The 144,179-nt window shown below is 47.8% G+C and overlaps 2 protein-coding genes and 1 pseudogene across 4 annotated transcripts; 1 reads left to right on the top strand and 2 right to left on the bottom strand.

The window, feature by feature from the left end:
* Window positions 1–46,176: 46,176 nt before the first annotated feature.
* WNT4 (Wnt family member 4) lies at window positions 46,177–73,678 on the top strand. Of its 2 annotated transcripts, none has more exons than XM_033115802.1 (5): window positions 46,177–46,466; window positions 60,879–61,114; window positions 69,703–69,834; window positions 69,923–70,065; window positions 70,715–71,259. In XM_033115802.1, exons 1-5 carry the CDS (start codon window positions 46,390–46,392, stop codon window positions 71,180–71,182), a joined length of 1,056 nt encoding a protein of 351 aa, XP_032971693.1. In that variant the 5' UTR covers window positions 46,177–46,389; the 3' UTR covers window positions 71,183–71,259. The 2 variants fall into 2 exon arrangements, with proteins under 2 accessions (XP_032971693.1, XP_032971694.1); XM_033115803.1 differs by lacking the exon at window positions 46,177–46,466 and adding an exon at window positions 51,848–51,964 and having other exon boundaries at window positions 70,715–73,678.
* A 19,011-nt stretch (window positions 73,679–92,689) lies between these two features.
* Window positions 92,690–131,484, bottom strand: CDC42 (cell division cycle 42). 2 transcript variants are annotated; one of them, XM_033114341.1, is made up of 6 exons: window positions 131,361–131,483; window positions 107,224–107,378; window positions 104,842–104,914; window positions 99,070–99,179; window positions 98,751–98,948; window positions 92,690–94,169 (listed from the first exon to the last, which is right to left on the bottom strand). In XM_033114341.1, exons 2-6 carry the CDS (start codon window positions 107,326–107,328, stop codon window positions 94,080–94,082), a joined length of 576 nt encoding a protein of 191 aa, XP_032970232.1. In that variant the 5' UTR covers window positions 107,329–107,378; window positions 131,361–131,483; the 3' UTR covers window positions 92,690–94,079. The 2 variants fall into 2 exon arrangements, with proteins under 2 accessions (XP_032970232.1, XP_032970233.1); XM_033114342.1 differs by lacking the exon at window positions 92,690–94,169 and adding an exon at window positions 95,465–95,651 and having other exon boundaries at window positions 131,361–131,484.
* Window positions 131,485–134,398: 2,914 nt separating this feature from the next.
* On the bottom strand, window positions 134,399–143,975 carry LOC117026769 (zinc finger and SCAN domain-containing protein 22-like; annotated as a pseudogene).
* Window positions 143,976–144,179: the final 204 nt, after the last annotated feature.

The following is a 144,179-nucleotide window of genomic DNA, read 5'->3' as shown; positions in this document are numbered from 1 at the left end:
TTGTTAAAGTTGCCTGAAAGAACTAAGACACTATCACATACCACAATTATTGTAAAGGTCTAGCAATTTAGACAGAGTGGTATTGGTGCTGGGATAGACAGACTAATAGACTAGACTAGAGATTCCAGGAACAGACCCACCCATGTGATACTTGATGTAGGACAAATGTGACCCTGCAGTACAGTGGGGAAAAGAAGGTCTTTTCAATAAGTGAATCATCTGCAACTCCATATGAGGAAAAATCTTGACACACCATGCACAAAATTATTCCAAATAAAGTATGGATCTAAACGTGAAAGATAAAATGACAAAACTTTCGAACATAAGAGAATATCTGCATGACCTTCAGGCTGGCAAAAGTTTCTTAAAATAAGACACAGAAAGCATTAACCATAAAGGAAAATAATTGATAAATCTGGATACATTAATATTAAGAACTTCTGTTCATCAAAAGATACCATTAAGAGAATGGAGAGATAAGCTAAAGAGTGGGAAAAAATATTTGCAATACGTGTATCTGACAAAGAACTTATATCCACGGCATATAAATAACCCTACAAATCAAAAAGAAAAGGACAACAACCCAATATAAAAATGGGCAGAAGAAGAGGACAAATCTGTCACCACAAAAGCTATCCAGTGGCCATATTAAAATCCCAATGGGATATTGTTTCAAGTCCATATAAATAGCTAACATGGAAAGACAACAGCATGTTTGTACGGAAGTGGAGCTACTGGAACTCTCGTTCAGGGCTGGTGGAGAGCAAAAGTGTACGACCACTTTGTTAAACTGTTTCACAGTCACGTACACACTCCATGACCCAGTGATCCCATCTGTAGATATAAACCCAACAGAAATGAGTGGCTACGTGCCCCAAAAGCCATAGACAAGAATGTTCTCAGCAGCATTAACAGCCCCAAACTGGAAACAACTCACATGTCAGTCAACAGCAGATGAATAAATAACCTGTGGTACCGTCACTCAATGAGCTCTACTCTCCGTGAGAATGAGCTACAAACGCCTATAGAAATACGGATGGCCCTCCTGGACGTGAAGGTGAGAGAAGGAAGCCAGACACAAAAAGAATGCGTGCTGTGTGGTTGCAGTTAATGAAGTACAAAAGTGGGCAAAACTAATCTATGCTGAGAAAAGTCAGGATAGTAATTTCCTTCGAGCTGTGGCTAAAGAAGAGAAGGGGACACCGGTGGGCTCATGGGGGTGCAAGTGATATCCTTGCCCTGGATGCTTGGTGTTCAGGAGAGAACACTCACTCTCACCTGGTCTTGCTCCATAGACTCCTCCCCACCACTGAGCCATGGCCCTCTCCCTGGGCAGCCTCTCTTTCTGGAAGATTCCAACCCCTGCCTCCAGCTGAAGGCCACCTCCAACACTCCTGTGACCCTCGACACTGCTTTCGCCTTGTTCCACTTCCCCTTGCCCCTCCACTCCTCTCCCTCCTCCCCCTCCCTGCTTCCCGGAATTTCCCAGCCCAGCAAGGATGGCCCCACAGCTCTCCATCTCTGAAGGCATCCTTTTTAAAGATTCCCTCCCATCATCTCCTGGCCCCACTCTGCCGCCCTCCCTCCCTCCCACCCACTGTCCCCACTGCAGATGGAGAGAGGCATTTCCTTTCTTCCAGTCCCTTAAACACCTCAGCCCATCTTCTTGGCACACCCTCTTCCCCCGTCGCCATCAGACAACTCTTCCCCTCCTTCAGACGCAGTGTATATATCGTTTCATCAGAAAAGCTTTCTCGACTGCCATCACACCCACTGCTTCTCCCCCAGTGTTACTCAGGGCCGTGGTCATCGCTTGATGTTCGTGCATCTTCCCACTAAGCTCCATGAGGACAGGGATGATGTCATGCCCACTCTCTGGCACACAGTAGGTACTCAACAAGGCCTTTAGAATGGTCCAATGAATGAATGAATGAATTCCATAGCAATGTCCAGGACTAGCCCTGCCTCCCCTATAATGTAACCCTTGTGAAGCCTTTCCTTTGCCAAACTACATTCTAGGAAGCATCGTATTTTTTGGCTCATCTACTGACAGGTCCATTCCACTCTTCCAAAACCAGGCATTTCAGAACAAAATCTACCAGGCTTGTCGTGGCCTTGAATTGACCTTCATTACTCAGGACCACATTGATTACAAGGGACATAAACAAACGTTAAAAAGGAAAGATTATTGACTCACACACATGTGTCTGCTTTGGCTTCAGGCAAGGCTGGCTGCATTGCATCAAGCCATGACATCAGACTTCAGTCTCCCTCTCACCCCCTCCAGACCAGCCTAATCCTCAGGTGGATAGTCTCTCTCCTCGTGGAGACATGATGGCCACCAGCGGCTCTAGCTGGCCTCCCACCATCTCGTCAATCCCAGCAGAAAGAGGGCTTCTTTTTCCCAGTGGTGCCAACAAGAGTCCCAGAACTTGGTTTCATTGGCCGAGCTTGGGTCTCATGTCTATTCCTGAATCAATCTCTGTAGTCCAAGGATGGAACGCTAGGCCTAGTCACGTGCCCACTTCTCGGGGATGTAGAAACAGCATGTTGACCCAGCTGGTGAGAGCCCTGGTAGGAATGATAACAACAGCAGCCACAGTTTATTCCAGGCTTTGAATGGTCCAGACCTTTCACTCGGTCCTACATCTGTCGTCCCGTTTCATCTTCACAAGAATCCTGCAAAGACAGGATTATAATCTCCATTTTAGAAACAAAGAAACGGAGGTATGGGTGGGGAAGTGACTTTCCCAGGGTCAATGGCAGAAGCAGGATAGGACCCTGACTCTCAAGTCCACAGCTTTGGTCTAGCCAGCCTCCTTCTGCTTCCCTAGTCCCCCTCTCTACCCTCCCAACCCCCACTCCAGCCCACTCGTGGCCCAGGACTCAGCATCTCCCCGATACCAGGAGAACCCCACAGAGGACTCTACCCAGATGTCCATCACGCCTCCATTCAAGTGAGCAGGTGGACACTGCCAGGAACAGAGCCACCATGGGGCCGCCTTGACCCTTCATCATTCTAGTGCTCCTGGCCCAGGGCCAGCAGCCAAGGCTGGGGGAGAGGGGTTCAATGAGCCCTGGCGGGCAGCTCAGGAGCCCCCAGCTCCCCAGTCTGAATGGGCCAGCCTCCTTGGAAGGGCAGTTCCTCAGTGCCCTGGGCGGTGGGCTGTTTGCCAACCTCCCATAGAAAAGTGGAGAAGGGGAGTTGCGCTGAATGTCAATCAAAGGATAAGGCAGGACTACGTACCACATTGGGCTTAGGTTCGTGTCTTAACCGTATTTGCCCTTCACGGATCCTTGGTCAAGCCCCCTACTGACATCCTTCCGTGACTCAAGTCCCAGAAACGAAGTTCCAGCTCCCACTACACGTGTATTCATAGTAATAATGACAGCAGCAGCTTTTTCTTAGACTGCATCGCTTCATGCCAGACACTGTTTTAAGCTCTTAACGTAGGATAATGCAGTTAATCCTCTCGATAAATCTATAAGGTGAACATTATTATATCCCCCTTTTATACGGAAGGAAATTCAGACCTGAGTGAAAACGATGTAGCCCCTCTGACTTCCCCGGTGATCACTGGTGATTCAGCCTCTGACCGCTGAGACTCCTGTATGACACCACCTGACACACGGCACCTTTGCCGACTTCCACGTGTTTTGCTGCATTTTCACCGTTAATTGTCTTCTGCCCTCATGTTCCGTTTTGCGATTAATCCCAAACACTTTTAGAAGTAGGTGTGGTATAAACCCTAAATGATTTCTGAAATTAATTTCCTCAAATCATTTGTACACTGAATTAATTCGTCCAACAAATAACCCCGATAGCAAGGCTTGTAGTGACAGTATAGGTAGCAGACCTGAGAAGCCCAATACATACAGCACCCATGGGCCCATTAAGGAAATTAGATTTTATCCCATGGCAATGGGAAGGCAATGAAAAAGGCCACGAAGGCTAGTGGTTAGTAGGAAGAAGCCAGATAGCCCGGGTTCGAATCCTGGCTCAACCACTCACCAGCTGCAGGAACTTTGGTGAGCTGCTTAACCTCTCTGGTCCTCAATTTCCTCATCTGTAAAATGGGGCTAGAAATAGCACCAACCTCAAAGGGTAGTGGTGAGGACATGTGAAGTGTCAGAGCAGGACCCAACACATAGTATGTGCTCAATAAGGGCTCACCCTAAGGTCTTTAAGCCATATCCCCTGGAAAGAGCAAGGACCCCCATTTTGCCACTAGGAGACTGAGATCCAAGTGACACAGCCACCTCCAAGACCACACACGTTGTAAAAGCCACTTAACATCAATGTACCTCCTGAGTGCCGGGGCGTGTGCTAGGTTCTGGAGCACCTCGCTGCATGAGACTCCTTCCTGGACACGTTCACCCAAGTGGGACTCAGAATGAGAACCCAGGCCCCTGTGCCCTTGGCGTAGCTGGGGCCAACAGTCCAGCTGGGCCCAGCAGTGGAGAAAGCTGTGGTCTGATCTCATGTGCTTTTGGTGTTCCAATTACTCTCTCCAAGTACCCAGCTCTGCACCTTTGTGGGGCTCCAATTACTCTCTAACCAAGCTCAGCACCCTGGGGTCCAACTATCATATCCACCAGACAGCAAACCTCGACAGCATCCACTCTGTGCCAAGCACTCGGGAAAGGCCAAGGTGCCACACACGAGAAAATCCTCTGGCCTCCACATCTCCCCTGGCTTCTTCCCCAAAACAATAGAAGCTAGAAAATATATGAAAGTACCAGGCCCAGCGCTTGGCCCTTTGTGAATACTCGTCTGTTTGTTTTGAGGAATACCTCACTGGACAAGTGCAAAGAATTGACTGCATTGCCCAGAGAAACAGGAGAATTCAGTGTGCCCAAGCACTGTTTTGTCAGTGGCTTCTCACGATCCTGGCCTTGCGCTCTGATGGGACAGACTCTGAAATGGGATCCAGGCATTTGGGGCTAATTCCATGTGAGACTTTGGGCCTCCGTATCCCTGATAGTAGGAAAAGAGGTTTGGACTAGGTGTTTGTGAGCTCTTACAGCCACTCAACCTCTATTCAAGGCACATTCACTGGTGGCTTACTCTGTGCCAGGCTCTGGGCTCAAGGATCCTGTGATGCAGGAAGGAAATCCTCTAGAATTGTGTGCTATGGGGATAAAGAGCAGTCACCTGATCAATCCTGGAGGACTTCCTGGAGGCGGTGATAACTGGGCTGAGTCTCACAGTGTGAGGAGGAGTTAAGCGGGTAAAAGATTAAAGATTCCAACTGAGCAATCATAGTTGGACTAGTGTAATTTAGATAAAGCACCATGGCAACTCCATGGAGGAGGGACTAGAGGGGATACCTGGAATTCAGAGAACAGTTAGGGGCAGGCAGTGGACATCCCGGGTGGATCTCATTACAGAATGCTCTGGACAGGGGGCTGGGGACTCCTCAGGCTGTGGCTGGGGGCTGAGGCCATGGGAGCACACAAGATTGTCAAGAACACATGTGCAGAGAGAAGTAGCCAGCGGAGGAGTGAGGTGGGAGGACATCAGCATCCCCCAGCCAAGAGCAGGAGAGAAGGTGCAGCCAGGCACAGCCCAGGGTGTCCCCTGCTCAGGAGGAGCAGGACCTAGAGGATCTGTTCCCCATGCAGCCCCCCACCCCACTCAGCAGAGCGGACACAAGTCTGAGTTTTAAAAAATCCTTTCAATGAAGAGATTAAGGAACCCAAGAGAGGGGGGGGAAATAAAGCCCAGGAGGAGGGTGCACGGCCAGGAGGAGGGAGCAACCTCCAGCCTCAACACTGCCCAGAGGTCAAGGCCATTAGGTTTTGCCCCAGGAAGGTCTTTGGAAGACCTTTGGGAAGGTCTTTGGTCAGCTTGGTGGGTCTGGAGGATGGGGAAGCAGACAGCAGCGGGTCCAGAGTGCCGACATGGGAACAGCAAGTACAGCAAGTACAGAAAAGTCTCTCTAGACCTTTTGATGGGAAATAGATAAGGAAGAGCGTGAAGGGGGGGGTTTCGGGGGGGGCGAAAAAGGGGGAGGGGAGAAGGAGAACAGTAGCTGGAGGGGGTATGGCGCCAAGGCAGGGTTTAAATTCCACATTGGTTACTTGCTGAGTGACCTCGGATGAGTCAAGTCACCTCTCTGAGCCTCAGTTTCCTCAACTGTCAAATGGGGCGAAGTAGCTCCAGCTTAAAAGTTACTGAGAGCACTGAATGAGTTAACCATGCAACGCATCTAGCACAGCGCCCAGCATTGCCACAGGTCCCCCGAGAACACGTCTTTGTCGTCCTCTCACCTGAGCCCCACACCAGCTCAGGAGCGGCAGGACATTCTCATTATCAAATCATTTTTATACGTGAAGAAACTGAGTCTCAGAGAGACAGTGGCTACTCAGTCTCTGCCTCCTCAGTCCTGCCCCCCTCCCCTGCCCCCAAACACACAGAACACACGCCAGTTCTTCACTGGTGTGGAAAAGTAAATATCTGGCATAGGGTCTGGCACAAGAAACATCTGTTGATTGAATGAATGGGAGTGACTGAGATAGAAACCAGAGGAGGGCTGCCCTGGCCTGGTGGCAACAGTGCTACAGAATAAAAAGAGGGACCCCAGAAGGTAGCCAATCAGAGCCAGGCATTTGGGTCTTGGGGGCCCATCAGAGCTAGGCATAGGAACCATCTAGTCCAAGGATTCTCACTTTGGGGTGTCCCTCAGGCTCACCTGGAGAGCCTGTTAAAACTCAGGTTCCTGGATCCCACCCCAGACCTATCAAATCAAAATATCAGAGGGAAGAGTCCAGGATGTGCACTTTAAATCTGGTGCCCAGGTGCTGCTCGCTGTTGCAGATGGCCTGAGGGCTGCGCTTTGAGACGGGCAGGCCATCCCCTTATTTTATAGCAGAAAGGACCCAGGTCCAAGGAAGGTAAGACCTAAGAATGAGATCACATGGTAAAGCTGTACCGGGGCTAACTGATAACCTGGCTATTTAGGCTCCAGGCCCTGTCACTCCTGGAGCCTGCAGGTACCCTAAGGGTGGAAAGCAGGGTCAAGAACAACAGAGGGGAAGAAAGAAGGTTCAAGGTAACAGGTCCCATCTAAGGCAAGGAAGGTTAGAGAAGTAAAGCCGGTTGCCCGACACCACACAGCTGCTCTGTGTCAGGACACGAACGCAAATCTGTCTGATGCTCGGTCGGTCAACTCCCTAACCAGCTGGGCACACCGCCTCCCAAGGAAGCAGGAAGAGGAAGGAGAGGTGAGAAGCAGGCAGCAGCAGAGGGTCTTGCAGATGCCCCAGGAGAGGGAGCAGTGGCCCTCTGTGCCCGCCCAGGTGGCTAAGCCAGGCTGGCTGCTGTGGGTGGGGAGCGCCTGCCCGTCCTGGTGCCCTGCGGTTGCCATGCCGACCCCCAGGCTGTGTTTGCGGATGTTGTATTTGATTTCACACGTTTGGAACTCCAATTACGTCATTTCGCAACACAGGGTTGCCATGACAGCCGGCCCCATGTTCCCTGGGTGGCTCACACCTTGGGGGCGGGGGAGGGGCCCGCTGGCACCCCCACCGAACCTCAACCCAGAAGCCCCTTGAGTGGGGAGGCCAGAAATGTGGGTTTGGGAAGCCTCTTAGAAATCAGTTAACATCTATATTTCATGATGGGGAAACCGAGGTCTGGGTGGTCAGCATGTACCTCCTGACCCCCAGCCAGCCAGCATACTCCCCACTCTCCTTTGGATGGAGTCTTTGCACACCTGGCTGCCCAGGGACTGAGGGCCTGACAGCTGGCACCCAGCAACCCGCCTGGCCATCTGCCCTGACCCAGCTCTCTGGGGCTTCAAAGCCCCTGGTCAATATGCTACGTTTACAGACTCACACACACATGGACAAGCGAGGAGGTGGGACACAGTGGCTCAGAACACCAGCTTGGGTGTCAGACCTGCGTTCAAATATTGGCTTCCCACTAACCAAGCATGAGCTCTGGACAAGTGGGACCACCTTGCTGAGCTTCCATTACTACATCTGAAAATGATCTAGAGCTACTTACCCCTTCAGGCTGCAAGGAAGACTAACTACATTAGTACATACAGAGCTCCTATTACGGAGTAGGTGCAATCAATAGTGTTAGTTGGAATTTCTTTTTTTTCTGTTTTTCTCTTGTTGGTCATTGCCCTGTAATTGTAGCTAAGTTCTAGACTCAGTTCTGCCACCAATCTGCTCTGTGATTGTGGGCAACTGACTTTCCCTCTCTGGTCCTCTAAACTAGTAATTCACTGATCTTTCCCCAGTGCCCACTTCCTCACCATTAAACTCCATCCCTTAGCCCGAAATTCCAGTTACTTAGTCTCTTATCTGCTGGCTTCCGTCTATTACCTAAAATCAAATAGAAAGACTGTTGGACTTGCTTTAAAACCTAAGAGGCCCCAGCTCCCTCTCTCACTATGTAGCTAAGAGAAGACAACAAATTCATCCCTGGCCAGAAGCTCCGTCTTTCTTTTCTGTAAACTGGGACTTGTGTTCTTCCCCCACCTCTATGCCACAGCATCCTTGAGAAGATGCAACACCTCTCAAAAGGACACAGGACTTTTTCATCAGCAAGGCACTGTCACAGCCATCCTTGCAAGGATGACCTCAAAAATCTGAGAGAGAGATAACGATATAAATTCCGTTTTTTTGGGGGGGGTGGGAGATGAGGAAAATGAGAGCCAAAAAGGTGACAGGAATTGCCCTAGCTCTTTAAAAACAAAAATCTCAAAATATGTGAGTTGTTACTGCAGAGGAAGGTCATGCCCTTGGGGCAGCTGGCACAGCCCTGGGCTGCCCGGGACGACCAGAGACGTTCGCCCACGGCCCCAGTGCCGCCCAACTCTTCACCCAGCCTCCATAGGCCTGGATGCTTCCCCAGACCCAGAGCCAGGACCAACACGAGCTATTTCCCTTCGTTGCCACCTCCAACTTGCGTGTACTCGAGCTTGCTGGAAAAATCAAAGACTGCCACATGTAAGGGAAACACGCTCTGGGCGTGTGCCCATTCAGCCCAGTCCAACCCACCGAGTCTTTCTGGGGCCCAGCCTTGGGCCAGAAGCAAAGCACAAGCTTGGGTTTGACTGGCCTGGGTTCAAACCCTCACTCCCCCAGTGCTATACTGCATGACCCCCGCCCCTTGACCTCTGCAACCTCATCTAAAGAATTGAAATGATAATGCACATTTCAGAGTTATCAGGAGGATGAAAGGACATGGCAAGTGTGAGGGGGGTGGACACAAAGTCACTCACTAACTGTCCACTCCTGACTTTTTTCCAGGCAGCCAGCCCCATAGTGGAACAGACTGGGGAACAGGAGAACTGAGGCCATGATCTCTGCAACCAAGGAGCTTTTTTACCAGGTCACGGAGGAAGGACTAATCCTCCTGAGCGAACTGAAGATAAGACACGGTCCAATCAAACACTGAAATAGTGCGTCCAAATGAGTTTCAAAAGACTGTGAGCTCAGAGAAGGTAGATGTCACCACGGACTGGAGAAGTCAGGAAGGACTTCCGGGAGGAAGAGGAGGGAAGTTGAAGGATTGCCTGAAGACAGAGATGCAAGCAAATAATCACAGTGCAACATGAAGTGCCTAGTAATAGATGTAAATGGCAAAGGAGTGGTATGGAGGCCAGAAGAGACATGTAGTGTGGGCGTCACAGAGGAAGAGACTCTAGAGCAGCGTTTTGAAGGATGAATGGGCTGTGGGAAGGAGAGAGGACTGAGACGTCATTGTGACGGGGTATGAAACAGCCCAGAGCACTTAAGGAATTACTGAACCAAAAAGAGGGAGGTGTGGGCTGGAAAGATAGATGGGCCAGAGCAGGGAGGGCCTTAAAAGCCAGGCTTAGAACGTCACATAGGCAACTGGGAGCCCCGGTGGGTTCTGTGGGAAGAATTGACATGAACACATTTGAGGTTTATAAAAAAACTCTGATGAAGAGGGGGTTGGATTGTGGGTGCTGAGAGCAAAATTGAAGGCAGAGACATAAGAGAGAAGGTTCTGCCGTGGTCCGACTGAGCATCAAAAGCGGTGAAGAAAACAAGGAATGGATTTGAGATAACGTAGGAAGTAAAATTGTAGATCTTTTTTTAAAATTGTGGTAAAATATATATAACAGAAAATTTACATTTTAACCATTTTAAGTGTACAGTTTTGCGGCATTAAGTACGTTCTTATTGTTTTACAACCATCACCACCATCCATCTCCAGAATTTTTCCATTTCCCACAACTGAAACTCTGTCCCCATGAAAGGCTAACTTCCTGTTCCCCTTCCCCAGCCCCTGGCAACCACCATTCTACTTGCTGTCTCTAGGATTCTGACTACGCCAGCTACAGCAGGTCCTTGAATAACATCCTTTTGTTCTATGTCATTTCATTATATGGTTGATGAAAAAAAAACAAATCGATTCCCAGCCAGGGCCACTGTCTGTGCGGAGTTTGCATGTTCTCCCCCTCTCTGCGTGGGTTTTCTCCGGGGACTCCGGTTTCCTCCCACATCCCAAAGATGTGCACGTGAGGTGAATTGCGTGTCTAAGTTCTCCCAGTCTGAGTGTGCTGTGTGTGAGCAGCCTGGCAATGCCAGGGCGTCCTGTCCAGGGCTGTTCCCACTATGTGCCCTGAGCGGCCAGATAGGCTCTGGCCACCCACAACCCTGACCTGGAATAAGGCAGTTGGCAAAAAACGAACTTATTTGTTTGTATTGATCTTTCTGAAATGTATCTTCACAATTTATTTCAATGTTTAATACTAGAAGTGTTTGGGGTCTTCATTTAGAAGTTGGGTGATGTTTCTGTGACCAGAAATATGCTATCTGCACTCTTGTTTGTCTCCATTAGCCTACGGTTAAGTTGGTTTCGTTATACTCGATTTGCTGCACGTCACAGTTCCTGAGAAACTATCGATGATGTTACGTGAGGACTTCACCCTAACCCTACTTCATTTAAGTGGAATCCTAGAGTTCCACTTGTCTTTTGCGATTGGCTTACTACACTTAGCATAACGGTTTTAAGGCTCATCCACGTTGTAGCAGGTGTCAGAATTTCCTGCCTTCTTGAGGCTGAAGAATATTCCACTGCATGTATGTACCACGTTTTGTTCATCCACTACTCATCTGTCAATGGACATTGGGGTGGCTTTGGCTACTGTGAAGAATGCTGCTGTGGACGTGGCTGTACAAATACCTTTGAGACTCTGCTTTCAATTCTTTGGGGTACATAATTAGAAGTGGAAATTCTGGATCATAGGGTAATTCTGTGCTTAACTTGCTGAGGAATCACCATCCTTTTTTCCACAGTGGCTGCACCATTTCACATTCCCACCAGCAGGGCACGAGGGTCCCAGGCTCTCCACATCCCTGCCCACACTTGTTACTTCTGGGTTTTGATAACCATCATCACCCTACCGAGTGTGAAATGGTAAATTGCTAGATCTTAATGACCGGTTGCATATGAAGAGCTGAGGGGGTCAAGAGGTGAGGAAAAAGAGGAGAATGACCCCTGGGTTTGCAATTTGGCCAACTAAGTGGATGAGGATTCACCGGCTGAGCTGGGAAACCTGGGGGTGGTTTTGCAAGAGGAAAAACTTACCATTGAGCCATGGAGCTTGAGGGTTTTGTGGGACCTCCCGGTTCAATATTAGAGTCTGTGAATCTGGGAGAGTCTCTGCTGCAGATTGGAAGTCACCAGCATATGATATGAAATCACGAGCAAGAACAGAATTTAGGAGGTACGGGGTACAGAAAAAAAGAGGAAGCCCAGAACAGAAGCCTGGGGGTCCCTATATTTTAGGAACATGAAAATGAAGACAAATGGAGACAGAGGAGGAGCAGCCTGAGAGCTAGGAGGAAAGCCAGGAAACCATTCTGAAATGCATAGTCTAGAATTGGGTTCTGCTATAAGCAACAGAAAACCAAAATCAGTGGCTTAACCAAATAGAGTGCCTGTTTTCTCCTATATGAAAGAAGGAGAGAGGGGGGTAGCCCATATCATCAGAGACTTGGGTTTTTCATTCTCTTGCTCTGCTCTTCTTAACCCTGATTTCCACATTGCACTTCATGGTCACAAGATTGCTGCCACAGCTCTAGCCATCACGTGCATGTTCCAACAGCAAGAGGAAAAAAGAAGCAAAAACAGAGTTGCCTCCTAGCTGAGATTCCTTAGACTCTTTTAAAGAGCTTTCCTGGAAGCTCTTTCCTACCCTTCCCCATGGCTTTCACTTACACCTCATTGGCCACCCCCACATGCAAGGAAAATTGGGAAATGTGGCCTTAGCAGGGAACCCTGTTTTCCTGAAGACCTGGGTTTTCTTAATAACAAACCAGGGAGAATGGCTATAGGGGAGGCCACTGGAAAGTTAGAACATGGAAGGTACAATAACTTTCCAGGAGGAAGAAAATTGTAGGAGGCGTTAGCGAAGGCATAAAGGGTTAACCATTAAACTTGACCATCAGGTCATTGGTATCCTTCTTCAGGATTATGGGAAGGGGAGATGGCAGTGAAGTGGGGAAATAAAGGCATGTTAGCTGACCACACCTGGGAGGTCCCTGGCCAAGAAATGAGCTTGGTACCCTGAGAGAAGACATCAGTTCAAGGGAGGTTTGGGATCCTTTACTTGGAGATGTGAAGACAGACACACAGGCTGAGGGCTGAGCCAGAGAAGGGAGGCAAAGGGCTCAGAGGGAACAGGGATTATTGAAGGTGTGAGGCCCCAGGGAAGACGGGAGAGAACAGGATCCAGAAGAGAGCTGAGGGTGCAGCCGTGCACCGGTCAGGAGGCCTCAACCTAGAGACCAGAGGACAGAAGGTGAAGGTGGTGTGGCAAGGGTGGATGGGTGGGGTGGGAACCACGTGTATTCCACCAAGGCCTGGGGATCTTGATGAGGTAACAGGCAAGGTTACCTTGTCTATGTGTGGGGGGGTGGGGGAAGCCACTAGGGGCCCTGAGGAGGGTAGTAAAGGCCAGACCAGGAGATGAGGGCTTGGAGAGGGGACCATCGGCAACAAGAAAAGGATTTAAAGGGACGTGTTGAGAGCCTGGCTGAGACTGGCAACTGTGGGTCTGCGGAGCCATGTCCCACTGAGCAACAATTTTCTTCAGTGATGCTCAAGTGACCAGGCAGCAGAGAGAAGGTGGGGGGATCAGGACTGGGGGCTTTGGGGGCAGACGGAACCCAGGGGGAAAGAAAGGGAATACTCAGGAAAACTACCCGGGGCGGGGGGGTGGTTCTCAGTGCAGATATGGAAGGTCCAGGAGAACACGAGGTAGTCACCACCAGGGAGAACTAGGAGTTAGGATTTCAAAAGGGACCGTCCCGGGGGTGACAAGGCCCAGGGTGGCTATGGTGGTGGGCCGTTGAAGGGAGTGGAGTCACTGGAGATGAGAAGTTCCAGGAACTGAGTGATCAGGATGCTAGACACATTGTCCACAGGTCATAAAAGTCCCCCCGGGTGATGGTGGGAGCAAGTGGAGGCAAGGATGGGAGCCAAGTCTTCAAGGAATGTAGGGAATGGCAGGGAAGTTGGTGGGGGGCCGCAAGGAGGAGGACCCCAGCCTGGTAGAACATGGCAGTGTTAGGAAGGGCTGTTCCCGAGGGAAGCAGTGTCTTAGGAAGGTTGGGGAGTGGGTGTCAGGAAGAGCAGGTGGCAGAGCACCTGCGAGCTGTAAAGACCTCCAATACCCGTACGTGTCACCAACGCCCTGGGCAAGGATGGCATCTACGGTGAGGGGAAGGCAGGCCAGGAAGTGAGAGGATGGGGGAAAAATTAGTTTTTAGTGCAGACTTGGTTATCCCATTTTGCAGATGAGAAAACAGAGGCCCAGAGAGAGGTGACTCACCCAGGGTCACCGAGAGTGACTGAACTTGAACTGAACCCAGGTCTTTGCTCCAGCCATTCAAGCCTGCACCGGTCCCTTCCCCTCTCTAGGCCTAGTTTCAGCTGGGCTGGTGGCTGGACCTTAGCTGTGACCCGTGTAGATTTGGGGAACTACACAAAAGTTCTTGGGGTGAGAGATACCCGCCCCTGGCCCTGCCCTTGTAACTGAGTCACCTCTGAAATGACAGACTTTAAAAATTCCCCAACTCTGTGTGAAGTCCTCAGAGGAACTGAGTCACAGGAAAGGTGGAGACTTGGAGGGAGCTGGTGATTGATGCAGGTGAAATCAGGCTGCCTCCAGGACCATGACACAGGTGTCCTCTTTCACAAGAGGCTGCCTCACAGCCACCCTTGGTAACCTGCCTGTGTTGATCCGACCACAACAAACCCTGGAGAGTGAACTGTCCTCAACACCAAACGCTCCTTCCCACCTCTGTCCTGTCTCCAGCCCGCTCCAGTCCGGTCACTACAAGCCACTGCTCCTTGTCTGCTCGTCCCTGTGCTGCTCTGAAGTCTTCCATGGCTCCCCACTGCTTGTAGACAACGTCAAGTTCTTGCCTAGCATGCCAGGCCCGTTGTGACCTAAATCCATGACGCTCTGCAGCGACACCCTCCACACGTCCCCTGCGCCCATCTCAAGCTTCTCAGCTCCAGGCCTGGGTCATACCATCCCCCCTTTGCACCCCCAGCCGACGGGGAACACCCTTTCCTCAATGCTGATCCACATTGTACATACATAAAATCAGAACCCTAGTGTTTCCATGTCTTCTAGGTTCACTGTGCCCTTCATTTCAAAATAAATCATCATCACCCCACGCCCCGTGCTGCGGGAAGCTCAAGGCCCTTTTTGACATCTCTGAGGCCTCCGACGGAGGCTTCCAGTTCCAAACTCTTTTCACGGCTCGTTCTGCTCTTGGCCTGAGCCAGGTCTCCATTGCATCCTGCTGTCTGCCTGCCCCTCTCTGCTCCTGTGTGAAGCTTCTGCCCTGTCTGCCTCCTCCCCAACGCCCAACAACACAAGGCTGTGTGCGCAATAGACCTTTCTGAAGACTTGGGGAAAGGAGAGAGATTTGGACCTAACCATCAGCAATATCAAAGTGAGCATTTCCTACTGTTCAGAAGGTTCCAGAGGCCTCTCTGCCAGCCTCTCCCTGGCTCGGGCTCTCCCCATGTTTCGATCCCTTCCCTACTGAGGAACCCCCTGCCCGTCTCTATTCTGCTCAAAGTCCTGGGCCTCCCAAAGTCTCTCTTCAGCAGCCAAGAGATGACTCCCACACTGCAGCTCCTCGTTACAGAGTCACGCTGTCACGCAGGGTGTCAGGCGGGGTCTCTGCTCCCGCTACCCGCATAAGGATGCAGGATATGGTGAGGCCAAAAAGGAAGACCCACGGAGCCATAGATAGGGGAGTCATGCCACTATATTCTTGCTGGTGGCTGGGTTGGAGACACAGGAAATAGGATCCACACAATCTGCAACCTGCTGCCCGCTTCTCTGCCAACCAACCAACCCCACTTGCTAACTGCAATCCGCGCTTGCTAGCTCAGCCACCATCCGCTGCTAGCGTAGCCATGGCAGTTATATTAGTGGCCAATGGCTCACTTGTTACAGCTGACGGCCAACTACTACCCGAATGAGCACCTTTCCACGTGAGAGCCTTGAAACTGCAGTCCTGGCTCTGTCCCCACACTCTACTCCTCCAGGGTCTCGCCTCACAATCTACGCGACAAGTGTCTTCTGCAAGGGGCCCTGTGCGAGGAGCCTGGAGGTGAGTGCAATAACCTGGACACAGCCAGTCTCCCCAAGCACAGCCAGGGCCTCTCAGGGCACTGCCACTCTTTCTGGGCACAGTCAGGGTTTCTCAGGGTACTGCCAGTCTTTCTGGGGACAGCAATGGTTCTCAGGGTACCACCAGTCTTTCTGGGCACAGCCAGGGTTCTCAGGGTACTGCCAGTCTTTCTGGGGACAGCAATGGTTCTCAGGGTACCACCAGTCTTTCTGGGCACAGCCAGACCTCCTGGTCACAGCCAGGTTCTCAAGGCACCATGCTGGAATAATAATGGCTCACAGGCAAGGTGCTTACATGTTCTCGATGGCGGCCGGTGGAGACACAGGAAGCAAACATCCCCCAGTTCCATTACATGGTGGTATGTTCCCAAACAGTCAAGCGGTCCATCAAATCAGGGATGGAAGGCAATTCCCCATAGTCCACAGTCATTCGCGAGGGCTGTGCTCTGGCCCCACAACATGTGCCCTCTCCGCAGGGTGAGGGCTCCAAGTCCTCCCCAACCTGGGGGTGAGGGACGATGTTGACCTCACCCTCAGCTCCCACGGAGGAGACTCAGCAAGTGTTTCCTCCTGGGACTACAAATCCCGCATCCGGGCTGCCTCAGCAAGCACCTCCCAGCCCACAAGGCCGCAACGACCTTCGCCTTCTCGGGCTTATGTTGGTTGGAGAACCGTCCACGTCTTCCCACCCCTCCGCGGGGGTCCAGGTCTCCGGCAGCTGCTCCTCCTGGTCTTCCTGAGACTGAGTGTTCAGACGCACAAACTGCTCCACCGCCCTTCGGAGAGCTTTGGCTGGCACCATACCCTGCTCACTACACCATGTGTCATGCAGGGTGTCATGTGGGTTCTCTGCTTCCGCTCCCCACCTAAGGACGCAGGATATGGTGATGCCAAAAAGGAATACCCACGGAGCCATAGATAGGGGAGTCATACCACTATATTCTTGCTAGTGGCTGGGTTGGAGACACAGGAAATAGGATCCACACAATCTGCAACCTGCCGCCTGCTTCTCTGCCAACCAACCCACCCCACTTGCTAGCTGCAATCCATGCTTGCTAGCTCAGCCACCACCTGCTGCTAGCGTAGCCACGGCAGTTATATTAGTGGCCAATAGCTCACTGGTTACAGCTGACGGCCAACTAGCCACAGCTGATGACCATCCGATCACAGTTGATGGCCATTTACTACCCGAGTGAGCAGCTTTCCACGTGAGAGCCTTGAAACTGCACTCCTGGCTCTGTCCCCACACTCTACTCCTCCAGGGTCTCGCCTCACAATCTACGCGACAAGTATCTTCCGCAAGGGGCCCTGTGCGAGGAGCCTGGAGGTGAATGCAATAATGTGGACACAGCCAGTCTCCCTGGGCACAGCCAGGGTTTCTCAGGGCACCACCAGTCCTTCTGGGCACAGCCAGGCTTCCTTGGCTTCTTAGGGTACTACCAGTCTCCCTGGGCACAGCCAGGGCCTTTCAGGGCACTGCCACTCTCTCTAGGCACAGCCCGACTTCCTGGGCACAGCCAGGGTTTCTCAGGGTACCACCAGTCTTTCTGGGCACAGCCAAACTTCCTGGACACAGCCAGGGCCTCTCATATATTCTCGACGGTGGCCGGTCAAGACACAAAAGCAAATATCCGCCAGTTCCTCTACATGGTGGTACGTCCCAAGCAAACAGTCAAGCGGTCCATCAAATCAGGCATGGAGCCCATTCCCCATAGTCCAGTCATTCGCGAGGGCTGTGCTCTGGCCCCACAACGTGTGCCCTCTCCGCAGGCTGAGGGCTCCAAGTCCTCCCCAACCTGGGGGTGAGGGCCTCAGCAAGCATCTCCCAGCCCACAGGGCTGCAATGACCTTTGCTTTCTCTGGCCTATGTTGGTTGGGGAGCCATCCATGTCTTTCCATCCCTCCACGGGGGTCCAGCTCTCCGGCAGCTCCTCCTCCTGGTTTTCCTGAGACTGAGTGTTCATACATACAAACTGCTCCACCACCTTTCGGAGAGCTTTGGCCAGCACCGTACCCAGCTCACTGCGCCATGTGTCATGCAGGGTGTCATGCGGGGTCTCTGGTCCTGCTCCCCGCATAAGAACGCAGGACATGGTGAGGCCAAACAGGAACACCCACGGAGCCATAGATAGGGGAGTCATACCACTCTAGTCTCGCTGGCGGCTGGGTTGGAGACACAGGAAGCAGGAGCCACACGATCTGCAACCCGCCGTCCACTTCTCTGCCAAGCAACCAACCCCACTTGCTAGGTGCAATCCGCCGTGCTAACTGCAATCCGCACTTGCTAGCTCAGCCGCCATCCGCTGCTAGCCTAGCCACGGCAGTTATATTAGTGGCCAATGGCTTACTGGTTACAGCTGACGGCCGACTAGCCACAGCTGATAGCCATCCAATCACAGTTGATGGCCATTTACTACCTGAGCCAGCACCTTTCCACGTGAGGCCAAGAGCCTGGAAACTGCACTCCTGGCTCTGTCCCCACTCATGCCCTTCACTTTGTGATGACCTTCTCCTTCCAACGAGTCCCAGTGGGGATGGGGGAGAACCTGCCCTTTCAAACCGAAAAGGGCCTTGCAAGAGGTTTTCCGAAGCAAAGCTACAGCCTCCTTCATTTACAGTCCCATCCCAAACAAGGAGCAGCTGCCTTCAGTCCTTTATTTAAATAGCCATGTTTTTGTTTTCACAGAATGGAATTTTAGAATCAGAAGTGGCACCCTCAAGTCCAAGGTCATCATTTAACAGATGAGAGGTCGACTGAGACCCAGAGGTCAGGACCCCACCTGTGAAAGCCCAGGAATTCAGTGCCAAGCCTGGGGTAGAACCTAGCTCTCTGACTCCAGGTCTGGGTTTCTCTACTCTCCACACCACCTGCTCTTCCACATCCAGGACATAGATGGGAGGCGTAAGGATGGAACTGACATTAACTGAGCACCTGCTATGTGCCAGACATGGTGTGAAGCACTTTCTGTGAATTATGTCATTGAATCCTCATGTCTGCTCTTGAAATAGGAGTTGCTCTTATCCCCATTTTACAGATGAGCAAACTCATACCCATCGGGGAAGCCCATAGTCAGTTGCCCAAGTTCCATCAGCTCAGAACTAGAATTACAACCTAGGCCAATTCTTTAAGGAATTTACCCAGCTTGGTCTGCAGTGAGGCTCTTATTCTTCATAACAATAAAAGCAAGCATTGACGGACTCTTTGCTTGTGCCAGGCACCAGGATGAGCCTTTTACATGATTCACTCTTGTTTGCTCTTCACAATAATCCAAGGAAGCATGTAGGATTATTCCTATTTTACAGGCAGGGAAACCGAGGCTCAGAGAGGTGAGGTGATCTGCCTAAACTCTCACAGCTGATTCAGGGCAGAAGTAGATTCAAACCTAGATCCATATGGCTCCAAGCCAATGTTCTCTCCACTCCCTTTCCCCCAAGGGCTTCCCTCACCCCTTTCAGCTGCGGAAGGACAGGTATGGGCACCAAGGCCTGTGTCTGTCTGTCTCCTCTACCTCCTGCCACCATTTCCCCCCCCGACTCTTGGATTCACTTCCAAGCACCTGGACTGTGGCTCTGGTAATGGGGTCAGCCCAGAAGGGCCAGTCCCTCCTTCCCTTCCCCTGCGCCCTGCCATCCCCACTCCCAGGTCTCAACAATAAAGGATTAGGTTTGGGGCTTGGAGGCCCCACTGGGCAAAGTTGTGGCTGCCCAGCCCAGGCAGCTCTTCCCTGGCATTCACTCAGGGACTGAACTAGCTGACTCCTGTGGTCCCATCCAGGGCCAAGAGGGGGCATTCCCCTCCTCCGGGCACCTTCACCACAACCCTCCCCTGCCCTCCAGGGCCCTGGCTCTCAGCTCCATCCAGCTGCAGCTGAAGAGACATTGGGCTCCTCCATCCCAGGAGTTAGGGGTGGACATTTGTAGATTTCAGGGATGCCTTCCCTAGAGCTCTCTGATTGCCAGCAACAGAATCCAATTATGCTTGAGGGGCATTTATTGGGAGGCTATGGAGAACTCCCAGAGAGGAGGGCAGGCTGGAGAACCAAGTCCAGGCTCAAGTCCAGGAGAAGGAGGGCTTGGGTCCGTCCAGAGCCCACTGGCTCTGACTGAACCAATCCCTGTGGCTGAAGGAACACAATGACCGCCTGACTTAGGCAGGTCACATGATCCACTTCTAAGAGAGAGGAGCCTCAAGAAAAACAGTGGACTATAAGTGGGCAGAGGAGAATCCCCAGGGGTCCTAGGTGATGGACAGTCAAAACCCAACCAACTGCCTCTACAACAGGCCTCAGACTGTTTCTTCCAGGTGTGCAGACTAGAGTCTTCTCTGGCTTGGTACTGTGCCTCTTCCATCATCTAAGGATTCCCCCAGAGCAGGGAGGGCAAGGCTTCCACATACAGAGAGAGGGAGGGAGCAAGGAAGGAAGAAAGGTGTGCTTTTTAACCCAGCACTGGGCTCTTTCACACAGGTTATCCCTGCAAGTAAGGAAAGGTGATCCTAGGAGAGCAAATGGCCCGTGCAAAGGTATGAATGTGTGACACAGTGAGACTGCTGAGTGGCTCAATTCTGTAAGCAAGGGAAGCAAGGCAGAAGAGGAGGCTGAAGGGGTGGACCAGTCAGGGCCTGACTGAGAAGGGCCTGGAACACCAAGCCAAAAAGCTGACTTCTTGCTAATGACTGGGCAGCCACTTCCTACCTCCCAGCTTCCAGCCACCTACTATCCAGGCCACCCCACAACATGGGACCCTCCTGAGAAGCACTCCTACCTGGGCCCCCAGGGCTCTTGCAGGGGACTCCCCAGCCCCCAAATTCAGCCCCTCCACTTGGTGAGGCCTGGATACAGCCTATGCCCATCCCAGCAGAGCCAAACAGACAAGTAAAGAGAGCCACGCAACAAAAACACAGGCCCATTTATTCTGTTCTTTAGAATAAATGAGCAAACGAATCAGAAACAGTCTCAGAGATATAGAGGAAAAACTGAGGGTTGCTAGGTGGGAGGGGGGTGGAGATGAGGGAGAAGGTGAGGGGGTTAGAAAGCACGATCGGTAACCACAAGACGGCCACGGGGATACGGAAGTCAGCTTGGGGAACATAATCAATAATGTTGTAAAGATTTTGTAGGGTGTCAGATGGACACTTGTCTCATTAGGGAGACCACCTCAGGGATGATGTAGATGCCTGATCACCGAGCTGTACACCTGGAGCTGAAGCTGAGCAATAATGAATGTCAACTACAATTTAGTAGTATATCGTCACAGGATTGGAGTACCGCATAGGGAGTAGGGTCCGTGTAATTGTAACAGCTGTATATGACGTCAGAGGGGTAGTAGATGGGGGGCCGGGGGTTACCACTTTGGGAGGGGTGTAAATGTCTACCTATTACATTGTTTTGTACACCTGAAACTAACATAAACAAACAAACAAACACAGGCTCAGATGTCACCTGGTCAGCCTGTCTGCAGAGGGCAGGAAGGGGAGTTCTCAGCAGATGAAAGACAACAATGTTGATTTTTAGGAAGCTAAAAATAAGCTGGAAAACAAAAATAATCACTGCTTTTGTAGCTATATGAAAAATGCATAACTGTTCTTATTTTTAGTTCAATTAAAATGATTCTTGTCCTAATAGTCACTGATTCATTATATGATTTGATTGATGTGTTAACAACCGCCAGCCCCAAATCTCTCTGTAATTGATCTGCACAAACATCCACCTATCTCTGCAGACTTGTCACCTCTTGGTCGGGTTTGTGAGAAATGCCCGTGACATGTAAAGGTGCTACTGAGCCTGATACAGCCCTCACCTATTAGGGCAAGGCAGTAAGGTCTGGGTGTCCAGAGGGGGTGGGATTTGGGTGGGTTTTAAGGAGGGGCCTTACGACATATCTAGAGAAGATAAACGTCCAGAGAACAACCTGGACTCAAATCACAGTCCCATTTACAAGCCATGAAACCTTGGCTAAGTCACTTCGCTTCTCTAAGCCTCAACTTCCTCATCTGTAGAATGGAGATAAATACTAACTCCTCCAAATTGCGAAAATAAAGAAATTGGATGCAAAGGCACCTAGCACAGAGAAGCATATGTAGTAGGCAGATAAAACAGGACCACTTTCCTCTCCTTCATCAGTCCCACCCATTGATTGAATCTTTTTTTTTTTTTTTTTTTTTTTTTTTTTGCCTTACCCAGAAGGACCCCAGCACCAACCTCAAAGCCTGCAGAAAGCTAACATTGCCTCACAGGTGACTACAGAAGCAGCGCTAACTGGGTGGGTCCCAGCAGCCTCAGACAGAGATGCCTCTCAGGACCCAGCCTGGTGCCCACAGCATACAGTGTGATGGCTGCCACCGGGTGATGACCGGCCCTGAGTCACGGCAACACATAAAGTTTCCAACATTCCCTAGCAACGGCCCTAGCACCAGGTGAGCACATTTATCTGTAGCGTCTTTGCCCAGCCAACGCCGTCTTGATAGAGACCCAAGTCTGAATCTGCTGGGCCTCGTAGGAAGCAGAGCCCCTGGGCTCCACTCCCTGGGCAGGGCCACAGGGGGCTTTAGTGATGCTGGAGGCCACTGCAGATGGCCAAGGGCTCCTTCTTCCATTCATTCAAAGAGTGTGATGGCAGCAGTTGTGTAGCTCACCCATCCTCTGCCTGTTCCTTCCTTCTTTCTCATCAGAGCCAGGACTCTGCCCCAGGCCCTTTTCTGCTGTTACCCACCTGCCATAGGTCACAAACTGCGGGGCCATGGGCCAGATCTAGGCTGCAGATGGGTTCTGTGCAGAAAAGCATGGGCTCCGGAACCAGAATGCCTGGGTATGGATCTTGATCTGACACTTTCTAGATGTGGGTCCTTGGATGAATTAAATAGCCTTTCCGTGCCTTTGTTTCCTCATCTGCAAAATAGGAATAAATTCCTCAGAGTTGTCGTGAGGATAAGAAGCTTAGAACTGCCCATAGTAAGTACTCTACAATTTCGCCTTTTTTTTTTTTAACTGAGCCAACATTTTTAGAAGTTTTCACAGGAAAAAAAAAAAATCCAGATCTCTGGCTTTCCTTGAAAAATTAAGATTTGGGAAGATATATTCCTACAAGGGACCAACCGGCATTCCTTTTGGACCAGTGGTTCTCAGTCTCAGCTGTACCTTAGAATCAAATTAGAATTACCTGGGCAGCTATTAAAATATTTTGCTGCCTGGGCCTCACCCTGGACCAATTAAGTCAGATTCTTCAGGGGTGTGGTCCAAGAATTCTATGTTGTAAAAGTCCCCCTTGGTGATTCTAGTGGGGACCCAGAGTCGAAAGCCTCTGCCTTAGACCGTGAACTTTCCAGCTGGACATGGTGACATTGGCTCCTCATCATGTTATTGTGGTTTATTTTAATTAGAGGACAATTTTTAGATCCCTGCCCTTTCAAAAGTAGGAAATAGAAGCCAGCCCCAGAAGGCCACAGGGTCTGTATAATACCTGACCAACTTAGCTCATTCATGTACCCACCTGGCCCTTCAAAGCAGCAGCGGGTGACCCTGGTCTCTCCCCTCTTCTTGGCCAGTCTCAGCCACATGTCCCCTCAAGACAGTCCCTTTCCACGTCCTCATCTTGAATCAAACTTCCTCTCTTCCTGAATACATCAGGAACTCTTGCTTATCAGTGCCTTCACCTCCAATTTCTTTCCTGCCTTCTTCCCCAGCAAACTTCTCCTCATCCTCCATGGCCCTGCTCAAGGGCAACTTCCTCCAGAAGCCCTCCCTTCTCAACCTACCAGGCAGAGTTGGTATTTTCCTCCTCTGTGACCCGGGAGCATATTGTACATCTCCCTATCCTCACACCAAGACGCACTATTCATTCTTTAGGGGTCTGCTCCCCATGAGACTGAGAGCTTGTCAAGAGTGGGGTCATATCTAGAACCCCAAGACCTAGTTTAGCTTCTCGATCTCACAGCCTCTGCATTGGCACGGCTTCCCTCCCCCTTGCACAGCCTCTCTCCATGCCGTCATCGGGCTTCTGTTCCCACTGCCACCTGCCTTGGCCTCCCTCATCTCTAAGCTCAGGCATGGGATCTGACCAGGCCACTTCAACTCTTTGCGTCACAGTGAAAGTCTGGCGCGGGTTTGGCTGCCCTTGGGTAAGCCCATCCTGGTCCAATACTCTATAGCTGGTGGGTCATTAAGTGCAAACATGGACTCCTTGAGTGGAGGGAAGATGAGAGAGCTTCCTCTTCCAGGGGCTTGTGACCCCTGCAGGCACAGTGATTGCCATGCAGAATATACTTCCCCTGCTTGGCTCAGGGTCCCCATTGGGTGACACCCTCTATGAGCCCACCCCCCTGTGCTCTCTTCCCTCTCCCATTCTTTAGCTCCTCCCCAGTTACCTCTCACACCTCCAGGCTCCCACTCCATCCAGTGGCAGCTCACATGCACCGTTCCCGCCTCCTCCTCCTCATCTGGGAAACAAACCTGTCCAGGGTGACTTCTGAGGAGGTCTGGGGTAGATCTGCCAGATAAAATACAGGATGCTCGATTAAATTTGAAGTTCAGATACACAATGGATAATTACTTAGTATAAGTATATCCCAACTATTGAATGAGCTATACTTATACTCAAACACTATTCATCGTTTATCTAAACTTCAACTTTAACTAGATGTCCTGTATTTTGATTTGCGATCTGGCAACTCTCAAATGAGTGTCCTCAGTGAGGTGGGTCCCAGTGGAATTCACACCCCACCAGGAAAACAGGTCCCTTGATGGGCCTTGGTTGAATGATACTGAATGTGCCTTTCCTGATGCAGGTCTTTCTGGGGGGATGACAACGGGATGGAGTATCCGAATTCCAGCATCACTTCTCCCATGTGTCTATGAGGGCCTGTGAGCGGCTTCAGAAACAGGGGATTCTTTGGCATCTGTCACAGAGGAGTCCAGGGGGGTGGCTCTGTGAGGCCCGAGCAGAGGCCCAAACCCTCCTTGTCAGAACCCATCTCCTCTCTCTCCCACTCCGCTCCCCGTCCTCTGCCCTGGCTCCCATCACAGACAAGTTTTCCCTCAGGGTATGTCACCTTCCGCCACTCCAGACCTTTAGGCCTCTTAAGGTTTCAATCCTCCATGCCTCCGTCGGCGGCTCCTTCCCAGCAAAACTCTCATTGCTTCTCATTGGCTCTGACTGGGTCATTCCCCATCCCTGAACCACTCACTGTGGCCAGGGAAATCCAATGCTCTGATTGGCCACCTCTGGAGCTATGACAAGGGGGGAGAAGGGGCCGTCATTGATTGAGAGCCCGTCAACCACAGGCTGGGTGACTTTCCACTAGGTTCTGTCTATGTACTCAATGGGTCCATTCTTGGGAAGGTAGCCTGGGTAATTGTGAAGGGTCCTCAAAGCGCACTGGGAGGAGCCAGTCCCCAGATCTCTATTAGGATACAGTCCTGGAGGGAAAGTGTGTTCTGCGGGGAAAGAGGACAGATGACCACAATACCCTCTGCTCATCACACCCCCACAGCTGTGATTCTTAACATTTTCAAGAGCAGCAGTCCATGTCCATGGGAACATTTTCCCAGATTTTACATTTAGTGCTGGTTAGATGATAAACTACCTAATGATTTTTTTTAAATATGAAATTGAGAATTCCTTAAAAAGGATTTACAGTCCATGCATCACTTCAGCATCATTATATATGTATGTATGTAGCCTACAAACAATGGTTGGTGCCTGACAATACGCTACGACGTTGAGGACCCTTCACAATTACCCAGGCTACCTTCCCAAGAATGGACCCACTGAGTGCATAGCCAGAACCTAGTGGAAAGTCACCCAGCCTGTGGTTGAGCGGCTCTCAGTCAACGACAGCCCCTTCTCCCACCTTGTCATAGCCTCTTCGGCAAGTTTATCCCTGAGGACTCTTCAGTTGCAAGCCACAGAAATGACCCTTGCTAGCTTCAGCTGCTGGGAACTCACTGGATCCCTAAGGGGCTGGAGCACCAGGCTGGGGAACCAAGAACACTGCAGAGGTTAGATAGCAGAGGGTACAACATTGGGTTCACAACCAGAAAAGGATCGTAAGGATCCCAACTCAGGGATGGATGGATGGATCAGCCTCTTTGGCTCCAGATTCAACTCCAGTAAAGGAGCTTCTGTTTGCCCACCTTTAGCTGAGGAAGGTGGGACCCCTGAGGTAATTCGAGGGAAGGAAATCAGAGTGCTGGCCTGCAGGGGAGCAGATGCCGGCAGCCAGGAACAACGAACATTTCCTGCAGAGATGATACACCCTTCAGGTGGTTTACATCGAGATACACCCTCCTCAATCGGGAGTGTGGTGGTCAGTTATGTAGCTGTTAGAGTCGCCACCACTTTTTTTTCTTTTTGGTTATTCTGGAAGCATTCACTTGGATTTTTCCCTTCTCTGGTTTTCTTTATGTTTCCATAATCTTTCGGCTCCTGGGTGGTCTGGTTTCCGACAGGCAGCAGCGTCAGCTGGTTCTCACAGAGTCCATGCGCTCATGGAGGAAATGTGGCCTGAGCCGATGTCACCCCACCCATGGAAAGGAAGTGACAGCTACACAAGGTGGAGAAATGTATGGGTTGTATCCGTAAGAATGATTTTGGTTACTAGGAACAGAAAACCTAATTCAAACAGCCATAAATAATAAAGTCAATGTATCGGCTCACATTTTTTTAAAAAAAATCCTTCAGGAAAGGCTTGATCCAGCAACTGAACAGTACCCGCAAGGACCCAGTTTCTTTCTCTCGTACAACTGGCCTTTTTCAAGAGTGACCCGCCCTTATAGTCCCAAGACACCTGCCAGCAGTTCCTAAAACAAAGATCACCTCACTCGTGCTCAGTAAGGTATCAGGGAAGCATCTCTGTCCCAGAATTCCCAACGAAAGTCCTGAGGTTCACTCTGCTGTGACAAGTCTGGGTCACATACGCAACTCTAACCAATCACCGAGTCAGGGAGTTGAAATGCATTTACTTAGCCCCGTCCCTGCCTGGCACCAGAAGTAGAGTCAGTCCCTGGAACTACATGGCTTCCCAAACCAAAACCAAGGCTATCTGGGAGGGCAGGGGGATACTGGGAAAGCCACTCACACAGGCCCGCTGCATTAGGCAGTCACATACTTGGGAGTTCGCGGATTAATCATCATAGTCGCAGCTCCCATCACGAACTGCATTAAGCATTTCGCATGCATGCATTAATATGATTTCACAAATCATCACAGAACCCTGGGAGGTGGCCTTCTCATTTTATTTTGCAGAGAAGGACGCAGGTTAAGTGAAACATTCTCCTTACTCACCTCTACCCCATCCTGCCTGTCAGTCACAGGCAAGGCACTGCTGGGGACACCAAGAAATGGGATTGATTCAACAGGCCTTAAATGAGCTCCTACTATGTGTCAGCCTCCTATCGGGCTCTGAGTATTCAGAGGTCACCAAGGTATAATTTCTACCTTCTGTGAGGCTCCTGGCCTAGAAAAAGAGATAGGCACCAACCTATAGTGACAACGCAATGGCAAGTATTGCTGTGTTGGGCACTTCACATACATTATCTCGTTGAATTCTTAAATGCGCTCTGGGGAAAATGGTCTTATCTCTTCGGGATTCCTGAGACAGTGAGTTTAAGTCACTCCAGTTCACTCAGCTCTTTGGGCAACTCTACCTGGTCTCACCTTCTGGGAGCTGAGGGGTCATTCATGAAGGTCAGATCAGCAAGAAGACAGCAATGGAAGGTACAGGTCCACTAAGAATCCAAGGTCTGGAGGACAGGAGGTGCACTGTGGATTGGGGTGGGCTGAGAAGGCTTCCTGAGGAAGAACAAATTTTGCTAAGCCATGGAGAATAAGGGTACAAATTTAAGGTGCCGGGGATCTGTCTTTGCAAGAGTCCCACCTCTGGGAATTCTCATCCCAGAATATCAAACCGGGAAAACTGCTTGACTCTTTCAGTATTACTCAAAACCCCCGGTTGGCATAAGAGGATTTTAATCGCTACAATTTACAGGTCCCTTCTCAGTGTCAAAGCTTCATCTCAGCCTTGCAATCACCCTGCGAGGTAGGAATTGTAGACCTCATTTTACAAGCAATGACACTGAAGTCTGAGGGGCAGAGCTCAGAGGTCACGGCCAGGATTCAGTCTGCAGGCCTGATTCCAGACTCCTAGCCTATTCAGAGACACTGAAATTCCCCAGGCTACACACACCCTTTATTTCTGTGTCACCTTCTTCTAGGTGTCTCTCTAACCAGCCCTCTGACTTGGGCTCCTAGCTATGGACTTTCTAGAACCTTCAGGCAACTCACGGTGGGTGTTCCCTCAGCAGGGATCTGGGTTCCCCGAGCCTCTCTAAACCTGCCACTCATTTCTTAAAGCCTTAATGGAGGAGATAAAGGCAGAGAACCACGGAGAAGAACATAGGTTTTGAAGACAGGCAGGCCTGAGTTTGAATCTGGACTCAGCCATTCACATTCTGTGTGACCTTGGGCAAGTCATCTCCTGTTTCTGAGCCTCAGTTAAACGAGAGACAGTAATTCCTATTCCACAGGTTGCTGTGTAAGCCAGAAACCTACAAGCTGTCCGTCAAGTGTTTCTCTCTTCCCACCCCTCCCCCATCCAGTCAGGTACCAAATTCTATTCATTTTACCTCCAAAATGTATTTCAGATTCATCCATCTCCCTCTGTCCCCTATGTCACTTCCCTCATTCAAACCACCATCATCTCCTGCCTGGACTAATACTGTAGCCAACCAGCTGATCTCTAGGTGCCTCCTGGCCCCTTCAATCCATTTTCTGTAGTGCAGCCAGAAAGATCTGTATGGAACATGTGTGTGAGAGTGCCACACCCCAGTTACAACGCTCCAATGGCGTCCTATTGTTCTCAAGGAAACTCCAAAATTCCTTCTGTCACCTCCACAGAGGCCCATGTGGGCTGCCCCTGCTACCCTACCCCCTCATCTCTTGCCCTCTGCCTAGGGCTCTCTGCACCCCCCCCCATGGCTACTCTGTTCCCTCTGCCAGTAACACTTTTTCCCATCCTAGGCCAGTCAACTCCCGCTTATGCATCAAATCCCTATGCAAAGCCCACTTCTTCAGGGAAGCCTTCCTTGATTTCTCAGGCCAGATCAGATTCCCCCATTTATTGATCTCACCTTGTACTTCTTTGTAGCACCGATCACAATTGCAATTACATAAGTATTGGTTGAATTGATCCTTGGATATGGGTCTTCGTCGTGGACACATGGTTTTTGCCTCTTCCTCAGGAGAAAGATAACACACACACGCACACACACACGCACACACTCACACACCTACTGGTCCCAGAATTGGGTCCAAATGAAGATTGGATATCTGGATCTTGATAGAGGAGGGGGAGCTGTGGGGACATTGGTTGGGGCAGGCATCTTCAGGGCCCCACGGCGAACGCCCAGATGAGAATGGAGCCCCCGGACAGAGAACGTAGAACTAAGAGAGACAGAGAGCAGCTGAGCCTGAAAATGTTCTTTTGTGCTGGCCCCGCTGTGTCTAAAAGTCTTGCCCATTACATGATGCCCTCCACCCCATGTTTTCTTTTGTTTTGCTTTGCTTAAGCTGTTTTCACCTTGCAAACCACAGATAAGAGGAGGCCGATGCCACCTTTCTGGACCAAAGCTCCACAGAGATGACTATGAAGTTGTCCTCTTTGGACATACCCCCAGGCCTAGCCCACAGCCTGCTCCACTACTGCCTGTTGGATGAACAAATGCAATGGAAAGCAGACAGCTCAGTAAGGGATCAGAAAGGAGTCGTGATTATTAAGAAACGTGATGCCCTCTTTCTTTCCCGTCACACTGCCAACTTGACCAGAGCAGAAGCCTCCCTGATGTCCCGTCTCCAGGACCCCCTCCCTAGGGAAGAGACGATCCCAGTTCCCCAGCTGGGGCCAGCTTCTGTGACAGCGGGCTCCTCCTGGGCCCTCCTCCAGCTCGTGCCCTCCACCTCACACTCAGAAACTGAGGCCTCTGGTTCCCCTCCTTCACTTCCCAGAATGTTCCAGAGCTGACCCATCACCCCAGGTGCACACCCAAGTAGCCAAGGCGACTGTTTACCCTCTGCCCTTAGAAACCATCTCTGGTTTGTGGCAATGGGCACCCCACACAGCTGCCCTCTGCCCACAGCCTGGCCAAACAAGCAAAGGTGTTTCCTGCTAGGGGTTGGCAATGCCAGGCTGGGTTTCCTACTCCTCCATGCTACACCCCCCTCCCCCCACTGCTCCCTGTTCAACCCAGCTCCCCACAACCCCAGCATGCCACATACTTACCTTCTGCTCTGTCTCGAGGCCAAGGGCATCAGGAGTCAGAATTCACCTCTTCCTGCTCTTCTGGCCCCACTGCCCAAGTCTTCAGCAAACACCAGGCAGACGGTGGAAGAAGAGCCCTTGGGCTCCGGAGTCAGAGACCTGGGTCCAACTCCCATCTCCACTTGCAGCTCTGTGACCTCAAGCGAGGCACACTTCATCTCTCCGAGTCTCAGTCTCTTCATGTGGAACACGGGATAATAACTCTAACCACCCCAACAGGCTGTTATGACAATGAAATTAGCATGGTGCCTGGCACGTGATTAAATACTGACGGACATGAGGGGCGCTGGCCAGGCGCTCAGCTTTCCTGAGGGGACAATGAAGGCCTCACTCCTTTCCTGAGGGAACACTGGCCTGAGGGAGCTCTGCCTTACCCAGTGGTGACTTGCTCTTAGTCACCTGGATGGAAGGGAGCCAGGGAGGGTTGATGTTGCTTTTGCATAGCCAGTACCCTGTATGAATTTGACTGTTGGTTATTTGGGGGAGGCTGAGATGTCCGACGATGGCTTTGGGGTCTGAAGAGCTCTCACGCTGTAACCTTGACACTGCTGACACTCTGATGGCCCCTGTCCTATGTGACAGGGACCTGTCCTTGACCTCTTCAGGACCCTTTGGAGCTATACCCACCCTTCTCCCCCATCACCCCATCACCACTATCGACAGGCTTCTGTCAGCATGTGCACCCCCCCAATGCCCCAGAGTTCTCCTAAAAACGGGTTCCCCCGGTCTGTGAGCTGTGGCTCTGGAGTCAGCGATCAAGGCTTTTCTCCTGGCTGTGTGACCTTGGATGAGTCGCCTCACCTCTTGGAGCATCAGAGGGCTGGGAAAACATTACCTAACCTCTGGACACCATGAGGATTAAACATGGAAACTTGAGGAAGCTCTGGCCACGCCAGCGGGCCCTAAATAAATGATGACCATACATGGCAAGGAAATGACACATTTACATTCTTCCCACCCCCTCCCTTGCTTGCTTTCTAAGGAGGGTGCAGGCTTAGAGCAGAGAGACTGGGGCAGAAGTGAGGAGAGGGTGAGCCAAGCCCAGACCCCAAGCGGCCCTGGGAATATGACTGGGACCAAGGCTAAGTTTTGCAGCTTCCCAGCAAGAGGGTATATGAAGACCCCAGTCAGGCCCTGGGCTCAGTGTGTGGATATCCCAGCCCACACACACCCAAACTCTCCCCTGCCCCCCAAACATCTGCTCTGTGACCACCTCAGCCTATCAGCTCACACCTACAATGCAGTCCACCCTTGAGAGAATGGGCACAGGGAAGAGGCCCACGCAGACCCTGGAAGTGGGTTCAGGCCTCTGGGGCAGAGCGTCCCTCCGTCTGCAGGGGGGTGGAGGAGGAGGTATGATATGGGCTGTGGGTGGGCACATCCCTTTGGCCCCTCATCCTGTGAGATGGAGTGCGGGCAAACGAGGACCAGGACAGGATCCAGGGTCAAGGTCAGGGCCTCCATTGCCTAGGTCCCAGGGCAGTTTGGAACTGGCTGAATCCTTGCCCTCGGAGCACTTACAGTCAAGCAGAGAGCATAAACATTCAACACAAAATTATGAGACAGTGAAATCCGTGACACAAATACTTGTGTGGGGAGACCCTGGCTCCACCTAGGAAGGGGTGCTCCTTCTGGGCCCCCCAACTGAGGCCCCTCCTACTGCATGGCCCCTTCCCAAGACCTCTAAGGCAGGGTGTTCAGGGAGCCGCACCCACAGCCCAGCAGCTCTTCCATGCTCTGGGCTCCACGGAGGCCCAGGGTCCCTGGGCCAGTGTTTCCCAAGGGGTGGTCCCCAGACCGGCAGCAGACTCCTGCCCACCTCGGACCCACTGAATCAGATCCTCTGGGGGGAAGCCCCAAGTCAGCATAGTTAACAAGCGCCCTGGGACTCTGAGGCACCTTGAACTTTGAACCACTCTTAGAAGGAACACTCCCCATTTAGACTTTTCTTCAACAACCTTTTATTGAGTACCTACTGTGTGCCTGACACTGTCCTAGGCTGTGGATACATCTGTGAACAGACACAGTTCTGACCTCAGAGTTGACATCCTAGTGGGGGAGACAGTAAGACAAGTAAATCCATGATGAGATGATTCAGACAGTGGGAAATACTGAGAGGAGGATAAAACAGGGCAGAGTGGTCAGGGAAGGCCTCTTGGAGGAGGTGACATTGAAGCTGAGACTTAAAGGACTCAAAGCCAGGTCTCTCTGCATCCTCACCCTAACGACTGCAGCAGTGCCTCCCTTAGTCCAGTCAGCCTCCCAGTTTTGAGGGGCCAGGAAAAGCAAAGGTGATGGTGGAAAGAAGGCCATGCTTCCTCCCTCTAGAGAAAAATCTTCACAAACTAAGCATGAAGGGAAGTGGTGATATAATGCCCACCACATATAAATAGGTCCGTCCTCTCCAGAGTCACCCTGGAAACCTGCGGTCAATTTGGACTTTGCTTAAGGCTGAGCTCCCTGCCACCAGGAGCCCAAAACGGCTGAACAAACTTCGAGCTTCACATGGGGCCGGCCCTCGATGAGTTCAAGGCCGGAGCATTTCTCCAAAGTCAAAACCGCAACAGGAAGGCAGAGAAACAGTTCTTCTGAGGAGGCCTGGCCTGGCGCAAGGGCTCTGGTCAGCCTTCCCAAAGACAGTCATGGAGTAGGAAGGAGGGAAGCCAGGAATGTCCCCTCGCTCCAAAATCTCTCCATTGCCTAGGTGCCGCTGCACCTGAAATTTCACCGTGAGAATTGGGGATTTGGATTAAGCATCATCCTGCATCCTCACTCCTGGAAAAAGGAATGCATTTAGTCCCACACACAGGGAGTGAAAGAGGAGGGGCTTTGTGTGGTTTAGTTGTGCTGACTGTGTGTCCCAAATTTTCCTTGACAGTTCTGAATTCAGATCATCTGTTCCCATTTTCCACGGAATCAACTAGGGTCTTATTGGGAAATAGGATCATTCTCGTGGTTGTTCCGAGGAAGTGGCCCTGGGCAGGGAATCTGGAGCCCAGGTTCTTGGTTCTGGCTCTGCCACTTGGCAAGTCTCCCTTTCTGTCCCTGGGCCTTTCTTTACAGGGGGACTGTGGCCTAAATTGAGTGCAGGCTCTGATTCTCTCCCTGACAAGAGGGAGGGAGGTGAGCTCCAGAATGAAGGCGTTGGTGGACCTGGTAAGGAACTGGAAGGGGAGGAAAGGGCCCTGGGAGGGAGGATGAGGTGTCGGTAAGCAACCAGCCGACTCCCCAGTGCCAATGTCACCTGCTGCCTGCCAGCCCACTCCCCGCCTCCTTCCTTGGGTCCCCAGGAAGCCTGACCCGGTCGCCCCAGAGCAGACCTGAGCCTACACTCCAGCAGGATGACTGCCAAAGCCCAGCACCAGGGCAAAGCCAGCCTCCTGTGGGATTGAGAAGAGGCTTTGCCAAAGCTGCTCGGGCCGTCACACGACCTTAGCTGGCAGTGGAGAAAGTGAGCCGCACAGAAGCCTGAGCACTGTTTATGCACGAAAGAGCACAGGAGTTGGGACAGACAGGGACCTGGGCTGGAATCTCCACTCTGTCTTTTATTCACTGTGTGACCTTGACCAGTCCCTTGGCTTCTCTGAGCCTCAGTTGCACCATCTGTAGAATGGGGCTAAGGGTCCCTCTTAGAGCCCATGTGAGGCTCCCAAGAAATCATGGACCTGCTCTGTGCACCTCAGTGACAGCCAGGAGTTTTAGAAAAGAATAATTCCCTTCCCCCAATAAATGTAAATTGAATTGTGCCCTTGATCCTGGTCCCAACATTTAACCCAGGGGCTAAGGCTCCTCGACAAGAGGAACTAGACTTACTCAGTTCAAAAATGCAATCACCACCATCCCCCCACTCCTGCCACCAAATCTCTGCACATTTGTTATTGAATGAGGTCCTATCCAGTGCATGGCGTGACCACCACTAATAGTACCTACAATTTATTGCACACCTACTATGTGCCAGACACGTCACACTTTCACTATCCCATCACATTCTCACAACAACCCTTTAAGTTGAGGAAACCCTCATTTTATAGATGTGAAAACTGAGGTTCATAGATGTGAAGTGCCTGTTCGGGGACTACACAGAGGTGAAAAGAATTCAAGCCCAGGATTCACCACTAGACTACCCTGCCTCCCGAGGCTGAGGGAAGCCTCTGCTCTCTCAGTATTGCAGTGATGGCTTCTGCGGAGACCCCAGAGGAAATAGCAGAGGCCTGAGGGGCTCCCCTAACCAACCAGCATTTGACAATTTCACTAAAACTCAGTTTCCCCTACCTTAAGTCTCCTCCTCCTTTTTTTCAAAATAAGACCTGAGTTTCAAGGTAGGTCCCATGGCTGCTCTGAACTCTGGAGGAGCCAAGAGTGGTGTTGGGATGCTGGGAGCACATTTCTAGGGTGATCACATTTGCCAAGTCCAAAATAGACACTTGGGCCTGCCAAGGACAAGGGTCCCCAGCTATGTGAATTTTGGGCTGTTTGGGGCAACCAGGGTCCTGGCACCACTGCTGGCAAGTTGCCAGGATGTCTCATCTCTCTCTCTCTCTCTCTCTCTGGAAAAATGCAGTTGTGCCACAAGGCTGTGACTTAGTCAACATATTTTTGGGCCAGCCATGGTGATCAGGGCTCTGTGGGCCTCTCTAGCGCTCCCGATACCCTGGCTGGGGCTGGGAGTTGGTCAGGGAAGGCTTCATGAAGGAGGGAATGTTGGGCAGTCCCTATGGACAGAGAGGAGTCAGGCAGGCAGAGAGAAGGGTGTGTCTTCTCAAAGAGGCATCCTGGTACAACAGAAGAGGTTGGTCTACATTGTCAGGCTGACCTGGGTTTGTATCCTTGGATGGACAGATAGATAGATGGATGGATGGATGGATGGATGGATGGATGGATGGATGGATGGATGGATATATGAAAAAATAAAAGGAAGGAAGGAAAAATCAGTCAATCCCACGGCTGCAGTCCCCCTTGCTGTCCCATTGGCCCCGTCCCCAGAACCTATCAGTCACGATACACCCGTCCCCAGAACCTATCAGTCACGATACACTGGGTTACATCACAACAACAAACTACTCCAAAACCTCAATGGCTCTGAAGAGCAAAGGTTTAGTTCCTGTTCACACTACATGCCTGTGGGTTGGCAGGGGGCCTGCTCCATGCTGTCCTCACTCAGGACCCATGCCACCACCACCCTACTAGTTGCTGTTTGCTCTCACACTTTATTGGCCAAAGCCAGTCACATAGACACCCCTAACTTCAAGGGAGCAGGCAGGGCATTCCTACCACAGATCTGGAACAGGGAGAACCTGGATATTCGTAAATAGCCCTAACTCTGCCACACAGGTTGTGCCCACTCCAGCTGCCTGGGGCCTCTGCCCCCAGATGCAGTGGGAGGGGGATTGGGTTGGGAGGGAAACAGAGAATAAAGGCCCTGGCCCCATCTCTTCAATCCAGGGATCCCAGAAGCCAGAGGAGCCATGTTGACTCCTCTGCTGCCTGGCCCCAGGTGCTTGCTGTGGGTGGGGACTTCAGCATGAGCCATGAGCCCAGGTCTCCCTGGGGGCTGGAGCATAAACTTTGTCCCAGTCCTGTCTCAGACAGATCCTGGATCCCAACTAGGCCCTCCTCGGCCCAAGGGCAGGCCACGGGGTACCTTGGAGGAGAAATATGGGACATCCAAGGTGAAATGTTCCTTGGACGTTATCATTTACAAAGAGAAACGGAGGCTCAGAGAGGATGAGCGATTCCCATGGCCCAGCTTGTAAAGGACAGAGCTAAGTCTCCAGAAACTGTCCAGAGCCCCTTCAACCTTCAAATTACAGGCAGGCACCTTCGTCATGGGACACAAGGGGGCAAGAGTACAATGCCTACCTTTCCCCTGGCCAGAGCTTCACTGCTGAGCTTGATTTGCAAGCACAGGCCTCAGAGGGCCCCGGGGGCCCTTACGGCCTCTCCCACTAGCCGGGCGCCCTTCCCATCCACAGGGGAAGCACTGGATTTGAAATCAGGCATGTTCCAGGCCCTGCCCCACCACGGCCCAGCTGAGTGTCCGTGGGCAAATCACGTCACCTCTCTGAACCTGTTTCCTAATCTATAAAATGGGGACCACTACAGCTGCCCTGCCTAATTTGCTGGGCTCTGGAAGGGTACGGGGATGTGTCTTCCATCGCAACATGGACTACACATGTGTACAAAGAGGTGATTTCACCCCCTCCTCCCCCACCAACCCCACCAGCCCTAGATCCCCAGAGGCCAGCACCAGTCCTGCACGGAGTAATGTTTGGGCGATGTTTTGATGAACTGAATGGATTGGGTCTTGATTTATCTCAGCAGGTACCGGCCAACTCCGGGGCCAGCACTGTGGGTGTCTGGATGACAAGATCCCTCAGTCGTAGGAGGAACCCAAACGTACCCAGTAAAAATGCCAGAGAACGGGAGGTCCCAGGCCATGCTAGATGTTAGACGCCTGTCTGTGTCCCTCCTGCACTGATATGCAGCCACTTTCCCGAGCAGAATGTCAGTTCCACGGACACCGGGACCCGCTAAACCCCCAACGACTGGCACATGGCTGACCTTCACTGAATATTTATCGACATGCCTGATTTATCGTCTCATCCCAGGTGCGTTCCATCAGGTAGTTCCTTCTCGCTGAGCCTCGGGTTCTTTATAAGATGGGGAGGTTGAGAAAATAATCTGAAACCACAAGGAATTTAAGTAACTTCATTTGAAAAGTCCTTGGATCGTCACAGGCCAGCAGTGGGCATGGCCGTTATCATCGCCATTATCATTATTACTAAAGCGCGATACTATTATAGAGATGAGGGGGATCCCTCGGGGTTCTAGACGTCTCCCCCGATTTTGCACGAGGAAACTGAGCCTCAGAGAAACGAGAACTCACCCAGCTCACACTGAACCTAAGAAGTCTCACTGTGGGGGACAGCATTTCCAGGGTGTCCGTGGTGTGCTCATTACTGTGCCAGGAGTGACACTTCTCTTGTCTTATTTTTTATCATCCCCACCTTACAGGTGAGGAAACTGAGGCTCCCAGGGGTCATGAAACCTCCCTGAGCTCCACAGGCAGTTAGTAGTAAAAGAGTACCTCCCACCCCTGCCTGGGGCTTCAGCCTCAGACCTCAGGGCCCTCTCCACCCCCGGGGGAGGTCAGGATCTGAGCAGTGCCCTGGTCACCCTGGGCTGCTCCCAGAAGTGCCCTGTGTCTGCACCTTGATCTCCACACCCACGATGCCAGGAAACCCCAGCAGGGCCTGCTGAGCTGCAGGGTATTTATAGCGGACATGCAGAAACGCTGCCACCCCCATCTGTTTACCCAACAACTCTCTCCTAGCTGGACACTTTCAACCCCGCCAGCCACAGACAGACCCTCACCGCCGCCTCATCTATTTTTTCCTCCCCACTTAATTTTGCATCATCCCAGCTTCCAAAATAAACTTCTCCAAACCAGCCAGGCTCATTCTGGCCCAGAATCCCTCACGGGGAGCCCCCTTCAGCCCCAGCCCCCACATCGGCCCGGACGGCAGAGCCACCAAACCCAACCCGGCCCCTCGGCTGCCTTTGGCCTTGATTTAGAAGCAGCTGCTCCTGCCCCCGGCGGGTTGCTGACACTCCAGTGCCGGGGTGTCTGCATCTGTGGGGATGCCACTGCGCATCTGTGTGCATGGTTCCCGGCTGGAGGCTGAGGGTGTTGCCCCCTGCACCCCCCCAACGGCCCCCCCGCACGCACGCACGCATGCAAGCACACACACAGCATCCCACAAACTTCAGTCTCTTCCAGGGCATTCCTCACACATCGGGTGGGCTCCTCCTCTCTTCTTTTGCCCTGGACCCTACTGACCTCTTCCGGCTTCATCAGAGGACCCATCTCTGCCCACCCACCACTCTCAACTTCTTTCCTTCCTCGGACACACCCTGCCTCCAGGCCTTTGCACATGCTGTTCTCTAAGCCTAGAATACTTACTTTTCCTCTCAAACCATTTGCCAAGCTAAGCTTATTAACCCTTCAGGCCTGAACTTAGATGTCACCTCTGCCAGGAAGTCTCCCCTGACTCTCCAGACAGTCTCTCCAACATCTTCCACCCCAAAGGCCAAGGCGAGCCGCTCCCAGGGCAGAATGGAGTCCCCACAATTCTCAGTGGATTCCTCAGCCAAGCCCTGACCCCTGCACACGCAACACACCTGACTCTCCCATACCCGGGAGAGAGTACTCCTTCACCTCAGGATCTGAGAGAATCGTTTAGTCCATCCCCCTGTGGCAGAAACCAGAGACATCTCAATCATTCCAGAATTACAATTCCAACTTTGTGTTTGCTCCCTTGAGTTGTGGGTTTTTCGGGCTAACAATTCAAAAGACCATTTACATCTTTTGAGCTTTTTGGAAAGAGTAAGGCTAGGAAAGAAATGAAGGTTTGTCAGGTATATCTGTTCCCATTTAAAGGAAAGATATTCATAGGCCCACTTTTTTGATAAAGAAACTGAGGCCATTTTAATTAGGTTGGTAGTGCTTCAAAGGAAAAGTCCAGGAGGCTGGGAGGGAATATGTAATCAGGAGCCCAAGGAAGCCTTCTGGGACATGATATGTAGGCTGAGACCTGATGGGAATTATCTCAGTAAAGGGCAGGTTCAGGGGCATTCCAGCATGAAAACAGCAAAGACCTGGAAGGGAGATGAAGAGGAGACGGAGGGGAGGCGGAGGGGAGAAGGAAGAGAGATGGAAGGGAGATGGAGGAAAGAGAAGGGAGATCGAGGGAAGGTGGAGAGGAGTTGGAAGGGAGATGAAGAGACACAATAGATGATTTGCTGAAAGCCACGCAGCCAGTGAGGAACAGGCCTGGACTAGCTCACCCCAAAGCCTTTGCTGTGCCTTTCCAACAGCAGAGCTGGATGTTGCTAATGGAAAACACCCGTGCGAGCTGTTCCTGTCATTGCCTCTTGTCCAGAAAGGTGGATTTCAGATATAAGCATGACAAACAAATTAACACCACTCACTCCATGGGGAATGTTTTAAAAAATTAAGTCCTCTACTAAAACATCTTAGCAATCCATTTGTTTAAAGGTTCGAATAAAAACAAGTCAAGAAAATAAACATTCAAGAGCAAAATGGCGCCTTATGCAGTCATCCTTAGCTTTCGATTAAATTCCCTCTTCCCATGAACTTAGCAGAATGCCTCTTCTAACTTACCTTGAATATTTCTTTACAAGTCAGACCTTTTTTCTGAGACTGCAGCATTACAGGTGTCTGAGGCCTTCTAGGTAATGTGAATTACCTTTGAGAAAAAGTCAAGTTCACCCTGACCACCCTCCAGTTCCCTTCGGGCCAATGAGCTGCTTTAGAGTTCTGCCATGCGCAAGGGATGGGTCTCACAGGGCCTTCAGCACCTGAAGAATTTGTTACCTAGATTGGGACCTCAGAGCAGCTTCAACACAGGCTCAGATTCAAACTTCTGGCTCAAGGCGTAGCATTAACCAAGCTGTCACACTCCCCGAAGGCACCAGCATCACCTCTGGCTCAAGCCATTTGTAAGATTCAAGCACACTGCTCAGCCACAAAAAGTGTTTTCACCACAGCTCCCTGTTCCTGGAAGGAAGAGCAAGCTCCCAGCTGACACAGTGAGGTGGGGTCGGGGCCCAACGCGGCAGACAAGAGGAGGAAGGCGGAGAGGAATCAGTGTGCAGGATTCGATCCAGATGGGAAGAGAGGGCAAAGACAGGAGCCCTGGCAGGGACCAGAACCAAGACATGAGGTTGGGTTGGTGGACAAGACCCTAGACCTGCCAGCAGGGGCACCGGGGGATTCCAGGACAGTCAGCAAAGGTGAATGCCCTCTGCCTGACCTGTGAGGAGCCCCCTTCCTTCAGGCGGGTGGAGAAGGTAAGCACAACTCCTCCTGGGGGCACGATGAGGTTAGAACCACTTCTGGGTGAAATAAATGATTACCATTTCGGTTTCAGGACTTAGAATCCTAGAATCACAGGATGTGTGGGGTTGCTTTCCTCCTCAGCCCTAGAAGAGACTTGAGAGAGGAAAAGTTAGATTCCAGGGTTCCAGGTAGAGAGAATGGACTGCAACTAAAGCAGGAAAGACTACAGCTAGACATAAGGTAGGAATACCTGACTATCCAAGTGACAGCATCCTGGAATGAACTCCCGAAGGCAGTCCTTCATCCCTGAGACCGGAATGTAGAAAGACCTGCCCAGACTGGTGAGGCCCAATCAGAGGGGCCCCGCTTTCCTGAGTCTGATAACCCCTCCTTTACAGCAAAAGATTCAGAGTGGGTGTACTTGTAGTATACATGTTGACGGTAAAATAACAAAACTCACCATAAATTTTAAAATGCTTTTCAATTACTTTGCATTTCATTCATCCCAAATCCTCTACAAGCATTGAAAAATTAACCTAGCACCATCTATGAATTCTTCTGGCCCCCTCCAAAACATACCTAAAAAACTAGAACAAAAAGTTGAGCTGAATCTATTTAGACTTTAAAGACAGGAAATACAGGGACAGAGGAACACATTACCTGACAGCACAAATAGCTGACACACAACGCGAACCCTCTACAGATCAACCGACCTGATGTCTGCCCTGTTATATCAAGGGCATAAAAGAGCCACAGGTGACGGGCGGAGTAGGACATGCCCTCGATTAAGACAAATTAAGAGACACAACCAAATGTCATAGGTGGACCTCATTTCAGTCCTGATTAGACAAACCATCTGGAAACAGACCTTTTTGAAACTACTGGGGACATTTGATTAGAATGTTAGCATTAATTTCATTAGGTGACATAACAGCATGGTGGTTATGTAAAAAACAGTCTGTGTGTTTCAGACAGTGGTGTAAATGTTTAACAACTGGCTCTCTAGGGTGGGGCTTAGACGGGAGCCCTGGTGGGTTGCATTTGCTGAGTTCCGCGGTATAAATACTCCCACCGTGGCTGATTTCAGACTACCAACATGCTATCACTGGCCTCTGAATTAAAAAGAAATGAGCACAGTCAGTTCTTAGCCGTCGTAACCAGCTGATTTGAGAAATCTGCACTGAAGTACGTGTGGAGGACATCATGAGACAGATGGAATGTTTTTCGAAATGATTTAGTAAAGAAAAAGAGAAACAAAGAAGAGTAGCTGAAGCAGATGGGACGAAATATTGATAATTGCTGAATCTAGGTGATGTGCACATGGCGGTTTATTATACTATTACTTTCTTCGCGTGTGTATAGCTGAACATATTCATAATAAAGAAATTTACAACTACAATCATCTTATATGTAGGCAGAGGGTTTTCTTCCAAGAATTTTAGGTGTGCACGTTGATTCCTGGACCCCTTCCCTAACTCGACAGCCTCCTGGGGATCTGAAGTTAAGGATGGGATGCCGGCATTGATATCTCATGCCTAAATCTCGCTATCAACCCATCAATGGGTTGTAACCAGGGTTTCTCCACGGACCCTGCGCTAGGCTGAGGGTGGAAAGAGAGCCCAAAAAGAGAAGAGTGACAGGGGTCCTGATTAGAAGCCCTGGCTGTACCATCTGCTGATACCGTGAGCGTGGGCAGCTTACCACAGATCTCTGAGCTTCTGTGTCCTCACCGGCAAAATAAGGGTATTAACCATTTACGGTGAGGGTTAAATGCAATATGTAGGCACAGCTGCTAATATGGTCTCTGATGCACAGTAAGATGCTCAGGGAATACTTGCTTCCTTCCTTCCCAGAGGGCTTTGTCAGGGTGACAGGACATGAATGAGCTGTTAAAGATGTGTGGAGGTCACTCCTCTTCACCTGAGAAGGTAGGTGCCCTGATGCCAAAACTTTTTCCACTTTTCAAGAGGAACTGGGGATCTAGCTTCTTATGTGAATCTCCTAATCTTGAAATGTTGTCAATAAATTCATATATTTAAAACCACTGGGTGGGCCAAGCAAAACACACCTGCAGACCACCAGAGTGTGACTTCCGGTTTAATCCATAGACCAAGAGGAAGCGCTAACATCCATAGAAGTTGGGGTGGTGCTTGGAAGGCTTTACACACATTATCACATTGATTCCTCACAATATCACTTATCATCCCCATTGCACAGATGAGGAAACTGAGGCTCAGAGAGGCAAAAAGATCTGACAGGGCTGGAAACAAACAGAGGTCTTCCCAAGAACTTGACATTCCACTTTACACCCTCTCTAGATTCCTAGAAGGGCCTTTAGGGAACAAATGCCAGGCCCAGAGAGGGCAGGGAGCTGCCCGGGGCCACACAAACATGCATGGCTGGCTGAGACTTATCAGATTCCTACTCCTTTCTTGGTCAGGGCCCCAAGGTGGACAGCCCTGGAGGAGAGGACTATGCAGATCTGTCCAGACAAGCCTGAGATCTTGGTAGCAGGAGAGGAACCCTCTACATTTCTTTCCTTGAACAATGCATGTATAGGCTTAAAAATGTACTAGACCCCAAGACTGGGCCCTCATTTTCTCCACCTCCAAAATCTGGGATGTTGGACTAGGAATCCCAGTCACCAGCTTCCCAGACACTCCGTTACTGGGTGCTTCTAAGGTTGCCCTGGACCCATTCATAGAGAGCTGGTGGTAATTTAGACCCACTGTATGGGATTCTTTCTGATTGAAAACCTGTCCAGGTTTCCCTTCCTTGGTGAATTTTCAAAGTTTCAAAGTTTCAAAGTTTCAAAGAAAGGAGAACTCACTCCAAAAGTGGGCCACTTAGAAAGTTAAGGAATTGTTTCCTTCAACCAAGGAATAGGAAATAACCAAGATATGTTCAGATCCATTATGTGTGCGGCACTCAGCATTCTGGGCACAGAGAGGGGGTACAGAGAGGAGAGGCCCCACCTCAGGCCTTAAGGATTTCCAGTAACTTCCAGGAGGAGCCTAGAGAAACCCCGTGACCTTCCCCTTGTGGACCCCATTAATCCTTACATGTGGAAAACTCTCTTTGAAGAGTGTAGTGGGTGATTGAGCACCCAGACCTCCTCCGTCCCAACCCTGGCTTTGTGGCTTACTAGCTGTGAGACCGTGGACAATCCCTCTGTGCCTCAGTTTCTGCATATGTAAAATGGAGATCACAATAGTGGTGCCTGTGTCATAGGGTTGTTAATATATCTTAAAACACGTTAGAGCAGCACCTGGGCTTTAGCATCTGTAAACGGGGACTGAAACAGCCTACCTCGTAGGGCTGTGGCCTGGCTTAAATGAGTTAGTATAAGCACAGCATCCGGAACAGTGGCTGGCATATCAGAAGCACTAGATACCTGTTGGCTATTGTGATATATGATTACATATGACAGAGCTATTGACAACTGGACTTTTTAATTCATCTGTGTGTATATCTTCACAATTGCACTGTTCTTGAAAGTTAGAAGAGCATTTCCTCAAAGAGACTTTTACATTAAGACTTTCCACTGACTCAGACCAAAGGGCTCCTCCTCTCCTTATCAAGATCAGGGCGGGTCTTTCTGGCCGTGGGCCTCACTTCCCTCCCTCCTTCCCTCCCTCCCTGGCTCCGCTCCTTCCAGCTCACAGGACTCACACCCACTGCTTCATGTGTTTCTCCCAGCAGCCCATGGAGAAGGTGAGTCAGGTAATGTCCCCACCTGATGGATATGACACTGGAGAGCCAGCAGCTCCCCAAAGGTCAGGGGACATGTGCTGTGGGACAGGGGCTCAAGCCTGGACACCTGAGCCCCATGCACAGGGCAGCAAGGAGGCTGAGGACGTGGCTGTGGGGTGCCGGGTCCACCACTTTCCTTTGGCAAGTCACTCACTTCTCTAACCTTCATCGCCTCATCTTTAAAAGGTGGGAAATAATAGTACCTACTTCCAGGATTTGTTGTGAGGTCTGAATGAGTGACAGCATGTAAAGTGCTTAGAGCACCACCTGGCAGACGAGGGCTCAATATTGTAGCAGAACAAAACATCCTCCTTTGCCTGGCACACTCCGACTTCATGCCTGATAGCCCAGCAAATCCTCCAGTTAGAGTCTCCAATCATTCTCAAAAATGTCCTGCTTTGGAAGAAAATTATATGGCTACCCTAAAATAATCACCTGTTGCTGTTTAAATTATTATTTATTATTATTCTTTTCTACCATACCACCCTGGGATTCCAGGAAGCGAATACATTGGCTCAAAATAGTTCACTAATTCAGTACTACACTTAGGTGAGAGTGGGCCCTGCCCTGGGTCTCTACATTCTGGTCTTCCTCCAGCTCAACTCTCATCACAGCAAGAGGAGACCATGGGGCCAAGGGGACGTGCCCATGGGGCCGGGGGGGGGGCATGGGGGGAGCCTGTGCCCTCTCTTCTACATCACACTCTGGGTACCCAGGATCCGGGGATTCCCTGCCCAGAGGACCCTAAGACCACTTCTGGACTCAAGTTTGTCTCTTCTAAGATCCATCCCCTGAGGACAGACCACACCACTGGGTGCCCAGGCCTGGGCAGCTCTCCAGGGGGAGGAGCGGTGTGGCCCAAGTTTGCGTGTGCAGACTGAGACGTTCACTTGTGTATGCACAAGGCCCCTTGCAGGGCGGGCCAGAGGCAGAGGTGGGGAAGGAGGGGCCTCCTCTCCCTGTGCCACCATGCACCGAGGCAGGGTCCAAGGAGTCTGAGAATTCTACATTCAAAGCTGGCTTTCCAGGTTGTTATGAAAGTGTGCTTGTCAAGGGAGGAGAATAGAACATATTTTATTTCACATTTTGTTAGCTTGATTTATAACTTGCAAATATTTAGACATATGGTATGTGAGCCTCCATCTGTACTCTTGCTGGGCCCCACAAATCCCTGCCACCTTCTGCCCACTCTCAACACCAAATGTTTACTGAGCCCCTCCTCTGTGCTGAGTCCAGGGCACTCCGGGTGTGAGGGCACCATCCCAGCACCCGGACATGACCATTTACATGGGGTCAAACCTCATGCTCCTAGAACAGTGAAGAGCACCGGGTGAGGAGTGAGTGCATAGGGCTTGTCTAAATCTCTGTCCCCAACCCCTTGTGAGGTGGGGCACCTCCCTGACCCTCGCTGGGCCTTAGTTTCTCCATTTAGACAAGAAATCCCTTCAGCTCTGAGTAGGTGTGGGACGCAGGCTGAGGCAGGGTGAGGAGAGACACAGAATCAGATCGGAGACCTGGTGAGGGCGTCACGTGGGGATGGGCAGATAACTTACCAATGACTTCGGTGTGGAATTGAGCTGGCTGCACCAGGGAGGCACAGGCTGCAGCCCATCCCATTTCATTCATTCATTCCACAAACATTGCAGCCACCTGCTCTGTGCCAGGCACTGAGAGATTGGGCCTAAATCTGCCAGATGTAAGAGGGCAAATAAACAAGCACCCCGAAAACCAAACCGCAAAGTAAGCCTTGGTGAGTGTGCTAAAAAGAGTCCTTCCCCTAAGCTCCTTCCATCCTCACAACCCCTGGGGCTTATGTCCATTTTTCGGATGAGAAAACGGAGGCCCAGAGAGGTAAAGGACTTGATCAAGAAAACCCTGCTGTTTAGGACGCGCACAGATCCTGGCTAGCCAGAAGCGAGGTTTCAGATTCCCGCAGTCTCGGGCCACTGTCCCAAGCTACCCGAAGCTGGGGAGGCCCCGTCCAGCTCCCGGAAGGCTGAGGGAGGTGAGCGCCAGGGAGGGGCTGGGCCAGAGGACGCGCTGGCCGGGAGGCAGGGAGGGGCCTGGCGGGGGACAGCCGGGTGGCCCCGAAATCTCGGGTGCGCAGCCCCGAGCGCCTAGAGCGCAAGCGGTTGGGTGCGCGCGAGTGGCAGAGGCGCTCGGGTCGGTCCGCCACGGTCCGGCCCGGGTCGAGCTCCGAGGCGCCGGCGGGGGGCGAGGCGGGGCAGCAAGGGCGGTGGTGCAGTGCCCACAGCGGCGGGCTGGGGGAGCTGTGCCCGCTTGTCCCCAAGGCCCGGGCGGGGACCCGGCAGCTGGGTCGCTGCGCCTCTAGCCCGGCCGGGCTAGGCGGCGCGCAGCCGGGCGTGCGTGGAGCGGGCTCGGGCCCCCAGTCCTCCCGGGCGCCCGGCCGGGGAGGCCCCCGGAGAAGCCCAGTCCCGCGGGCCAGCGCGTCTGCTACCGCCGCCGCTCCGGCCCGCCCCCGGGGGGTGTCCCGGGCCGCTGGGCCCGCCCAGGTAACCCCATCCTCGGCCCGCCCCCGACCCGCCCCCCCGGCCGCCCGCCCGCCTCCGCCGCCGCCGCTGCCGCCGCATCCCGGCTCTGGGGCGGCGCTGACAGTCTGGTCCGCGCCGGGCAGCGGGCGCAGCAGCGGGCAGGGCTGCTGGCAGGCACGGAGGCAGAGCCCCGCCGCGCGCGCCCCGGCCCGCGCCCGGCGCCGCGCCCCAGCCCGCCAGTGGGACGCCCACCTGCCGCCCCGACGGGAGGCCCCTCGCCGCCGCTGCCGCTGCCCGGGGCCGGGCGCCCGCGGCGGCACCATGAGTCCCCGCTCGTGCCTGCGTTCGCTGCGCCTCCTCGTCTTCGCCGTCTTCTCGGCAGCCGCGAGCAACTGGCTGTAAGTCAGGCCGGGACGGAGCTGAGTCGGGCGGGGGCCGAGCGGGGTGGGGCGGGGCAGGCCCCGGGGGCAGCGACCGGTGCCAGGCGGCGCGGGGCAGCGGGCGCGGGGGCGCCCGGCAGGTGTCTCCGCTGCGGGACGCGAGGCTCGCTCGCGCTCTCCGCCGCCTGGGCCTCCCTCTGGACACCCCTCCTGTCCGGGTCCGGTTCCCAGCCCAGAGGCGGCAGGGGTGGCGGCGGCGTCCGCACCCACAGGCGGCCTGGGGCACTCGAGAGCGCAAGGGGTGCGAGCGCGCGGCAGCCGCCAGGGGTGGGGTGCCGGACGCGGGGCGCAGCTCAGGCCGGGCTGACAGGTCACCGAGCAAGCCCGTTACAGGGACTCTGGGTCATAGTAGCAGGTTAATCCCGAGAAGTTCAGGCGTGAGCTCCCCGCGCCGAGGTGTGCGGAGCTGCGCCGCTCTGCGGGCTGGGCTGGAGGCGTGCAGGGACCTGTTTCTGCTGGGGGAGGCGGGAGCCAGGGATGGAAGGAGGGAAGGGACCAGGACGCGCGGGGCCTCCAACAGCCCGCGGCTGGCGTTCGGCCTTGGTTCTCCCTGGGGCAGGAAGAAACTCTGTCTAGCCCTTAAAGAGGACAACAGCACCCCCACCTCTGTGTGTCTCGCCTAAGGAGGGAGGGGTGGTGACCGCTGGTGACCTGTCTGTCTGTTTCTCCTTGAGGAGGGCCCGACTCAAGGTACTCCCCCTGAAGGGACAGAAGGTTCGCTAGGGGGTGTATGGGGGGATTCTAAAAGGATGAGCTTGGCCGAGTGAGTCAACAAGGAAGCAAGAGGACCCTGGACTCCTCCATCCCCCCCCCACCCCACCCAGCGACCACTCTCCAGGCCCCAGGCTTAACCCTGGCCCAGAGAGCTGCCCCCGACCCGCTGTGGGCAGCCAGTGGGGAGCCAAGCTCCAATATTGATCTGAAAAGCATGAGGTGGGAAGGGGGATAGCCAACAGTGTAGCTGGGGTTTCCATGGAGACAGCAGGAGAGGAAAAAATTCTCTCTGCATCAAGACCAAAGAACAAATATCTCCCATGAAATTGCCCCGAGTGTCCAATGGCTGTTGCTATGAGGTCATTGCAGCCAGTCGGGGCCCTGCAAGATTGAAGGAGAGTGTTCTTTGGGGTCCCAGCCACCCAGGGCTTGGGGGACAGAGGTGATGTGGAATTCTCCCAGCTGTTCTGAGCGAGGACTCCCAGGCCTCCCGAAGTGGCTGCAGAGCTTTTGTTTTTCTTGGAGCCTTAATTTGATTAACACTTCAGGGGCAGTGGCACAGTGTACAGAAACCAGGACACCACCACCTCCTCCCACTGCCCCCCTGCAGACCAGCCCCCTGAGTGGGGCGTGGGGTGCAAAGCTGAAGAAGGCCACTGATTTGGACTTGGAGAAGTCAGGTCCCTGAAGCTGACTGTTGAAAGCACTGGTTCAGAGCCAGGGTCTCTGAGCTTGAGCTTCAGGAAGAGCAAGGACTGGGTCTGAACTGCCCAGCACCAAGGGCAAAGAGAGAAGTGGCAATTCAAGGGTCTGACCCAGGCCTTCAGGGAAGAGAACGACATCCGCAGTGGAAAGTCCTTCAAGAGCATCTCGTGTTTTGGATCAGTTTATAGATGAGGAAACTGAGGCCCCAGGAGGGGGGACCTACTTGCCCAAACTCAGAGCTAAGAACTAAACCCAGATACTCTGCCAGGCAGTGACATACCCCTTTCCCTGGAGCCATCCCAAAGTTGAGCCAGTGTGGCCCAGGTGGTGTCACCACCCACCCTCAGCCTCGTCCAAACCCAAAATCCCAGCCAGGGAGGCAGCCCCAGCTTTGGGTCACACAAACCATGGGGAATTCCAACAGCTCAGTTCTCCTGCTGGCGCCGTGGGGAGTGGGGTGAGGAGGGCGGCCTAGAGGGAGAAGCAAGGTTGGCAAACCTGTTCTGTGCAACGGTGATGGTTCAGGTTGCCACGGAGCAATCTCTGGATGACCCCACTCACTCCTGCTCCACCCCGGGCTTTGAGCCAAGGGTCTCTGCGTAGCCCAGGGCCGAAGGCACAGGGTTCACAGGACCCTCCCCATCTAGAGAGGCCGTGATGGAGAAGAGAGCTCTGGGCACATCCAAGACTGCGTCATTTGTCTCATATTTATCACCCTCCATCCCCAGGCTAGGGACTGAGCCAGCTGTGGGGGAAATCAGTGTCACCGCCTGGCCTTCAAGGAGCTTGGGGTCTAGAAAGAAAGACCAGATAAAAGCAAAACCACAAATGGGTGGGGCACTGTACATGCTGTTGCTGTCAGATGAAAGAGTTAAGTGTGAGCTGGAGCAGTCACGGAGCGGGATTTGGCCTGGATGGTATAAAATCATGACAATAAGAATAATGGTGATAATGATCCCACTATGCTCTCTAAACCCTGACAACATCTGAATCCCATTTCACAGATGAGAAGATTGGGGATCACAGAGGCCATTGCCCAAAGTCACCTAGCTAGTAAATGGCAGAAGGATCTGACCCAAAAGCAGCCTGTAGAAGGAAAAGCTTCGGGCAGGCAGGCATGGTGGCCGGCACCGTGTGTTTTCAAGTGTGAGCCATGCTGGAGGGCTGGCCCCACGAGGATGGCTGGCAGCACTCTCAGAGGGTCAAGGCCTGGCTGTCCACTCCCCTTCTAGTACCTGGAGTCAGGCTTCAGTCCAGCGGTGGCTGGCTGGCCTGTTGCAAGAGCTGGTGCTGTCTGTTGTCTCAGAAGGGCGGGTGGCCTGGCAGGCAGGCCAGGTGTCCCGCTGCGTGCAGCTGTTGGACAGGACGGAGCCTGGAGCTGGGAGAGCTCCACAGCCTGAGGCCTGGGCAAGCCCAGAGAAGCTGGAAGCTGTTGATTAGACTTGTGTCTGGCACCCAGAGCGAGTTGACAGCTTGTGGCAGCTCCCACCACTGAGGGAGGGAGGGATGGATGGATGAGAACAGTCCTTCGGTAGACGGCTGGACTCTGCCACAGACTTGGGCTCCGAAATGTCTCTGAATGTCCCCCTACCTCACCCCACCCCCGCACTGGGGCTGTGCTGGGAGTCAGGAGACAGGGTTCCAGTCCTGGCCCTGCCCCACATGTTGGGTGGCCTTGGTTGCACCTGTTCCATCCTCTGGGCCACAGTCCCCAGCAGATTGCTCTGAACCCCAAATGGAAGTCCTGGGAAGAGTTAGGGAACAGATAAGCTAAGGTTTCATGACTGTCGATTTCCTGGAGGAAGGCAGTGGTGCACTGAGCTGGGGACCCAGCAGAGGCCCACGAGGCAAGGGCGGCGAGCCCATGCTCCACGCAAAGGTCGTCCAGAAGAGTGGCTCAGAACGAGATGTCCGGGACGGCAGATAGCCTGCAGTGCCATCCCAGTTCTGCCACTGACCAGACGAGTGATCTTGGACAGGACAGTCAACCTCTCTGAGCCCCATCTGGAAAATGGTCCCCATCCTTGGGAGATTGTGAGGGAAGAGAAAGGCCATGCGTGCAGTGTCTGAGCATAGCGCCAGGCACATGGAAGGAAATGGCAGCCATGGCTGCTGCTGGAAGCTGAGGGCTGCTCTCAGTGAGATGGGGGAATCATATCCCTGTTGATAGGGATGATGGAAAGAACAGGCCTTTGGGTTGCTGCTCTCAAGCCCTATTTACCCCAAACAATTCTGTCTGGATCCTGTGAACTTACATAGGCCGCACAGGTAGGATCCTAGGCTGCCACCTCCCTGTTCTTCAACCAGGGCCCCTCCAAGAGCCTCATAGAGCCAGGGAGGCCCAGCCTGGCTCACAGGCAAATCCTGCTGGCCTGAGGAGCCGGTGCTGGGAGAGCCCTTCCGTGCCACTGGGGAAGGCATCACGTTCCTCACTGGATCTGACTTCCACGGGTGTGCGTCTCCTGGCCAAGCTCCTGCACGCCTGCTCGCCCAGCGGGGCATGTAACTCCCTTGGCAGAGTGAGGCCTGGAAATCTGGGCACAATGTGCTGGGCCAGGAGTACACAGAGCCAGCCCCGATATCAGTGCCGGCTGCACAGGTAAAGGTGTGCCCTGTCTCCCACAGGAAGTGTCCCCCTCGTCCCCAGCTAAAAAGGATCCCTTCTAAATAGTAAAAAGCCACCCCCTTGGAGCTCTTCCCTTGGCTCTGGGCATTGAGTCACACCCCTAACGTAGCCACAGCTCCTTACAGTTTATCCCAGGATTTCTCAAATCACCACATTGAAATTCTGGGCTCGTCCTGGGCATTGTAGGATATTTAGCAGCATCCCTGGCCTCTACTCACTAGATGCCAGGACCCCCCCCCAACTCCCGCTCCAGGTGACAACCAAATATGTCTCTAGATATTGCCCAATGTCCGCAGGGGGCCAAAATCCCCCCTGGTTGAGAATCATTGATTTACAAGCGCTTTCACACCGATTATGCTGTCAAAACCGCACAAGCTCTTCCCCTCCCACGCTCAGAGGAGGGAGCGTATATTCTCTTCAGCCTCACTTCCTAGGCCCAGAGGTGCAGTGACTTTCCCAAGGACATTCTGCAAATCAGAAACAGGACTTGAACTTGACTTGTTCTCAGGTGTCCAGATCTCATGGTTTTCATCCCTGCCTATAGAACTGTTTTGCATTATGTATGTGTAGCTATAGATAACTGGAGTCCAATGGTGTGGCTGCTTCTTCTACAAGATTATAAACACCTGGGGACTGAGGCTGGGGCATAAACACCTCTCAGCATCCTCAGAGTACGTGGCACATGTCTGACATGCAGTAGGTGCTCAGTCAGTATTTGATGGATGACAGAAAGAAGGGCTTATTGACTCCGGAGGGTTTGAAGTTATGGTCAAATGGTGCCCCATCTTCAGAGACCTCAAGTAGGAGGGATGTCTCCCTCCACTGCCGAGTCTCAGATGATGCTAAGATATGCTAACGGGGGTGTCAGGAAGTTTGGCTGTTACCCAGTAGATCTGCTGCTGTGGCCTCAGCTCCCAGGCTAGGGCACACCCCTCAGAGCCAGTCTAAGTGCTTTTTCCCCCCTCACCCTCTATTACAGGGCCCCGGGACCTGGCTCTGCCCGAGGGGTTTGCTCAGTCACGACCCAGCTGTCTGCTATGGCTTGACTTTCTTCCCTCAACCCTGGATTAGCAATTGAGCAACTCAGCAAGCATCTGACAAGACAGTGCTCCCCAAACCTGTTGAAACTCGCCCAACTCGGGCCCTGTGGGTGCATTTGGAAAGCTGAGCATTTGCACCAAGCCTCTCTTCTTGTTCCTCCCTCTGGGAAGAAGGGCTTGGCCTGAGCCAACCAGTCACAGAGTTGGCCAGGGAACCACTGACGGGGGGTACAGCTGCCCACCATTGGCCCCTCCAGTCACCCCAACTCCAAATAAGCCTGTGAGAGCCGATGCTGGTTTGCTCGGCAAACAGCTGGAAGGCCAAGCTGCGACCCCATGGTTGCTGTCCAGACTTCCACAGGAGTTGCCAGGTTTTATCGCTGAGTCCTGAACTGCTTCTTCTGTGATTCAGCCAAACCCAGGAGAAGGATCGGTCCCTGCCATGACCCCACCAGCTCCTCTTCCCCATCCAAACCCCTCTCCACCTCCCCCATCTCCTGGCAAACTTGAAACCAAACTTTGTTTTAAAAGTTCCCTGGCCACGTCAGAACCCCCGCAGTGGAGGGGACCCAGTCTGAGAGAGAGGGGGAGGGAGGCATATGGAAGGAGGGAGGGATGCGTTGGGGAGGGAAGGAACCTCCCCACAGCTCACAGTTCAGGAGGGAACTTTGGAGAGGCCCATGAGAAGCAGCAGGAAATTGCTGATGAGACTAGCGGGGCCTCTTTCCTTGCTGTGACTCTGAAGGGTCCTTTCAGACCCTATTTTTCACTCTGTTCACACGCAAGTCCTATCATGCAGGATTGGGTCCCAGGAACTCTTCCCCAAAGGCTGGAGACAGCGAGATACTCCTCACCAGTCAGTGGAGGATGCCCAGCTGTCCTGGCACCCGAGGCCTAGAGGACTGAATCACAGCCATCAGAGTGAGGGGGCTCTGACATTATCAGCTCAACCCCTCCCGGGACACTGAGCCTCCAAGCAGGGGAAGTGCCTGCTCAGTCAGGTCAAACACCTATCAAGACCTACTCCATCAGGCCCTGTGCTAGGTACCTGGGGTCACACAGCATAGTATGGTACAGCTGGAACTCACTCCCAGGTCTCCTGTCTTCCCAGAACTTCCCCTGCATTGGCTGAAGCCAGTCATTCTCCGCTTGAGGTGATGAGCAACTGGAGCAAGGAAGGAACCAAGGTTTTCCCCTGTGCCCTGTTGGGGTGGGGATATGGAGTGAGCTATAGGTTCTACCAGGATTGGGCCTTTAGAAGGGATCCACCAAGGCCAAGGAACTCACGAGGAACCTAGTGCCACTAGCCTCATCCCAGGAAGCCAGCTCCTGGGCCCGACAGCACAGCCGGGGTTTCACCCATGCCTTTTCGTTCCCCACCTCCAGGGCTGCCTCAGTGGAACTAGGGAGGACAGTTCAATGGTTCGATGGCTATAAAAGCAAGAAAGTCTCTCTGGGGACAAGAGTTGGGTAGGTCTTTTCGAGGGAGAAGCTCTCTGCTGGCAAATTCGAGGACAAGACAAGGTCAGGAGGTGCCCTAAGTTTGACACCCATTCACTCCACAACCACACGTGCCCCAGGAGAGAAGGAAAATTCCTACCTTTTGACACATCTCTGGGGCCATCCAGGCTTAGGTCTGGGCGGTCACTTCCTGCCCCTGAGTCAGCTACCAGCTCCCCCAGGGAACAAATACTACAATATGGGAAATGGGGAGCATCCCAAACAGGAAGTGGGGGGCATGGTGCCCTCCAGAATGAAATGTAGGGAGCTAGGAAACCAGGGTAGTGAAAGTAATGGAAACTGGGAAGCCAAGAAACAGGAAATGGGGGTGCTGAATCTTCTGAGGATGGTGAGTAAAGGGAGCTAGGCGGCATCGCAGGGTACAGGAAGAAGGGGTGCAGGAGTGGGGACTTGGGCTCCGGAGGACGCCATCATTTCCCCCCAACTGAGGAAATGCACTTGGGGCAAAGAGAACTAGACTTGGGCACTGAGAACTCTAGGGTTATGAGAAAATTGGGAAGAAGGTGGGACAAAGTCAGCACCCATACCCCACAACCACTATGAGTGTCTCCAAGCCTGGCCACTCCTCACCGGCCGCCCCCCAGGGGTTTCAGGCCAGTGGCAGCAACTCCTTCCATGGCCCCAGAAGCTGCAGAAACCACAGGCCCAGACACTGTCCAGGCGTCCCTCCCCAGGACGCCTCACTCCTAAAAGCAGCCCAGACCCCTTTGCTGGAGTTCAGAAAAGACACGGGGCTCTGGAAAGTCTCATCAGTGGAAAAATGAAGCCACCTCCCACAGATCATTGTCCACTGGTGCCAAATTATTATGCCCTCAGTACCCTGGGCCCTATTTGAAGCCTGGTCAGCCAGCCCAGGCTTAGGAGCCAGAATGACCTGTTTTCAAATCCTGACCACCCCTGACTGGCTACATGGCCTTGAACGTATGTCTCTGTGCCTCAGTTTCCTCATCTGTAAAATAGAGGGGATGATACCCACCTCCACCTGGCCCACCCTACATGGTTACAATAAGGATAAACGAAAGCAAGTGACTATTGTTTAAAGAGCACAAGTGACAGGGGACCTAAGGTCCCTCTCTTCCAGTCATCTAGGCCCACACATGGTTTCCAAGTCCCCTTGGCACACCTGAGCTGGTCCTGGGTGCCCACTGTCCCTGCTCCCCTCACGCCAGTGTCCCCCGCTCCCCAGCCCCTAACAGTAGTGTCCCCTGAATCCCATCTCTCGTACTGCGGGTCTTTGGAGGGTCCATCTGATGGGCCAGAAGCAGCAGGAAACAAGTTCTCTAACTCTCTGTACTCCGTCTGGAGATTCTGTCAAAAGTCTGCAGTTGGGATCGAGGCTGAAGCAACCCACTGTTCCCTGTGGGAGTGTGTCCTTCCCTAGGTTTGTTCGGATGAAACAAAAGGGCTGGGAACCCAGGTCTAAGAGAGCTGACGGAGCCAAGCAAAGAAGACAAATGAGTAGAACCAGTCGGGTACAGCAGGGGGTCCAGCTCAAAGGGCTATGAAGAGGCTTTGAGATGGCGGTGATGATATTACAATGATGGCAAACAGCTTAGTAATGGTGATAGTATAATAATGTTGGCAACAGGGGAAGCGCGCCTACTATGTGAACCTTTAATTCATTTAAGCCTCCTGAAGCAAGAACTATATTCTACCCATTCTATAGATGAAGACACTGAGGCTCAGTGATGTTGACTAATTTGCCTGCAGTTAACACAGAGATGGGATTCTGACCCAGTCTGTCCATCTCCCTTGCACAGTGTGCCACACTGCCTAGCATGTCTTGGAGACACGGGGGAAGAGCACAGCAGGATACTAAAACCAGGGATACAGAAACGTGCAAAGGTCTGAACACCCGGGGTCTGATCTTGGGGAGCCAGGCACTCCCCACCCCTCATGAGGACATGGTTGTAGGTGGGCTCTGTGTGACGCTTGCGTTCCCCCAGCCCCATGGCTCCCAAGGCGCTCGCTGTTCAGCAGGCACTCCTTCCGGTTCCTCCTTCCTCCCAGCCGCTTGGCCTTCCTCCTCCCTGGTGTCACAGGCAGGACCGCTCCTGAGGAGGCTCTAAATGTGGCCCAAGCAGGCAGGGAGGCCAGAGGGAGGGGGCAGAGAGGACTGGGCCAGCGTCCCAGCCCCCACCTGGACACCCGCGGGGCCAGGACCCATGACACTGATCTGCTTGGCCTCCCAAACGCTCCAGCTATTTCCCGTCCCCTCTTCTCTGGACTCACAGAGGAAGAGCCTGGGAGGAGTCAGAGAGGTGCGGATTTTCCTCTAGGAATTTGTATATTTTTTTTAAAAAGCAAGCAAACCTGGAAAAGCTTGGGACAAGCCCAGCTAATTTTAGTTTCTAATGAAAACAGCAGGTGGCCGAGAGGATCTGATCTCCCGGGCAGGGCCAGGGCCCTCCGGCCTTGCAGGCTGCAGGCATGGGCCGGGCATGGGGAGGGCCTTCTGGGAGGAGCCTAAAGGACCTGCAGCCCCCGTTTGAGAAGATGGGGCACGAGCTGGCTGGCGGCAGCAGCCGGGGTGGCCTGGGCTGGTGGGGGTAACCTGATCGATGGCACGGCTGTGGCTACGGTCCTGGTGGCCGAGGCAGCAGGTGGCAAATTGCTAAGCCTGTACTCAGCAGTGGCAGGAAGAGGGCTAAATTAGGGCAATGCAACCAGAACAGGAGAAGAAGCGGGGATGGTCGAGGCCTTCCAGAGGCCAGCCCAGCCCAGCGGCAGCCAACACTGAACATGCCCAGGCTCTCTGTCTCCCCCAGAAATGGCTTGTGCAGTCGATATTTGAGCCCGGCCCAGCTCCAAGATCAGCAAGTGGCATGCATGTCTCTGGGGGAAAGGTTGAGCCACCCTAGGGTGCTGAGAGGGGCTTCATGAGGTCCCCAGGACCACTTGGACCTAGCCCATAAGGCTCTCCAAGCCCTCGGCAGAATGAAAAGCAAAGGCAGCCCCCATTTCCCTCCCTCACCGCCTCCCACCACCGCTCTTCCTTGCCCTGAGTACTCTGCCAGGAGGTGAGCAGAGGGGGCCTAGTCAGGCCGTAGCCCTCTGTTCACCATGCAAGTTTTTATTAAACGCTTTCTACGTGCCACACCCTGTGCTAGGCACTGAGGAGGCCCCAGGCTGGACGTGACACTGAGGGTGGCATCAGCCCCCTTGCAGCTGTCAAACAGGGCAGATCCACGACCAAGGTACAGGGGAAAGAGAGTTCCTAGTCAGAGCTGAGTTTGCATTCCAGCTTTACCACTCGCTAGCTGTGTGCCTTTGGATGAATCACTCCACCTCTCTAGGACTCAGTTTGTTTATCTGTAAAATGAGACCAGACACCCTAAGGATACCTTAACAACCAAGCAGTGCTGGGGGAACAGCCTGTGATGCCTGGGACCCTAACTCTCTCCACTTCATTTCCAGCTCCGTTTCCAGCTTTGGCACCCAGCCCTTCCCAGGCAAGACCTGGGCTCTGGGAGAACTGGGGTGGGGGTGGGGCTGTGCCTCCTGTGGCATGGAAGGGGACAGCTGCTGGGCCAGATGAAGGCAGGGGTTGGGGGTGGTGGGCATTGGTGCCAGCCGTGGGGGCAGGGCCACTCCTCAGCGGAAGAGGTTTCTCAGCTTCTTCCTGGAAGCTGTCCCAGTGACTCACGGCCATGGCAGCCCATCAGCTCACCCCTAAATCCCTACTACTGTTATTTCAGCTCATCTCCCCTCGTTGAGCTCTGAGCCTAGGGGAGAGGGCTTGGGAGGCCCCTTCAGTCCACCTCATTCCTCGTCCAATGGCAAGAGCTCCACCTATCAGCCTGGCATGGGGTCAGGAGGCCCTCGAGGCTTGGATCCCCACCCCCATCCCACTCAGTAGAAGGAGCACTACCGACTGAGAGTGGGAAAGGCCACAGAGACCCACTGGTTTATTGTACCCATGAGGAGACAGGGGCGGGGACTTGTCCAAGGTCACACAGTGGGTTGGTAGCTCAGCCGGGACTCCCCAGCCTACTTCCCCTCCCCAGGGATCCCCTGCCCTTCAACACCTACCTTCACCAGAAGCCAGGACCTAGCACAGCCCTGTGTGGACACTTGGCTGGACACAGAGGGACCATAGGCTGAGATGGGGACAGGCCAGCTCTGTGCCCCCATGTCACAGAGGACATAGGGGCCCCCACCCTTCTCCAAGAGGCCAACCTTGGGTCTAAGCAGGAAAGGATCCAAGAACTTGAGGCCCAACTTCTTGTCCCCTCACCGGTGGCCTCCCAAACGTGGACCTGGCCCACAGCCAGTAGCTGGGCTCTTGGCGCCCCCTGCAGGCCAAGATCACCAGGTGGCCTAGCTCCACAGGGGACCCTGTCCCTCAGCTGGCAGAGGCAGGGAGCACCCACGTAGGACTGAGGAACCAAGTGGCCCCCTCACGTCCCAGACGCACCCTCCCGTGGCCCCACAACCATCTCATTGCCCTGTCTCCCTCTGAGAGGCACAGGCTTCTGCCTGGACATTACCAGTCTCTGAGCGTCCCCTAGGCAGAACCTGGTAAAGAAGACAGGGAGGCCTCCAGGAGGCAAGGAACGCAGGGAGAGTGAGGGGGCCTGCTTCAGCCCCAGACCACCCACCTCCCACTTGCCGGTGCTGTCAGGGAAGGGAGAGATCCTCACACCTACGGCTCACCCACAATATGCACAGCTCAGAGCCAGATGCACCAGCCACATCAAATCACATTAATTTCTCACGGCAGCCCTGCGGGATAGGAACCATTATCTCCATTTCCAGATAAAGAAAACCAGACTCAAGCCCCACAGCCAGGGGGCTGATGCCACCGTGAGGGAAGTGGGTCCCAGAATCAGATCTCCCTCGGGCTGAGAAGGAAAACACCACCCCTGGTTACCCAAGAGCTTCTGCTAAAGTGCCCTGCAGGCCAATGCCAGCCTGGCTTCACAGCTGCTCCTGGGAACGTGTTAAAAGCCCAGATGCCCACCTGGAGTGGGGCCCAGGCACCTGTGCTTTCAACACACCCACAAATGTCTCGATGCACAGCCAGATTTGAGAACCATCACTCTGGTCCAATCCACATGCCTGACAAATAGAATCCAGCTGCTGCTTGCACACCTCCGGGGATGGAGAGCTCAGCGACCAGCAGGCAGCCACCTAACTGCACCTTGGCTGTCATCCTTAGGTTGAACGAACCCAGCTCTCAGCAGCTTCTACCCAATTCTAGTCCTTGAGCCGCATAGAAGAACATTGTCTCTACCAAAGGCTTTGAAGTCAGGCGAAACTAGTTTCAAGCCCTGGCTCCGCCTCTTTAGCTGTGAGATCTTGCACATAAGGCAGATTAACCTGTCTGTGCCTCGGTTTCCTCCTCTATAAAACGAGGGTTCACTGGCTTGCCGAGAGGATAAATGAATAACGTAAGTAAAGTCCTTAGCCCAGTCCTCCCTAAGTTCTATAAGAGTTCACTATTTTTATTATCATCACCATAAAATTTCCCCATATTTTAATAGGGCTTTCTGTGTACTTTTCTATTTGGTCACCATCCATTTGTTCCCTCCTTCAAACAAACGTTGAGTTCTTGCCCCATTGGCTCAGGCTCGTGTCAGACCATCTTTCACACACAACATCCCTTTTGCCTCTGATAACAGTTCTTGACTTAGCCAGAGCCAGTGGTGTCTTCCCCACATTACAGATGAGAAAACTGAGTCCCAGAGACCGTGACCTTTCCCTGTGATCCTTCTTAGGACAAGAAATCTGTGCGGCTTCCCTTATAGGATGCAACAGTATCTTTGCCTCCACCCCCTCAAAAGCCCCCCGCCCACCAGGTTTGCTGGCGAAGCTCCTTGTTGGGGGCCGGAGGTCGTGGTTCACTGTACAGACGGGGGAAGCAGGACACTGGCTGTCTTGTTCAGAGCCCCTGATCTGAGCAAGATCTGAGGGTGCAGCCAGGGTTTGAGTTTCCTCCTGGGAGAAACTCTCTGTGCTCACCTATAAAATGAGGGGTCTGCACCAGACCCCCTGTCAGGAACATTCCTTCAGTCTGTGGTTCTCTGTGCTCTGCTGGTCCCCCAAGAACCTGGAAGGCAGCCCCGGGCAGCCCTGCTCAGGGAGGTGAGCAGATGCATCTCCTACTGAGCAGGTGGGGAAGGGAGGCAGGGAAAGGAGAAGAGGCTTTCCAGAATCACCATTCAGCTCTCCTCCCACCATTAGGCTGCCACCTGTGCACCTACTATGTGCCAGGGACATGGCAGTGCAGGGGGCTGGGGCGGACAGGCTGAGGCAGTGGTTACCGCGCATGTCATGGGGACATCCAGACCTGGGCTCCAATCCAGGTCCACATTTACAAGCCGGGTAACCTTGAGCCGGTCATTTCACCTCTCTGAAACATACCTGGCACTTAGTAGGTGCTCAGTTAATGCCTGCCTCCTTCCCTTGAGAGAGGGACTTCTTTACAAGATCTCCTTCCCTAGGAATTATTTTGTATGTTGCTCCTGGCCCCCTTGCCTCCTCCCAGGACACAACTGTCTGTTGTTAGATGAAACAGAGCCTTCCTGAGCCCCTCACCCGCTGTGGAGGAGGACAGACAGCAGGAAGGGCCTTGGGTTCAAAGGGGTTTGAGGCTTGGCTCTCGCACTTGCTATCTGTGTCACCTTGGGCATGTCACCCTCTTAGCCTTCACTTTGGAACCCATAAAATGGGCATAATCATCACCTCATAGATTTGGGGTGAGGATGCCCCAGGATGAAGTGTCTACCAGTGTGCATAGCACATACCGTGTTTCCCGAAAATAAGACCGGGTCTTTTATTAATTTTTGCTCCAAAAGATGCATTAGGGCATATTTTCAGGAGATGTCTTATTTTTTCATGTACAGCAATCTACATTTATTCAAATATAGTCATATCATCTTCTTCTGGAACATCGTCATAACGTACGATATGCGTCCGTCTGGCTGACGATCTTAACTGGGGCTTATTTTCAGGGTGGGGCTTATTTTCGGGGTAGGTCTTATTTTGGGGGAAACACAGTAGTACATGTTCGATGAACAGTGGTGCTGTCCCCTGTCCTCCACTGAAATGGACTCATGAAAGCCCCTTCTCCCCACATGTGCCTGGTCCCAGAGCTGCCAAGACCCTCCGAGGTGGAGCCAGCATTATTGGCCCATCTTCGGGCTATAAAAACTCAAGGCTCTGAGGAGAGAGCAGGGCACACATGCCACTGCTCGCGTGCTGACTATGCCCAGTGCCCCCAGCCCCCCAGCCCTCACTGCCCTCATTGCCCAATCCCCACGTACTGCAGCACTCATGCTAGTCTGCATCCGGTGGTGGCCCTGGGACGTGGCTGGCAGTGAGGACCCTGGCTTTGCAGCCAGAAGACAGGCTTAGGTCAATGGGGTCCCTGCCTGGGGTTGGGGAAAGAGAAACACCAGGCACTCCCAGCTAGACGGCATCTCGACATGAAGGGGTCAGAGCCCAGGGGCTGGGGCTGGGGTAAGATCAGGGCACAGACACCGGGACAGGCGTCACCCAGGGCAGAGAGGGACCCCAGGGGGGCTCTGCCTGCTTTGGTTGCTTCGGCAGAAGCCTCCTTGTCTAAGACAGCACGTGTCCCCTCCAGCCCCTAGAGCCGGGCAAGAGGGCCTGTCACCGGATCCAGACAGAAGCTGACAGCCAGGACCCACACTGGGACCAGTCGGTTCCCCGACTTGGCTGGGCATGGCCTCGTCCTGGGACTGCAAAGAGGAGGCAGGGGACTCTGCATCTCATTCCACCCCCACCATCCTCTCCCAGGTACCTGGCCAAGCTGTCCTCGGTGGGAAGCATCTCGGAGGAGGAGACGTGCGAGAAGCTCAAGGGCCTGATCCAGAGGCAGGTGCAGATGTGCAAGCGGAACCTGGAGGTGATGGACTCAGTGCGCCGCGGCGCCCAGCTGGCCATCGAGGAGTGCCAGTACCAGTTCCGGAACCGGCGCTGGAACTGTTCCACACTCGACTCCCTGCCTGTCTTCGGCAAAGTGGTGACGCAAGGTGAGGGAGGGACTCATAGGGGTGCTGGGGGGGCCAGTGGCGCCAGGGTGTGGGCCCTCAGCCTGTGGACCCCAGAAGAGACCACCGTGTCCTTGGGTGGGGAATCCATGCTCGTGAGTGACCGGACTATTTGGTCGTTTATCAAAAACGGCACCCGAATCCAGCGAGGGCCTAAGGCTGCAGGTGGAGATGCTGGGAGAGGGTGGGATCCAGGTGGGCGGGAGTTCGGGGTGGGAGGGCCAGCAGAGGAGGCTGCTGTCCTCTGTGCTGTGCAGCGTCTGCAGTCCTGGAGCTACCAGCCGTGTTAGAGAGGAGGAAAGCGAGGCTCAGACAGGGGAAAGGATGGAGATGCCCAGGCTTCTCAGAGGGTAAACACAGTCCGAATTCAGACCTGGGCACCAGACCCCCGCCCTGTACTGTTTTACCTCAGCACCCAGCCTCGTGCTTGAGCCCATCTCATTAGTGTGTACCTTTGATGAATCAGATGGACAGCTTCACCATGTCCCGTGCTGAGACCCAGGGACAAGCAGCGCTGGCTCCTGTCCTCCTGGGCTCTCCACAACCACAGCTCAGTAGGGCAGTGCTTTGCGCACCAATAGTGCTAAGTAGGGACCAGACACTCTTCAAAGGGTTTTGATTCATCTGGCTCTTTGGGACAGGCTTCCATGTTACAAAAGAAGAAACTGAGGCACACAGAGGTTAGGTCACTGCCCAAAGTCACAGAACTAGAGAGGGGCACGGCCAGGACTCGAACCCAGGCAGTCCAGCTCCAGGGTGTTGCTCTGACCCATGATGAGAAAACACTGCGATGGAGGGGACGGGGAGACTTGGGAGCACAAGGCTGGACCCCTCCCCTGGCCACGGCTGGAGCTCAGAGAAAGCTTTCTCAAGAACGTAAGCCCTCAGCTGAGACCAAAAATATGAGAAGGCATTAAGCCAAAGGAAGGTGGGCCAGGGCATAAAGAATGTTCCATGCAACTCAGAAGATTCCTTGAGGGGTCACCAGGTCAAGCCACTGCCCTCGAGGAAGTGCTCTAAACCAGCTGCCTCTTTTTCTACTTCCTGGGCACGAAACTGACACTCCCAAGCCACCAACAGTCCACGGAGCTCTTTGACTTGCTCGGGCAGCCAGAAGGCATTGCCTGGGCCAACCTTTGTCTTGGCACCTGTGGTCCTGGACCACTGGGGCCGCTGAGCTTGTGGCAAAGCATTTGGATATTGTTGGAAACCAACTGTGATAGAAATTTGGAAGCCATTCTCCTGGGAGCTGGCAGAGGCCAACAAGGCACGATCTTGCTTGGCATTACTGAACGTTGCTGCTCCAGAGAAGAAGCAGAGACCCAGCAAGGGACCTGGTAGTGGATAATGGTGCCACTGCCGGGGGCCAGGCTACCTGTTGGATGCGGCCCAGGGACTAGGCTCAAATAATAGACCCTGAGCACGGGACGCTCCTCACACACAGTAGGTGTTTTAGATGGACGGGTGGGTAGATCAGTAGGTTTCAGGTGCCAGGCCCTCTCACACGCCCCTGCCTTTGCACATGCTGCATCCTCCACCCCAAACACCCAACCATCTTTCTCCACCAACTCAGCAGGTCTTCCCAGCTCCCACAAGAAGGTGGTTTGCTTTTTCCTCTGGGCTCCTAAGCCCTTTGTTCATGTTCATGCTGGGGTTCACACCTCCCATTTTTTTTTTTTTTTTTTTTTGGTAATTTTTTTGTTTTGAAACAATTGCAAACTTACAGAAAAGTTGCAACATAGTACAGAGAATTGCCATATACTCTTTACCTAGATTCACGTTTTAACCCGTTTGCCTTATCAATTTCTCTCTCTCTCAATCCACACATGCACACTTTTATCTAAACGGTTGGTGTGCACGGTTGGCTTTCATTACACCTGTTAGACGGCACTGCGATGCCTGTCTCCCTCACACCCATCCTGCTATCCCTCAACCTTAACCTCTTCCAAGGTAAGGGTCACATCGCATTTACCGGTTCCCCAGCACGGGGTAGAGCCTGGCATGGAGGAGACAGTGCATGGATGTCTTCCAATGACAGAAAGCAAGTCGGGGCAAGGACCGGAAGGGGAAAAGGAAGGCAGGCATGGGTCAGTGCTGGCCTGAAGCCAGTGAGGGACCCCATCGAGAAGGGCCTCCCTTACCTGTGCATGTGGCAGGAAGTAAGGAGGGCCCAGCCTTGGCTCAGGGAGTTTGGGAAGACACTGAGAACCTTACCGGGCTCGGCTGGAAACTACCATTGAAGTGGCTTGGTCAAGTGTCCGGTCCCCTGGGAGCTGAGTCAAGGTCCCCTCCCCCACTGGGCAGGCGTGTTTGGAGGCCTCTGAGCTCTTCCCATCCATTCATCTCTGCACTTCTGGATTTTTCATTTTCTTCCCTAGTAAAACTCCTCTGGGAAAAGTCTTAATTTGTCTCCACTGAACAAGAAGAGAAGGGATTTGTCCATTCCGGGGCCAAAGTACTGCTCTCAGCAGGCGCAGGGGTTCACGAGGCAGCTGTAGGGAGAGCAGGGGCAAGCATGACCTTGACTGAGCGAGTGACGCACTCCTCCAAGCCGCGGTATCCTCACCTGTCAGTGAGACAGGCAGGTGTGCTTTCCTCGTAGGGTTAGCATGAAGATTCAGTGACGTAATTTGTGGCAGCACTCAGTGTAAACCCTGAAGAGCTGTCCGTCATCACCAGCTGCTGTCTCTTGGGGTGGCGGCGGCAGCAGCAGCAGCCAGTCTGGGCAGGCCTCGCTCGCAGCCCCTAGCTTTGGGGCTTGGGGGGGTTGGCCAGTACCCGCATTCATGAGCTGCCTGTCTGGGGTCATGACCTCAGACACAGAAGAAGCCAAAGCTTGGAGATCTGCCCCACAGCGGGGAGCCCTCGTTTATCGAGGGCCTCCTGTGCTCTGTCCCCTCAGATCACCCTGATGACCATTCTGCAAGTGTGTAGTATTGGTCCCATTTCACAGCTGAGAAAGGGGCTCAGCAAACAGAGGGTGGTCACACACACAGCTCTAGGTCCTGCCAACTCTTGGCTGTGAGATCTTGGGCAAGGTTCTTTCCTCTCCTAGCCCCGTGTCCTGCTCCCTTTAAAGTGGGGACAATCCCAGGACCAACCTCCTGGGACCCCCGTCAGGATTCAGAGGCGATGCCTCTGAAGGGCCTGACTGGTGCCCACAGAGACCCCCGACACGAGAAGGGCAGCTCTCTTACTTCCAGCATTGCCCGAGGTCTCCCGGCCTCTAACTCTGTACTCCCACCCCCGCCAAGAAGTGGAGGCCACCTGCTTCTGAGGCATTGAGGCGGGACCCAGAGGACACACGGGGAAAGAATGGTCACCAATGAGGACAATGTGTAAGTTAGGCCAAACTGTGCTCTAGGCTGAAAAATCTACCAGAAATTCAGTAAAATTGGTGTGTGGGGCAGCAAAGAATGGGGCAGGTGGCAGTTCTTGGCTGAGCAAGTATTACGGGCCCGACATGGGATGGCCTCTGCCTTTTAGTCACTGCTTGATCCCAATGCCTAGAGTAGCACCTGCACCCACTAGGTAACTGACAAATATTTGTGGAATGAATGAACAGGATTTGAGGATGGAAGGGAGAGGCCATAGTCTGGCAAAGGTCAAAGGTGGCCATGAGCAGGATGTGCTGGGGCCTGAGAGGGGGCTGGCCTGAGCAGGACCAGAGAGGTGGGCAAGGCAGGCAGACTCTGCTCCGCCCTGTTTCCCTCCATCCATAGACAGCAGCGGGCCTCTCCCTGCCTCTTTGCATCTCACTCTGTGACCTTGATCAAGTTCCTGTCCTGAGAAAGGGACTCCATGAGCCCTGAGGCTCCTTCAGGCTCTGTCTGCCATGGTTGGGAGGGGATGTGGTGCCCTGGCTGCTGTAGCACAGTGAGGCTTCAAAACGGGGCCCATCTCTGCACTCCCTGCGTGTCTCCCGTCATCTAGGACACCTTACGGACTGTACCATCGGGCTGCATTTCCGAAGTAAATGACCCACTAAAACCTGTATTCTCATCTTTGTCCTCAGTATTGGCACCACGTTGGACCCAACGAGGGTGAGAACGTCCCTTCCTTCTGAGGGACCTCTTAGGCCAGCCTTTTGGCGCCATCAGATAATATATGGGGGGCGTTGCCCCAGAGACACTCTGCCACTGGGAGTTCCTCGAGGACCAACTCCCTGGGTAGCCCTAGTGTGTTAGCATAGGGCCTAGCTCACAGCAGGTGATCAATAAATGTTTGGTGAGACAGCAAAAGGGAGAAAGAGTCTCTGCCCAAAGGATGCTTTTAGTCTAAGTGGTAACGACATGGTCAACTGATTGGCCCTCAGAGTGTATAGGCCCGACTGGTTGTTAGCAAATGAATAAAATGGCATTAATCACCCAGCAATAATTCTCACCAGAGCCATATGTTTCGATTGCCTACTGTGTGCCAGGGACTAGACTAAGCACGTTCTATACTTGACCTCGTTAGATTTCCAGAACCACCGAATGGGGACCAGCCCCATTCTACGGACAAGAAAGCTGAAATCACACGTCCAGGAAGTGGCAGATCTCAGGCCTGCCTGGTGAGCGTCTGCGCTCTTTCTCAACACCCACCTGTCTCCAAGTAGCTGCGAGGGGCCCACTCTGTGCCCAGCCCTGTGCTGGGTGCTGGGGGGGCCAGAGGAGAAGTATGAGGGACAGCCTGGCCCCAGGTGCTTCCAGTCTGACGGCAGAGGCCACACACACAAGACACTTAGAAGACAAAACAATCTGCGGCCCGATTTCTGACTGCGAGGGGCAGGCAGGCCAGTGAAAGCAAATCTGTAATGGTGGGGGCGGTGCGGGGGGGTGAGGGGCTGCAGAGCGAATGCGGGAGAAGTGACAGGGTCTGGCCGGCTGGGTAGCTGGATTTCCCCCCATTTTGAGTTGGGAAAATGAGGCTCATAGAGGAAGGTCATGCCACTAGTAAGAGTCTTAACACGGCTTTGTCCAGCTCCGAAGCCTTTTCTCTTCCCCCTGTCCTATCCTACATCATCTCTTAAATCCAAAGAGGCTTCCTGGAGGTGGTTTCAAGAGAAGGTGAGCTTTTGCAAATAAGAGAGCAAAGGAAACTGGAAAGGCAGGCTGGGGGCAGGGAAGGGGAGAGGATGGCGAATAATGTCTTTCTCAGAGAAGACTGCCTGCCCTGCCTCACCTCCCTAGGACTCCCGCTGAGTCTGCTTTGGAAACATGTGAGTTATGCTGGGAATGGCACTTCCACCAGGACACCCGCCTGGTGCCCAGGGGATCACCATGCCCATGGCTTCCTTTCCAGACCAACTCAGCCTCAGCTGGTCCTCCTCCAAACACTCCTTCCTGCTCGAATGTCCTTCCTTTCAACGTCTGGGAGACACTTCGCACGTGATGTGCTCAGAAGAGCATGGGCCTTGAGTCACATAGGCCTTGTTCCAGTTCCCTCGTAGCCACTGACTGGCTGGGGGACCCCAGACAAGCCACCGAGCCTCACTTTTTCCTCCATAGAGCAGAGCCGGTTGCTGAGGTTGCCATGAGCCTCAGGCAGCCTACACATGGGCCCCGGCACTCTCAGAAAGGGAAGCTATTGCTGGATCCATATGACAACGCTGAACTCCCAGCCCCAGGAAGCCTTAGCACCTGGAAAAGATGGCATTGAGGCGGGACCCAGAGGATGCACAGGAGTGAGACCAATGGAGCTGGGGAAGGAGTTGCTCTGGGAAGGAGAAAAAGCAGGAAGAGTAGGGTGTGGGATGGGCAGATGGCTTGATGGCAAAGGCAGAAGGTTGCAGGGCGGCTGCTGGCACCTTAGAGAGAGTCCGTCTTACTCTCGGCTGGCTCTGCTGTCCCAGGAGGACAAAGCCAGGACTGTCTTCCTCCTGCAGCTGGAGCAGGCAAACCCCTGACCAGGGAGCCGTTATCTACCATGTCACTGGGGAACTCTCTTCTGCTACACTCCCAGGCGCACAATCCTTTTTCTGTCTCAGCAGTCTCTGCCAGGTACCCCACTAGTGAGCAAGGCTCCAGCCTGAGCACCCAGGCAGAGGGGAGGAGCCTGGAGGGCCCACAGCACTGGAGTCAAAGGGCTGGGACCCAGGGCCAGTTAGAAAAGGCTGGAGGAGCTGCTGCCATCGGCTTTAGGGGCCTGGTGGCTTGGCCATATTCTCCTGGACTTCTGAGGCCTCCTATACTGAGCACAGAGGCCAACTACTCACCACCCCCAAGTAAAGAACCCACAAAAGGAAATGGGCTTCTCCTACAGCACGTGAGATTTAGGACAGACCTAGGGAAGTCCTTCTTGGCTTCACACACGTGATGGGAAGAGACGGTCTGCATGTATGTTCCTGGGGCTCTGGGCTCCGTGAGGCAGGATAACGTCAAAGATGAAAGCTTCGGAGCCAGCCTACCTGAGTTCAAATTTTGGCTCTCCCACTTCCCGGCTGGGTATTGTTGGACAAGTCGCTTCACCACTCAGTGCCTCGGTTTCCTCATCTGTAAAATGAGGGTTAAAAGTCTCTACTTCACAGGGTTGTTGTGAAGATTATATAAATTATGTAAAGTGCTTAGACAGTGCTCTATACGCTTTAGCTCTTTTTATTATTATATTCCTTCCAGAACCTCTGTCTTCAGGCCCAGTCCCAAGCTGAGAAAACCCAAGCCTCCTTATTCCTGAGGCCAGGGCAAGGGGGACCTGGGGTCTGGCAGATGGATGCTGCTTTGGGGAATGAGGCAGGGGTCTCCCTGAGCAACGTCACTGGACACCCTCCACCCCAGGGCCATGAGCACCCAAGGGCGAGGTGAGGCCAGAGCGTGGGGTGGGCAGGGCTGCCTGAGAGCCTGGAGAAGCAGGGAAGAAAGGCCCAAGCCAGGCCAAGAGCTGGGGCCCGTGGCCCTATCTCCTGCTCTCCCTTCCCCCTTGGTCTTTGGGGCAAAGAATTGTGCTGGTTCAGGCCTGGAAATACCAGAAATACCAGAAACTAAAGTCGTCTCTCTTTGGGCGGCCACAGCGCAAAACCAACCAACATGATCCTGCTATTAACCTCGATTAACTTGGAGAAGATTCCATCTCAGGCTGTCGAGGCCCCCGTGGCCCCAGCCAAGCCCCCTGATGCAGGCCCAAAATGGCCAGGCCAGGGCAGATGGTGGGCAGTGGACGGTGGGCAGTGGGCAGTCTCCCCAGGCTCAGGGGCCGAACCAAGAACAGAGTGTCCTGAGCCATCAGGGGCCTGAGCTGCCCCCACCCCAGAGCTCAGCGTTTTCTGCTGCCCGTCCACAGACACGGGCACAGAGGAGGTGATTGTTTCTGTCTGACCACGGAGACTGCTCCCCAGGGCAGCCGAGAGCACAGGCCTGGGTGTCACAGAGGTAATTGCCAACCACGGGGCCAAAACCTGCCCCCTCCACTCCTGCGGACACCGACACTCCAGCAAGAGACAGAAGGACAGTCACGGGCACACAGAGGCCCTCACAGGGCCCAGGAGAGGAGCAGGGCTTGTCTGGTCACACTCCCAGCCAGCCATGCACACACGCAGCACACACATACACACACACACACACACACACACACACACCTCCCTCCCCCCACCCACACCCCCAGAAAGACGCTCCACAGAAGCTACACCCCCTGAGGCACAGTTCCTAGGAGGATAAAAACACCCATTCAGGAAGGGGACGAGGGCAGGCACCAAAATAGCACCACTGAGCAGTCGTGGAGAAAAGGAAAGAACAGGCAGAGACAGTCCCACAGACCTGTGTTGGAGCCCTGGTTCTAGCACTTCCTCGCTGGCTGACTGGGGCCAAATCACTTCCCCTCCCCAGACCTGCACTGCACCATCTGTGAAATGGGCACAGATAAAGGCTCCCCGTGGCAGAGGGCATGCCCTCATCAGCAGTGGTCGTGGTAAACAGTAGGGGCCATTGTGATTACAATTTACTCTAAAAAGGGATTAGGAAATAAGCTGGTCTCAGAAGTGAGCCCAGCCTCAGCAGGAAGGGCTGGGGCAGGATCCTAAGGTGGGGGGACCCCTCAGAGCCCAGGGGGACTGGCTGGGGAATAAACACACACAAAATACTGGTTTGTAGAGGAAGCCAGACGTGGGCTGGCCGTCCAGCCCTGCTACTTCACAGCTCTGTCGTCTTGGGAAGTCAGTTCACCTCTTTGAGCCTGTCAAGTCTCCCAAAAATGGTGTGACCATCACTAACCCTCCAGAGGGGTGGTGAGAACAGTACCCAACAGTAGCTGAAGCTGGACTGCCTGCCTGCTCAACCACGCACTGTATGACGGCGGACAAGTAGAGAAACCTCTCTGTAAAATGGGATAACAGTCCAGTACAGACCTTACGGGTGCTGTTAGGATGAAATGCCCAACACATGTGCAGACGTAGAGCAGTGGCTGATGTGGAGTGAGTGTATTTAGCACCCGTGCAGTGACAGCACCAGCACGGTGTCATCCCTGGCCCACAGGAGTTAGCTTGCCCTGCTCTCTCCGTGGTCCTCCATCATTCAGGTCCCACACAGCCCACCCCTCTGAAAAGGCGGGTCCGGGGAGGAGCATGGGACCCAGCCCTGCCCTCCCTCTGCCTCCCACAGGGACTCGGGAGGCGGCCTTCGTGTACGCCATCTCTTCAGCAGGTGTGGCCTTTGCGGTGACACGAGCATGCAGCAGTGGGGAGCTAGAAAAGTGTGGCTGTGACCGGACAGTACACGGGGTCAGCCCACAGGGTAAGTGCAGGAGGTGGGGAGGTGTGAGTGGGAGGGCAGGGGCCTGGCCCTCACTCACCCGTGGTTCCCTTTGCTCCCTGCACCCCAGGCTTCCAGTGGTCAGGATGCTCGGACAATATCGCCTACGGAGTGGCCTTCTCACAGTCATTCGTGGACGTGCGGGAGAGAAGCAAGGGGGCCTCGTCCAGCCGGGCTCTCATGAACCTCCACAACAACGAGGCCGGCAGGAAGGTAGTGTGGCACTGCTTCTGCCACCATCACCACCGGGGCAGGGGCGGGCTCGGCAAGGTCCCCAGAACACTCTCTCATCCACATGCTACTCGGAAAACATCGTCCAGGCTCTCACCAGCACCAGACAGACACCTGGCAGCCAGTGGGGTACGGGGCAGCCGGATGGAGAAGCAGACGAGAACGGGTGTCATACAAGTATGAGAGGCCCCTGCTCAGCACACACGACCCCCGACACAACCTCACCCTCATGGATTGATGTACATGTGTCTCCATCCCTCTTTGTCTCACGTACACCCCTTCTCCGTGTCACCACCAAGATCATGTCCGTTATTAGGAAATCACCTGCCTTCTAATACCTACTCTTCAAGGTTCCTGTGCACATTCAATGCAGCCGTGTTCTCTCCCATCCTGTCACGTGTCAGTTTCATATGCCACTTTCCTTTAAAATGTCTCTCCTCCATCAATTGCAAGTTCCCCAACACAGCGCAGCAACCTACCACAATATACAGTAGGTGCTTTATACAGAGGAAGCATGGTGGTACATCTTTCTCCACTTCTGTGGTTCCCCCGCACCCATGCCCTCGCTGCCTCGCCCCCAGCGGCCCCACCCCAACCTCCCCTGACATTTGTTGTTCTCTGTCCTCTGCAGGCCATCCTGACACACATGCGGGTGGAATGCAAGTGCCACGGGGTGTCAGGCTCCTGCGAGGTAAAGACATGCTGGCGAGCGGTGCCACCCTTCCGTCAGGTGGGCCACGCACTGAAGGAGAAGTTTGACGGCGCCACCGAGGTGGAGCCACGCCGTGTGGGCTCCTCCAGGGCGCTGGTGCCACGCAACGCGCAGTTCAAGCCACACACAGACGAGGACCTGGTGTACTTGGAGCCCAGCCCAGACTTCTGCGAGCAGGACATACGCAGCGGCGTGCTGGGCACAAGGGGCCGCACGTGCAACAAGACGTCCAAGGCCATCGACGGCTGCGAGCTGCTGTGCTGTGGCCGTGGCTTCCACACAGCACAGGTGGAGCTGGCTGAGCGCTGCAGCTGCAAATTCCACTGGTGCTGCTTCGTCAAGTGCCGGCAGTGCCAGCGGCTGGTGGAGCTGCACACGTGCCGGTGACTGCCGCCCCGCCTGCGCCCAGCAACCACCCAGTGGCCCGGGGAAGGCCGATAATTTAAACAGTCCCCCACCACCTACCCCAAAAGATACTGGTTATATTTTTTGTTTTGGTTTGGTTTTTGGGTCCTCATGTTATTTATTACTGAAACCAGGCAGGTGACCCCAAGGGCACCAACTAGGGTCTCGCTGACGCCTGGGCCTTCGTGGCTGCCACTGACCAAAGGGACTGTGCTCATGCTTCTGGCTGTCCACATGTGGCTGCTGCTGACCACTCCGTTGTTATCTGTATCCGTTTTTCTACTTGGAGACTTCAAGTGGGTAACAGGAGTGTTACAGCACCCTGCCTACTGACCCTGCCAGCTAGAGAAGGGGGGGACCGCTGCCATTTTGATGGGAGCTGCACCCACACACACACGAACCCCGGCAGCTTCAGCCCGGTAGCCTTGTCTTCTCAAGCCCCCCTGGAAAGGGAACGGGCAGGTGCCAGGTCAAGGGCAAAGGGGGAATTTCAGCCCTCCATGAGCAGCTGGAGGTTCAATTTCTGTGGGACCTTCCGGGCAGGAAGAGCAGGTGAGATGAAGGCAAGAGAAGGCTAGAGTTCCAGCCCAGAGCCCAGCCTGCCCGGCCGCCCCCTCATAGAGGGAAAGCCCCCGCTCCCTGGTCCCTCCCGGCCAGGACTACAGGCTATCATCCTGGTTCAGAGGGCGCAGCTGGGCCTTTGCCGTGACGCCCCCGTGTGAGTCTCCCCACCGTGCTGCTCCTCCGTGAAACGAAGAATGGAAATCACTCGCACACACACTGAGGAAAGGGCTGAGTGAAAAAGCCCTCTCCCAACCGTTACTTCACTCAACCAAATTTACTGAGCAAATACTACGTTTTAGGCCCTGTCTGGGGCCATCTCACTGGGTGATGGACAAGACAGGGATGCTTTTGTGCCCATTTTACAGCAGAGGGGGCCATGCCAGCCAGGTCGCAGAGCAAGCTAGATACAGAGGCCCAAGCAGAGCCCTCCAGCCAAGGCTCCTGTACCCAAAGGCCCAGAAACTGCAGGTCTCCTTGAGCCTGAGTCTGGGAAGGGGGCTCTGGCTCGAGGCAGAGGGGCCGTGAGGCAGCTGGAGGCACAGGCGGCAGGCTGAGCTGGAGCCCATGTGGTTCCTGAGGGCAGAGCAGGCTCTGAGGGCAAGGTGGACAGCTGGAGGCACCCTGGCCCCTGGGTACCATGGGTACTGGCGTTGGCACCACCATGGAGGGCCTGGCCCTGCCTACCAGCCAAGCTGTCAGGAGTCCAGCCGGAACGTCTGTGAGCAAGACAAGCACACAGCAAGACCTGGCCTGACCCAACTGCCTCTAGGGTGGGCTCCCAACCCCTGGAGGAACTTGCTGTCAGCCCAGTCTCCAGGCTGCTCCGCACTGGGGCTCTAGGCTCCAAGTTTGAGGTCTTGAGCTCTGGGATCCCCACTGGAGGTTCTCAGACCCCAAGCTCTTGGCTCCAGGGCTCAGTGTCTGAATTCAAAATCCCAGATTCAGAATGCAGGCGCCGGCCTGGAGAAGCTCCCCTCCACGCCCTGTGGTGCCTCCTGGTGTCGGCTCCCTCAGGAAGAGAAGGTCAACACCCTTGGCCTCCAGCCAAGCTCTCTGCTCAATGTCCACCCAAGGAGGCCAAAACCAAGTGAGATGCTGGAGCCACATTCAAATGTGGGGATAATCTTGGGGCAGGCAGGCTCTGATGTGGATGAAAGCTGAGCCGACTAAGTGTCCCCGCAGCTGCCCAGCTGGGCTCACTGCTCCTCTGGCGGGCTCTGTTCAGCTGTCTGCTCAGAGCCAGCGGAAGTACTATCCCTCACTGGCACGGCTAGACCCAGACAAAGGAAGCAGTGGACACCCCTCTCCCTCCAGAGACAGGGCTGAGCCACTCTCTCCCACCTTCAAGTCCTGTCCCCAGAGCCAGGGGAATAGTAGATCCAGGCTGAAGGGTGGTTTTAAGGACACTGCCCTCAGGAAGAGGTGAGAGGGTCTTGTGCTCATTCGTGGGCTTCACCTTTCCGCCTGCCGGGGGGCACCTCAAAGCCGATCCTCCTGGGTTCTCAAGGGTATAACCTCGGTGAAGCAGACTAGGCTCTCGGCACCTCTGCCCAGCCCTACCACCACCGCCCCCAGCACAAAGGCAAAAGGGACCCACAGCCGCGGGAAAATGGGGCTTCCTTGTACACATCCTTCTCCAAACTGTCCCTAAGAAAGAGGAAGAACCAGTCCAGGCCCGACTTAGCCCACCCACTCTGGAAGCGGGCCGGGGGTCCAAGTCCTGCCCCAAACCGTCTCCCACTAGGCTCGCCCCAGGCAAAGGTGACATCTGTCCTCCGAGGCCTTGGGCTGGAGAAGCCCCAGCTCTGGATGCTGCTGCCCCCTCTGCTGCCTCACCCCATCCTCCAGTTTTTATACTAGGCTCCTTGCCATTGTGACATCCCCACGAAATAGTCTGATGCACAATAAAATGATTATTTCTTTATCTTGCAATTGTGGCTGTTTTGTAGAAGAGGAAGGAGAGAGACTTGGGAAAGGATATGAGAAAAGCAGAAAAACAATAGCAAACTCTAGATATGGGGACTTTCTTTGCTCTCTTTCCTTCTGAACAACTGGCCTGATGGCCAGGAGGAAAGGAGCCACCTGCACGCTGTCTGGAATTCACCCTCAACACACAGAGGTCACACCTGCATCTCACTGAGCCGTGATTGGCCTGAGCCAAGGTCTTAGAAACCCTTCTTGAGTGTTGAGGTGGAGAGGAGGGACAAATACAATGACAGAGAAGAGTCTGGTGACGTAGGTGACAATTGAGGACGTAGGAGACAAATGGAAAAGAACTTAGTACCCAAGGACACAGGGATTCAAGACCTGTGGCTAGAAGTAAGCTCCAGGATTGAAGTCCCGTCAGAGTGAGGCGTCTGGATGGAAAACTCCATATAACTCAAGTCACATCTGATGGGAGACCCACGGTGGCTTCCCTGGAACCTCAGTCTAGTGCAGTAAAGTCCTCACCCTCACCCAGGGGACGTGGCCTTTCTCCCCTCCCGACACCCCCACTGCAGCAAATCCACAGCAGCTTGGAAACAGACTGCAATGCGCTAGGCTTTCCAAACGTGTACGGGATATAAAAGGGCTGATGCAAAGTGCTTTCGGGACAGCAGGAGTCCACACAGACCTGAAGAACTGGGGAGGGGCGTGACAGAGGGCGGGGATGGGGTCTAGACTACGGGCAGATAGAAAAGGACACCTCGCCCTCAAATCAGGGTCAAAGGCAGAAGAGAGGCTGGTAACAGAGTCCAAGATGGCAGAGCGAAGAGGTGAAGGTGTCCATTTCCAACCTTTTCCTACAACTGCTATAAGGACACAGGCGTTGCAATCAGACAGACCTGGGTTGGAATCCCTTCACTATATGGAACTTTGGACAACTCACTGACCCTCTCTGGGACTCATTTTCTTCATTCATAATACAGTGCTGCTCCTCTTACCCCAACTTCAAATGGGGCTAAATACTAGTAGAATCTACTTCTTGGGAGATATTAAATAAAACAATAAATGTAAAGCTCAAGAAATGGCAGCTATTATTATAAATATTATTATTCCCTTTTGAGGAGTGTTGAAGGCAGTTAAAGTCGTTCAAAGATTGATTGAGGGGGCCAGAAAGGAAGATAGAACAAGGAGGAAAGAAGAGACAGTAGGGGGTGGGTTAGGGGCTGAAGGCAGGTACCCCAAGACTGTGGTCCTCCTCTGGCCGCATCCCAGAGATGAGAAGCAGGCAGATGTCTCGGGACAGAGATCCCCAGATAGGAGACAGAGACAGAGAATCCCCGGGGGTCAAAATACCCAGGCAGCAGCAAACAAGGGTGTCCCTAGAAACCAGTGGCAAAGCTGTCCCTAGAGCCCAGCAGGAAAATCTGAACCAAGGTCCCATGTGGGCGAGAAGCAGAGCTAGGACAGGGAGGCCCAGTCAGAAGCAGAGCTGGGAGTGTCAGAGCTGTAGGAAGCGTGTGCAGTGGGGCCCAGGGGCTCTGCCTGTGACGATGGAAGGCTTTCAGGACTCCTAGGCTGGGTGGGTCAGCTCATGCTCACAGAGAGGCTGTGTCCAGATCCATCCTTGACAGCTGCCCTCAGAGCTCAGGCCTGAGGTCTCGGCAGGTTTGTGAAAACGTGTGATAAAGTAGACCGTCTCAGCCCCTTCTTGACTGCCAGTGGTCCAAGGGAAGTTGGGGAGACCAGAGGCAAGGTTTAAGGTGGAGCTTGGGCCAAAAAAGGGCCAGAGAACACAGACAGGGTGTACAACGAAGTTTAGGATCTGGGCAACTGAGAGAAGCTAAGACGGGCTGAGAAACAGAGTGAGGAGAAAGCAGAGGGTGGGAGGATAGACACAGGAAAAGAGAGAAAGGGCACAAGAAGAGACTAAGGCACTGAGGACCCGGAGGGCATCTGGGCAGAGGAGCCCAGCAGGTTCCTAGTAAGAGGAGAAAGTGCTGAGCTTCAGGAGAAGGGGGGTGTGAGGGGATGTCTACGGGATGTGGGGGAGGGGTGGAGTGTGGCCTGGCCTGGCCCAGGCGATGACTTCATAGGCATCTACCCCCACTCCTTCCTGAGCCGCCAGCCCTAGTGACCCCCTGCCCGCATCTCAAGGGTCTAGGCCAAGCAGGCGCTGACAGGGGAGAGAAGGGGCCCTTCTGGGCCAGGCCCCCTAGCCTGGCATAGTGCCTGCCGGGAAGGAGGGGCCTAGAGGCCCAGCCCTTGTCAGCATCCCGGCCGGCACTTCGGAGGCAATTAGCAGCCCAGCTGAGCTAATCCCCCGCCTGGCGAGGCCAACACAAACAGGCCCAGGCCGGGTGCACACTCGCCTCCCTGTTTGCTGAGGGGCCCGGTGGTCCGCCAAGAACAACACCAATAACCCGGGGCCTTCTCTAGGTTAAGAGGAGGACCGAGGCTTGCTGAAGAGCTGACCATGCCCGACAGAGCAAACTCTGGCCAGGCGCCCTGGCTGCCCCAGAAAGGCAGCCACTGTTCCCAAGCCTTGGGCCAGCCAGGAAGAGGAAGCTGGACACAAGGAGCCATATACTCTGATTCAGCACCCACCCCCCAACCCCCACCCATGCCACCTGTGAGGGAGAAGGGCCAACTCAGGCTTGTGCTGCTTTGGCCAGCCCAACAATCGAGGCCAGGAAGGGCTGGGCCACGTGCTCAGGACCCCAGGATTACAGGCTCCGTGCTGGACGTGAGAGCCTGGAGGGAATTCAGACCCTGCCCTCAAGGGGCTCACAGTCTAGCGAGGGAACAGACCATGTATGACCTTGGAGGAGGGCCAGACTCTGGTCCCATCAGCAACCACCTGCCCCAGACTCGGAAAGGCCGTGGGGAAGGACCCCACAAGTAAGAAGGCAAAGGGGGGATCCAGGAGAAGAAACAAACGGAAGCCCAGAGATTGATAAATGGGGGAGGTGGCACCAAGGGAGGCAGGAAGGTGTCAGAACAAACTTCGGCACAGACTGGTCCCTGAACAGTGCAGCAACCGCTGGGGAGCCCAGGTTCCAGACACGGCCCTCCTCCTGCACCCCCCCTTCTGGATTCCATTCCAATTCCACCTTCATCAGCCCTCAGCCAGGAGCACCTCCTCCTGTATGAGCCACACCGTCTCCCCTCAGCGTGGTTCCTCACCTACCCAAGTACCTATGGACTTTGCAGCAATGTCAGGAACTACAGCCACCTGAAAGCTTCTACTTGGGAAAGTGACATGGCCTCCTTCCCTGAATGGGTCAGGCCCCTTAGGAAACTGCGCAGATCGTCAACATGCAACACCACTGCCATTTACTGAGCACCCATCACTACAGGGTCGGGCCCACACTAAATGCCACCTACCGACATGATCCTACGTCATGGTCCCAAGCAAGTAACGGAACATAACTACTTCCTGTTGGAATAAAGAGCTGACGGACAGGTGTATATTTCTCCCCACATCTCAGATAAGGAGACCAAGGCTCACGGCAGAGACTTGCCTACGGTGGCAAGTGTGTGTACGTCACCTGGCCCCTCCTCCAGCCGCACACATCTGTTTTCCCTCACTCCACTGCTGGCCTACACCTACCTTGGATGTTTCCTGGGCCAAAGGGCCTGAGTCTTGAGCCCACCTCCTCCCCACAAAGCAGCATTATCTGTCTCTAGCTGGGCTAAGCTCAACTCTGTCACTCTGCTGGGGACCTCTACATTATTCTGTAGACAGCTTTCCCTAGGGCAGAGGGTGAGGACAGCTGGTGTCACACCACTCACAAAGCCACAGCTGCAAACAGCAGCCCTGCCCACCACCCTTGGCTGGTGTGACAGACTTTCGGTCCAGTTCCAAGCCTGCCAGATAGGCTATCAGGGTCCTGCCTAGAGCAGCAGGTGTTGACAATCCAGTCGGAACTCTCTGGGCTGCTCCCACACCTGGCTCTAGAGTATCTAGCCTGGACCAAGGTATAGATGAGTAGATGAGTCCTTTTCCCCTGCAGTTGAGCCAAAAAGGGAGGTATTTTTCAAAAAAGATCTTTTACTAGGAAACTGAAGGAAAGCAACCAGATCATGAGAACAGAAACAAGGAGATCTCTAAGCAGGACGTTACCAGAGCCCTGTACATGCCCTTCTCCCTTTCCTCCTTCTAGACACCAGGAGACCAGGGGTCTCAATCTAAATCCACTGCTGTGGAATCGCAATTTAGTGCCCTCTGACTCTCATCTGTAAACGAGATAATGGCAGAGCCAGGACCAGACGTGGTTCCAATTCGAAAGCCTCTATTCTATTGTCTCCCCACCACCAGCATTATGGCTGTTGGAGGACCCAGTGAAACACTGAATGGGGAAGCGCTCTGTGGACTGGGAAGGGCTGTAAGGGACGGTGATGGTCATCAGCCAGCACCCTGGCTCTTTAGGCGTCAGGGAAAGTGTGTGCAGGAGAGTGGAGATGGCACTAGAGGCTTCTGGTCCCATCAGGTCCAGATGACACTAGAATTTGCTGGTCTCTCTCCTCCTGGGAGTCTCCCCACCCCTCCTCGTCCCTCCTCCCAGCGCCTCCTGCAGCCTGGGCCTCGTCCTCATCCCTCTTGGACAGCGGCTGGAGCCACCTGGGAAGCGTCAGGAATGGCTGATGGTTATCGCAGCCAGGACAGGGCGAGCCGCTGCCCCCGATTCATCACGGAGCTAGAGTGGATCCAGAGAAGTGGCCAAGAGGACGCAGGGCTGCTTCTACTATGAATTCAGACCGCTTCAGCTGGGAAACAGGGAGGCTGAGAGAGCCGCTTGATCACTCCAACCAGAGGGAGGTGAGGACAGGGGACGTTAGACTCGTTCCTCAAAAGAACAGGCACGGCGTGCTGGCAGAAGCCTGAGAGTTGAAGTCACACAGATCTGGGATCGAACCTCTTCTAGGCCTCTCGCTAGCTGGGTGACCTCAGATAAGTTAACCCCTGAGTCTCGGCTTCCCCATCTGCGCCATCTCAAAGGCTGCTACTGTGGGAACAGAACCACAATGCAGGCAGGTGTCCAGGAAATAGGTCCCTGTCCCATCCCTACACTTCTGACCTGGGACATGCACTCCCCTTCTCCCCCGGCCAGTTACCACTGCCACACGTTTGGTGCTGGTACCCCATACACACTACTCCCGCCCACCCTCTCAATCCTTGGGCACATTCAGTATGGCATGAGTCCGGGCCCCAAGCTGCTCAGGGGCCCCTTTTCAACCGCAGCAAGCGCTGGTCCGATAAGAGGACCCCAGCATGGTGAGGGGAAGGCAGGTTACTTCCCTCCAACTTGCCCTCAAGGGTCAGAGCTCTGTCCAGCTCACCCAGCAAAGGCATTTAGCTCATCAGCTAAAAAGAGGTTCTCAACCTTTAACCTATACCCCCCGCCTTTGAGAGACAAATCCCTTGCTTTGTTAGTTCTAACATTTCAAAATAAATCTTGGGACTAAAATAAGCATTTCAAATTACATACACCATTTGTCCACTGCCTATTCTAATACTTCCCCCGAAAGGGATTCTGGTAGTTTAAACGCTCTGAAGTCAAATCTCCCCCGTTCCACCACGTCCTAGCCGTGTACCTTGGGTAAGTCCTTTAACCTGTTTCCTCAGTTATAAATTGAGCCATTGCAAAGATAAAGCACGTCAAGCACTTAGCCTGTTGCCTGTCACCCAGCTGCTGTTCAGCCATTAGCAGTTATGACTACGGCTGTTACCACTAGACGATGTGTCTGCCCGCCACCCCTCACTGCGGATCCTGAGACTCGCTGAACCAGGTGTTTCAGGGTGGGCTCCCCAGACTGGGCAGAGGACACACTTCACAGAAAGATGGGCGGAGGACACACTTTACAGACCTGCGCTTCCCCTGAAGTCTAGGCCACAACGTGCCACACACACTATTGATTCCTCACTCACATCCTCCCCCTAGGACTGCGAGCTCTTTCGGGGGTGGGGTCTGGATCTTCTCCTTTATGGGAAGGGGGGCAGGGGGAATCAGGAAACACTGAAGAAATGTCAAATGACCTGAGGCACACACTCTTAAAAACAAACAAACAAAACAAAACAGCGGCCGGACCATCCGCTGAGCACTAGACAGGCACAAGGTAGATTGCCAGCCTGACAAGGGCAGCGCAGGAGTGGGCTCAAAGCCTTGAAAGCTCTAAAATGCTACAGCTCTGGGGCTGGTCATTCTTCAGAATAAAGGAGTCAGGGAAGAGGATTAAACCATCCCCATCTACTACTGGCCCTGGATTGCAGGATCCCACTCCCCTTTCCAGGCCCCCGAGAAAAGCCTGTGTGGGTCCACATGCCTCATCCCTGCGCTAGGCCTCCCTGGAGGGCCAGCCCACATGGCTGTTATAAATGACGCCCTGGACAGCCATCTGACCCACTGTCTCCTGGTCTCCTCATCTCCGAGTTCCTGAAACCTCGGCCAAAGACAACAGTGTGGACTCGTTTCTTCGGGGCCCAGAATGGAAGGCGCCCCAGCACCTGGGAGCAGCTGGAAGCTGGAACTCAAGGACTCATCGCTGCTGGTCTCCCCATCCTGTGCCAAGTGCATCTGTAAACAAGCTTTCTCAGTGGCTCACTACAGCTGCTCCCAAGGGGTCAAATGGGAGAGAAACGGGCTAGAATCAGGGCAGCCCATGGCTTACAAGTGAGAACTGAGCCAGGCAGGGCCTGGTCTGTAAGATGGCCCTGGGTATGTCCCGGCCTGTGCTGCTGGCCCTGTGCCCAGCCCTGGATGGGTTCGCCATTGCCTAGGATTGCTGCCCTGTGCCAGGCTGCTGGAACCCCGAGAGGCATGGGGCCTGTGTCACACTGCTGTAGGTCCCACTGTTTTACAAGTTGGCGGAAAAAAAGAGCTTGCTGGGGTGGAGATGCCTGGATGCTGGGCTGTTGTGCGTGATTCTGTTTGCTATAAAACAGCCAGACATTCCTAGGACCTGGAATCGCGCCGAGGCCATGGAGCTAGCCTTCCCGGCCATATATCTCCAGGCGGGGGACAGGCCTAAGACATCTGAGATAATAAAGACATGATTGTCTCAGCCCTGGGGCTTGTCTCCCCTTTGTCCCAGGACCCAGCAGCCAGCAAAAAGTTGAAAGACATCCTCCCCCTTCTCCTGGGAAAGTACAAATGCATCAGATTCTACAGCCCCTGGGGTGAGCTTCCCAAGCACCAGGTCTGGGATTCCTGGTCTTAGCTCACCAGATCAGAAGGCAATCAAGGGCCCATCGGTGGCAGCACACAGGAGAGACTGCGAGTCACCAGAAGGTGGGACACTCACTCGGGGAACAGGCCCTTCTCTAATTCTCTAATTCTCACCAGACCTACAACATAGCAACTATTCAATTTTAGGGATGAAACTGAAGCTGAGAGGTTAGTGGACTTGTCCAAAGTCACAGCCATTCGATGGCACAGATGGTTTGAAACCTAGATCTGCTTCACTCCAGAGCTTGCAACTTCCACAGTAACTCTGTAATTCCCCCTTTCATGCTTCTTCTTTTCCTAATGTCCAACTTAACTCCAAAAGCAGATGGTTTACCCTTTAATACCTAAAGGGGAAAGTTCGTATGTGGAAAGCAAAACTCAGACTCCTTCATCTGGATGCCGAAGCAGCAGTTGCCAGCCTGGTCCCCCATGAGTCACCTCAGTCTGACCAAGTGTTAGCAACAACCTGTGCCCAGGGCATGTGGCTTCATGAAGGGAAAATGGCACGAGAGGTGCTGAGGATGAATCTTCCCCACTCTGTGCGTTGGCGGAATGCCAGTCCTAGCTTCCCTCACCACAGAAACCAGTGGGTGGGACAAGGGCAGCATCCACACAGAAGGTGCTCGAGACCCGGGGTACTCGAGTAGAGGCAGCCCTGGAGTCAGAACCAACAGACTCGGGTTCAATCCGCACAACCTTACAGAAGCTCAACTCTAAGGCAGTTTTCTCCTCTGTAAAATAGTCGTCTGTTTTACCTGCCTCGCAGGCTTTCCTGAGGATGAACATGAAAGAATTTTATCAGCAACTTTATAAATCAATGGTCTTATGACCCACGTGGGTTTTTTCCCATTGGTTTCTTTGGCATTCCTGACGCCCTCTCTTCTCCCTGCTTTTCTTCTGTTCCAACATCTGAACTCACTACGTGCTCAACACCATGCTGGATACAAGGAGAGGCTCACATACAGGTTAAGAAAAGATGACAGAAACGTCAGAACATCAGACAGTGTGAGACCAGAGCCAAGTGGCTACAATGCACTGAAGGGCCAGCCTGCTGAGCAATGGCCAGGGTCTGTTTAAGGCTCAGGCCTGAGCCTGAGGCCTGAGGACTAGAAGTTTAGCTTCTCCCTAATCAGACATCCAACTGCCCAGAGGCAACGGTATGAACCACACGGTCTTTCAAGGCTACGTCCTGCCCCAGGAGCCCATCAATCTACCCCTGACTCCTTGCTTTTTGCATCCTCTACTCGTGACCTTGGCAAATTGGGAGCCTCGACTCTATTATACACACAACTTCCCTCCTTGCGAGTAAAAGGGGGCTGGGAGAAACCAAGCAGTAGGAAATCTTTCTCAATGACCCAGGAAAAAGCTAAAAATCCCCCTTATTTACCCATGCTGGCCATCTAGGCTCAGAACCGTCAGGGAATGTGGAGGTCACGTGCTCTAACAGCCCCCGTGTACACCCTTAAGAGGAGTTCTCTGCTCGCACACATTCCACCCAACCCAAACCTTCTCTACAGCCCCGAAATAAACCAATGCCCTCCAACTCCCATCCCCACATGGACATTCCACTCCCCTGGCAACCCAAATCCGATGCTGCTGCGTCCAGGGACAGAATGTGTCTGTCTATAACAGAGGGTGTCTTATTAGTCTGCACGCTCCCCAAAGACAGAGTGTGTGCCACGGCTTGGTTCATGATCCAATTTAAAAAACCATAAAGAATGAAGGCTGACGCTTGGCTGAAGGTTAACTGAAAGATATTGTTATCTGAGAAAAGGGAAGCAACATCACTGGCTCTGAAGGGTAGTAAGGGTTCTCAGAATTCCAAGTACAGCCTGCTGGTATGGGGAACAAGACACTGTAGGCAGTGGGCTCTTTACCCAGCACCGTGTGAGCCTGGACTCTCTTCCCAGGCGCAATGAGCAAGGCAGAAACTCAAGAAACCTTGCTAAGTCCCAGGTGCACAACCAACCAGACTTTTCTTGCTGTTTCTCTGCCATCTAGTGGCTCCTCTGGAGCATTACAGGTCCACTTCATGGCCATTTTCCTCGGCCCCTCCAGTATCCTCCTAAATAATGGTACCACTTAGATAGCCAGGCCTTATGCTGAGTGCTTTACCTACATTATTGCTAGTCTTCATATCACCACAAGGTGGGTATTAATTGCATTTTTCAAATAGGAAAACCAAAGCTTAGAGTAATATCACTTGGCCAGGGTTGCACTTGAGGTCAACGAAAAATGTGGTACCTAAGTGGATCCTCGTGCCATTTCATTTCCCGGAAAAACAGAAGGCCCTAAAACTAAAGATCATCTGCGTTCTTCCATCCATCCCTCCACGTGCCTAGCTCCTCACAGTTAAGACGCTGGTCATGGAGATGGGACCACAGTCTCCTCCAGGCCCAAGATACTGCAGGCACAGTACTCGGAATCGGGCAAATCACTCCACTCGATTTCCTCACTAGAAAATTGAGCGGCCACACAAAACGTGCACACAAATATCTACAGGAACACGATGCATAATAGCTAACGGTGGAAGTAACTCAAGAGTCCACCAACTGATGAATTAGACAAACTGTGGTACAGCCATAAGAAGGAATGAAGTCCTGACATATGCTCAAGAATGGATGAAGCTTGAAGAGTTAAGTGAGAGAAGCCAAACACAGAAGACCACACATTATATGATCCCTTTTATATGAAACATCCAGAATAGGCAAATCTACATAAAAACAGAAAATAGAGTAGTGGTTGCTTAGGGATGCAGGGATTGGGGGCAGGGGAGCAGGGTTTAGGGGGTATAACAACAGCTCAAGAGTACAGGGTTTCTTCTTGAGGTAAAGAAACTGTTCTAATATCCTGGTCCTATTTGCGTAACTCAGTGAACATATAAAAACCACTAAATGGTACACTTCAGTGACCTCTATGGCACGTGAATTACATCTCGGCAAAACTGTTGCATACTCCCGCACCAAAAAAGTGAGAGCATTGGTCTAAATAACCTCTAAACACCCACCCTTCCTGAAAGTTGTCTTTTCAGCAGACAAAGTCATCTGTCATGGTTAGTGCCAGCACTGATACCAGCTCCAACTGGTACTAAGACCAGTCCCATCAAAGGCCCTCTGAGGAACTCTGCTCCATGCCCTGAGCAACCTCTGCCTCCAAGATGTAGATACCCTCTCTTCCTCCTTAAGGAACCCAAACTGCAGACATCTATATACCCGCTGACTCTAGGAAAGAAAAATAGGGCAGATGTAGCCTGCCTCCATCCCTGGTCCCTTTTCCTAATATGCAGCTCCAGCTTGAGCTCCATCCTTCTGAGAATGTTCATTCACAATTTGGGGGGCAGCTTATATTGTGGGAAACACGCTGGCTTTGGCATCCGATTGCTCTAGAGCTAAACCGTGGTTTCATCATTTTGAAGCTTTGTCTTGGGCAAGTTACTTAGCTACGCGGAGCCCATTTTGTATAAAATGGTTAAGAATAAGCTTCTACTACTGCTATGGAAACGGCATGGGTATCATTTGGGGTAACATTCCACAAGCCAGGTCCACAGTACATCAGGAACACACCCTCTCCTATGAACCTGGGCTCAAAAACTCTCGTCTCTGAGAAGTCCTACCTGATTACTCCCCTCACTTTCAGTCTTCCAACCACTGAGGCAGTCTGATGGCCACACCTCTGAAAAAACACTCCCCCATGTCTGTAGATTTCCTGTTTACCTGTAATTTATTAAATACTGTTTTGCTTCTCTTCACTGGCAAGAATTGCTCATCCGGTCTTTTTAAAAAGTGAGTATCCTATGTTATGTAGCAGGGACCAAGTCCTGGACTGTGTATAGAATCCAGGTTGGTTCTGCCACTAAATGTGCTGTATGACACTTTAGTAAAGTGTGTGAAATGAGAGACTAACAACAACCTTAGATCTCTTCTAGGTATGTAAGACCATCCCTGGAAACCTATGAGCACTAATAGTCAGTTGTTTAAAACACAAACAGCACACTTAAATGAGGCAGAAAAGATGTCTACAACCAGAAAGTACCAATACGCTACTGGCGTCTGACTAGACATTTGCTCAATTTTTAGCTGCATCCCTGGTACCATACTACCACCCCCTCTCTCCAACTGTGTGCTCTAACTTCTCTTTCTATAGACTGAACAGGGATTTGTCACCTAGTTAAAAACCAAAACAAAACAAACAAAAATAAACTCCTATGGAGGTAGGTATTATTATCGTAAGGAAAAAAACACCAAAGTTAAATAACTTGCCCGAAACCATTCAGCAGGTAAAGAGTGGAACCAAGATTCAAACGCAGGCAGTCTGGCTCTAGAGTCCATGTTCTTAATCATTACTCTATACTGCCTCTTGCAAAATGGACAAGATATAAACAAGTGTTCCCTTAAATGAATAAACGCCTCAGCAAGAGTAAATCACACTGGGTGACACATCATTTTGAACCCACTAGCATTATAAAACTGGATGCCCTTCTATGAGAATTCCCTAGCAGATCAATCTTTGTCCTTTTGTCTGACTGAATGTTCACTGAGGGTTGAACAGCCATTATCCCTAATCCTTATGACAATTCTGCAAAAGGTTAACAGGTATTAGTGGCTCAATTTACAGATGTGTAAATCAAGACTGAAAAACTAAAGCAGTTTTCTTAAACACAGCTAGTTACTGCTAAGAGTCTAATCCAAATGCAGACCCCTCTCCTTCAAAATACATGAGCTTCTCCTATTATTCAATACTGTTTCTATTTAAAATTTACAAAGTTCTACTTGGAACTGGCGCTAGAATGATTCCCAAAACACAAATAACCACAGCAAATGTTCTATTTTATATCAATTGTAATGGAGAATGCCAGGATATTTATGAGAGATACCTGTAAAGAGATAGTTTCACTACTGAATTATATTAATGCTTGGATCCTACTGGTATTCCCAGAAAAAAGTGGTCCATAAGATAGGGAAATACAGTGTCTACCACTGTTAAGAAACCACATTTATCCTACAAGCAAAAACCAAGTCAGTCTTTACTGGATACTGCTAATTGAACCAAACTTTAGAACCTCTCAAATGTATCAATGAAAACCTAATTCTTCTTGAAGACTCAATAGTCTACTTGTATATTTAATACAGCGATAGATTCTTATCGATTACCTGTGAATAGCAAAAAATTCTTGGAGCTGTAGCGATGACCCTGCACCCATGTGATGTGCAGCTTTCTTGGCAAAGCCCTAGAAGTCCCATGGAGTGCAGACTATGCGTCCATGTTTGGGACAAACGTGTTTGTCCCAGTGAGTCCCCCAGGAGTGGGGGAGCAAAACTGCCGGGCTTGTTTCAATCCCAGCAGTTGCTTCATGGTAACTTTTCTCTTTCTATAATGAGGTCCTGTGTTTTATTTGGGGTGAAAAAAAGGTCTACTGCCTAAAATACACAAACCAAAAAGGAACAGAAAACTTTTATAATATCTACCCATGGGGAAACTGAGAGCCGAAGATGTACAGCAACTTGTCCAAGGAAATTATGGTGCCCCAACTAGAACCTGGGTCTCCAACTCTCAATTCAGAGGAGAAATGAAAGGATAACATCAAACTCCAGAATGCAAAAAAGCAAGAGTCCACTTAGTCACACTACATTTACCAGGGTTCAAGATCCCTATGGACTAAGGAAAGACTGGTCATAGAATACACTGGCATCTAAGACTGGAGTTTTATCCAGTAGCCCCCCTTTATCTGTGGTTTCACTTTCTGCAATTTCAGTTATCCGTGGTCAACCACGGTCTGAAAATATTAAATGGAAAATTGCAGAAATAAACAATTCCTAAGTCTTAAATTGCACTGTTCGGAGTAGCGTGATGAAATCTTGCACTGTCCCACCCTGGACGCACTGCGTATGCTTCCCGCCCCCACCCCCAGCCCCGGTAGTTAACTTACTAGCCGTCTGGGTCACCAGATCGATTGGCGTGGAATCGCAGCGCTTGTGTTCACGTCACCCTTGTTTAACTTAACATGGCCCCAAAGCACAAGAGGAATGAGGCCGGTGATTCAGAGAAGCCAAAGAGAAGCTAGAGGTAAAGTGTTTCCTTTAAGTGAAAAGGTTCAAGTTCACGGTTTTAATAAGGGGAAATTTAAAAAATCACATGCTGAGATTACTAAGATCTACAGTAAAACATCTTCTATCCGTGAAACTGTGAAGAAGGAAAAAGAAATTCGTGCTAGTTTTTTTTGCTAGCACGAAGAAGCTGCTGCCACATTTCCAGCAGAGTTGAAGAGTTGATTAGGGTTCGGTCCTATCCATGGTTTCAGGCATCCACTGGGGGTCTTGGAACACATCCCCCGCGGATAAGAGGGGACTACTGCAGTAGCAGATGAGGTAACTGCAAACTCAGCAGCCTGGGGTGAAGTCATTCTCACATGAGGCAAGTGAAGAATTCACAGATGCCTGCCCAACCTTCACAAGCTGCCAAGGGATGCAGCAAACTCCCAAACACCAATAAAACTGTGAAGTCTTCAAGTCATAGAGAAAAGGGGGCAGTTCTTTAGGGAGTAAGAGATTCAGAAATAAGCCAAAAATCCCTCACCCATCAGACCAGTGCTGCTCAGGAGGTCTGGGGAGCTGGCACTAAGGCTCCACCGTGGGTCTGGAGCTCCAGACAAATGCCCAGCGCTGTCCCAGAGCTGGTTAGAGATGAGCTGTAAGGAGAATATATTCTCTTTAGCCCCCTGAAAGTCTTATCCTATTCCTGGCAATGGGACTGAGGGCCCCTCGCTCACACGGCAGCCGCAGGACCCAGAAGCCAACGGGATTCTCTGGCCCTGGTTTGAAGTGAGCCCACAGACATAGTGACGACAGCGTCAATCCATCCCATTTACTGCTGAGCACCTACTACTTGCCAAGCACTATGCTAAGTGCTTTACATAGAGCATTTCATTTAACCCTCACAACCATCAAGTCAAGTATAGCCGTTTCACAGAGGAGAATGCAAGGCTCCAAAAGTGTAAGTTACTTGCTGATGGTGAAAGATCAAGTTCGTGACAGGGCCCAAACTCCAGGGTGAAGCCTCTGCATGCACTTCCCATCACCATGCCTCAGCTGTTTAACCTCAGTCTTGCCATCTGACAAACGATACCATCTATCCTGCCTCCCTTACAGGATTGTACTAAGGATAATCTGTCAGTCTCCCCAGACCACCAGTGGACTGACTCAGCTTCAATTCCTTTCTGCATCATCTTCTCCTCACGCTTCTGCCATCTATCAAGACCCCATTAAGAACCGGTGTCCAAATAAAAGGTAGAGTGCACCCTTGATTCAACTGCCAGTTTTAACTTAAATTCACCACTAGGTGGAGCTAATCTCAACAATCCAAGAAGCTCCTGGGCTAGTTCATTGGGAAAGACAACACACAGGGGCCAGAGTCACAAGCAGCTCAGTAAATTGTTTAAAAGAAGCAAGAAGACAGCATGGTACTGGCACAAGCTTTCCCACCTTCGTGAAGCTATGCCCTAATAGCCCACAATCAGGAAGTTAAGAAAAAACTTCTTTCAGTTCAAGGTTTTTGGCTCAAAAACACTAAATATCTGCAAGCCCACACAGGTAGCCCTCTCCAGTCCTTACCTCTGAGAAGACTGGCCACGTGACTTTGCATCAATTTACAGCTAAACCACAAACCAAGACACAGAAACTAAGACCCTATCCAATCAAATATTAACTCATCAGTATCAGGCTAATACACAGAAGAAGCTGTACCTGTTTACTCACTCACACTTAAAAAAAAAAAAATCAATCCACCTGGCACTACATACTCACTGACGAGGGATGGGGAGAGCCACATAACACTGGCCCACACCCTGCCCAAAGGCCTGACAAATAATGGGGGGGGCGGGGAACACCAAAAGGAGAGGAACAAAATGACTTTGTTTTTAAATTAGCAACAGACTTCACCTCCTAGAAGTCCAATTTAGTCTGTTGGAATAACTTCAATTTCATACTCATTTCAAGCACTAATTTACACTATTTGGAATTTGGTCCTGTGTACTCTCTGCAGATGAATTAGAATACTCCTGAGACGAGTGGAAAGGATATCCATGTCCAGTGCAACATAAAGCGCACACTCGTCTTGAAGTAATCAGGGAAATACAGCCTTCCTCTACATTCTAGTTTCGACTTACCATGTTTCCCCGAAAATAAGACCTAGCTGGACAATCAGCTCTAATGCGTCTTTTGGAGCAAAAATTAATATAAGACCCAGTCTTTATTATGTTAGATAAGACCGGGTCTTACAGTAAAATAAGACCGGGCCTTATATTAATGTTTGCTCCAAAAGATGTATTACAGCTGATTGTCTGGCTAGGCCTTATTTTCGGGGAAACACGGTAGAAAACCTTACCTGATCTCTACAACTCAAATACCTACCTGCCCTCTCTCAAACTGCTGACTACGTAATTTAATTACTTAGGAGTCTACCCAAACTATCTCAGTGCCAGTTTACCAGTAAGATTACATGACTATGAACTCTGTAAACCCTCTGATTAAGCAGTCAAGAAATGAGAGTGGTTTGGGACAAGTTTGGAAAACCCTTTTCTTCAAAGAACAGATAAAGCTATAAAGACTTGTAGACCAAAATTACTCTAAAATTCATGTCAGTTATAAATGAAACCTTAAGAGATCATCTAATGCCACAGTTCTCAAACCCGTTGGCATATTAAAATCATCTGGTGAGTTTTAAAAAGCAGTGATGCCCCTCAAAAAAACAATGTGATAAAACTTGTACTTGATACCTAGGCTCTGTCTCCAGCGATTGCCTAAAATGGCCCAAAGGCATGTTTTCCTCTATGAGCTCCCGAGGTGACTCTCATGCAGCCAGAGTTAAGAACCACTGAGGTGTGCACTGGTCCCCAAACACAGCTAATCTAAGTTCTCCCTGGGGACCTTTTAAAAACTAGAGGAATGTTTTTTTAAGCTTCCCATTAACTGTTGACCAACCAGGCACCTGACTTGCACCTGAGACCTCAACAATGACCAAGTACATAATTGTTTTTCAGATAAAGAGGCCAGGAGAATGGAAGTTACCTGCCAAAGGGCACGCTGACCGAGGGCTGTCATTCTCCAATGTCTCCAGTGCCCAGTATGGAGCAAGTGCTCTCACAAATGAATGTGTGCCGTGGGCATGCACACACAGACAAGATTTTTACTCTCTCTCAAGAGCCACTATAAGTGGGATGAGACCACATGTTTATTCAAGAGGAGGCAGTTATCAAAATTGTAAGCGAAAAAAAATTCCAACTAGAAGTCAGGAGCCCACATCTATTTTATTCTGTTATAGCCTCAGGGCCTTACTAAGCACTAAAAAAAAAAAAATCTGTTTTTGAATTTACTAAATATTAATGAATGAAATGAGTGGCACAGACTTTGGGCTTGGTTACATGGAATCCTCTGGGCAATGGAACGTGAGAAATTTTAAATTGCTTGACCTTGCAGCCCCGTTGGCTCCCAGGCTCACAATTAGAAGTTCACTCTCAGAAATCTGTTCTATGGAGCCGGGCTCCAGAATAAAAATCATGGAGCCAACCTGAGCCTAATCTGAAGCCTGAAGGCAAAGTCCAATGACCCACGCGTTAGCAAAATAAATGCTTATTGTAGTAAGCCATCGAGTGTTAGGGGGTTTGTAAGGCAACATTATTGTAACAACAGCTAATAAAATAGGGGCACTTTGGATAAAACTCAAAGTAATATATAAAGGATTTAAACATCTCTGGAAAGAAAATAATGTTAGGTCTTCTGTCGTTCTATGTAGTTAAATCTCTGAGTTGGGGGAACTTGGGGTAAGGCTTACCGAAAACAAGGAAAGCGAAATTAGGAAGGTGATTTAAAGATACTTCCCTCACATATCAATCAGAGATACCCAAACCATAAAGAGCTCAGCCCTTCCACAAAGATAATGGAGGTGCTACTTTCTGGTAAAATGCTGTCCCTTCCCCACACTGTTCAATTTCCAACATGTGTTAGCTGTATGCAGCAGCGACTAGGTTCCCGATCCTTCTCAAGAAGCAGGATCCTTGTAGACCAGAGTTTCTTAGCACTCAGCATCGAAATAATCACTAATAACATCAAAATGGGAGAAAAAATAGTCCAAACCTAACAACGATGAGAAAGAAATACCTTTATCCATTTATGAAGATAGCAATCATAAGACACTATAGACTTAATGACAGCTTTTCAGAACCAAAGTACATTAAATATACACACAAATTTTAAGAGGTATTTTGATTAAAATATGAAACTGTGAGGAAAAATACACCTGAGAATAAAGGGAATATTGCAAATGTTCCTTTCATAACATCCTTTCTTCCCTTTAGAATATACTCCCCTCTTAGCATAAAATCCAGCTCTAAGGATGCAACTTGAACAAACTACAGAACCTATTTCTAAGACCTTCAGTAAAACATTGATATTTTAGAAAACCAGTGATGTATTAGCCTAAATACTGAAATGCTGCCAGACATTAAGTCTGCTAAGGACTATTTTAAATAACCCTTCCCCAACTTCTAAATCACACTCTCTGGGCACTATCCCTCACTAAGCCAAGATGACAGGCAAGTTTCTTCAGTCAAAGAGAAAACAGTATTTAAGTTGAAAACGATAGCTTCACCCATTTGCCACCCATGGTCTTCTGATTATGGAAGTCAAACTGAAAATATTTAATTAGAAAGTGTTAGCTTCAATCTCCTTGACTGTTCTTCTGATGTGTGGATAATTCCAACACAACCATATGACCTGCCTTATTTCATTGATTCATTCTTGAAATCATGTACCCATCCAATAGCTATTTTCACGGAGCTACCTCTTCCGTGTCAAACCCTTCTCTAAGCCAGGAAACAGCATAATCAGGATGGATCCGTGTGCCATTGCACTAAGAACCACGATACACAGTCCCTGCTCCCCAGGGTCTCACAGCACAATCCAGGTACCTCTCCCCAATGTGGTCAACAACAATGAGACACACTGGTTGAAAGAGTAAAGCTTCCATCTGCCTCTTCCTAACCCCTTCCCAACCAAAGCAGCTTAGTTCTAGCACAGTATGGAATCAAGCCAAGCATGACTCCATGTAGAAAACTATCAAAATGAGGCTACACTGTATCAACTTTATTAACTGGATTAACAGTTCTTAGTTTCTGAGATTCTCACACAAATCAGTATTATACCCTTAAGGTAAATTAATCATTTTTGCCACTTAAAGAAAATGTGTCCCATATTCATAATCACAGCACAGAATTTGGAATCTGATAGAAGCAGTTTGGGTTAACAACCCAGGAGCAACAGCTCTCAAAGTTAGCTGCATTTTGGAAATAATTGGAAAGCTTTTAAAGACCTCATTGCTCAAGCTCCACTCCAGTAAGCAGCAAAATCTGAAAAGCACTGATACAGAAAACTTGGAAGAAATGGCTGCTTTCCAGCTAATCGATGGATTAGCGGTGCACTTTCTTCCAACAATGTGAGCAGTGAACTTCACTGAGAACTGTTATGACCCCACTTGGTATTAAGAGTTTGTAGGCTACTGGCCAAACTTAGGGGAGAAGACACAAACCTGAATATATAGAGGGGAAAATAGTATCTCAAACTGAATGCCAGAAAAAAAAAATAAAAGCACATAAAAATAATAAAGCTTTAAAATCTTATGCCAAAATTTGTTAGAAGTCGATGTTAATATGAGTCAAGTTCCCACTGCCAAATACCTAAAAAGTAAGAGTCGGAGGGAAAATAACAACCCCCAGGCTGGCTTGTGAAGGGTTTTTGTTTGTTTAATACATCTGAAAAGAATGCATATACAAAGAATTGAGACATGAGAAAGCATTGGTTCAACACTAATGAATCTATACGAATTAGGATTTGGGGAAGGTGGAGATTACCTAAACATTTTTAAAAACTGGAAACTGCAACCCAAATAAGCTGATAAAATCCCTATTAACACTTATGAAGAGTCTTCATAAGACTCTCTCCGTGACTTTTATTAAACTAGAGAGCCCCAATTGGCTGCTCTAGAGTTCCTCATGCAAAACAGAAATAAGGGGATTCCCCTGGCTGGTCCCCATGTTGTTAAATGTTCTCCCCATCCCCACCCCACCCCTAGCTTCTTAATGAAGCAGGTCTCCATCCTCATAACTTGGAAGAGGATGTGAATCACTCCACAGACATCTGTCTCCTGGCACCACCCCTCAGATATACCAGGTCTTCTGCTGTGTTCTAGGAACACCGTATCACACACTATCAAGCTGCACATCTATGCTAAGCATATAAGACAATGACTGACAGGGGAAAAAATGGTTTTTTTAAATTACGTACTCAATCCATTTGGTGCATTTCAAAAGGTGCAATACTTGTTTTCATTTTATCAGTAAAAGAAGTTAGAAATTAACTTCAAAAAAAAAATCAGCAAAACGGCTACCAAATTTCCTTGAAAGTCACAGTCACATATATAGTGCATCCTAGAAAAGAGGAGGGGCAAGACAGGTTCCACCCGCTTTCATGAGTTTCATCAAATACTGGACCTACTCAAGAGTGGAGAGAAAAGGCAACTTTCAAAAAGGAGTATGTTACTAAATGAGGCATTTACTATCCTCCTTCCTAAGAGCACCAGGTGGGGAACGTGTTTTCTAAACTAGATCTAGGAGGTGGAGTGTGCAATCACTCCATCCTCCTCCCCATAAGGGCTGTCTGATGGTTAATGAATTTTTAAAAAATGACTAAATAAAAACAAACCCCACACACACTCCCCCCGCCCCCCCCCCAAAAAAAACACTAGATGTCCCAGATTACTCTCCAGAGTGGAACCCAGGAGCAGCTTCAATAACCCAAATTAGTCTGTTACAGAGTCATCACAAGCATGCCTTGCTTTTAAACAAAAAACAAACAAACAAAAAACTGGAACAACAAAACAAGAACTAGTACTGATCACTTTTCTGACAATACACAATTACCCAAAATTAACTAGTACTGAGAGGGGGAAGGGGCCATACCTACGGGCCTTGTCTCACACGAGTGCATGAGGGTAGGTGCAGGGCATTTGTCATTATTGCCAAAACAAATTTTAATTTTTAATCTTTAGTTTGATTTAAACATTGCTTTTAGTATGATGCCGACACCAGATGTGCAGAAAGGACTCTGGAGAGATGTTCATAGCAGCACACACCTGCGGCTCTTCTTCGGTTCTGGAGGCTCCAGGGCAGCCAATATTGCTTCGTCAAATACATTCTTTAGGCCTTTCTGAAAAGGGGTAGAAAGACAAAAATGGGCAGTCTGATTTTCAGTATAACAAAGTTGAAGATCAAATTAAAAACATTCAAACCCCAAGAGTTGGCAAAGAACACACCATTAAAAACAACCTGAATCTCAACACAATCATCTCACTTCACCAAATTTTGTCCGGGCAGGGCCCTGGAAGGATCCAGCAAGTCAGGAGCAGAAGAGCAGAAATTCATGAGTGAGACAGTGGTCCTCTGAGAAAGCATTTTGCAGCCCAATGTATGTTACAAGAAGCCAACAAGCACGTGTGTCATTTGCTCATTCAATATGAGTCTTGGAATGTGCTGCTGAAACATTTTACATAAAAACGAGGGAAGCAGCTCTGCATTCAAATGAAACAGCTAGATATGGAACAGGACTGAGGATGGGCACTGGGCAGGTGGCATCCTTATTACATGGAAGGTGCAGGCAAGGATGGAAAGCGCGATTATAGTGGCTGCATCAAAGATATTCACTCTGACTCCCTTTATCCCACCAGAGCCAAGGGGATTCAAGGAAGCAAAAATATGAGTACCTGAAACACACGTATAACTAGGGCTAGTCAATGCAACAGGAATAAAGCTTAATCAGGCATTTATACAAACAATTGTATATTTTTAATTTCAAAATTTGAAGGTAACCACAATTGTATGTTTCCCTCACAACAATAGAATCAGAAGCAGGAAAATATAAAGATGGCAGCTTTACATCTCAACATTAACAAACCTTAAGTCAACTGTTAAAATGGATGCTATTCTTAAAAGATAACGTAACAAATAATCTCATAAGCAGTAGCAGATACATCAATATCTTTCCCACCCCAGACTGACAAATACTCCACTACAGAACAGACAGCCAAAGCAATAGCAACACAAAGTTTCACTGCACAAAGAAAAACCAGAAAAGAATCCTCCCTTCCCAATTATGCTCTACTAGCAGGTCACCCTTTTTCCATAAAGTTTGTCATGCAATTACAATTAACAATTCACCATAAGAGTTAAATGATGTTTGTGTTATTTTCTCCATCTAGAACTAAGATCTAGAATTAAAACTCTTCTTATTTTCTCCAAAAGGACGTTCTTAATGCCACACTAAGTTCCCTTTTGCAATAGTAATCCAAACCAAAGAGCTCTGAGCATCAGGCAACTCAAGCAGCGAAAAGTAAACAAATCCAACTTGACTACTGATCACAAAAAATATTCTATGAGATACTGCATTCTTGATTAAAAACTAATACAGAGGTTTCTCTAAGGTGGTGAGTAAAAAGACGCAGAGGCTTTCAAACAGGATGGTTTTATTCCTTTGTATTTTTAAACGATCTTTCTACAGTAGTGGGACAGGAAGCAGCAGCAAAGAGGGGAAGGAGAAAACAGTTTAGAATATACAGCACTTCCTTTTGGGTTGAGTTTCCGGAGGCTCGAGGGCAGCTAGGATAGCCTCATCAAACACATTCTTCAGACCTCTCTACAAAGACAGAGGGGAGGAGAGAGAATAGCAGCCAGGTTAGAGGATTAGAAAGACTAGCAGATACAATAGCAGTCTGGATTAAATGAGCAGAATTCACAGAAGCGATGTGCCTTAAGGGAAATAACAGCCAGAGAAAACAGATCTTAAGGTGATCACTGGGAGAGTAGATAACCAAACAGAAACTTCTTACCTCAAAAAAGGTTAACTGAGCAAGAAAGCGGTTTTTAAGAAACGCCGTATGTTGACTTCTAAAACAATTACAGTTTGAAATCTAACAGTACAACAATTTAATGAAAATAATGCCAGGAGAGAAAAATGGGTATATGAACACAAGAATAGATGCATTTGTATAATTAAGCCTTGTAAATTTCCCAGTATTTCTAATGATAAGAATGGCACACACATTTTGGAACCAATTACAATTTCAGGCTTCTGTGAATTCAGCCCCTGAATAACTGAAGGACACAAACAGCAGACTAACAGGCATGCTACATGTTTCTAGATTCAATGACATATCAGGATGGGATTAATCAGGATTTCAGAGTAAACCAGTTTCCCAACAAAAAGGTTCAGACATTGAGAAAGAGTGTTAATTTTTCAACAGTACCAACTGGGAATAGTTTAAAGAACAGACTCTAGAAACAGCATACACTTCAGTTATTCAGTAATGTTATCAGAGCAAATAACCACCACCCAAGTCATAGGAAACCAAAGAATGAGGTCTTAGAATGAGTTTTAGCGCAATCCAATGCTTTAAGGTGTCTGCATGGGTATCAAAGCATAAAAGCATGGAGTGGAAACAAAGAATATTCTCAGATCTACAGGGATTACAGTGCAGAAAGACACTCACTCCTCAGCCAGCACTCCAACGTGAGTGTGACTCAGCAGCACTGGTACGTTGGGCCCAGGTCCACAGACTCACCTACACTCACCTACATCTGAAGCTACAAGTTTACCGCCCAAAGGAGTTTCACATGTTCTTTAGGTCAGTTTGATCCCAAATAAAAATTTTCCAAAGGTCCCAGAACACAGCTCCAGTAACAAGTGCCAGCCCCAAACTACCCCAGGTGTTCCCAACCCCACTCTACCCCCACCATGGCATTTCAGAGGACTGGCACCTACATATTCTATCAGGTACAAAATAAATGAGAAGTAACAAGTATTTAGAAAGATGCAAAGAGGTTAAAAAGTTTTCTTCTTTCCACTTCTTTTACAAAGTAGACATGCTAAACAAAAGTTAATGTTCTCTGAAATTCTTTCTACATATCTAGGAGCAAATTCTGGTCGTCAAATATCAAAGGAAGAAGGGGGGATGGAAAGGGAAATATATTTTATAAGGAAAAGAAGTGTAGGACCACTATCAGAAACTAGGGCATCCCTTAATAAGACGCAAATCTTTTCTTGCTTATTGACAGAGATCAACTAATCCCCTTCAAAGTAAAACTAATCTTTGCTTTATCCAAACGATCTGATTAAAGAGTTCAGTTTTAGAGGAACCAAAAAATAATCTGGAGTCCTAAAAGTTCTAGCTCCCAAAATGACCGGAGACCCCATTTTCTATCTTCTCTTTTGACTTCTCCAAACTTCAAAATATGGTAACAAAAATACAGTTGCTAAGACCTTTTCAAATTCTTATTCTCTGCAAAGTGACTTACTATATAAACCTGGTTCATACTGTAAAGAATTTTGTATGGAAGCATCCAATTCTCTAAAATAAGTTTCATCAGTGACCTGAAATGGGGACATAGGGCCTGCTTGCCTCCACTTCCCCCCAAAGCAACCCATATTTAGAGAAGAGGGGTGTGCAACATATGCATATAATTAGTTATAATCTGACACACGTGTTCCACACACATCATTCCCCAACACATACACACACACAATTTTGTGAGGGTAGCAAAACACAGACGCATCGGGCATTTTTTTAAAAATCTCAGCCAGTATTGTGTGTGAGAAGATGTAAAATCTTCTTTAGTTTTAAATATGTGCTTTTATAATTTAACTAAACTGCTAAGGAAAACTGGGTTTGGGAGAATGTTAGGCCTTGAAGGTTATCTTGTGGAATATCCAGATAGGCATGAAAATTTTATCTTTAAATATTCAGCCTAGCGCTAAACTGGTAATTATTAAATTACATCTAGGTCCTACATACTAAATACCTAGTACATATATAATATGTAACTGAATATGCCATTTACCTTATTAAACACTATAATCAAGATTAGTGTGATTATTTTTTTATAAACCCTTCAAACTTGCCCTGTTTTAATTAGGCACATTTGCTCATTGTCAAAACATCATCGAAACACCAGTACCTGCAAAACAAAAAGATTTCTGTGCTAATTATTTCCATAATTATTTCCTTTGCCCCTGGAACGGAGAACCAAGCAGAAGAATCAGTCAGCAATAACCATGAAGGTGGACAAGATGAAACGATGCAGGTCAGTTACAACTCTCACTCTAAATACGTGAACACTGCTCCCTGTCCTCAAAATCTGATGTTTCCCATCAAGCTATAAGACTTCCAATGAATCATTCAGAAAGTAACAGAGGCACGAGAGGACCACATAATGAAACAATGCCTCCAAAAACTTAAGAATAGAGACACTACATAAGCATGCTTGAAAAATAGCCAAGGCAACTTCCTCTGACATGAAAAGTCTATGATGATTCATTTCCTATCCCAGCTGAATTACCCCAGAAACAGTATAGTATCAATTGTCAGAACTGACAAGACAGGATCAGATCTATTTAGATGAAAATGTAAGTCTCTGGGGGCAGGAGGAAATCATTCACATACTCTCTTGTAAATCTGTGCTAATCTAGACCTTCCTGTAATGTTTTTTTAAACACAATCCCTGACTTCTACAAATGAGTCAGTACGTGGGAGCTCGCCAACACAAGAGCTTTACCTACAGACTAGTAAGTTTCTCCATAAACACAGACCTCTGGCGAAAGACTACACGCTCCGAAGCTGATTGCAGCTTTCCCAGGCAGCTTTCTGGGCCACTGCAGGCCAGTGTGAGAAACCCGCTTCGATGCTACCGCACTCCCACCCATCCGCTGTCAGTAAGCGCGGGGCTACACAGTCCTCACCTGCGTGAGCGCAGAGCACTCCACATACTTGACAGCCTTCAGGTCTCGGGCCAGCTTCTCAGCAGTCTCTGGAGTGATAGGCTTCTGTTTGTTCTTGGCAAGTTTCTCAATAGTAGAGGGGTCATCTCTTAGATCAATTTGGGTCCCAACAAGCAAGAAAGGAGTCTTTGGACAGTGGTGAGTTATCTCAGGCACCCACTAGAGAAAAGGCAGTTTTAAAAATACACCTTTGTTAATCCACAAGCCTCTAAAGCTATTTACAAGTCAGTAGAAGTTCTGCGACAACGTTTTTCAGAATGAGAATATCTGACCAACTCACCTTTTCTTTCACATTTTCAAATGAGGATGGAGAGACCACTGAAAAACAGACTAGAAAAACATCTGTTTGTGGGTAACTCAGCGGTCGTAATCTGTCATAATCCTCTTGCCCTAGGGGAAAAATATGGAGAAATGAGCAACTAAATGGTGATGTCCTCGTAGCATTAAAATCACAAGTCAGTCAACAGATTAAGAACACAGCTAACAACACAGTGATCATTAATGAGAAAGCAACTTATTTATCTAACAAAATGTATGGTTTTATAATATACTATTTGAGAATATCCTCAGTTGGCTAATTCTATTTAATATTTCAAGCCCCTAGAACAACAATGAATTTGTTATGTATTAATTACTTGCTTTATTACTAGTTTGTAGTTTTCAATCTGTGTGTCCACTAGCAACCCAACGATTATGCAATAAACACAATTGTTGCTACAGAAATGGTTAAAAAAAAAAAATCAATCCTACGCAGAACTGGTTAAGAAACAATCACAGTACAACCATCTAAGGAAACAAAAATCTCAGTGCAACTCCGTTGACGAAATCCATTGCTCATTCATGACTACAAAGCAGGTTCACATGTTTAGTTAATGTGTGCATATAAGACCAGTCTCTAAAAGCAAGAACACCTAGGAAAAAATTCAGCAAGAATCAATGGATGCTAAATCTATGGGGAGAAATTCTGGTGAAAAAGAGAATATCTGTATGGTCTAAAAGATGTGCCTATAAACCACAAGTGGAAAAATACAACTACTTTGTGAAAAAACCAGACATCACCTTGATTGAGTGATCAAAATTACCATCACCAATGAGTGGCAGATGAATATCATGTCTTCTATATTTATAGCCTAAGAAAGACACATCACTATTGTAGTCTTCCAACCAAATAGCATAACCTGAATCTAATCATGAGGAAACACACACCAAACCCAAAATAAGAAATATTTCCTAAGGAGAGGAGGCAGAGGAGATGGACCCATACTCTGTAAAACTGTCATGAAAGACCAAAAAGGGGGGGAGGAGGGGCCTGATGACCTGATTCAATTAAATGAGACTAAAGAGACATGACAACTAAATGCAATACGTGGTCCTACACTGAAAACACAAAAAATTGGACCTGGATCAATTGCAAACTGGAATGTAGATGTTCAAGTACTGTATCAATGTTAGATGTCCTGACTGTAGTTACACAAGGAGGTCTGTTCCTAGGAAATAGATACTTGTTAAAGGCTAAATAACTATGATATATGCAACTTACTCTCAAATAGTTCAGGGGAAAAAAAATTAATGTGCATGTATGTTTAAAGAGAGTTAACAAAGCAAATAGGGCAAAACATTAACAATTGGTAAATTGGGTTAAAGGGTATATGGGGGCTCCTGGTACTATTCTTTCAACTGTCCTGCAGGCTTGAAATTATTTTCAGATAAAAAGTTTTTTAAAATAGCCATACAGGGGTGGCCGGATGGCTCAACTGGTTTGAGCGAGAGCTCTTAACAACAAGGTTGCTGGTTCAATTTCCGCATGGGATGGTGGGCACAGGATGCGATGGTGGGCTGCGCCCCTGCAACTAAGATTGAAAACAATGGGCCGGCCCGGTGGCTCAGGCGGTTAGAGCTCCATGCTCCTAACTCCGAAGGCTGCCGGTTCGATTCCCACATGGGCCAGTGGGCTCTCAACCACAAGGTTGCCTGCTCAACTCCTCGAGTCCCGCAAGGGATGGTGGGCTGCGACTCTGCAACTAGAAAACAGCAACTGGACCTGGAGCTGAGCTGCGCCCTCCACAACTAAGACTGAAAGGACAACAACTTGAAGCTGAACGGCACCCTCCACAACTAAGATTGAAAGGACAACAACTTGACTTGGAAAAAAGGCCTGGAAGTACCCACTGTTCCCCAATAAAGTCCTGTTCCCCTTCCCCAATAAAAATCTTAAAAAAAAAAAAAAAAAAAAAAAAAAAAAAAAGATTGAAAACAATGACTGGACTTGGAGCTGAGCTGCGCCCTCCACAACTAGACTGAAGGACAACGACTTGGAGCTGATGGGCCCTGGAGAAACACACTGTTCTCCAATATTCCCTCCCGCAAAAAAAAAAAAAAGAAAGAAAGAAAGAAAGGTAAAGAAAAAATAGCCATACATGTTTCCAAAATTGGGAGAGGAAAGGAGGAGGAGTCGCAAGAGAAGGATTTAACACTCCAATTTCAAAATAGGTACAGCGGGCAGCCAGTTGGCTCAGTTGGTTAGAGCGCAGTGCTCATAACACCAAGGTCGCCGGTTCAATTCCCACATGGGCCAGTGAGCTGCGCCCTCTACAACTAGATTGAAAACGACAACTTGACCTGGAGCTGAGCTGCGCCCTCCACAACTAGAATGACAACAATGGCTTGATGTGGAGTTGATGGGTCCTGGAAAAACACACTGTGCCCCAATATTCCCCAATTAAAAAACAAAAACAAAAAAAAAAAAACAGGTATAGCAATCCTATGTATTTTTAAAAAGTTAAGTATTTTATGCCAATGTACACTGTACACTTAAAAATGGTTAAAATGGTAAATTTTGTTACATACATTTTACAATAAAAAAATTTTAAAGGAAAGTTAAATATTATGTATGCTAGTGAATTTTTTTTTTTTGGCCACCACTGAGAGAGAATACATGAATTTACGATAGCTATCAAAATCTGATAAATATAACAGTTACTAAATATAACTGTAAGAGTTGCAGCCAGATGTGAGATAAGAAGAATTCTATAAAAAGAATTCAGAATAAAATAATATGGTCAACAGAATAAATACAACCAAACAGCTAAAGGAAGTCAGAGGTCATCTAAGTGGGGATGAAAGCTTCAGCGGAAAGAAAACTAAGTTAATGCTATAACTTGAACCAGGGACAGAGACTTGGAGATTAAGCGCTTTGGAGAAGGAACTGGAGTCTCCTCAAGTGTGTCAATAATAGGAGGTTCATTCTGGATACATAGAGCCCCAGGTCTCCAGCACCTATCAAAAAAGATCTCTGGCTCATAGTGACCTCAAACAGTTGACATGGAAACCCCTCAACTTGCCTGGGATGGTAAAATTATTTAATGAATGTCTTTTAACTCCCAGAAAGATTCAGAATCTAACATAGAGATGAAATAAATCAAATACTATTATTGTCAATTTTGAGTTCCATTTAGCAATAACCTATCCTTACTTAACAATCAGTGCCTATACTATTTAAAATAATATGCCATATTAAAGATGATAGATCAGTTTTCTGCTTCCAACTTAAAATGTGTAACTGAGTAACTGATCTTAAACTGCGGATTTTTTATTGAAAATGTTAAGAATTTAATGAAGGCTGTAATACTGTTTAAGATAAATTAAAACAAATACAAGAAATCATAAGTTATCAGGTTTATTAAAGTTATGTATGTAAAAACTTGGGAATGCTTCACCTGCCAGGTCAAGCAAACTGAACTTTTTAAAAGAGAAAACTGAATACATTAAATTTATAAATGCAGTTTAAAGTGCTGGAAGACATTTAACACAGTTATAAATGAGGCTGACTGGGATTAAAATCTTGTCAACCTAAGTCAAATAAATCAATATTAATCAAAAGACCCTTGGCCACCTTGAGAATGACTTGTTAAAACTTACTGTTTTAATAAAAAATTGGGTTAAATTGTGCAACTAAATTTAAAGGTTTACCTACTTCAAGCTATTTACTGAAGAGAAATAAAGTATGTCCGCACAAAAATTTGTATACAAATGTTCACAGCACCAGTATTCATAATAGCTTAAAACTGGAACCCAAATATCCATCAACTCATAAATGGATAAACAAATTCTGCTATATTCATTGAAAAAAATACTACTCAACAATAAAAACTATTGATACACACAACATAGATAAATCTCAAAAACATTATGCTAAGTGAAAGAAATCAAACACAAAAAGATTACACATTGTATGATGCCATTTATATGAAATTCTAGCAAAGCAAAACTAGACTGACAGAAAGCAGATCTGTGGTTGCCTGGGGCCAGGTCAAGAGAAGGGACTGATTGTAAAGGGCACAGAAACTTTTCGGGTGATTTATCTTGATTATGATGGAGGTTACATGACTATACAGACAGCAAAATTAATCAAAATGAACACTTAAAATAAGTGAATCATACTTCAATAAAGCTAAAAATAAAATACTGATTAAAACTTACAGGCTTATAAAAATAAGCTCTGACATTTGAACACAAAATTTTAAATTTTCAACCCCAAGTAACCATAAATGGTCTTTTCTCTACATATAGATTGCCTCCAAGGGCACACATAAAACACCTTCACCTATCATGAGATACAGGTCATTATTTTATTTTCTTTATTTTCCAAGTTTCCTCTAATAACCATTACTCTTATAATTTTTAATTCATAAAAACTTTAAAGGCCTCAGACACCATTAGAAAGCCACTGATCTCTAAACTTAATTGTTTTCTACTGTCTCTCCATTTTACCCTTTCAAACTGAATCTAGACAGCAACTCAAAGTAGGCAGTAAAATACACTCCAGAAAAGCAATGTCAGCTGGCAGACAGTGAGAGGGTAACTCAAAAAAATGAAAAATTTAGTATTCCTACATACTAAAAAAATAACTTTCTGAAATTTTCCTTTGGCTAAATGAGCTCAAAATAATTCTGACAGAGAGAGAAGTCAGAAATTAAGATATAGGGCCACTGGTGCCGGCACGGTGGCTCAGGCGGTTAGAGCTCCATGCTCCTAACTTCGAAGGCTGCCGGTTCGATTCCCACATGGGCCAGTGGGCTCTCAACCACAAGGTTGCCAGTTCAACTCCTCGAGTCCCACAAGGGATGGTGGGCTCCGCCCCCTGCAACTAAGATTGAACATGGCACCCTGAGCTGAGCTGCCTCCCGAATGGCTCAGGTGGTTGGAGCGCATCCTCTAAACCACAAGGTTGCCGATTCCACTCCCACAAGGGATGGCAGGCAGCGCCCCCTGCCACTAGCAACGGCAACTGGACCTGGAGCCGAGCTGCGCCCTCCACAACTAAGACTGAAAGGACAACAACTTGAAGCTGAATGGCACCCTCTACAACTAAGATTGAAAGGATAACAACTTGACTTGGGGAAAAAAACAAGTCCTGGAAGTACACAGTGTTCTCCAATAAAGTCCTGTTCCCCTTCCCCAATAAAATCTTAAGAAAAAAAAAAAAAAAAAAAAAAAAAGCTCAGTGACACACAGTATTTAAAATAATAATAACAATAATAATCTATTAAAAGATGTAGGGCCACTGTTAAAACAAGGAAGAAATAACACTGAGGAAACGGGTATACTTAAGTTATTCCTTTAATTTGAAAGGTTGACTATAAATGTCAATGTGAGTTAGATATTGGTTCATCCTCAAAATACTTCCAAATGTAGTATAAAATAACAAGCTACGAGGTGTCACACGAAGCTACCTGTACATGTATTACACAGACCTACAAAATAGCCTTCAAATTTCAGGGAGTGATAATACAGCTTGCCTAACGTGCTCTGCTCTCACTCTACTTTATCTCCTTCCACACCATCCACCCAGGGTAATTCAAACTCCTGTTTGATATTCCAGGTCTGGGATTGCCTCTTGGTCAAACACCAGCCATCATGACATTCAGTCCTGCTACTAACCAAAGGAAAGAGGTCTGCTGATGTGCTAGTTTCCCAAAAGGTCCCAAAAAAAAGACGAACAACCAGCAAGTCATAGTTACAGACCAAAACATAAAAGACATCAAGTTTTCACCTGCAGTATCAAAAAGTCCAAGAGTATATGGCTCTCCACCAATCATAACTGTGACTGCATAGTTGTCAAAAACCTAAAAACACAAAAATACGACATTGTTAGTGGGCAAGAGGATGGTCAAAATGGTATGGGACAACTCTTAAACTAAGGCAATGTTTCCTTTCTAAGACTGAGTCCTCTCTCAGTCCATCTTCCTTATACAACCAACCTTGCATGAGCTAAATGGTTCTTGGAAAAAGTAACAGGAGACGTGTTCTGGAATATCTGCTCTACCCCCAGAGGCTGGATAAAAAAAAAACCACTGAAGGATTAGAGGTGTCACAGGAGCAGAGTCCCTAGCTATACAAAATGATCCTGTTCAAGTTGGAAACTTTTGAGATAGTAGTTTAAAGTTTACCTCAATGTTCAATCTGATTTCAGAGAAATTAATTCTTCACAGACCATTTCCTTCTAATCTAGAAGAATTAAAATCGCCTACATGCATGATAATCTTTTTCCCTTTAGGGTTCAAGACAAGAAGAGCCTTGTTACCAACAGACCCATCAGAGAGAAACAAAGGTTCCCTCAAGGTACTCAAGCAAAGTGTCCAAGAAAAGATGCAGATTGTTGGGATTTCATGAGTAAAACTCATGAGTACAAACCACATGACCTAAGATACCTTCTTTGACTAGTTGCTTTATTTGTAAACAGACTTTAAAACCCATAACAAACTCAATATATACTAATGTTGGTTGTACTTATCTGTGAAAATGGGAGATAACGGTGGTAAATGGTAAATGACCCAATACTAATTCATAGTTGTCTCTGAATTTACAATTTAAAAGCAATGCTTTCCAACTAGGAGAAGGATGTTACCTTTTAAGATCAGCCCTGCTTAACCTTTCAGCTATTTAACACTAATTTTCTGGTTCATGTTTTAATGGGTTAAGACGTTTACTGTGAACAAGAATGGAAGCAAGGGTATGAGGGAAGTGGCAGTTAAAAGAAAGTCAGTTCTTGATAATAAGAATAAGGAAATGTAAAGAATGTGGTTAAGCTCTCAAACCACACAGGTTATTTTCTTAAGTCATGCCTAAACCTTTCCAGACATACAAACACATACATAAAACACCCACGAGCCCACCTTAAATAGAACACCTAATGACAAAAGTCATTAAAGACTCAGAAATGTTTACAAGAAAATAATTCTGATGAGCCTGAAACACAAAAATTCTTTGGTTGTCCTCACTGTGAAACAAGATCCGTGAATCGAAAAGTCCCCTAAAAATTCCCTCTCAACCTCAGAACTTCTTTCACTTACCATGTCCCCCAATGAGCCAACACAAAAATATCATTTTGTATTTAATTACATCTTCAAATTCTCCCCCTATAAGAAACTTCATCTTTCTTCCCATAACCTTGGTCTACCTCAGTCACTTTACCTGCCTTGGGACAGTATCGGCTATCAGTTCCAATTAAATTACCAACCTTTAACAATTCACCCTCTTAACAATGCTCATATATATCTGAAGATTAACCTAAAGTATTCATATATTTCCTTCCTTTTTACTTACAAACAGTAATCCCTTATTAATCTACATAGGAGCTACATAACCAATAGCTCACTTAACAGGTGGTTATTGCCAGGCCAACCCTATTCCCTACTCCCCTCTCACCACTGAATGGCCCTTTGCGGTTAACATAATGACTCTACCATTGGGTTGGTCAAACAACCTGGGACAAACACTGGATCCCCAAATGCATTTCTTCACAAGTGTTTCTCTAAACAACTCTCTCTCTCACTTCATTGTTTTTGTTATTCCCATTTTTCCACTAGGCTTCCAAGAAACTGATAAAAAGGTTTGTGGGCGAAGACCCCCACAGGCTTCTGTTGGTGTTCTTTTAACAAAAGCAGGTCTTCTCTGTCCCTAAAAACCAGTTTGGCACTCCACTACTGCTAAGACAACAGCTCCATAAGACTCTCTTCTACTCCCTAAGGAGAGTAAGTGTAGATATACTACTTTCTCTGAAGTTGTAAGACCCCCAAAAAGCATCCTCCAGAAGACCTCCAATCACTGATTAATCATTGGCCAAGAGATCAAAAGTCACCTCATTCCAAGACGTAGGGCACACTTCTCCAAACTGAGACACCACTCTTCAGAATCTTGTCTACTGGAGTTCTGCCTCCCAGCACTGCTTGCAAACCCTGTGTGACCCCTTCTGACTTTCCACTGATTTTTCAGCTGTTTAATTTTAAAGTGTATATAATTTACCCATGAGAAGTCAAGATCTTTAAAAACAGGAAACAAAGGCAGACAACAGGAAAATTTCAGTACACACAAGAGTTTTCAAACAGTACCAAATTATAATACATCACTAACATAGGAAAGCCTTCATACTTACAGTCGGTACATACTCAGATGGAAATTTGTTCGTTGTATAGGATATCAGGAGACATGTTTTACCAACGGCACCATCACCCACCACAACACACTTAATTGTCTGCATTGCTGAAACCGTTTTCTATCCACTTTAAATACTTCAAATCCGATGAAGACCTACAAAAAGATGAAAGGTATTTGTTTTATTTATTTGTACTTATATATGTACTTTTTTTCTTCATTTAACAACAGGTTCACTCACTCAGAGCAAGAACAGAACTAGCACCCCAACTACTACGGCTGAAAGAACCTAAAAAGAGAAACAGTGACTTGCTCAAAGTCACAATAATAAGAGTCAAGTTTCTGATCCCTTTCGACTTAAGCGGGTTTTTTTTTAAAGTCTAAAGTGGTGTAAAAAGCAGCATATTTCTTTTTATAATGAAAGAGAAGAGGCTATTTCAGAATGAATCCCATGTAGTGTGCCAAGGACTATTTTGTGAAACTTCTCCTTCCGTTAAATGTGCACACACGCGTGTGTGTGTGTGTGTGTGTGTGTGTGTGTGTACCAGACTGCAGTAAAGGCCGCTGCTTTAAAGAATGTGCCCGATCTCCAACCTTACGAGCTGTAGTTACTCAGACTACAACCAGCAAGCAGCAGAGCACCACCCTCCCCCACCTGGTAACAGATGAGCAACAGGAGGAACTGGACAAGATCAGGGTGATTCCTCCTCTCAGCAGCTGTTTTAGCACCAGGTTGCCTAGTTACTAATTCAATCCTCCGGGCAGGAAGAGGCCAAAACCTACATTTTTATAATTAAAAAGATCACTCTAAAGCATAATGACTTATAAGCAGATATAATTACTTAACTTCACTTAGTGTAGTCCTCTATTCTAAGAAGACATCGATTACAACAAACACAGAGTTGTAACATTTCATCAATTCTGAGATGCTTGTTTTCACATTTAAACATCTCTACAATCAGAACATGTCTTTACTGAATGTTCTTTACAATCATTACCCCCCCATTTTGACATCTACAAAATTGAGATAAATGGCATCTTAGAGTCAGTGAAAAATTTTGTTTTATTAAAAGAATAAACAAGAAACACCACTTCCTGTATACCGATATTTTAAGGTAAAGTCCTATTTCATTATAATCCTGAAAAGGTTACAATTTCTTGTTGGCTACAGCTGCCACCTTATTAAACATAAAAATGTCATAGAATCATCTAATTGGACTGGATGCCACATCTATATGCTCCTACAGTACCCTTCACAACTCTTAATTACAATGATTTATAAATGCCTGTTAACATCTGTATATACATTAGGAGTAACTTACAGGAAATATACACTCTCCCATTCCTCATCAAAACCATCTTAATTATATTTCTCTTTCTTAACCTTCTTTTATCCTTTTCCTTCTCTTTTCCCTATACTGCACTAGAGAAGCACTCATGCTAGTATAGCATTAAAGGTTAAAGATCTTGATCCCATAAACTAAATAACCAAACACACTGAGTACTAAATTAATTCTACAGAATTATTCTAGAAGACTGTCACTTAATAATAAAGACAAAAAGAGAAAATAGGAATAGTTGTTTTCTCAAAGTTCCTCAGTCCACCTCTAAAAAGCAGGATAATGTTCTGCCAAAAAAAAAAACACAAGGTCTTCTATAGAATTTCTTTTCAATTCAGAGTGAAGAAAAGAAAGGTAAGCGTAGACAGTTCTGATCGTCCTACAGAGTATTTTCCAGGTGCCTACAATCTTACACTATACTTCCTTGTCTCTTTTCATGCTTTGTACATAGCAGGCACACCAAAAACATAGGTTAAAATGAACTGAATATACATATTTGCTATTTAGCTAATGACACAAAACCAAGAAATCCACCCAAATATTTCTTCTTTACCTGAAGACTCCTGTATTATTTCTTTCTGTATTTACAGAGTAGTTCCTAAAATCAAGTTACCTAGCAAGTGTTAACAAAATAATTTAGGTTATGAGACAAGACCCATCACTACCTTTAAACACCAAATTAAATACTCTTTTAGTTTACAAATCATCATTGCCTACATGCAAACTACCAAAAATCTGACAGTTGTTACCTTCTATAATCTTTTTCCTGTTATGCTTGAATTCAGCCTCTAAATCAGCAATTTCAAAATTATCACCTCGGACCACCAGAGTCAGAATTACCTTGGAATGGTTTTAACAATTCAGATTCCTGGGCCTCACCCCAAATCTAATAAATCAGAACTCAATACTCCCTATGTAATTCTAATGCACAATGAAGTTTGAGAATCACTATGCTATATGACAGCAAGACAAGGAATACCAGTAACACAAGGCTCTAAACTAAGCATGACTGACATTTTAGGTCACCGAAAAGTAAGTTTCTTAAAGTAGAATCCAAATTATCTATATGAATTAGCTGTATCAACCAGGCATTTTACATATTTAGTAATGAAAAACTCATGTGTGATATTGAGATCATGAACTAAGATACTTCAGAGGTGCTTCAACCTAAAAGTGTTTTCATATAATAATAGTGATGGTAGCAAACTTATTTAGCATTTACTGTGTGCCACATATTGTTCTAAACATTACTACACATATTCATACATTTCATCCTCCCAACAGTCCTATGAGGTATACTGTATTATTCCCATTTTACAGGTAAGAAAAGTGAGATTCAGTAACTAGGCCAAGGTTAATGAGCCAGTAAATGGCAGAACTGGAATTGAAACCTAAGCAATCTGTCAAGGCCCTGCTCTGAAACACTATATACATACCTCGCCTGAGAACTGACATTACCAAAAACCAAACATGATCGCCGCAAATGGAGTGACAAGTATACACCCATGATAGTGCCAGAACTGGAAAGAGGAAGGCAGATGAGGAAGCAAGAAACAGGAGTTAAGTTCATTTCCTGTTTCTTCACCCTGCAGACACAACTGCTTCATTTTTTGGGGACGAAGGGACAGGAGAGAATTAGTGAGAAGAATTTACTCTTCCCCTTTCTAAATATCCACCAATCTTCCATTTCTTAGGTTTCCTACCTTGACAGCTCAGCAATCTGTTGGAAACTGGTGGTGGGTCTGGTTAAGAGCATTGATTCAGGAGTCAGACGGACTCAACCACTCTAGCTATGTGAACTTAGGCAAGTTATTTAACTTCTCTGTGGCTCATTATTCCCTTATCTAAAAATAAATATAGTAACACTTTCCTTACAGGATAAGTTGACTGAATAAGATAATAAATGTAAAGAATTTAAAACAGTGCCTGGTATACAGTAAGTGCTTAATAAATGTTAGCTATTACTCTTGAATGATGAAAAGGCACTTTTAAGTCAATGAAAGTTTTAAAACATCAACAATTCAACTCAGAAAGGAGCACATAATTCTTTTTATTTCAAAATAATTATAGTACTCATGGTTCCTACTAAAAATGTAGTCAAATATAGAGGTATTATTACAAAAGTGGTCATTCCAGCATCAAGTTCCAATTTTATTAACTATTCTGCAAAGCATATTATTAATAACTTCATGTATTAAAATGTCACCAGATGACCCATGATGGGAAGGAAGCAGGTGACCAGGGACGAGACTTTGGTTTCACAATGTATACAATGCCAGCTTCAACAACATGGAGGACACTAGGCCAGACATGCTTGTATATCCTATGTTAATTTTCTGTTAAAATAATGTCAAATCACTATGGCAGCTAAGAGGCTACGTCGTACCAATGACCATTTTGCTACCATGTTTCCCCGAAAATAAGACCTAGCTGGACCATCAGCTCTAATGTGTCTTTTGGAGCAGAAATTAATATAAGACCCAGTCTTATTTTAATACAATATAAGACCGGGTAAAATATAATGTAAGATCTGCTCTTATATACTATCATATAATATCATATATCATCTAATATCATATACCGTATAATATCATATATCATATAATATCATATCGTATAATGCCAGGTCTAATATAAGACCCAATCTTATATTAATTTTTGCTCCAAAAGTCGCATTAGAGCTGATGGTCCGGCTAGGTCTTATTTTCGGGAAAACACGGTATACCAAGTGTCTAGAAAAGTTATTTTGCTTCAATAACTAAACACTATCCCTCTTTAATAATGAAGTTCATTTGTACCAGAACTTAGAATTGGGGTTGAGCAATTTAAAGCATGAAAAATGATTCTCCCAATCATAAGGAGAATAAATTGTAAAATGATGTGTATCTTCTACACTTGTTCCCAGTACCTGTTGCTCCGCCAGACAGCCACACCAAAACCTCCATTTCACAGGTTCTTAAGTGCTTTGGGACTCCAATTACCCTTTGAAAATCTCAGAACTAAAGCCCTTTTCCTTTACTTGAGCCCTACATCTAAAGAGGCTACAGAACCCTCTCTTTAGTATCATTATTATTGGCTGGCAGCCAGCTAAACTCCAAAAATCCTATTACACCTCCATCATAGCCACTTTTCTCCCCAAAACAAACAATACATTGTCAAAGGAATTTTTTTAACCTTAAAATGAATGTTTAGCTTCAAACAAAATTTAAGAGAATTCAATGGTATTAGTTCACCCACTCTTACTTAAAAAATAAAAACTGAAAATTTTTAAAAGTGAAATATTCTTTAATGAACTAACTTACCCCATGATTTTGCAAATATTCTAGGCTAAACACAAGTGACTTGCCCCAAAGCCAGAAAGCTAAGATCCATGTATCCTAACATTCTTTTCCAGCTCTTCACACTTTAGGCAAATACAGAACAAGCCACATAAAGACAGTTCTTTTTGAACTTTATAATTTGTTTCCAGAGTCCTCAATAAACAGGAAATAATCTTAGAAAACTTTGCCACTCATTCAAAAAGTCAAAGCAATACAGATACTGCTCAGTTACTTGCCCTAATAAAAATCGAGAAGAAGCTTAATGTAATCAGCAGTTTGCCCCAATTTTCAATAATAACTATCTATTCCAATCTGAAAAAATTGTAGTTCTGTAAAATATCTTTTGGGGCAGCCGGATGGCTCAGTTGGTTAGAGCGCAAGCTCTCAACAGCAGGGTTGCCAGTTCAATTCCCGCATAGGATGGTGGGCTGCGCCCCCTGAAACTAAAGATTGAAAGCGGTGACTGGACTTGGAGCTGAGCTGCGCCCTCCACAACTAGATTGAAAGAACAATGACTTGGAGCTGATGGGCCCTGGAAAAACACACTGTTCCCCAATATTCCCCAATAAAATTTATATTTATTTATTTATTTATTTATTTATTTATTTATTTATATATACACACACACACACACATACATATCTTTCAATTAGCAAAAAGTAGACAACGCTGTGTTGGGAGAGACAGCCCCCCATGGGTCTCTCGTGCTTCTCTACATCTTGCTGGGTACGCTAAGAATGCAAGGCCCTAACCACTCTACTCTACCCAGGCCATGCCAGAAGGTTGTGTTTGCAGCAAACGACCCTGAAGGACACAGAAATATCTCCCTCTGGGACAAAGAACAAGCTTGTTCCTTGCTTACTACCGTGTTTCCCCGATAATAAGACCTAGCCGGACAATTAGCTCTAATGCGTCTTTTGGAGCAAAAATTAATACAAGTAAAATATAAAATAAGTATAGTATTATAGTAAAATAAGACCGGGTCTTATATAAGACCAGGTATAATGATATAATATATATAATATAAGACCGGGTCTTATATTAATTTTTGCTCCAAAAGACGCATTAGAGCTAATTGTCCGGTTAGGTCTTATTTTCGGGGAAACACAGTATTAAACAGTGGGTTCCCCAAGCGCAGTGTTCCTCAGCTATGACACAAACCCACTGCATCTCCTACATGGAAGTCTTAGGGGTAAGGGGAAGCAACATACACTGACCTGCTGCTGACCGTGCCTTAATTAAATTCTTTGTCTCTGACCCAGGAATCTCGTGTCTTCTGCCAGCATCCACAAAACAATACCAGGCTAAACAGATTAGCTCGTAAGGAGAGTAAAATAAAATCCCACATCCTGTTTATTTGATTGAGCTTTGTAAGAGATAATCATTCTGTTGTGAATTTAAGTTTTGCATGTGAATAACATGGCAATTAGATAATTTCTCAGAATAATTATTACAGTAGAGGCGAGGTAAGAAACATCTAGTATTAAATATTTTATTATCAAAATTATTGCTTTATAGGAAAATCCTCCTGAAATAATTTTAAGATTTTTTTCTACCTTCTGCTCACTCCCAAGCCAGCCAACACATCTTATCTAGGAGCTGATTGGTTGTTTTCATTTGTTTATGTTCCATCTTCTAGGCGTCTAGTCTAACTGAAAGAAATTAGTGAAGGCACTTATTTTCCCCCAAAATTCTACTTATTCACCGTCAGAATTAAGTCATTATAAAAATTTAAAAGACAAGGTCTCCATGGCACATGTCCAAGAGCCCTGTAGTTGCTTTTCACTTGTTGATTTCTGACAAGAAGACTGATAAATATATACAAAATTGGTAGATATTACACAACAAAAAAAAAATAGTAAAGGAGACTTGGGCAGAATGCAAGTGATAACAGCACTACTGCTTTTGATTGTTGGAAAAAATAGTGGGTTCCCCACCCTCCCCAAATGTACTTCTCAGATGTTGCATAAAACACAATTTTCTTTCGATTTTTGAGAAATACATGCCATCTTGAATTCTTCATGCATTTCTCTCCCAAAATGGTTGCAAAACTCTTACTATCTCCAGCTGCTAATTAAATGCATTAACACATGCAAAGTGTTGGATGGCATGGCAAATAGTAAGCATTTATTCAAGCAATTATTCAAATAGCTCCACTTGTGCCACTTATGAAAGAAATTGATATATGCTGTGAATATAACCTACATGAGAAAGTTAACAGGCGAATTTCAAATTAACGTTCTATGGGTCCGTGAGATGACAAAAATGAAGCAACTGTCAGGGGGAAAGTGCTGACAGTAGCACTCACAAAATGAACGATTATGATTCTATGTGGTAAAGATGTTCTCGGCAGAGCTAGACAAGTTTGTTGTGTCAGCTTCGTTTCTGAAAATGACTTCATCCCAAAATGTCTGAACCAATCAGAATGTTAAGTCCTTATTTTTACTATAATGGTGAGTTTCCCTTCCTCAAATTGTCAAAAAATAAGGGCTGCCAGGCAGTCATCATTTTATATTTGTGAAAATAAATAAATTGAAACCCAATTAGTACGTATTTAAATAAGCTGTATAATTTTTAAATTTAATATTTCAAAACAATGTGCAAAAACTCAAGAGTATGCAATAATGTACAAGAATACTAAGTATTTGATTAGAAGAGAATGGAAACTACAATAAGATTTTTCCTCAAAATATTCAAGACTTGTAGATTTCTTCACTCATTCAACAAACCGTTACTGATCACTTAGTATGTGCCAAGCATGGTCCTATACCATAGCTATGTCCCTGACGCCTGCAACAAAGTTTACGTCTTGTTGGGGCAACAATCCTTGTGGGGTATACAGAAAACAAACAAATAAGCATCATCTCCCCATTCCCCCAACATATTCTTCTTTCATCACATTACTGATACTGACGCCCTTATATGCAATTTTTTTGCTCTGGTTTCTTAATTAAGGCCAATATAATTCTATTCTATTAAGAAAGGGCAAGGAGATACATAATGCACACTCAAACCTCCCTAGTTTCATGCCAAAGACCAGATAATGAAAGGTAAGGGCATTTCACTTACCCCAAATCTCAAATCTGAATTTACCACAGCTGAGAGATCTGGACAACTTGGGGAAAAACAGGACTGAAACTGTTCAACCAGTTTCTTTGCATCTTACTCTGCCCATCTAATTGATTGCCAACTGCCTGATACTATTTAAATTATATGGTTTGGTGCTTATTTCAAAGTTTTTGCCTTTATTCACATCATGTCTCCAAGCCATGGATGTCTAGCCTTACAACTCATTCTACTTCTGTCCTAACTTTCCACCCCAAAGTTCCACCTTATCTGAGACTCCTTCCCTAACTATTCCAGCTGTCAAAAACTGCCCCAATTCTGTGAACTCCCATAGCAAGGCCCTTCTTAGCTCTTAAATCTCATTATTTTGTACTCATTTCCTCTTCACTCTCTATGCTCTAGCTACACAGGTCTCTTTATGTTCCTCAAACTCGCTAGACCCTATCCTGCCTTCAGGTCTACATACTTGCCAAAAGTACTTTCCCCTGCTCTTAAAGCTGTTGATTTCTCATCCTTCAAATCTCAGCTCAAATCTCCTCAGAAAATCCTCCCCTAAGCACACTATCCAGAGTAACAGCCAACCCCTTCCCTCCTTACTTCTATCACATTACCCTTTTTATTCCCTTTATAGTATGGTCATAATCTATAATTATCTTGTTTATTTGTTATACTGCAGTAAGGGAGACATAAAAAAATAAGAAAACAACTTCTGTAACAGCAGGAGGGACTCTGCTGTATTCCCAGAAAATAGCTCAATCCTGGACACAAAGTACTCACTAAATAATTGAACCACACAACTGACTACTTAACCATGTTGTTTTTATTCACATATGCTTGTGCTCATTCTAATAGATTTTAGGCTCTCTGAAAGAAAAACGAGGTTTGTACTTCTTTATCTCCCTCCCAAGGCACCTATACAGTACTGAGCATATATTAAGGGTAAGAAAAAAATTTTAAATGTTTTTTAACAACCTTGTTGGCTAAAGTAACATTAAAAAAAAGCACAGGATTTTTAAAGACAAGCAAATATGGGTTCCAATCTTAGCTCCATTTCAATGTGTGGGATCCTGGCAAGTTACTTCACTTCTGTACCTTAATTTTCCCATCTACACAATAACATCTAACTCAAAAAACTGCTACCGTGTTTCCCCGAAAATAAGACCTAGCCAGACCGTCAACTCTAATGCATCTTTTGGAGCAAAAATTAACATAAGACCCGGTATTATTTTACTATTACTATTTACTATTTTTGCTCCAAAAAACACATTAGAGCTGATGGTCCAGCTAGGTATAAAGAGAAATGAGAAAATGTATACAGCAACTAATATATCACCTGGTAAAGAATAAACACCTAATATGGCACCTTATTCTTACCCCCAATTAAAATTTGCAAAACCCAAAATGGCCCTGATAAAGATTAGAATTACTACCGTTAAATGAAAGCATCTGAACACTGTACGTAAGAGAAACCTCAGAAAAATCCATGCTTCTATTTGAAAGGGTTATCTGCTAACTTGATCAATCCTTTATGAAAATCCCTCACTCTGATCTCAAAGAGTTTAAATTAAATTTCGTATTTGTAGCCAGAGGATTAGGAATGTTACAAAAAGGGCTGTAATTCATCTGTTTGTTTGTTTTTTTTAATTTTATTTTTTAAATTTATTGGGGTGACAATTGTTAGTAAAATTACATAGATTTCAGGTGTGCAATTCTGTATCACATCATCCATAAATTACACTGTGTGTTCACCACCCAGAGTCAGTTCCCCTTCCATCACCATATATTTGATCCCCCTTACCCTCATCTCCCACCCCCCAACCCCTTTACCCTCTGGTAACCACTAAATTACGTTCCCCAGATTAATTTTCAAACCCGTGGCCATCCTGTGGTCACCGACTGCCCTCCAATCCCCTCACCCTCCTCCCCACCCCCCACCCCTCCCGCCCATCTAGCAACCCTGTTTTTCCTCTTTGTCTCCAAAACTGTTTCTGATTAGTTCATTCACTTATTCTTTTCTTTAGATTCCGCAAATAAGTGAGATCATATGGTACTTATCTTTCTCTATCTGACTTATTTCACTTAACATAATGTTCTCTAGGTCCATCCATGTTGTTGCAAATGGTAAGATTTCTTTCTTCTTTATGGCTGCGTAATACTCCATTGTATAAATGTACCAGTTTCTTAATCCAGTCATCTACCGATGGACATTTTGGTTGTTTCCATGTCTTAGCTATTGTGTATAGTGCTGCAATAAACATAGGAGTGCATAAAGATTTTTGAATTGAAGTTTTGGATTTCTCCGGATAGATACCTAGGAGTGGAATTACTGGATCATAGGGTAGTTCCATTTTCAGATTTTTGAGATACCTCCATACTGTTTTCCATAGTGGCTGCACTAATCTGCAATCCCACCAACAGTGCACAAGCGTTCCCTTTTCTCCACATCCGCGCCAGCACTTGTTGTTTGTTGATTTATTGATGATAGCCATTTTGACTGGGGTGAGGTGGTATCTCATTGTGGTTTTTATTTGCATTTCTCTGGTGGTTAGTGAGGTTGAGCATTTCTTCATATGTCTGTTTGCCATCTGTATGTCCTTTTTAGAAAAATGTCTCTTCAAGTCCTCTGCCCATTTTTTAATTGGATCGTTTGTTTTTTTGGAGTTGAGTTGAGTGAGTTTTTCATAGATTTGTGATATTAATCCCTTATCAGATATATCACTGGCAAATATCTTTTCCCATTCAGTAGGATCCCTTCTTGTTTTATTGATGGTTTCCTTTGCTGTGAAAAAACTTTTTAGTTTGATATAATCCCACATGTTTATTTTTTCTCTTACTTCCCTCGAGCGAGGGTATATATCAGTAAAAATCTTACTCCGGGTAATGTCTGAGAAGTTTCTTCCTATATTTTCTTCTAGGTATTTTATGGTTTCAGATCTTACATTTAAGTCTTTAAGCCATTTTGAATTTATTTTTGTATATGGTATAAGGAGGTGGTCCAGCTTCATTTTTTTGCATGTGTCTGTCCAGGTTTCCCAGCACCATTTATTGAATAGACTGTCTTTATTCCATCGTACATTCTTGCTTCCATTGTCGTAGATTAAATGGCCATACAGGCGTGGATTTATTTCTGGACTCTCTATTCTGTTCCATTGATCTATGTGGCTGTTTTTATGCCAGTACCATGCTGTTTTGATTACTGTAGCCTAGTAGTATAATTTGAAGTCAGGTATTGTTATACCTCCCACTTTGTTCTTATTTCTCAAGATTGCCTTTGCTATTCGGGGTCTTTTATGGTCCCATATAAATTTTAGGATTATATGTTCTATTTCTGTGAAAAACGACGTTGGCAGTTTGATAGGAATTGCATTGAATATGTATATTGCCTTAGGCAGTATGGACATTTTAACTATATTAATTCTTCTTATCCATGAACATGATATGTGTTTCCATCTATTTATATCTTCCTTCATTCCTTTCTTCAGTGTCTTATAATTTTCTGAGTACAGATCTTTTACTTCTTTGGTTAAATTTATTCCCAGGTATTTTATAGTCTTTGGAGCGATTGTAAATGGGATTGTTTTTTTAATTTCTCCTTCTGATGTTTTATTATTGGTATATACAAATGCAACTGATTTCTGAATATTAATTTTGTATCCTGCTACTTTACTAAATTCATCTATCAGCTCTAATAGCTTCTTGGTGGAGTCTTTAGGGTTCTCTATATATAGTATCATATCATCTGCATACAATCATCTCTGTTTTAAGAGACAAAATAACATTACTTACTCATACAACAAATATTTATGAAGTCTCTAAGATGCCCAAGGAAGACAGTGTAGAGTAGCGGCCAACGACAGAAGCTTTCGAGCCAAGCAGATCCCCTCAGCTCATGTCCCTTCTTGTGCGACTCTGGCCAAGCTACGTAACCTTTCTTTAAGACTTTGTTTCTTAGCATTAACATCATAGGTTGTAAGAATTACTTGGTTACTCGTTTATACGGCACTTAACACTCAAATATGAGCTCTTTTTTTTCATTGTGAAGTAACGCAGGTAAGCAGTCAATTTAGAATGTGATTATCTAGGCAATCTTGTACAGGATACTGCATTTATAGTCCATCAAAGTGCTAAGTGAAAACCAAATCGTGTACCCTAAAAATAAAATGTGGTTTTGGAACATAATACACAAGGCAAATTTTTGCTTTCAAAAAAAAAATGACGGAAACAATAAGAAACAAGACTTCTATGTCTAGGCCAATACCTACCAAAATTTAACATGTACTTTCTTTGACCTGGCAATTCCATTTCTAAGACTTTATCCAAGCATGCAAAGAGGTAGGTACAAGGATATTTACCACAGGCCTTGCTTGTAGGAGCAAGACTAGAAACTACCTACATAAAAAGACTATACCAACAGGAGACTGGTAAACTAGGTTATAATACAAAGGAATATTATTCAACTATTAAAAAGAATGAGCCTGTTACGGACTGAGTTGTGTCCCTCACACCCCAAAAATTGATATTTTGAAGTCCTAACCCCCAATACCTCAGAATATGACTGACTGTATTTGGAGATAGGGCCGTTAAAGAATTAAGGTAAGATGAAGTCACACTGGTGGGCCCTAATCCAGTATGACTGGTGGCCTAATAAGGAGAAAAAGAGGGAATGAAGATCCTAAAAGTGGGCCATGTATAAACCAAAGACAGAAGCCCTCAGAGGAAACTAAACCCTGACAACACCTTGATCTTGGACTTCTAGCCTCCAGAACTGTCAGGAAATAAATTTCTGTTTGAATCACCCAATATAGTACTTTGTTATGGCAGCCCTAGCAAACTAACACAGGGCCAATATGAACAGCTCCGAAATATATTAAGTTTTTAAAAATGTGCAGAACAATGTGTGTAACATGGCAACTTATGTGAGGTTTTTTTTAATGGAGAGGAGATATATATGTACTTACAGGTGCAGAGAATATCTACAGAGACACATATCTGCTAGGTAACTAACAGTGGCTGCTTTTGGGAAGGGGATATGGGTGCGTGGAATGGGGAGTTATTTTTCACTGTATTCTCTTTTGTACTTAAGTTTTCACCATGTGCATGTAGTATTTCCTTTAAATTTAAAAACAAAACTATCTACTGAAATGAAAAGGTCTCCAAGACATATTCAACAATTAAGAAAAACACTGCCAGCAAACCCAGTCTAACAGCTAACAAGTCCTGATAAACCAAACTCACCAAAGTCCTCGATCTACATGTATTTTATAAGCACAGGCAGTTTTTTAATGCCCTACACATGTATTTTAAGGGCCATAAAAATATTCACATCACTTGTCTCAATAATTCTACTTCATTCACTTCATTTAGTAATGCAATGTAAATCACTCTACTAATGTAGTTCAACAATTAAAACATTTTTATCCCTCTTTAAAAAAAATAAATACCACTTCAGATAATTTATCCAAAATGAAGAAAATAATTCATCAAGAAACAATGGAATGCTATACCATTAAAACAGTTAATGCAACATAAAAAATGAATAAGTAACAACATACCCCAGGATGAAATTATATACATATTACAAATAGTTGTGAAGATGACCAATACAGCTAACACAAAGTTATTAAAAACATATACTACCACTGTTAAAATTTTGTGGTCTAATGTGTAAAAAACAAATGCAAAGAGAGTTTAACAGGAGCATGCTAGTGTGTGTGTGTTAAAGAACAAGACCAAGCACCTAACCAATCTTACCCAATCTTCACTGCATCAGGACACAAGACCTAGAGCTTGTTACAAGAGGTTCCTGTTCTTCCAAGAAACAACTCTATTCACTGTAAAAGTCAGCAAGATATTTAAATGCCTATTATAGTACTATATTGGTTAAGACAGAAACCCTGCCTTCAAAGGCCTTCAAAATATTTCAATAAATTACTGAATGCCTACTCTGTGCCAAACACCATGCTAGATAGCTTGCCATGCATCACCTGGTATATTTTGCTGGTTATTAGCAGAAGAGGCTAACACAATTTGTAGTAGTCTGATTGCTACAAAATTACACTACAAGTACCATAGATTTTCAAAAGAACAATAAATATGAGAGTGGTCTAGAAGAATATGAGAAAAAATCTCTAATTAGATGGAATATCAGGAAGAAAGGCACAAGTACTGTCAACCTGAAAAGTGGAAGAAACAAACAAAAAAACTGGATGAGTCCAAGTCATTAAAGATTGAAAGCGGAGTTTTAATTTAATCTGGGTGGCAAACAGGTGGCTACCATTTCTTATCTATGAAAAGTTTTTTTTAGGAATATCAATCTTGTGCCTGTATTCCAAGGCAGCCTGCAAAGATAACCAGATATAGCAAAGGAACTCAACTAAAAAACTACTTTAATAATCCGAGACTTAAATGAAGGACCTGCACTAGGTTATTAGCATGAAAATACAGAACAAATAGTTGACCAGTTTGAAAGTGGAGGGTGGTTTGCTTAAGGAGGTAGTAAGTTATGAGGAAGTTTTTTAGTCTGGGATATTAGATAGGTTTGTACCACAGACAAATGGAGAAGTTAGAAAAAAATCTCAAGATCAAGTTATTATGTTCTTAAAGCATTCTTGTAAGAAAACAGCCTTTTCAGAATCAATACACAAATTCTGTCCTAAGTCTATCAAGGATGAAATCACAGGCCAACCTGTATCAGAAATCCTACATACAAGCATACATTGCTGCAAAAAATAAGTCACTATACTACCTAGGCAACACACACTGTAAAATGAGTGACAGGCTAAGAACCTTTCTTTGAAAGGTTACCAGGTGAGATGCGAACTACAAAACTAACCATGATCATTTAGACTTCCTTCGTTATATCTAATGAGGCAGAGGTACCTACATTCAGATTCTCAGTCTGTTTTATAAACTACAAACCATTTTTTAAAGAACACAAAACAAGATCACCAAGATTCTGAATCATTGCAGTCTACCAATTTTGATGTAAAATCTGTTGTTTTGGGGGTAAACACCTACAGAAGCATTCAAGCATGTGCCGTTTCCCGGAAAAGAAGACCTAGCCGGAACATCAGCTCTACTGCGTCTTTTGGAGCAAAAATTAATATAAGACCCGGTCTTATATTACGTTATATAAGACCTGGTCTTACATTATATTAAAATAAGACCCGGGTCTTAAATTAATTTTTGCTCCAAAAGGTGCATTAGAGCTGATGGTCCGGCTAGGTCTTATTTTTAGGGAAACCACCGTACTTGAAGAAACAACTGGACAAAGAATGGTAAGAGATGCTGTAACAGTTGCACCAAAGTCTGTCAATACAGCTGGCATGACTGCAGATGTTTCAGTTTGGTTGCATAGCAGTTGAGTAACTGTATATATAGTTCTATCCGCTACAAGAGATTGAGAGAAACAAAAACAACAAAGATAGTTTTAAAGACTGAAAAATAACCACTATGTGTTGGCAACAAATCTGCCTTTTCAAGCACCATTTGAAACCAAGGCCAGCACCATCAGAGCACAAACTTCTGCCCTGACTACCAACTGTCTACGGAAATTATACACATGCACCGTATTTTGGGAAATTAAGCTCCTGTAATGGTACTCCAGATGCATTACGGAATCGATTGGCTTAATGTCTACTTTTAAAGATTTTATATAAAAGTTAGTGCAACAGTACTTATGTTTCTGATAGAAAGTGATCACAGTTGTGTCCTCTATCTAGAATTCTCTTGCCTGCATGGCTCGCTCATTCACATCCTCTACGAGGTCTTCACTCAAATGTCATTTTGGAGCTAGAACTCCTGTGACTACCTTATTTTTAAAATGCAATCCAAATTCTATCAAACCCTGAAGCACTCCATCGTTCCCCACAACCAGCCCTCCCTCATTTTCCTCCAGTTCTTCATTTTTCTCCAAACACTAATCTCCAACTCACACCCCAGTATGTAAACTTCATGTGGGGACAGAAATTTGTTTTGGTCTGTTTTATTCACTGCTATGTCCCCAATACCTAGAACAGTGACTGTCATACAGCATGCAAAGGGTTGCTGAATTCATGAATAAGATAGTATGGGTTAGAGATGCACCAAGAAGAAAAACATGTTTCTGGACTCAGAATATACCCTTCAATGGGTCCTTTAGGTTCCTAAACCCTCTACTACTATCTGGATAAAGAACAACAACAAAAAACAATTTCATACCCTTTTGAAAGACAAAAATCCTACTCCAAAGTCCTAAGTCCACAGCCTGAACTAGCTAGCTAAGTAGTTAACACCAAGTATTTAAAGACACCCAGTATCATTTTCAGGATAAATAATCCATCATCATAAGCAATTCTATTCTATTCTGGGAATGCACAATTTTAAACTATCAAAAAAGACACTTTCCTAGAAAAAGCAGGATCCCCAAAAACTACGTGTATCACATCATGTTTGCAAGTGTATCAGTGACATAGTTAATGTAACCAATCTTACACTCAATGTAATTACACATTTAACTATAATTAAAATGTGCCTCTAATTTTGAAACAATTCAGATTTAAATCAATTAAATAGTGCATAATGAATTCAAACATCACCTAATTGCCAAAGAATTATCTCCAGAATCTAGGTCTTCACAAAAATCTTTGCCACTGATTAGCTCTATTTTAAAAGCTGCTTCTTTGTCATAGATTTTAGTTTGTTTGGTTTTTGTGGGGGTGTTTTTTGGGGGAGGACGTTAAAATTTTGTAAAGAATCACCTTATCTTCATATTTAAAAAAGAGAGAGCGTGAGACCCAGAGAGGTGGATTTATATTTTATATGAGTAGAAATGATATCAATTTTGCTAAAAGAAAGTAGCACAAGAAAGTTGGTATCAGCCGAAAAACTTTTGGATCTTCAACACGTCACATCCAAGACATGAATTGATTTTGATCCTGAAGAAAAATTACTCAATTACCAAATAATAGTAATTTTTTTAATGAACTAATAAGACAGCTCAACCTAAACCCCTAACCGCAATCCTGATACTCAAAATTACGGTACGTCTTTCCTCACTCCCCACTTCTCTCGGATAATTGTAACACAGATATAAATTAAAGAATTTTTCCGTTCCTGGCTCTGATTTAACCAGAACCAAGGACAAGTTTTTAGGAGAACTTTTCTTCATTTCCATGTAATATATGCAACTAGGAAAAAAAATTAATCTAAAAGGTGGGATGGGGTGAGAGGACTGGGTAGTATGTGTGACACAGGAAGAAAAAGCAAAAGAAATATGTCAAATTATAAAATACAAAGAATTTGTAATTACTCCTACAACACTTTTTGTTTATGTGAACAATTATTTTTTTTTAAAAAAATTACTTGAGCAGCAAATAAAACAGTTAAGAATTATATGACTTTCAGAACATTAAAATACTGGCTTTGAAATTACTGCAAGCTTTTCAGAATACTGGAAAACAATAAAATACTCAAACTAGAATAATCACTGATCTAAGAACAGAGGAAACTGGAGACGGTGACTCCATTTCAGAAGTTTCCCTCGCAGCCACTGGACAATCAATTTCCCAGTCCCTAATATTGGTCAGCTTCTCCCTCCCAATACATTGCCCCGCTTTTAAGTTGAGATGGAGCTATTCCCCCATAGATACCCCAAAGATGTATTTTATATATAATATGCTCAGTTCCATAGATACCCCAAAGATGTATTTTATATATAACATGCTCAGAAATTGCAAATTAGCAATTTCTATACAACAGCTGTTGAATGGGGCTTAGGTCACAGCAAGAATAGATAATGCGTGGCCTCTGCTGAAGTCTCTACCATTAATTCACCTGCCTCAGGAACTTGAGAAAATGTTTCCCATTTTTCTACCCACAGTAAACACCGGCCACACCAACAGCCCGTGAACCTAACGGAGATTAATAAACCACCAGACATCAGTGTCTCCCAGTCCATTTTCTCAAAACTTTAAAAGGTGTCCCATGGAGGGAAGGGGAAGGAAGCTCCGTCAAACAAGTGTAAGAAACACTGAATTAAACAGATTCTCTCATGACTAACTTCTCTGAGCCTTTAATAAACATATACAGTATGAATTTCCAAGATGGAAATATAGTAAGTAGGGTTTCCAACTAATGTGACACCCACCCCCATGGAAACATCTTTCAGGTATTCTGAAACACAGTAAAGAAACAACACAGTAATTTTATACTCTTAAAATTAAAAATTATGCACTACCCCACCTCTTCTGGTTTTATAAACTCTTAGAACGATCTAACACTCCCTTTGGCCCTATGGTGAGTAGAATAAATAAATAACCTAAAATAATTCAAACATTTCCATAGCTTGTATCTTGTACTATTTATACTATTTGTACACCTTCTGAAACAAATGGGGGTTATTTTAGTGATTTAAACCCTAGCAGTCTAATACTTATAGGAACTGTCCATTTTTTCCTAGTTATCTGATATGAAAATTTACGTTTCAAAATCTAGTAATTTTAAAATCTGTTACTGTTAATCTTAAACTCCACAATAAAAATATGGTTTTCTGGGAAAGCAATAAATGATAAAGATGGTTTAATTCCACTGCAGAAGATTCTAAAATTGAGCTCCTCTCAAATAGCATTCAGCTAGTAAAACAAGTACTAGTAGCTCAAATAAAGTTGTATTAGCAATGAAAATCCCTTAAACTACAGATAACAATTTTGTTAAGAAACTTTACTCTTTTACTTCCTACTCCTCTTCATCTGCTTTAAAAGATTTAAAAGCAAACAAAAAAAACTAGTACAAGTATTCTTAAATTGCCAACCAACAAAGCAAATGGATTGCAGGTAAAATCTCGTTTATGTTTTCTTCTACAAAATTTATCCTCTTCTCATACTCAACACAGTACTCTTTTATTCCACCTCTACCTCTCCCTCTAGTTTAATTTGTTCTTCATTTGATCTGTTCTGAATCTCTTTTGTTTCCACAGGATAATCTTTTTAGCTGAAAAGGATGGTTGTGGTTTAAAATCCAATAATAGGTGGCTTCATACTGCCACTTGGGACACGGAATGGACACAGGGCTGTCTGATATATTGATCCTCCAGCTCTCCTGCAGGACACCTGCAATCAGCCAGGAGCAGCCTCATCCATTTACTCCCTTGTGGCATACAAATAGTTTTCTGTCTGCCTTTATTTCCAAAGGGTTAGGAAAGACTACTCTAGAATATACATTGCACAATAATAGCACTGGTGAATTTCTCCTACACCGGAGAAATACCGGAGTGCCAAAAAAATGTAATGTATACAAGACTTGTATTCATCTTTTGTTATCTGTATACGTATATTGAGTACATGTTACAATTTTAATGGTTTTTTCCTTTCTTAAAATGTGTATACATTTTTTTGGCACCCTCTGTAGTTTAAGAAAAAAAGGGAAAAGTTATTAAAACTTCAATCTAGTCCTTAAAAATAGCAATAATTTTTCAATATGGCAGCTAAGACTAGAGTTTTATTATTTTATTAAGAGTCAATATCATTGTAATTGCATGGTGTCACATGGGTACTAGACTTATCAGAGTGATCACTTCATTAAGTTATATAAATGTCTAATCACTATGTTGTAAACCTGGAACTAATAATACAATAGTGTATGTCAAACTATATGAAAAACTAAAAAAAATTTCTTGAAAAACATTTTCCCTTGAAATTGGACATGGTTTATTTTAGTAAAGAAAGAAAACATTTTTACATCTGACCAGCTAAATGCCAACTGTGTATTTCACCTGTTTTCATAACCAGTAGTTATATGAATGATCCTGATCATATGCTCTTCATAAAAATTAGTTTCCAATAAGATGTCATTTGAGTTCAAATGTGTAATTGATATACTAAACTAAACTAGAATTGAAGATTATCTAGTTACTACTAAGTGGCAATGACATTTGAATAACTAACAACACATTGTTTTTCCTGATAATGAGCACAAGCGTAAGTCGATTCTGCACGATAGGCAAGAAACTACCTTTCCTTTAAAAACTAAATAGGTTTCACATTCACTTTAAGATGATGCTCCTCGCAATAAACTCAGTTACACTGCCTACGAGAAAGCAGGTTATACTTAAGAAGGGGGAAAAGCAAGAATAAATTCTGCACATTGTTTCTGAAATTCCTTAAGACATCACTCTGGCAGTCCTGAAGAGGGTGCTTCAAACTTTAATGTGCATGAAAGTCAGGTGGGGATCTTTTTAAAACACAGATTCTGATTCAGTAGGATTGGGATGGAGTCTGAGATTCCTAATGAGCTCCAAGGTGATGCTTATGCTGCTGGTCCATAGACCATACGCTGCGGTACTCCGGACCTTTACACTCTTGCTTCTAAGACACTGGTTAAGATAACGCATAAAAATTTAAAGCAGACAACAATTTCCACTTCATTTAATAATTTAAATGGTTTCGTGAGATTAATCTGGGGTAGAGGTGGTTATTAACATCCTGATGTTTGGGGGAAATGCAGACAGCTTCTCAAAGGTGGGGGCCTAAGAGATAATAATAAGAGCAAACACCTACACAGCATTATGTGCTTCACAGGGGTTAACTGATCTGATTCTCAGAACGCTGGGAGACAGGGACTATTGCTAGCCATTTTATACAGAGGTAAACCTGAGCACAAAGACTGCATACAGCCAATAAACGGCAGAGCCAGGATTTGAACCTAGACAGTCAGGTTCTAGAGTCTACACTTTTAATCACTATACTAGGTAGGAGTATCTCTCTCAAGTCTACACAGCAGAATTAAAATGGCAAATCATAATGGCTTACTCTTGGAGAAAACGATACAACTGTTAAAAGTGTGGTGTGATGCTTGAATACCACGACTAAATAATACGTAGTTTTTTGCTATATCAGAAATTGTACTGAACTTCAGCGTAACAGCTAAATATTTGAGAAAAATATTTCAATGGGACACCATTTTGGTGGCAGAAACCTGGTTTCACTTCATGAAATAAGCAGTTTAAGACCAATGTCCCAGGGGCAGCTAGTGAAGGAGAGTAGACATAGCTGAAATGACAAGTAATAAAAATTGCTTTAGCAAAAACATTTTGGACTGAAGAGATGAGTAACTAAAAGTAGAAACTGGGAAGACACAAAACATAACATGGCCAGGAATTTGATACTGTCCAGTAGAGGGGGAAAAAACAGCAAAAATAAGCTGCTGTTTGCAAACAAAGATATAGAGGAAGGAAACAAATACTAAAATCTGAATAATTTCTAAGAGTATAAGAACTGATCATCAGAAGATTTTCTAAGCAACAGTAAACTGTCCAGATAGTATTAGCTGCAGAAGATACTACATTAAACAGATGGATGTAGTCAAACAAAAGATTAGTAATCATCACTTCAATAAACCCAAATATATGGATTCGGCTGAGCAAGCACAAAAGAAGTCTCAGGAAACACAGTACACAGGCATACAGAATATGCAGAAAGAGAAAGTTAAGCCTCAGACATCATCAAATTCATTCGACAAGCATTTCTTGAGACCTACTACGGTGTTTCCCCGAAAATAAGACCTAGCCGGACAATCAGCTCTAATGAGTCTTTTGGAGCAAAAATTAGTATAAGACCCGGTCTTATTTTACTATAAAACTGGGTCTTATACAACATAACATAATACCGGGTCTTATATTAATTTTTGCTCCAAAAGACTCATTAGAGCTGATTGTCCAGCTAGGTCTTATTTTGGGGGACACATGGTATGTGTTTGGCATATTCTAGGTGCTAGAGATACAGGAATGACCATGCCAGGTCAAAGCCTGCCCTCATAGAACTTACATTCTAGTAGGTGAAACTAATAGATTTGGAAGAGAATATTGAACATTGAAGGCCTAGAATTAAGCCCTTTATTATAGGAGGATTATAGATCTATTTATGGGAAGTAAGTTAAAATATTAACCCTCCTTGTCCTGAAGAGGCCCTGTAGCCTGAAATGCTTCTCATTAAGTGTTCCTCAACCACTCAAAAAACAGCCTAATACATGCATTTAAAATGTACCTACCAGTAAAAGTACAATTTGACTTTTATTTCCAAGAATGCCTATAAATACTGCTCCCAGACAATCACAATAAACTGTACTTCAAAACTTTCCAAATGTGACAGCTCTTGGATCAAAACATTACTATAACCATTTTAAAAATAACTAGAAATGCTTTTCTAATAGACCATAAAATTTAAGTGGAAAAAAGTATCCAAATAAAACAAATCTTGATGTTACAAAAAAAGTCAAGATTTGATCTTAGTGGGCTTTAAAAATCTCACTGATGTTTAAGTCCTGACTACCCTAGGCTGTAACACCTGTCTTATTTCCCAAAAAATTAAATTTAACTGAGTACGGTCGTTGGTTGTTATGTGAAAATATTTTAAGAGGATGCGATACCTTTTAGGTCATGAAGAAATTACTGGAAAAGAGCTCACTTTTAATATTCAATTAATTGTCAATCTCAACTCCTTGCTTCAGTCTAAACACTGTAAACTCAAGACTATTCTGCTATATTTTAAAAGGAAGGATACAAATTGATGTATGTGTAATTCAACTTCTTAAATGTGGAAGACTCGAGAAATAAGGCAGCAGATAAGTGTTCCATTTTTATATTCTTAAAAAGAGATTATGGCAAATGTATTTGAAGATCCAAGCTCCACACCTATCCAATCTACAACACCTAGACTACAGAAAGCTGATTTAAACCTAACCCTACCACTTCTTTAAGTGTTTCTTAACAAGCAACCCCTTCTTTCTATACAAATGAGAAACAATAGGAAAGTGCTTGTTCCAACAAGAACTTATAACAATGCATTACACAACTGATCTCATTTGCTTTACAATGCTAACATTTTTCTGTGCTACTGTATACCCTGTAGTCAATGAAGGATGTACCTTACATTTTGGGGAACAAATACTGGGATCCCAAATGGCTTAAAAATGTCACTCGAGTTTTTTTCGGTTGAAAATCCAAACCTTGTTTTTAATTACAAAACTAAAAGTGTCTAGCAAGCAAAGATTAGGCATAAAATGAACTGATTCTCTTTTCACCACACTCTTGTCCCAAAAAGGGCACGTGAATCAACTTAAATATGTAGTCTGCATCTAAGTCAGATGGGAGAAGTTAAACAGTCGGGAAAAGTCATTTTGGACCAAAGAGATGCTTCCACAAATAAATTCATTTCATTCGAGTACAAAAGGATCTTTCAAGTTATCGCCTACACAAGTAGCTGTAGAAGGTGTTGTTTTGCGCTGTACTCCCTGGCAGAAACTAATCTTGAGATTTTAAACCTTCCTGGCTTTTAGGTGCATTTGAGACGGCCGGGATTTGAAAAGATCACCTCTGAATATGATGTAGGAAGCAGGCAGGATATTCAACTAAGGCTGAAAAATGCTGTCTTAATTTGATGAGTCCCTGACTTGCAGGAGTTAAAACTCTCACTCCTTATATTGCGGTGACGTAATCTTCCACACTGCATTTCTCTTGGACTTAAAGGGGGGGAAAACAAAACGAACAAAGAAAATATCCCCCTAGTAAGAGGAATTAAGCAAGTGGCCAAACGACAGTTTCGGGAGGTGGTTAGGTAACTCCCTGAAAAGGAAGCTTCGGTTGAATAGGCAGGAAGATTGAGTTGGAGAAGCAAACGGAAATGGCATGAGAAACTCAGCCTAAGGCAAAAATAAAGGCGACTGGAGAAACCACGACCAGGCCCGCCGAGCCCGTTCGAAGCGTCGGGCGGCGAGGCCGCAGAGGAGAGCGCGTCGCAGCCAAAGCCGGGGCGGCCGACGAGCCGCCCCCTCCCCGGCCACCACTTCCCCGCCGCGCCAGCAATTCCGCTCCCCTCCCCCCGCCCGCCGCAAAATGTCCGCGGCCGCGCCGGGCGAAGCAGGAAGTCGAAGCCGGAGCGCAGGGGGCAGACCCAGGCCGGCAGCCCAGGCCACCGACACTTCGTTCGGCCTGTGCACCCGCCAGCGGCTCCAAGGCCCAGGCCCACGGCGCCCCGGCCTGCCGTCCGCCCTCGGAGCCGGCCGGGGGGAGGGGAGCCCGGGCTGCCGAGATGGGTGTGACCCCTTCCTTCCGCCGCAGCCCGGTGACAGCCCGGCCCCGCCCGCGCCCTCAGGCCAGCACCCCGCGCCCCCGCCGCGCTCCTCTCTGGGGAGCGGGCGCCCCCCGCCTTCCCCTTCGCGACCCTCTCCCCTCCACTGCCCGAAGGAACCCGGACTCGCGTTCCCCCGGACGGAGCAGCGCGAGCTGGCCACCACCCCACCCCACCCCCCCGCGCCCCGCGCTCTTCGGCCTCCCGGGATCCCAGAGGCGGGTTATCCCCGCGGACGGGAGAGGCTGGGGGCGGCGGGGCCAGGACCACGGAGACGCCGCTCCCGCGGGGAGCCTCGGGCCCCGCACTCACCTCAGCTTCTCGCCGGGGCGTTGGCAGCACTGCGCGGGGTCTCCTCGACTGCCGGACAGGGGCACGCGCCTGACGTCAGCACGCAGGCGACGCACGGTTGGGTACCCGCGGAAGTGGGAGGAACCGGGAGGCCAGCAGAGGCCGAGGCGGGGCTTGAATTCATCCCCCGCCCAGGCTCGGACAGTCTAACGCGCACGCGCCGCTCAGCGCCGCTTTCTTGTCTGTGGCTGATCTTCGTACGTCTCTCTCTCATGGTTGTTACGTATTTGTAATAATACTGTAAGCAGTCGTTTGCAGAGCGCTTTTGATCCTTGCAACTTTGTGAAGCAAAGTACTATTATCCCTATTTTGCATAGAAGACGGAGGATACTCAAAGGGTGAGAGTGACTTGCCCGAGACCACTGCAGGTGGATGGTCCAGACTCCCCAGGCCTGTGGGTCCGCCGCGGCATGAGAGCTGTTCTCATCTCTGCCTACACCCGTGTCCCTCGTTCCAGGTGTATATTCTTCTTTCGGTTTAGACACTTCCTCCCCACAGCAAGGCCTTGCACTCACTGTTGCCCCTGCCTGTCACCAGCCCTTTCGTTGGCTCTCAGCCATTCCTGATCATCCTATCCTCACAGCACCTGTTTATCATCTGTCTTCCCTGTGAGTGTGCAAGCTTTGGGAAAATGGCAACCTTCACTGTCATATTCTCGTATGTTTCCCAGTGTTAGAGGAAAACAGCTTATCTTAATAGTTCATTTATTGATGACTACCAAGCATATTTGGCCAACAAAGACACGTTTCCAATATATTTGATTTAATAGTCACATTTTCTTTGGGACTTATTAATTACCCAAGAAGAATAACTACATTTTTGAGTGTTTAGGTATGGTGCTAACAACTTTGGGTGTAATAGTAGCTAATTTAATACTCAACAACCATTTTATGAGTGAAGAACTAGAACCCCCATTTATTGATATATGAACTGAGGCTCAGAGGTGTTGGGAACGAGCCAAAGTTGCCAAGGCAGGAGGTGGCAGAGCTGGGACTTGGACCCAGGAAGCTGGCTCTAGTTGACAACTACATTATCATACTACCCAGCAGGCTTATTATAGACAAACCAAACAATAAGCTTCAGTTGTAGTCCTACACCTAATAATACCAACTATTAACATTTTGGTGTACACTTCAGATATTTATTTACGCTCGTATATATATGTGTGCATACACACACACATCTATTGCGCAAAAACATTGTAATCTGCCTTTCTCTCTAAAAACTACATTGTGAACATCTTTCCATGTCAAATAAAGCATTATTTGTAAAGGCTGTATGCTAATGTATGGGCGTTACAATATTTACCCAATCTCCTCTATTGGAATTTAGGTTATTTGGGGCTATTATAAATTTTTTGACTATTGTAAAAACGCATCAGCTTAGTTTCTTAAACTTCAGGGAAAAGTGGTTGTGTTTTCTCCACTGCAAGGCCAGTTGGCAGTGACCTTTCCTTCATCCCGTCTCACAATCCCATGAATGTCCCCAGACAATGTCTGCCCTTTCCATCAGCAGCAATATCTTGATGGGGTGTCACCCAACAGCTTGGCTTTTCCTGCCTTTATTCTGAGGACACTTGGTCGTCACTTGGTCTATTAGCACTTGGTCTATTATGTTGCCAGGTTTTTGGCAGAGGGGTCCACCACCACCTCCTCACAGCCCCAAAAGGCAGTAGCATTACTACTTAACCCCAGTCTACCCCTTCCCTTGCTGCTGGCCCTCCCAGACACCCGTGCCCCACCCCCTCCACAGCCCCATTTGCTACAGCTGCCTCGTATTAACAGGCAGGGCAGCTTGGGGGTTGCCAGCACCCCTTCCCCTGTGGTTACCAGCCCAGTGCCCATTCCTCCTTCTTCTGGTCACAGCACTTCCATTTCTCCTGGAGCAGCCCCACCCCCATTCTCAATCCAAGTGGTTCTAGAGGAAATGACTTAACTCCCGCCCCTTTGGCCAATCACTGCATTTTAGAGAGCCCTCTTGCCAGAGCATTTCAACAATGGGCATAGGACCCCATAAACCCCAACAAGAGTCAATTTGGGGACTTTGGCCAGAAGTGTCCAGTTGAATGAATCTATCTGCTGAGGGCAACGTGTAAGCATGGCACTGCTGGCAGCCATCTTCCCACTGCAAAGAAAGAGACTGCCTGAGAATGAGATGAAGACAGAGGGGGAAAATTGAGCTGAGAGATGGAGACAGTGAAACCAAGTTCCAGTGGCGTCGTTTGAGCCCTTGGATTCTGTTTTGCTTCAATTTCCAGTCACACTAGCCAATAAATTCCCTGTACTGCCTGAGCCAGGTTGAGTAGGTTTCTCTCACAACTGCAAGACTCTTGATGAATCACTCTGCCACCCCTGCCCCCCATGTCTGTTCCTTTGTGGTACTTGCCACCACCCTCTATGTAAATGGTTCCCAAATCTCTACCTCCTCCAGTCCTTATTCCCATCCCCATTTCCAAATTTTCAGCTACTAAGAAGTCCCATCAGCACCACTGAAATCATCTTCCAGTTGCCACCTGCTCTAACTTCTATGGTGCCCATATCCACTTTGGGTCCCTGCACCCTTATTCATCTGGGGACTCCCAACCTTTTCTGCACCATAGATCCCACAAAATTATCCACTTTCTAGATGTTTCCTTTGAGAATCTTTTAACTCATTTTATATAGCACAACCTTCATCTTTCCAGATCTCAGCTCTTATTAAGTCACTTCCTGGCTAACAAACCCCCAGTGTTTTCTCCTTCATCCTCAAAATAAAATGCAAAGTCCTTTAGCCAGGAATTTTGTGTTCTCCATGATCTAGCACCAACTTGCCTTTCCAAAGTTCTTTCCTTTTCCCTTCTGTATTAGGGTTCTCCAGAGGAATAGAACCAATAGAAAAGATCTGTGTCTTTATCTATCCACATCTATTGACCTTTCTATCTATCTACCCATATATATATATACGACTCACACAACTATAGAGGCTGATAAATCCCAAGATCTGCTGGGTGAGTTGGCAAGTTAGTGACCCAGGAAAGGTGACGGTGTAGTTCCAGTCCACATTCTAGGGCCTGAGAACCAGAAGAGCCAATGTCTCAGTGGCAGTCCAATGACCCCCAGGCTGCCCTGCCTGTTAATACTGCCCTGCCTGTTAATTCCTCAAGACCCAGGAAAAACCAATGTTTCAGTTTTAGTCCAAAGCCAAACAAAGGAGTTTGTTCTATCCAAGCCTTCAACTGATTGGACGAGGCCCACCACATTAGAGAGAGCAGTCTGCAGTACTCAGTCTACCAATCCCAATGTTAATCTCACCCCAAAACACCCACACAGACACACGCAGAATAACGTTTGACCAAATATCTGGGCACCCCATGGCCCAGTCAAATTGACATATAGAATTAACCATCACACAACTTATGCTGTAGCTAGACTGAATTACTTAGTTTAGTGCCATGTGCAGGTACCATGATTTCTTGCCTCTGTGCCCTGCTCATGCTGTTCCCTTTGTTTAGAACACCTTTCCCACTCACCCATCCTAGCTGTCAAGTCCCACTCTCCTTGCTACCATGAACTGTCCCTTTTGCCAACACTGTCCTGTGTCCTTTCCCACCTGTTCCTCTGCAGATTCAGTGGTTCCCTTCTCTGTCTGCCAAACTCCTATTCTCTCTGAAGCCTTCCCTGACAACCCCAGGCACCAAGCATCCCTATTACACTTTGTATTTCAAGCATACTTTATTGGGATCATTTATATCTGTGCTAACACAACCATGAGGCCGTGAGCAGGCAGAGATCTTATCTTATTCATTTTTGTATCCTTTGACCTAATTTCCTGGCACACTGCCAGCCTTCAAAAACGTTTGATACATAATGCATGAATGAATGCAGTGCCACCTCTTCCACAAAGCCTGCTCGGCTCTCAGCTGCCAAAAGCGATCTCTGCCTTTTCGAAACTCCCATAGCACTTCTCTGGGGACTTCTTGAGGCCCTTGCCCTGTTCTGTCATGTGTCTCCATGCTGTTTCTGCCCTACTGCAAACTCCCGGGGGCACGCGCGGTTTGGGATGCATCTCCGTGCCCTTCACCATATTCCTCAGGTGCCTTAAACAGAGGGAGCGCTGAAACAGGCTGAAAGAGAGAATCCGCCAAAGTGCATTCTTTGTCAAACGCCGAAGTCCGCAAATCCACCACCATCACCCCAGGCCGTACCAAGATTTCTGAAAGAAGAGGGGGCTCCATGTTGAAGAGGCTCTCTTTCGAGGTCTTCAGTCTTAGGATTTGAGAAAATCCTAATTTAAGACTTTCCGTGTGATTCCCAGGCGTTAAAACTATAAAGAAAAGCCAAGAAGTGATTATTATAAAAAATCCGGCTACTGGCTGCCTCTAAGGGAGGTTGTCACCTGGGAGGGATTGGGGGGGCGGGTGTGCAGGGGCGATGCTCTATTTCATGACCTGAGTGATGATTACACAGATGTCTGCTTTGTAATTACTCACTGTACTGTACGTTTGTGTTAATGGGATTTTTCTAATAATATTTCATAGAAATGAAGGTTAAAAATAATTCAATAGAACAAAAATAAAGTCTCACTGTTGTTACTAAAAGGTTGGTATGTCAATTCCTATCACTTAAGAACTAAGCCTACCCTTCCATGCTGACCTACTGGCTAGTCTTTCCCTCCTGTGGCTGATGATGGCCCAGACGTTGTCAGCAGCCCCACTGTGCTGCTAGGACTCCAGATGTGCTCCTGGTTTGGCCTGTCACACCCTCAGGGGCTAGAGCAGCGGCAGCTGCTGCAGTCAGTCTCCTCCACCACTCCGACACCATCCCCACCCCTTCTGCAGCCCCTCCTGCTGCTCAGCCTCCCTCCTCCCCTTTGTGCCACATCAGTACACCTGTCCGGGGACCTCGACCCTTCTAGGTGTCAGGGAAAGAAGAGGAACTGACCGAACCTGTTTCCTTCTTGCCTTTTCTACAAGTGGCCCAGGCTTGCCTCCTTCATCTCTGTTACACATCTCTGGTGGAGATAATCTGGGTCACTGTCACTGAAGAAGGGTGGATGACATGGGATAGGGGAGAGAAGAGTCTAGAAATAACCGAGCAACTCCATCCCCATCCGGCAGGGTTTAGTAAGAACCCAGAGGTACATACGTAGCACAGTGATGAAGTTTGAACTTGAAAACTATCACTATGTGAACCAATTGGTCACGGGCAGTTGTGACCAATTGCAGAAACAGTTTCCAGGCGCTGGGCCTCACGTGGAAAGGTGCTGGCTCGGTTATTAGATGGCCATCAGCTGTAACCAGTTGGCCATTAGCCACTATTGTTTTGTATATAACTGCCATGGCTACGCTAGCAAGCGCGGATCGTGGTTAGCAAGTGCGGATTGCGGATGGTGTGGATCCTATTTCCTGTGTCTCGCCCAGCCACCAGCGAGACTGTGGTGCAGGAAGACCCCTTGTTGGGGTATTGGCAGATGTTAGTTTCTTGTGTCTTGACTGGCCACCATTGAGAAAATAGTGGTATGGACCCCCTATCTATGGCTCTGTTGGTGTTCCTTTTCGGCCTCACCATATCCTGCGTTCACCTGCCGGAAGTGGGAACTGAGACCCTGCATTACACCAATATTCAACAGTTAGTGAGCGTCTATTATGTGCTCAGTACCTCGGATGCAAACGTGACCAATACACACCTGCTTAACCCCTTTGATGGCTTCTCCTGGCTTTTGTCCATCTCTCCAACCTCCTCTGGACCATGCACTCACTCCCTAGGCTCCAGTCATGCTTCCCTCTTTGTTGTTCTGACATATTGAGCTTACTGCGCTCCTCAGAGCCTTGTACTTGCAGGTCTCACTTCTGCTCTGCACATGCCTGCTCCTTTGTACCCTGCAAGTAGGTCTTTGCTTAACTATCACCTCTTCAAGAAGACCTCTTCCCCACCCAGCTTAAGCGGCACCCCCACCTATCACATCACACTGCTTTATTTCCTTCATAGTGCTTATCACCATCCCAAATGATCTCACCTCTTTATTTTTCTTATTATCTGTCTCCTCCCAGTAAAAAGGAAATTCAGGGGTCTTCTTCACCACTGTACCCTCAGTGCTAGAATATAGTGCAATCTCAATAAATATCTGTTGAAGAAATACAGTGAATAAAGACCCAATCCCTACTTAAGGAATTAAGGTCTCACAGTGGGACAAACAATAACCAAAATAATTGCTAGGATAAGAACATGAACAGGGAACTAAGGGAATAAAAAAGCAGAGTACTCACAATAACTATGCCTAACACTTATTAAGTACTTCCTATGTTCCGGGTATTGTTCTAAGTATTTAATATGTCTTATCTCACTTGAAATTCACAAGAACTCTGGAATATAGAAACTAGGATCTCCAATCAAAATGAGGCGTGAAGAGGTTGTTAGTAACACTCGCCGAAAGTCATACAGCTGGTAAGTAGAGGAGCTGGGATTCAAACCCAGAGCTGATCAGGGAAGATTTCTCAAAGGAGCCAGGTCTGATCTGAGTCTAGAGGACTTGCACAGACTGGCCAGGCCAGGGTGGGGCACGCTGTAAGAACAGAAAACTTCCTGGCAGAAAGGTGTGCCCAGGTACACAGGCATAGAAAAGCAGTAGGTCCAGGGGATAGGTGAATCTCTCAGACATAATGTTGAACACAAAAAGCCAGACACAAAAGGGTATATACTGTATGATTCCATTTGGTGCAGAAACAGGCAACACTACTCTAGGGCAACAGATTATCATAATAGCAGTTACTTTCAGAGGGGTAATGACTAGGAAAGCACATGAGACGTCTGGAGTGCTGGTTAGAGTATCTTCATCTGGAAGGTGGTTATAGGGGTATGTCCACTTTGTAAAATTAAGAATTGTACACTGTACAGGATGTTTACGAGTAAATTTTTAAAAAGTAAAGATCACCACAGTAGCATTCACCTAAAAACCGAAACACTTGTGATTTTTTTTTTAAGAAGTGTAGAATTTTTTTGATGATGAGGTTCAATGCCTGCGAATAAGGTAAGCAACAAGAAGGATGGGGAAGAGGGGGACATAAGACAGGATTCTATGTGTGGAAATTAGGAAGGAGAAGATGGGGCTGTTTGAGAAGGGCTAAGAAGAAGAGGATCAAAGCGACAGCTGCGAAAGAATCACTAACTGGATCTTCCCCTAGCCAAGCAGTCAGATACGACAGCATTTATTGAATGTTCCTGTGCTTCCGAGGCTGTGCTAGCATGACTCTAGCAGGGAGTAAGACAGGTGTGGGAACCGAAGCTCAGAGAGGTGACATGACTTGTCTGAGATCACACACTTCGTAAGTGCTGGAGCTATCTCTGCTAGAAACAACCTGTTTGTGCTCCAAAGGCAAGGCTCCAAAACACTAAGTGTTGGCCCCAGTTGAAGGCGGAGTTTGGGCCGAGAGGAAGTGAAGGGGAGGCCATGGCTGCTTTGGTGGTGTTGGTGGCTTCCTGCCCAGGAGACACACCCAGCTCCAAAATCACCATTCTGGGCAGTCAGGTTGTTGCTAGGCACCGAGGGGGCCCTTGGGCTTTCAAGCAGAGCCAGCACAGGGCTGTTAACCTCACCTCATTGCAAGGTGAAGTGCAGAGCAGAGAGGGAAGCCAGACACCCAAGTGAAACCTAAGTGAAGGCTTCCCTTTTTTCTTTGGTTTTATTTTCACTGCCATCCCAGTCCTTACATGTAGGAATGAACAATCTCACTCCCTGTCCCTCCCCAAGGTAACACTTAATGGTCTCCCATGAACTCGAGTTATGTGTGTTCACTAGAAGGAAACACCTGAAAACAGGGAACCACCATGTGTCTCCTACAAAAATCAAACTGTTCCTTGAGGATCAGCCACAGGCAGGCCCCGTGTTGGAGATCAGGAACATGAGAGATTGTCTTCCTGGAGCTCACAATGTGCCTGGGGACACACACTAGATGCTGCATTGCAGTGTGATACTGAGAATAGTGCACAGCACATGGGGTACACAATACACCTGGGTGCCAGAAACATGACAAAAATGCAAGCAAGTGGTCACTTTGGTCCATATTGCTCAAGCAGGAGTTTGCCGTCATCAGAAGTGTCTGGACGCTGATGGGAACCACTTTGAGCACCTCTTGTAATTGCAGAAGTCAAACGTGACTTGTATTCATCTTTCGTTATCAGTATATATCATTACAATTTTAAGTTTTTTCCTTTCTTAAAAATGTGTGTACCTTTCTTGGCACCCTCTGTCTACTTGCTGAATGAACAGGGACTGAGAGAGGAGTAAAGCTGAGGCGCTATCAGCGCTCACAGGAGGGCTTCAGATGCCGATCAAGGCAGACATCAAAGATGGCCATGCCTCTGTGCGTCATACAGAATGAATAGGAGTGGGCTGGCAGAGATTGGGGGAGGGGCATTCCAGGCCAAGGAAAAATGTTCAATAAATGCATGGCAGTGGGTGGAAAATGTTTAGCAAAATAGTCAAGTCATTGTCAAGTGCATTGTACGAGGACCGAGCTGCTTGTGGAAACGAACCACACGTGATGCCCCTGGGAAGGCCAATTACACTTGAATTCTCCAGCCACCATCACCATCAGAGTGGACTCCTCGTGGCCCCCTCCCCCCTCCTGGGGTTGGCCTCTTTTCCAGCAGCCAGCGCCTGGCACCCACTCACTGCTCAGGGAGTAGCTGCCCAACAGATGACATATTTTTCCGTGGCACCAGCCAGTTGCTAGCAACCTCATATTACCTTGTGGTCCCAACACTGACTTTCACCAGCAGCCATCTGACAGGAATGGCTAACTAGATGACATATTTCGGTAACTAGATGACATTATTCTTTTGCAGAGTTTGAGAGTCAATATAATCACAAAGGAAAAATCAAGACACGAGACATTTTAGAAACAATGCCCTCTGGTTCCTCCATTGTCCTCTTCCTTCCCTATCACTCGCAGAACTAAAAGCTGTCAGGGTTCTTTAGAACTGGGATCTATCTTGACTCAAGAAATTACAATGACAGACACTGGTGGTAACTGGGTAGTGCCAACCAAGAGAGAAAGCACAGGAATAATCTCAGGGAGTGGCAACAGAGACAGGGAATTACTGTACTCCCAAATCCCTAGAGCCCTTGAAACAAAGGAGTTGGTTTACTCTTTGATACTCAGGCAGTGTGACCTTGCAGCAAGGGCATGGGGCTAGAGCCAGATGAAATGGAGATGAACTCCAGCTTCTCCTCTTACTGGGTTTGTTTGGGGTAAGGAATCTCATTTGTAAATTCACTTCCATGAGAAAGAGCTGGTACCGCAGGGTTTCTGAAACAGCGTGCTGGGCAATTGTGAATTATACCAATTCTGGTTTTAGAAAGTGAGGTTCGAGTCCTGGCTCTGTCACTTAGCTCTCTAAACCTCACTTATGCTTTGGAGGTTTGACTCCATACCTAAATAGTCTACCGCGTATTTTGTACTGGGAAGTATTAGGCTAGGTATTAGTCATACAAAGAAATACTGCTAAAAAAAAAGTTTTTAAATAAAAAAAAATTTGAAAGCAAAAGTCCTCTAAGGCTTGTTGGGCAAGAAAAAATATATATACTAAACATGCATAATATATATTTTGTATAAATCAGAAAGAGATGTATGCACACACACGTGTGTATGTATTTGCTTACATATGTATAATTCATATTTTTCTGGAAGGTACATAAACTGTTAATGGGAAAAGAGCCTTTAAATGTTCCTTTTATACCCTTCTGTACTGTTGGACTTTTCTGTCCACATGCAAATATATCTTTTACTTTAAAAAATGTCAGTAGGAGTTACCTAGGTAGTGAGTTTATGCACCATTTTTGTTTTTTTCATACTTTTTCTGTATCAACTGAATCAAAGAAATGTTCTTTTAAATTGTACCGTGTTTCCCCGAAAATAAGACCTAGTTCTAATGTGTCTAATATAAGACCCAGTCTTATTTGACTATAAGACCGGGTATAATATAATATAATATAATATAATATAATACTGGGTCTTATATTAATTTTTGCTTCAAAAGACACATTAGAACTGATGGTCCGGCTAGATCTTATTTTCGGGGAAACACGGTTAAGATAAAGATTAAAATAGCACAGGAAGAAAGATTTTGCACAGATTCTCAGGAGACACTTGTTAAATTAACATTTCCAAACATGACGGAAAAAGCCCAAGACCAGGGCTCAGGTTCTAGCTCCATGACTATTAGCCATGTTGCTTATCTCAGGGTCATCTGTGGCACGTCTGTGATGAATTCTACTAACTCACTGGTTCTCAGGGCACATTTGCCCTGAGGGAACATTGAGCAACATCTAGAGACATTTTTGGTTGTCACACCTAGGGTGGAGCTAGTGGCATCTAGTTAGTAGAGGCTAGGGATGCTACAAAAGATACTGTAATGCGTAGGACAACACCCACAAAAATTATCTGGCCCCAAAGCGCCATGGTTGAAAAAAATCTGTGCTAAGTTCACTCAATCCAGGAAAGCTCAGCTGCCTTGCCATGAAGTACTTAAGGTGAAGACCTTTTGGTCTTTTACTTGCATGCAAAATTCTAGATCATTGAAACAGCTAAGAAACTGGTGCAGGCTGGGAAATCCCTGAACACCAGGAATTCCTGATCCCTGCAGACCAAAGGAAATACCTTCAGAATGTTCTGGAGATACTAGGACTCTATCAGGGTTACTAATTCATTTGTCAATGTTAAGTTTACTCCTAGAATTAAGAATAGGAAAGCTTAGCTTGTCAATAAGAAGCACAGTTCACTTGTCTGTATGTTCACTATTCCCCAAACATTACACAGGCCTTTCCATTCCCATGCTTTGCCCAAGATAAGCCTTCTGTCCAGTGATCTCCTACTCCTCGAGTTCAATTAAAATGTCACTTCCCTAACTTGGCTATTTCCTCTTCTTTGCTTTTAACATACTTAAAAAAAAAAAAGGGAAATGTGTTTTCTTAGTGCTATTTCAAAACCAGATACCAAAAGGAAGACTAGCTTTACCCTAACATTTCTAACAATATATTTTGGTGGCTTTTTCCTCTCTCCTGAAAAGCTATACATTTCCTTAAAACTAGGTTTTATATTTGTATTCTAGCATCTAGAGCAGTCCCCAAAAGCATAGGAAGTACTAAACAAACACCAGCAGCATGGAGCTAGTCAGCCCCCAACCCAAAAATATTAGGTGCAAATTGGCACCAAGTTTGTTATAGTCGCAGGTCTACAAATCCAAGCGCCAAGCCACAGAGGCACACAGTTTCCTCAGACTGGACCATGCCGGGCAACCAGCTGCTGTTTAATCTCTGTCACAACCACAGCTACTGCTCTGTCTCAACTGTCACCCAAAGTACAGGTCTCCATCCGCAGAGAGCCAGGATGACCTGTTTCAGGAAGAGCAGAACAGAACTGTCCGACAGCTCCCAAGTTAGTTCTCTAGCAAGAAGACAAGCTATAGAACAAAGGTGATGGAAATGGAGAAAGAGCAAATCAAAAAGCTGTAAGAGTTACTCACCTCTTATGACCCTGTTTTGTCCGGTTTAAATTCTGACTTTGAAAACAAAGGGCAGGCCTGTTCCTATTTCCCAGCTCGGCAAACACCGCATTCACGGCTCACCTCCATTCTTGATCACTATCTCACCTTGCTCAAATGCTGACTAAGAGCTTGGTAAACTACCACAGGGTATTTCTATGAAGGACCAAACTTTAGTGTTTCAAGGACATCCCAAAGGAGTTACTGGTGGGGTTACAGAAGCTCCCACTCATGCCACCACAACAAGAATCCAGAAATCTGAAAGTTAAAGCAATTATCTCTTTGGATACATAAAAACAATATATTAAAGCATGTCACAAAATGCAAAAAAGGAGGCATTCAGCAGAGCAAAAACAAGTAGCAGGCTGACTGTCCTAACAGGAGGGCAGAGAAACTCCTTCTGGAGTTCACAGTCCCAGGAAACAGAGCTGCCTCAGGCAAAAAGAGGTCCAGACATGGGTAGTGATGGATTCTTATTACAAGTAGTCAAAGGCAAGCTCAAAGAAAACCTAGGCTCAGATTTCCCATGATTGCAGTTGGATCTTGCAACAATTAGAACCTTTGGTTACATCTCACATGTAGGGTGACCAAGCAAACAGTGAATCTTAGCCAGTGATTCTGACCCCCAGCTGACATCTCTGCGCCCGAGCTCTGAGCTCCTCGGGCAGAACAGCCTGGAACGGCTCCTCCTCCAGCGTTTCCACAGTCTGCTCCTTTGTGTGAATATCAGGTCTCAGCCACTGCCCAGCAAGGTCCTGGAGACATCTGAGGACATCCCTGGGCCCAGCTGCATCCTCAGTGTGGAACTTTCCGAATCTCTGCCTGGAAGCCGAGGGGTTGGGAGGATTCCTTCGAGGCATGGTCTCAACATCGTCAACACGGTCTTCATCAAGGCTCTCCAGTGGACGCCTCGAAGGCTCCTGGGGAACCCAGACCTGGGGAGCCACTATTAGAACAACTTCTGGCTTCTCAGCCATCGTGTCATGTGTTGGTAACATTATTTGATCAATCTGGACTACTCTATTCTTTGTGTCTCTGGGTATCGTTTTGTTTCCATTCTAGAACTCTGGAAGGATGATGCAGACTCCTAGGAACAAAAGAGAAAAGTCAGGGTCAGCAACAACAGACCTCAAAGACCATTAAAACCACCCTGATCTCACGGATCAGGTCCAGACCCAGGTTCCATCAGCTTTCCGTTCTTAACAGATTTTCTTAATAAAGCTACTAAAAATTCTATTTTTGTTTCCTCTTGCTGGATCGA

Source organism: Rhinolophus ferrumequinum, chromosome 9 (genome assembly GCF_004115265.2).
Source record: "Rhinolophus ferrumequinum isolate MPI-CBG mRhiFer1 chromosome 9, mRhiFer1_v1.p, whole genome shotgun sequence".
Classification (NCBI taxonomy): Eukaryota; Metazoa; Chordata; class Mammalia; order Chiroptera; family Rhinolophidae; genus Rhinolophus; species Rhinolophus ferrumequinum.
Note: the sequence above shows the minus strand (reverse complement) of the source record. Positions and strands in the feature narration are given on the sequence as shown.

What these genes read in the sequence shown, in the direction of transcription:
- WNT4 (XM_033115802.1), top strand. Translation starts at nt 46,390, where the DNA reads ATGAGTCCCCGCTCGTGCCTGCGTTCGCTGCGCCTCCTCGTCTTCGCC. An exon ending in ACACGGGGTCAGCCCACAGG is followed by an intron (nt 69,835 to 69,922) that starts GTAAGTGCAGGA and finishes CCTGCACCCCAG; the next exon opens with GCTTCCAGTGGTCAGGATGC. An exon ending in ACAACGAGGCCGGCAGGAAG is followed by an intron (nt 70,066 to 70,714) that starts GTAGTGTGGCAC and finishes TGTCCTCTGCAG; the next exon opens with GCCATCCTGACACACATGCG.
- CDC42 (XM_033114342.1), bottom strand. Translation starts at nt 107,328, where the DNA reads ATGCAGACAATTAAGTGTGTTGTGGTGGGTGATGGTGCCGTTGGTAAA. An exon ending in TGGACTTTTTGATACTGCAG is followed by an intron (nt 99,180 to 104,841) that starts GTGAAAACTTGA and finishes TTTTTCCCCTAG; the next exon opens with GGCAAGAGGATTATGACAGA. An exon ending in TTGAAAATGTGAAAGAAAAG is followed by an intron (nt 98,949 to 99,069) that starts GTGAGTTGGTCA and finishes CCTTTTCTCTAG; the next exon opens with TGGGTGCCTGAGATAACTCA.